Below are 144,179 nucleotides of genomic sequence, written 5' to 3' on the forward strand. Positions count from 1 at the left end.
CATCATTGTTGGACCTTCCGAAGAGGCAAAGAGCCAAGTGCAAGGTTCACACGAGTATGAACTGTTGAACCTCCCGAAGAGGCAAAGAGCCAAGACAAGGTTTTATAGGAGTTGTCGTCCTAGTAGGAGTGTACTACAACTATAGCGAACGATGCTACTGTATGATGCAACCACGTCACGTATATCCAAAGCTGTGCCACCTTTTTTTCTCAAAGAGCATGTTGGCGCCCGTGCAACAACTACACAAGTTGTACGTACACATAACACATTTACTAGTAATAAATTCTAAAGGACAAATGCCAGTATGCCACACAAGTTCATCTCCAATTCATGTGATAAATTTGTGCACGACTAGTCTACATATATTCACAGCGCTACCGTTCACAATTACCGTACTCCACTTACACGTTATAGATGGGCTACATGTCCTCCTCCAGGTTCCAGTCCCAGGTGTTCTTCATGGATGGCACGTTCCATAGCGGTGGGCAACGGGAATCATTGTCGTAGCTTTCTAGTCCGGTTCCACACGAAGGAGACTCATCCAAGCTGAAGCGGCATAAATCAGGGATAGCGTGTCCCAGCATGTCATTCATCCGATGGTGCGCACTGAAGACACAACCATGCTTCATGAACGGCATGCCTTCCGTGTCGTGCACGGAAGGTGGCATCCACTTCACAATGGGGTAGCTGTCCCCGATGAAAAGTGAGTACTCTCCAAGAGTGTTCCTCGGCACCCACGTAGCATCACGGGGGTCGAACTCGGCGCCGTTCATCTGGTACACACGGCATCCCAGATTTGGACACATGGTGACGTACATAGTCAAGGTCCATGCATAATAATGTTGTGCTCAAATATGGCGGCAGTAATACTGTGCAGCAAATAGTACTACTCCTGTATAGAGGAAGTAAAATAACCGGCTTATTATATATAGCCACTCTTGGCTACATGGATGAGATAGTAAGACATGGAAAAACAAAAATGGTGGCAGCTAGTGGGTTCAAGTCTTCAAGGGCCTAGCTAGCTATACGCGTCCTCCAAGGTAAAAAGTACTCCTACTAGTACTACAAAGTATACTACTAGTACAACAATGAAAGAGAAGGCGAGAGGGTTAAAAAATGGAATACCTGGGTAGATGGTGACGGTCCGATCGTGGTAGATTGTGTGACCATGTTGCACATCAGTGGTACCATGGGTAACGACTGCTAAGATAGTTAATCCCAATATGCCAAAGCCAGCTACAAGGTTCCAGGTTATACCGAATCGCGGATGCAAATGCACATCCAGGATCGCCGATCTTATTTTGATCGGGGGATGACTGGTCCCTGCAAAATAATGGAGTACCGTTAGGGATGCAAATGATGGTTTGTGCATTCCATTTGTAATCTCCCGTACCGTAGGATGGCAACCAGATGAAACAAGTCCCCTGGCTTGTCACCGCGAAGATGCGGCCTAGATGGCGCACGGCGTCTTCGAACGTGTAGGGGTACAAATCTGCCGCCGCCAACATGCGCCAGCCTCTGCCGTTACTGCCTCTTGCATTGATGGCAATCCTTATGTCGAACACCGTGATGAGATAGTAATCATCGTAGCCGCGTCGCTTTGTCATCGGGTCCACAATTGCTATCTTCTTCAATCTCATGTAGGCATCATCAAACGTATTCAAGCCCAGCCAGTCCGGAAGGCCGATCCCAATGGTGGAGAAGGGGTCTACCAGAACGGCCGCACTGCTGTGGATGTTGTGCAAAATGATGGTGGTATCTGACCGGAGGTATGCAAGCCAATCTTCGTTGGCACCAACCCAGACCTATATATAAGACGGTGGGCAGCGGAGAAATTACGGGATGGAAATGGAACAACTAAGTACTACATGATCAAACTCCATTACTGACCTACTCATCGGACATAATCCTACTACCTCTCAACGTCGGCAACTCTAGCGGAGTCAACGTGCAACCATGGCCAGGGAGCGGTGGACTGTTCGAAGGATTGTCCCATAGAAGAACTTTATCCTCGAGGACGCATGGAAGACCAACAAGCATGGCCTGTTTAAGCAGTGTCTTGAAAAAGTTGGTGCAGGAAGCACCGAGTCTTGCGGCGGTGAGGACGTCAGAGCGGCATGCGATTTCTCCCACAGGATCATCGTCCAAGGTCTCCCAGCCCCGACGAGGAGGAGAACCGCCTGGTGAATCCATGGGAGCAACGATGAACTGCCTTCTCTTCGGGGGGAGGGGAACTTGCGAGGAGGAGATAAGAGCGTAGTAACCGCAGGGCCTCGTCCCTTCCAACTGTAGATCGTTCCTCAGCGAAGGGGTGAGGCTATTATTTACTACTAGTACTCCCTCCGATTCTTTTTACTCTGCGCATATGTGACGCACCCGATTCAATCATACACTAATCATACACGCAAACGTGTACGATCAAGATCAGGGACTCACAGGAAGATATCACAACACAACTCTACAAATAAAATAAGTCATACAAGCATCATATTACAAGCCAGGGGCCTCAAAGGCTCTCGAATACAAGAGCTCGATCATAGACGAGTCAGCGGAAGCAACAATATCTGAGTACAGACATAAGTTAAACAAGTTTGCCTTAAGAAGGCTAGCACAAACTGGGATATAGATCGAAAGAGGCACACGCCTCCTGCCTGGGATCCTCCTAAACTACTCCTGGTCGTCGTCAGCGGGCCGCACGTAGTAGTAGGCACCTCCCGAGTAGTAGTAGTAGTCGTCGACGGTGGTGTATGGCTCTTGGGCTCCAACGTCTGGTCGCAGCAATCGAGTATAGAAAGGGGGAAAAGAGAGAGCAAAGCAACGATGAGTACTCATCCAAAGTACTCGCAAGCAAGGAGCTACACTACAGATGTATGCATTGGTATCAAATGGAATAAGGGTATCATATATGGACTGAACTGCAGAATGCCAGAATAAGAGGGGGATAGCTAGTCCTATCGAAGACTACGCTTCTGGCCACCTCCATCTTGCAGCATGTAGAAGAGAGCGGAAGGTAAGTCCACCAAGTAGCATCGTGTAGTATAATCCTACCCGGCGATCCTCTCCTCGTCGCCCTGTTAGAGAGCGACCACCGGGTTGTATCTGGCACTTGGAAGGGTGTGTTTTATTAAGTATCCGGTTCTAGTTGTCATAAGGTCAAGGTACAACTCCAAATCGTCCTGTTACCGAAGATCACGGCTATTCGAATAGATTAACTTCCCTGCAGGGGTGCACCACATTACCCAACACGCTCGATCCCATTTGGCCGGACCCACTTTTCTGGGTCATGCCCAACCTCGGAAGATCAACACGTCGCAGCCCTACCTAGGCACAACAGAGAGGTCAACACGCCGGTCTAAATCCTATGGCACAGGGGTCTGGGCCCATCGCCCTTTGCACACCTGCACGTTGCGAACGCGGCCGGAAGCAAACCTAGCCTAGCAGGCGTTCTAGTCCAATCCAGCGCGCGCCGCTCAGTCGCTGACGTCACGAAGGCTTTGGCTGATACCACGACGTCGAGTGCGCATAACTGTCCCCGCGTAGATGGTTAGTGCGTATAGGCCAGTAGCCAGACTCAGATCAAATACCAAGATCTTGTTAAGCGTGTTAAGTATGCGCGAACACCGACCAGGGCCAGGCCCACCTCTCTGCTAGGTGGTCTCAACCTGCCCTGTCGCTCCGCCACAAAGTAACAGTCGGGGGCCGTCGGGAACTCAGGCCCACCACTACCTGGATGGAGCCACCTGCCCCTTCAGCCCCCATCTCCAAACAGTATCACCGGCAATGTAACATTGTAAGTATATAGTATATGCTCGTGATCACCTCCCGAAGTGATCACGACCCAGTAGTATAGCTTGGCAGACGGACAAGAGTGTAGGGCCACTGATGGAACACTAGCATCCTATACTAAGTAGTAGGATAACATGTAAGGGTAACAGTTGTAGCAACAATGACAGGCTATGCATCAGAATAGGATTAACGGAAAGCAGTAACATGCTACACTACTCTAATGCAAGCAGTAGAGAGAAGAGTAGGCGATATCTGGTGATCAAGGGGAGGGCTTGCCTGGTTCCTCAGGCAAGAGAGAGGGGTCGTCAACACCGTAGTCGTACTGGGTAGCAGCAGCGTCGGTCTCGGTGTCTAGCGAGAGAAGAGGGGGAACAAACAATAAATATAATGCAAACAAATGCATGACGATGCATGACATGACAAAGCGTGATGCTAGGTGTGCCCTAACGCGGTACGAGGTGGTACCGGTGAAGGGGGAAAACATCCGGGAAAGTATTCCCGGTGTTTCGCGTTTTCGGACAGATGAACCGGAGGGGGAAAGTTGCGTGTTCGCTATGCTAGGGATGCGTGGCAGACGAACGGGCTGCGTATCCGGACTCGTCTCATCGTTCTGAGCCACTTTCATGTACAAAGTTTTTTCATCCGAGCTACGGTTTATTTTATATTAATTTTAAAAGATTTAAATCATTTTAGGATTTATTTAATTATTTAAATTCAACATTATCCAGAATAGTGTTTGCTGACATCAGCATGACGTCAGCAGTCATCGTTGGCCGTTGACCTGGTAAACCCGACGTGTGGGTCCAGTGGGACCCACCTGTCATTCTCTGCTTAGCCTAATTAGGGTTTAGGTTAATTAATTAGGATTAATTAGTTGTTTTAGTTTAGTTAATCAAAATTAATTAAGTTAATTAATTCTTTAACTAATCCTCTAATTAATTAATTAAATTTAATTTAATTAATAATTTTATTTATTATTTCTTATTTTTTTATTTTTTATTTCTCTTTTTGGTTCTCAGGGGGCGTGGGGCCCCCATGTCATTGGCCCTAGGGCCAAACGGGCGCGGGCGATGGGCGATGGATGCGGGCGCATGGGCGCCTGTTACGGTGCTCGCCCAGGGGCGCGCGGCGCGGGACGCAGCTGGCAGCAACCAGCGGGCGCGGCGAGCCGGCCTCAGACGAAGGGGCGACGCCGGCGCGGCCTGGCGTGGCGGGAGGGGGGGGGAGGCGGCACGGGTCAGGCGATGGCGCGCCGCCAATCGTGGCAGCAGCGGGGTAAGGCCACGACAGCGGGCGGTGGCACTGCAGCGGGGGGGGGGGGCAGCCAGAGCGGGGTGCGCGTGGGTGGCGGGGCGAGCTGCGGGCGATGGCAGAGCAGCGCTGAGCGCAGAACGGCGCGGGCGTGCGCTCTAGCTACAGGGGGGCGGCGACGCGAGTGGCAAGGGCATCGGGGGCATGCATGCGCGGCGCAGGGCGCGCGCGGCCATGGCAGCGGGCGCGAGCGGGAGGAGGCCGTGGTGGCCGCTGGTGCGGTTGCAGCAGAGAGGTAGGCGGAGGAGCAGCAACACGGGGGACGAGCGCGGCGAGCGACGAGGCGTGCGGGCGCGGGAGCAAGGGGGTCGCGGTGGCCGGCGGGGCAAAGCCGCGCCGGGGCAACGACGAGCAGGATCGGGCGGGCACGGTGTCGAGCACGTGGGCGTGTCACGCGCGCAGCGAGCGACGACAGGCAGAGAGGAAAAGGAGGGGCGGCGGCTCACCAGGCCCTGCAGATGTGCGTACGCGGGCTCGGGGAGGAGGACGAGGACGCGAGGTCCGGCAAGGAGGCGGTCGATCCGGGCGGCGACGGCGGGGCCTTCGGCGGTGGTGGTGGCGCACGTCGATGACGAGCGGGTGCGGTCCGGTGGGTGGCTCCGGCGACGGCGGTCCATTGAGGCGCGGCGTCGGGGTCGGGCGTCGGATTGCCGACGACGGGCGGCGGCGGGATTCGGTGCCCGATCCAGAAGGGGATCGGGGAAAGAGGAGATGCGAGGGAGAGACGTGGGGGAGTGGGGGGTAGTGAGCTCTATGTTAGGTCGGGGGCTGGGGGAGTTATACGGGGCGGCTCGGCCGGTTGGCTACTGGGCCGGTTGCCCTGGCCAGGTGGCCAGCTGGGCCACAACCCAGCAGGGGGGGTTCCCTTTTTTTTCCTTTTAGTTAGTTTTTTTATTCTTTTCATTATTCTTTTCTGTTTTAATTCATCTTAAAATGTTTAGGCATTTTCTAAATAAGTGCCTTCTGCACTATAATTTTCTAGGCATTAATTTGCACATCCCGAACATTTTTATTTTATTGTTTGAAAAGTTTTGATGTGTGACAATATTTAATTTTTGAATTTGAAATGTTTTGACCAAACACGTGATTTGCAACAGTAACAAATGTGTCATGGCATCATTAGCGGAGTTTTAGTGTAGCCTAATTATCCGGGCGTCACAGCATAAGAGCAGACCCGGATACCAAGGCAAGGGCTCGCTGCATGCTTTCTAGACGGAAATACCCCTGGCGCATGGATGGGAGGAGCTAGCAGCTATAAATGCCCCATGCAGCCCATTGGCTGTCCGCCCGCGTTCTCCTCTCTCTGCATGCTGCATGGATGTCTCCCTCTCTCTCACATGGCTGCATGCGGTGGCGCTGGCCTATGACAAGCTCGCGTGGAGATAGCAATCTTCTTTCCGGAAGAGATTTTTTTGAAAGAAAGGGATTATGGAACGTTATGGGATTGCATTATACTGTAAATAATAACACTAGTAAGGAATTTTTGGCACTAGGTAGTATTTTTTGGCGTGGATTAAGAAATTTTGGGTATGTTTTTGCCATTTTTTGTACACGCCAACTAGTGTCAAAAAACGTCTTACATTATGTGACGGAGGAGTACATACTCGTACTGTAGCAGTACTAGTACTACTTTTCTCAACTAGTAGTGCGATGTACTGTACTTCTAGTCTTGTCTAGTATAGTGCACCGGTTTTGAATTCTTGAATCTCAGGGCCAAGGAGCTACAATTGGAAGTGGAGGGTACTACTGTTCTCTAGAACCATCGCTGTACTATCAATGCAGGGGAAGTACACCTGCGTAGTGGCCTAGTGGGTACTCTCGGTGCTCTATTCAGCCGCTCCTCTCACGTAGCTGGCCTACTCAGTCGCTCCTCTCACGCACACACTAGCAGCCTGTTTATCAGCGACGGTTACTGCGGGGGCAGAACATTTGAGTTATTTGATACAACGAGACTAGGCTTTTCGCTTCCATTTGTGGAGGTGTAATGGATCTCGTCGAACTTTGTTAGTAGTTCCTTCTTTATGAATGAGATGAAGCAAAGCTTTTGCCCCCGTTTCAAAAAAACACGTCAAGAGGAATTTCTTTTATAGTAGAGCCGATAATGGAGTGAAGTCCATGTGTGCAACGCCACAAGCTACAGAGTAGTAGTACTTCCTCCGTCTAGGTGTGTAAGTCATCTTACGTTGTGCATCGCGACCAAGGCAGAGAGGAAAACGAGAAAACATAATGTCTTTTTGCTAATTAATAGAATTGCATGCAATGAACTAACCACTGCATGTTATGTTTGGTAGTCTCAAGTCATTGAAAGCATGCACAGCCCACATATCTTATTGGTTGATATGCCACAAAACAAAAAACGAGAAGGGAGTTAATGTACGGTGCCTAAGTGTTTTGGGATTATTTGGTTTTCGTAAGGTGACTTACACACCTAGACGGAGGGAGTAGAGCACTTTACGTACAGAGCCATATTGCATAGTTCCCAATGCCCCGCCAGGCTTTTCCGGCTCCTCGGGCTTAATTTGGAGGCGCTAATTTAAATATGCTACTAGCTGATGAGGAAGCTGCAAGTGAGGTGCGGCTAGGGCGAGCACGCGAGCCACGGGATGCTGGGAAGGAAAACCCATTCACGTGGCTAGGCTGTCCAGTGCACCCAGATTGTGGGGCCGCACGTCCGTTTGACTTCAAAACTCAAACTACCTGTGTAAAATATTGGCTTGCAGCGAAGTGTAGTAGTACTATTTAAAAAAAGGCCGCCGTGCGTTCGGCCGGGATCGAACCCACAAAACAAGGTATACACTCCCGCGACCACTAGTAGTACTCGTTGGAGTACAACGCAACCTAGAATCGCCTTTTGTCGCTAGTAGTACGTACATTGTTCCTTACAAGAAACCCCTATCATCTGCTGCTGGCTATAAGGCAATGCCATGTCATCTACAGCCCATCTTATAGCCAACACGTACAATAATAGATCAAAAGGGTGTACTACTTTTTTATTATGCGACCCACTTCTCATTCTCACAAAGTGCCTAGGAGAACGTGCTAGAGCTGGCTCTTCACGAAGAGCCCGCTTACCTTCTCTCTCTTCTTCTCTTTCCTCCAACTAAGCAGAAATATACTAGTTTATTTCTTATAGCCCGCTGACTCAGCTCTATTGTACTTGCTCTAATAATGCAAGAAACCACTAAAATGCCAAGAAACTACTACCACTTGCATACGTGGCAGACTTAAGATAAGACTACCTTATCAACCATTGTACATGCTCTTACCAACAAAAATCCTCGAGTGACCTCCTACCTCCGGCCCGTCCACCTAGTCATCCTCGGCCATGGGACGCAGCTACCACCACCGGCAGAAGGTGAGGTCAAAACCGCCGGCGGTGCGGAGCCCATGTTGCGGTAGCCCGGATGCCAGCTCCGTCCGGCGCTCGCGACCGCTAGCTAGCCAAGATAGCTCCGTCCAGCTGCTTGTCTGCAAGGTTTGCTAGCTAGATTGGCACGGCAGCGCGACGGCTTGCTCGCGCGTGCCGCGCTAAGGCCAGCCATCTGGCTCGAGCGAAGGCCAGCGCGGCGGCTTTCTCACTCGCGAGTCACGCTCGGGCCAGCCTGCCAACCCGTGCGGAGGCCAACGCGGCATCCGGCCCGTCCGGTGGAGCGGCGGCCAACTCGCTCATCACCGGCGCCACCGACGAACACGCATCAGTACTGTTTGAAGTAATGTTCAGGAAAAATAATGATTTTAGGGGGAATAACAGGATAGAAGGTCAGATGTGGGTCCCTCGTGTCAACGCTCAAACAAAATGTGTTGGTTTAAGCTGCCTCGTCAGCACGGACGTGTGGCCCAACCCTGTCATAAATGGGTTTAAACGAACCTAATCGGTAGGAGTACTAGGTAGTTTTTGGCGTGGATTAAGAAATTTTGGGTATGTTTTTTGCTATTTTTTGTACAATAGGTTCTTCCTAGGGCTGGTTGAAAGTGGTAGTTTTTTGTTAAATACTCTACATGTTGTAAGTAGGAGTGAAAGTTAAGCTTTGGAAGCCAATAAGCAAGGCTAGTTACATAGTGCATATGTGTACATGATTGAAAGTAAATATCAACCATGAGTGACTAATATCTTGATGGAAAACTCGAAACTATGGAATACTAGGAAAAAATGCATGGTTGGAAATACTAGCAATGTTCATGTCCGTTGCAACGAATCATAATTAGAATAATACTTATTCACAAACTTGGTACAAAACACTCTAATTTTGATATACATATGTCACTAGAGATATATTATGTTTCAATTAGAATATATTCCTTGGGCTGTTTTGGTGAGGTCAGGGAGGGATGTGGTTGGTTTTAAGATACTAATTATGGGTTTTTCTGATAATTGGTAGACAAGTGGGATGTTGGTGAGAAAAGGCAACAACTTACCTCACAATCGTTAGATGTAGATCTAATGGTCAAAAACGACGGATGGCAGACACACCAGCATCACCAACTTAGTCTTGTGTAGGAGTACTAGCAAGATCCGTGCATTGCACGGAACATCGAAATACTTATAATTTTAGGCACCAAAAGCTTTCAAACTTCCCGCTCACATCGAAATATCACGCGCCCGAAAGTTTAGCCCTGCGATATTCCTGTTTTACCCCTGCCACATGAACGGAAAAGGGTTGCTTTGGTAACTCCATGGTTTTCCCCTCTTTGCCCCCAACATTCTTCCCCAGAGCCCCTCCCCGCCCCCAACCACGGCAAGCCGCCAAATCTAGTCCTCGGCTGCAGCGGTGGACCTCACACCCCGCCGGATCTACCTTCCGCACCTTGGAACCCTCAACTGCCAACTCACCACTTCACCGGAGCTGCTTCAGCGACTGGCTTGTCCATCGCTCCAGATCTCCTTGACCGCCATGATGGTCCACCGCACCGAATCTGCTTAACCGGCGCCCTTGTCCACCACAGCGTAGGCCCTTCACTGACTCCCTCGTCCGCCCCTTCGCTGGCCCTTCATACAAGCCCTCGTCCGCCGCAACAGATCTGCCTCACCAAAAGCACTGTACAACGCGCCCGCCAAAGCCTTCACTACAAAAAAAACACTTCTGTGATGATACGTGTTTGTCACAGTAGGTCACTTTTTTTTTTCATGCATGTACATCCATGACAAATTTATGACAGAATCAAGATAGTCATACCTGTGCTGTCGTAGAAGTGTTCCATGACATTACCAAAATTATCATCACGGAAGTGTCCACTTCCATGACGATAAATCGCGCGTCACAGAAGTGATTTTGTCAAGGGTGACTGACACGTGGCATCCACCGTAACGGAACACCGTTAAGCTATCGGGTCGGGTTTTGGATCCGATAACCCGTTAACAGCCCCGACCAATGGGTATTTTCCACGTGTAAAATCATCATTGGCTAGAGGAAACACGTGTCGCCTCATCGTCGGGACAGATGTCATCCACTCACTGGACAGAAGGCGCCTATGATACGTCGACACGTGGCACGACCCAACAAGTTTAAATAGGCCGGCCCAACTAAAGGCCCACAAGATTTTGCGGACCATAATGGGCCGGCCCAGCTAAAGGCCCACAAGATTTTGCGGACCATAATGGGCTGGCCCAGCTAAAGGCCCACAAGATTTCGCGGGCCATAATGGGCTGGCCCAGGTTCAGGCCCACAAGATTTTTGTGTGCCATAATAGGCCGGCCCAGGTAAAGGCCCACAAAATTCTTGTGGATCATAATGGGCCGGCCCAGCTAAAGGCCCACGAGATTTCACCGACATTAATGGGCTGGCCCAGCTGTAGGCCCACAAGATTTTGAGGACCCTAGTAGGCCGGCCCATTAACTGGCTGCCATGTTTTGGGCTAAATGCTGGCCCATATTTGATACGGTCTATTAATGGCCTGCCACGCTCCGGGCCTAATAGTGGCCCATATGAGATCCGGCCGGTTAAAAGCCTACCATGTTCTGGGCCAAATTACGGCCCAGATAAGGCGCCCTTTAAGAGGTTTTGGGCCTAATTATGGCCCATATCAGATTCGGCCCGTCAACTGGACACTATGCTTTTGGGCCCACTTGCTAAAGGCCCACTTAGTAATTCGACCTGATATTAGTTTTGGCCTATTAAGGGCCCGTTTAACATTTCGGCCCTATATTAATTTTAGCCTGTTAAGAGCCCGTCATATAGTTGGGCCTAACTATGGCCCGGTTTGCATCCAGCCTGCTCGCAGCCGATATCTGATTGGGCCAAACAAGGACCGAGACAATTTTTCAGCCTGTTAAAAGCCCGTGATTTGATTCGCACAATCATGGGCCGGGGTTCATTTCGATTTCGGGCTGCTGCCGGCCCGTGAGCTGATCGGCACGTTTCAGGCCCAACCTACATCGTGATTGCATGACGGCCCGATTATGTACCGTAATTTTACGGTTTGGCCGGTTTACTGCGAAGACATGATATATATACAGTAAAATAACTGCAGCATCGTGAATAAGAAAAAACCTATACTATACAATAAAGAAATTACGGCATATTACATCCACTGGGCATCAAAGTTCGCCACTATGATAATAAAGCACAAGCAGATAGCAGATTACATACACTGGGCATCAAAGATCGCCACCAGTGCAAATAAACACGCCGACAAAATAATATACAAAACCGACAGCACTTCAATAGAGTTCAAGAAAGGTTAGCCCTGCTGGGGAGCTGCAGCGCAAGCAGCTGAGCAAGATGATGAGACTGCGCTTGTTCAACACTTATATCTTCCTCACTCTGAAAGATAAACAAGCAGACAGATGACAGGTTTTGCACATAAAAGTATCAGTGCAGTGCTGACAATTCATCACATTTCTTACTGACGAATAAAGTGACACAGTTTAAATTTGCATTAACACAATATGGTATTGTTCAGGTCAAGACATGGCAGGAAATGACATTGTGAAGGAGTTGGCAGCTTCACGAAACTACTGGATTACAGATCAAGAACTCATAAGTATCAATGGTTAGTGTGCTGTCAATTTATACTATTTCAGATTGGCAAATAAAGAGATGGTTTAAATAATAGTAGAATGATATGACATTTTTCATAGTTAAGACATTGTAGAATTTGAAATTGTGCTGTAGTGGGCAGGTTCACCACACCACTGGATTACAGATGAAGAACAGGAGCATACATGCAGTGCAAAAGAAGATCACTTGCTCTGTATAGTTTAATTTACATGGTATGAAGAAGGAACTTGGTTGTACAACTGAAAACTTAAATTGAGAAAGGATGAACTTTTGTTTATGAACTACATATAATAAACTTTAATCAAGCAATTTGATGCAAACACCAAAAATAAACAGCTGTTGCAGTCATGCCTAACCAAATATATACAACAAGGTTTCAAGGCTTGAGATGGACAAACTTACATTATTGGTGAAGAGAGGCTCTATAAAGGCCTTGTCCATGCTGATGGGGGGGGGGATTCAAGAAGTTTACCACAGAATCTTCTTCAAAAGCATTGCCTTTATTCTACATTTTGTTAAGAGTAAATATAGATGTGATAATATACGAAAAATGGAGAATATTTAAGATAAGATGAAGAGTGATGCTACATAACCAAGTAGCTATAAATGTAAGTGCAGTGATACAGGCAAAAGGTACAGCCAAGAGCAATGCACAGCTAAACTTCTTCAGTACCAACCTTATGGTAAGAGTAAATATAGATATGATGTGTAGAAAATGGAGGGCAAAGGAAAATAAGCTGCAGAGTGATGGTACATGAACAACTACCTGTCATTATAAGTACACTGATAAAGGACAGCATGTACTTACAAGAACAATGCAGAGCTAAAAAAACATTGGCTTTGGATATATTCTACACTAATGTAACCATTCATACAAATCAGATAATTTGGAGCGAACAATTGATAAGCAAGCTATCATGCATACTGCTGTCACATAATGAACCAGGTATATATGCAAGTACAGTGATACAGGACAACATGTACTAACAAGAGCAAAGCAGCGGGCAGCATATTTGAGATATCCCATCGTTCTTGTCAAACCGGAATTCTTCTTCGAGCAGATTTCCTGCAAAAAAGATCCGTAAGGCACATGCGGAAAAGTAGAAGTTCAAATTGTCATGTGATTTCATAGACAGTACCTCATCCTGGGAACGAGACCAGTGCATAACAAGGTTTTTCCAGTCAATGTCTTCTAAATTTAGCACATGAGACTTCACCAGGAATTCATTTATAGACTTGCCATCAAAGTGTGATTTCCTCAGGTAACACCGATACTGCTGCAATGCTTTCTTGAAAAGCACAAGCAAGCTTTTCTCGTCATGACTATCCAGATTGACCCTCGCCTAGTTACAACAATGTAATGTAAATCATTGATGTGTTCAATCAGTAGAAAACAGGAAAATAATAGCCATGAATAATAGCACTTACACGTAAGTTGGACAGGAAGATGTGAAAATGGTGTTTGTCTTCACAATAATCTTCCCATGATGGGAATATATGCATGTAGTCCCTAACAACATTGAAAGCATTGTCTTTTAAACTGGGAATAAATGGAATGGGGTTCCAATCTGCAGGAATTGGTCGTCTCCGCATTTGGGATAGGTCTTCGGCCGGTGGACTTGCTGTACTTTTTGCTGGAGTGGGATTTTTCTGTGGTACAACTGGTGCTATGGCAAATGAAATCGGTATACCTTTTGCTGGAGTGCAGGTCCTGTGTGGTGGGGCTAGTGGTGTGGCCAGTGAAGTGTGGGTATAGTCTGCTGGAGTCGGTCCTACGCTTTATGTCATTGGTTGTATAGCCAATATAAGTGGGGTGCTATCTGATTTCTCCGGCACCACCACGTTTTTCAAGGACTTTGCTGGTGCTCCTTCAGGTTCGGCAATCACCCTCTTCCTTTTTGATGTCTGATGCACAAGAACAACATTTGAGTGGAAAAACATGGTATGATGACAGATGGAATATGTATTGATAATGGATGGGCATGGCATCTCAACATTTATGATGAGTAAACTAAGCAGATGGCGGTGCAACAAAGTAGAAGAAATGCAAGACAACATATGCAAGATACCCGCAATGAATAAAAAATTGCCAAATTAGAACATGCACCTTGATGGGTGAACAGGACAGGCCATCTGCCTTTGACTCCTCGAGGTTAGAATAGTCATTAGGATGATATTCTGAACAAGAATAAACAGGTGGGGAGCGTATGAGTTTCATTGCATCCAGAATGGCACTCAATGCCTTGGTGCCAATTTTGTAAGTCATTGCAGTGTTTAGCTTCAAGAGTGGACTGCTGCTAGTGCAACACAAAGCAGCTACACAGATCATAGTGTTGATATCACGAGAAAACCTTAAGCATCAGAGTAAAATCAGCAAAGTGGAACTTCTGGAATATATGTGCTAGTATTGCCGGTACGGCTAGAAAGGCTTCGGATACCAGCTCTCGTCAAGTGAAGGTGCGGTACTGTTAATATCAATGTAACTCTCAAAGGCGACACAACTCCCCGCATTTCCTTGCTATTCTTATAGGATTCAAGTGGGCAGGCCACTACAAATCCTATTCCTATGTTTACAAGATCCTACGAATCAAAGAGGCTCAAAGTGTCCATCACAACCGACCGTATAGACCTCTACACTGCAAATGTCCCTGCTCATCTTCAGTACAAGGAACATACTGTACTACTATCATACTCCCTCTGTTGCAAAATATAAGTCTTGGTAGAGATTTCCACTATGGATCACATACAGATGTATCCAGGTACATTTTAGAGTGTAGATTCACTCATTTTGCTCCATATGTAGTCCATGGTGGAATCTATACAAAGACTTGTATTTAGGAACGGAGAGAGTACATATTAAAGAAGAATGGAAGAGGAACATGGTAAAGAAGAGCAAGCCGATTTTGGATAATAAAATATTGGTTGCGCAGTGCCCACACATGATGAACCAGAGCGCATTAAGAATGCAACTCCTAGCTGTCTCTCGACCATTTCAGGCGGTTGGATGAAGATCCTACGTCCCCTAACCCTTCTTCTTCCTCGTCTCTGATTCTTCCCATATAGAACACCGCACGGGCCACCGGCCGGACAACCGCCCCCCACCGCCTGTGTTCCTCCGCCACCCCCACCCCCACCCTAACCCCCACCCGCGTTGAGTTTTCTTCGTTCGGCGAGGCCCCACAACCACCCGAGCCCCTTCGATCGCACCGGCGAACTCCAGCGAGCTCTAAAAAATCGACTGACCCAATTTTGAAATTTAGTCTACTGTGATTTAACTATTATGGAATATAAAAGGGGAAAACCATAAGCATTGCGAGTATGGTGTTGAGCGTGCCATGGCGGATCTGAAGGTGCAATCCGGACAAAGGCAACTTCGCAACCAAGACAAGAAATCAGAGTAAAGCAGTGGCGATCTATTTTCTTGCTACGATAAATAAGTTGAGCAGGTACGAAAGAGTACCGCCTCTGGTGCGGCACCGTGTAGGCATCTGCTGAGAATTTGACGGTGCTGCGATAGCGATGGCTGTCGGCGGCGTGGAAGCAGATCTAGGAGGGTAGACGGTGGCGGCGGGGCGCGGTGGACGAGATGGTCGTAGGAGCGGCGCCGGCAAGGTGGACGACGGTGGGGATGAAGCGAGAGGACGGATGCAAGGATCCCGGTCCGAAGCTGTGGATGAGAGAGGTTGATCTCTTGTAATGGACGGTGGCGTCGGGGTATCAGCTCCGGCATGGTGGAGGAGGACGGCGGTGGATGGGGTGGCGGACGGTGGCGGACGGAGGAGGGTGGGGTGGAGAGGGTGTTTTGGCGCCCACGGAGTACGAATGGGGAAAAGGGAGGTAGAGAGGAAGGGGGGAACCATGTATTCAGGGCGCGCTTGTCTCAAATGCGAGGAAATTTACAAACTTAGCCCCTGTTTCAAATTTCTACTACATCACAGCAACACTAGTCGGTCGGGGATAGGACGGTAATCTCGCATACACCGAATATTTGCCGACGAGAGTTTGTTTTTGGCACCCACTGTGTATGAATATGAATCGGGGAGGGAGTCGATTTCGGCCGAGTACACACTGTGTTTTGGCGCCCACCATGTATGAATCCGGGTGAGAGGCGGTTACGTCATGTTTGGGTGAAATTACAAACCTACCCCTCTCGAAACCTATAGAAATCCAGCATATAGGCTTTGCGTGGCAGTGATAGGAAGCAGTGATTTCCATCCCACTTCGTTCAAATTTTGCAGAGTGCACGTTTACCGTGCTTACTCAATTCTAATCCCGTTTGTATTCTATTTTTTTCGGGCGGGATCCATTTTCAATTGGAATTACATTCTATATACATCATTTTTTTATATATATACTTTCGAAAGCACAACAAAGAATTCTGCTCTGTTATATGTATAATATGATCTACAAATACAACAATCTCGAAATCTTAAGGTTGAATTCGAAAAAAATTAACCAAATTATGTTCTACTAAAATGTATGGATCAGTAATATCTACATATTAAATAACATAGATGTGCGTGAATTCATATGAGTATGCATGTTTGATAGATCAATTTTGGTTCGAGTATGGATTACATGTATCATCATCTCGAGCTCAAATATTTAAATCCCTTTTTTGTTCACTCCTTTCACGCCCATCTCTCTCGCATGCATTCTCCTTCAGGTAGCTATCACTCTCTTTTCTCCAGCTCACCCGCATGCTCACTTCATGTTGCTCCTATCCTCGCAAACATGGTCTCTCGACGTCTCCCTTGAGAAGTGTCACACTCTCCCTATCATTATAAATTACACGGTTTTCATTATCTCTCACGTCTCTACTGTTCTCTGGTATCACTCGGTACCTAAGCTTTCTTTTTCACCGCCAAACACACAATCTCCACTCGTCTTTCACTTTGTCTTTCTCTCTATGGGATTCTCTCACACACCCTATATGTCTCTACATATGACTCATACCACTAAAATTACTCTCTCTATCTCTCCTGTAGACACAACATTTGTTGCGGTCTCCTTTTCGTCTCCATCCCAGACTAACATTATTCATTTGTTTACCGATCAGGCAACCCCGGCTACTGTCTCCTCTCCCTCTCTCACATACACACACGCACAACTCCTACCACTAAAATGTGAATGGAAAATGAGATTTTGTTATACCCAAACGAAAAAGGACTGGAGGGAGTGATTGCTCTCACACGGACGCGACCTCTCATAGCGCAGGCATTGAACGAGCGCGCCGGCCAAGAGGGCCGCACTCGCTGCAGGCCCGGCTGAGCACGCCTCCTCGCCGCGTGCAACCAGCTTAAGACTGCCCCGCCTGCCTTCATTGAATCCATGCGTGTGCCGGCAACACGTCCTTCCGCGAGCCGACAGGCATTTTAGAACACAAAAAATGACTACAATATAATTAATTTATGCATGGTCTTGACTTGTTGTGCTCGCACTGGTAGTAGGAACTAGTAGAGGATTTTCTTTATTTATAACTCTCCTCACATTTTTTTGGCTTTGAAGTGAATCATGGTTGTGGCCATTATGTATGAATGTGCAGATATCTGTGAACATGAGTTTGATGTGGAAGTTGAACTTGGAATGTCGGGCTTGCGCGTGAACTATACCATGTCCGATGCTTCGTCTGTTATTGTTTGGAAAGTAATTGCTGTTATTACATGACCCAAAAAAACATTTTGTGCCACATCAGTAGATGCACGGACATCACAAACATGCATGCTGACTGGATAAACATTTGAACTAGCTATTATGAAGGAAATTTTGTATTATGAAGGAAATTTTGCCGTCAGCCTGATCTTTGCCGTCTGCTTTTTGGTAGCTGATGGCAAAGAGCTTCTTTGCCGTCAGCTAGCAGACGGCAAAGAGCTGGCAGATGGCAAATTAGCTGATTCCAGTAGTGAGACACCTAGCCTGCTCTGCTAGCTTATTTCTAGCTTCTTCCATCTCTTCTTTGGCTTGGGTGAAGAGAGCATCTGATTGCTATTTTCGCTTCTTCAGGAACTCAGCTACATTCTCAAGGGCTACTGCACGCTTTCTTTCAGCCTTTACTAATGCCACGAGGACACGAACAGCTGACGACTCCACCTGGCTTGTGTGTAATCCGGCATCATCTGGGAATTTGCACCTTGTGTCTAATCCATCATCATTAGGGAACTGGCACCTTGTGTGTAATCCAGCCTCATTTTTGAAACATGATGTCGAGGTTGACCATACTTCCCTCCTCGCAGGAACTGCATCCTGACATGAAGTTACTTATTTTTTAGACCAATACTCAGAGCAACCTAGATCCATTTAGTAGAAGCCAGATAAACAGAACTCGGAGAAGTGAATTCAAAAGGAATAAATAAATAAAAACAGACTACAAGGTGAGAACACCCACTTCCTACATCAAGATAAAAACGAAAGCATTAGGACGATTAAGACTCTTCTTATTACACATTGAAGAACACCACACTTAAGAGAAACAGAAACTACAACATATACACATCGAAGAACACGAGGCTACACGGAAGTAATTGAAAGGGTGTTATTTACCAAAGCTTGTTTTACAGGTTCGGTGCAACTCCTCTTTAACTTGCCACGCTCCTTGAAGATGTCCCGAATATCCCGTGTTTGATCTTCATTGCTCCTCTGCATGTTCGCACTCATGGTTTTAAAATCTCAACATGACAAGAAAAATATACTACTAGTAATATTCGCGCATCTTGTGGGCAACATTAAAGCACTCGTCTGCCATGTTAGAGCATCTCCAACAAGATAAACTACTCATACAAATGCATCTTGATGCGTGCAACGCATGGGCATTTTGCTAGTTCTAAAAACCTTTCCATCATTTGCCACACTACTGGTTGCAGATGAAAAACCTACCCAAGCACAGCGCAATACAGGAGCGACGCACAATTACAAGCTGATATTCTGTTGGACAATGGAGGCTATAACCAATTACTTTTACGGGAACAATAGCACCCAGGAAATTTGAAGGGTAGGTATGAACAAAATTGGAAATGCACATGTACTGCTAAGTGATTCAATACACACATTACCAATCGAGGAGGAGAATGATGGTCGCGGCGGCCTCTGTGAGTCATGGTCAGCAACGGGAGTCATTTCATTGTCCACGACGGTGGTACTTCTACGCTTGGCGTCGGCTTCCGGGAAGCAGATACGAGACCGTGGAAGACGATGCTGGGGAAGAGGCTCTGTGTACGACGATGGTGGACCAGCTCCAGTGCGATGTACGAGGTCGTCGATTAGGCAGATGCGCTGCGATGGACGAGTGCGCCGATGTAAAGGGGAGGAGCACGAAGGCTGTGGTGCAGTGGAGAAGTCTATTTTGCGGTGGGGATAGAAATTGGGGAGTATTCAGGTGTACTACTCTGGGTGCCGGGGTGGGGTTGGCTGGGTAGGGTGAACCTAAAGTTACGAAAACAGCCCCCTACCAAGCGTCATCCGTAGGCCTGTTCTGAAGGCTATGATGGTAACTTCCCACTGCTCGAATCAGGGTCACGGGAGATTTTCCCGCCGACCTCAAAATTTTGTGACACTGGACTCCCCGTGTGGCGTGTTGAGTGATTCGGCTAAGCAACTAACGAGTAGTAGTAGTAAACTCTGCATATTAGGTTTGACCAAAGTCAAACTTCCTAAAGTTTGACCAAGTTTATAGAAAAATATAAACATTTACCATAACAAATATGTATGATGTGAAAGTACATTCAATAACGAATCTAATGGTATTTATTTGTTATTGTATATGTTAATATTTTTTGTTATAAGCTTTCTGAGAGTTTACAACACTTGACTTTGACCAATGCTAATACGCGGACTTAAATAAAAACGGAGGGAGTACACATTTGTTTTCTTAGTTTGTAGTGAACTAATCATTTGTTGAAATTGTGAAATAAATATATTAGGCTATTGACTTCGAATTTAATGGTCTATACAATTCAATAGTTACAATCATTGTCGAATCCCAAGATGTATACAAGGTCTATAGTACTACACAACATGCTCAAACTCACATAATCCCAATCAAATGAGAATCTAAATGCATTTCATAGTTATTACTTTGTAGGATGCAACAAGAACAACCATAACTCTACATCAACCATTATAGAAGCAACATTTTGACATATCCCAATATGTGAATGAAACGTGCAGAGAGAGCTTTTGAAGATGGAGCAGATAGGGAGGGAAAGATTGTATGTATGTGGACGAGAGAGTAGGAGACAAACCTAACGAGACACACACAGGGAGGGATAGAGATAGAAAGAAAGAGGAAGAAGTTAGGTCTGTGAGAAAGATGCATACATGTAATATACATGAGATGCGTGTGCATCTGGATTCTGTATACGTGGAAGGAGAAGAGACAACATGTTTGATGAGAGAGCAGGAAAAACATGGACGAGAGGGGAAGGATCTCGTGGGTTGAGGGATTGACAATTTTGTGCGGGGGAGAGAGGGATTGGTAATTTTGTGCAAGAGAGAGAGGGTGGGGGGAGGAGTCAGTCAGCCGTCATCACATCACCCTGCTTCCAAATGACCCCGCATTCTCGAGCGCGGTGTGGTCGCCGTCTTCGATCTGCTCGTTGCCCTCTTTGAAGATTGAGGTGTTGTGCATGTTGGGGTGCAAAGAAGCACAAGCGAGAGTGGTCGCGGCATAACCTTGGATGGGGATGAATTGTGTGCTCGGGGGAGTGTGTGTGTGTGTTGTGCTGCATGTGTCTCTCTCTCTCTCTCTGTGTGTGTGTGTGTCAGATATTGAGAGAAAACAAACCTAAGGAGAGAAATGGGTATTCACGAAGAGATTGTGCGGGCCTTGAGGTGGGCAGGGGCCGGGTGAGGGTGTCAAAATGTGCGCGTTGATGCATGTGTTGCATGCGACCGTGCGAGGGACAGACGAATCGAGAGAGATGGTTGTTGTGTTACGGATGCTCCTCCCTCTGTCTCTCTCCCTCTCTCTCTCACACACACACACACAAGTAAACTAGAAGACCGTTCTCTCATGTATACACAACATATCGGCATCTGTCTATGTCTCACTCATGCACAATCATTTGCACATTCACACCTCTCTATGTCTGTATCACACGCACACCGTCTCCACATTGCCCTTCCGCCACAACACACATATGGACACATACACACGTTCTCTCTCAGTCACACACACAAAATCAGTATTAAAAAACTAGGGCGCACCTAAAACGTCCAAATCCAAATAAACATGAACTGGAGCTAAATTCAAATATATCGAAATATTGCAGCGTCAAGAACTTTCACAGGAAAAAAAGTTGAGTAATATTCGAGGATTGTTTTCACACACACAAAAAGGTTCTGTGGATGTCCTTTGAGCGCGACACGGTGACGCACTGTTCGATCGACCGCGCGGCCGCGGTTCACGCGCTTGCACAGGATTCCGTATCGTGGCCATGGTACTAAGTCTGGTCACAATGGGCAAGAATATAAGCTAGTAACTAATAAAAGCACTGCCTATGTCTAATGTTTACGTGTACTACTACGGTTTTCTTTTAAGTTTGACCAACCTTATATATAAAACTAAAGTAAGCTCCCACACGCGCACTCATCAATATGCCGCCGCCGCTGTTGCGCATGTCGGCGCCCGCCTGCTCCGGCCAACAATTTCTCGCCCATCACCGCCATGTCGCCGCCATCCCTGTGCCATGAAGCCAAAGGCTCGCCCGCTCACGTCGTCTGCAGTCCGTCCTCGCGATGCCGCCGTGCTGCCAAGCACGCGAGTAGCTGGTGGAGCCGCGTCTATGAATGCAGCGTATGAAGAGGAGGACGAGCGCGTGCTCCAGCACGCCGGCGAGGAGGAACTAGCGTGTCATTGTCGTCTCCGCCCGTGCGGAGGAGGCACCCATGGTGGCTGTCGCGGCGGAAGCCGGTCGCACGCGCGTCGAGCCCGCAAACCGGGTGCAGACGCGGAATCTACCTTCGAGACCTTGAATGCCACGTGGATCCTGCAATCTGAAGGAGCAATTTGGGTCAGTCGACTCATGTGAGACATTTGATGCAACATGGATGGCTAGAAGGGCTTCTTCCACCTCTTCTGCCGTCTTCTTCCTTCGCTTCGTCGAACTTCCTTCACAAATCGACTGACCCAAATTATACTACTAGTACGAACGTATTAAGTATAGTAGGAACACGAAGATACGAGCAGTAGTACCAACTCCAAGAAGAACAGTAGTAAGACATAGTACTAGTACTACTATACGTACTAAAGAGTTCAAATAACGAGAAAGAACATAAACATATAGTTCTGCTGGGGCCTCAGCACAACACACCCTTGAAAATAAACTAATAAGCAACTAGTCCGCTAGACACTGCAGTAGAACCAGCATAGCGACCACACTGCCACCTACTTGGAGTCCGAGTCCACGTCCTCGACTTCGTCCTCGTCCCTCTTCCTCTTCCTCTTTGCCGACGCTTCTTTGCTTGAACCGGACACTGGGCTCTGCTTCTTCATCCAACCCTTGTAGATATTTAAACAAAGGTAGGCATCCATTGCTGCGTACAGGATGTGATCTTCATCTAATGTCTTCGACTCCCATGCATGATGAAACTCGTGATGAGGTTTCTTCAGTTTAGCGTACGAAGGGTCAATCATGGCTGCTGCCAGGGTCAGCATTGAAGGTTGAGAGGAGGACACCAGGCTTGCCTTCTGGAGATCGAAGGTCTGGCCTACAACGAGACCTATCCGACGCAGGACGTCACTGTCGTTCTTAAAGCCTACAGTAACGAATTTCACTCTTTTGTCCTTGAGGAAGTTCTTAAAATCCTGGCACTCAACGTCGGCATGGCATATGTGGTGGACCAAGCAAACATTATGTACGCAAACCTGGATCACGGCGGGCTTCTTCCTCTCTTCGTCCTTTAGATCCTTCTCTCGTCCCAAGACTGTGGTGTACTCAACATCTAGCCCAGCGACCCACTCATCCGTTGAACTGTTGAACATGCGTAGGAAGCGAGCAAGCCATGCTTTCACCGTCTCGGATCCACGTGTGTAGATGACGATGAACTGATCGCCGGTGATGGCTCTAACCTAGTACTCAGCGGCGACCATGGAGATTTGGGAGGCCATGGATTTTGGAGGAGGGTTAGGAGAAGTTGAACTGTTGTACCCCACAAAAAAAAACTGGGAGCGAACTAATGTGAAAGGACGGGACGACTGGGAGCAAACTGTTGTAAGGTAGAAGATGGGGACGAGTAGGGCGTGCGAACGGCATGGGGTTGCTGGCTTGCCCGGTGGATAAACGGCTGCAAGCCCCCAGAGTTCTCAAGAACTATGCGGGACCCACTAGATGTCATGTCTACTAGACCCATATCGTAGGCCTGACGGTATAGCTTATGCCTGTTCGCACGCCATGCCGGCGCGTGGATGTAACTTCACTTAATTCTGTCAAACGTCGCGCCTCCCACGACCTTCGCCTCCCTCGCGCGGTCGCGCCCTTTGACACTTCGACCGCCTATAAATGAGCAATTTTTTTGCCTTTTTTTAGACAAGCAATTTTTTGCCTACTCCGCATGCATGATACTCCCTCTAGTCCTTTTTACTCCCGTCAACCGTTTGCAAAGTGTTTGACCAAATTTATACTTTTTTTGAACACCACCTTATATTAATTAACCAGCCACACCAGTACACTCATTCGATACAATATTCACCACACAGGGCGGTACGTTATTTACAAGAATACCATCTAATCTATTGTCAAAGCTATACTTAGCGATTAAGTGTGCCACCTTATTGGCTGAACGGCTAATCTTTGACAATTGAAGATTGTTGATCAACTTCGAGATGCTCAACGCTTTCATCTTCAGGTCACGCATAGCAGACCTGTCAACGCTTTGACAGGCATCAATGAAATCCCACGACCAAATTTATACTAAAAATATCAATATCTACAATACTCCCAAAACACTTAGACTAGCCACAGTGGGAGTAACTTCAGCGGTAACATCGAGTCCAACTCAGCAGATTTGCTTATGTGGCAATGAGTTAATGAAGAGAGAGGTAATTGTAGTAACTTAGCTAGTTACCGTAACACCACATGTCCCAATGCAATATGAGTCTATAACCTAATAAATGAATCTTTGCATGTTACCACACTTAAGTTACTACCCACTATGAAGGTAGTAACATAGTCTAGGGATATGTGTATGTTACTCCCTCCTTCCATCTATATAGGGCCTAATTCGTTTTACGAGGCTAACTTTGACCAAATGTTAGAGCAATAATATATGACATGCAACTTACACAAAGTATACCGGCAAATTCGTATGTGAAAGGAGCTTTCAATGATATAATTTTCACATTATGCATGTCATGTACTATTAATCTTATCAATAGTCAAAGGCGGTCTTGAAAAACGCATTAGGCCCTATATAGATGGAAGGAGGGAGTACTATCCATTGTGGCTAGTCTTAGACGCGGTGCATTAACTTCTACCTCGTTTCTTGTTTCTTGACATATCAACCAATAGGAGATGTGGGTGTGCATGCTTTTAATGACTTGAGACTACCAAACACGACATGCAGTGGTTAGTTCATTGCGTGCAATGCTATTAATTAGAAAATAAACATTAAGATCTCTCGTTTTCCCCTCCTCCTTGGTCACAGTGCACAATCTAAGATGACTTGCTCACCTAGACGGAGGGGGTACTGATTATAAACATTAAGATCTCTTGTTTTCCCCTCCTCCTTGGTCACAGTGCACAATCTAAGATGACTTGCTCACCTAGACGGAGGGAGTACTGATTTTAATGAGTACTCAACTAGTACTAGTATAAGAACTACGTTTTATAATGAGTGTAAAAATATTGATTTGACATTGTGAATGTTGACACATTGTGGAATAGTTTTTGAAGTCTGCAAAAGTACTCAACTAGTGCTATCGTTCTCGACAAAAAAATGTGTTTACCAATGCATGCATGAACTCTAGTTACTCTAACCCCCCTCTCTTCTTTAATTCTTTGCCACATCAGCATGTTTGCTATTCCCGTGTGCATGATACCAGCTAAGATACCACCATTATGGCCAGCCTTAATCATCGCATGCCATAATTTAGTGCACCTTGAAATATGAACATGTGTGGGGCGTGTTTGTTTTTAATGACTTGAGACTATACCTAGTCCGGCATGCAAGATGACTTATTATGCACTGTTCCCCATACCTGTAGGAAGCCTGTTCGTCTCCAAATTTTTCCCTCTCCATCTGTGAAACAATATGCCTGCCAAACTCTCCTTCTCCCTCCGGTGGTCCCACCACTCCACCCCTTGTGAAAAAATTTGCATGCATGACTCTCCTCCCCCCACTCTCGCCCAATCGTTGTGACCAGCAATATTTCCACCCCTTCGCTCCCCCGTAATTTACTCCAACAAATATGCCCACGTAGCTATTACTTAACTGCAGGTGCATTCGGTCACTGACATATGGGCCCGATAGGGGTCTGGCCCACATGTCAGTGACGCAACTGGACCGGCAGTTAAGTCAGTGCAGCTCAGTCCATATCTTACGTAGGTGTGCCATTGCTCGCTATAAATACTGCGCCTCCCACGACATCGCTATCTCCTCCCCCTCACGTTCACGTTCATCGCTATCTCCTCCCCCTCTCTATCACGTCGACCACCATGGCATCGCCCCTCCCAAGCCCTAGGAGCCCCTCGCTGCACCGCGTAGACAGTCACGCGTCGCCGTTCCGTTCCTTGCCGCCACTAGTCGAGGAGGACGCGTCGGTGTTCCGCTCCTCGCCGCTACGCAACGCGCCGCCGTTCCGTTCCTCGCCGCCACTAGTCGAGGAGGACGCGTCGGCGTTCCGCTCCTCGCCGCGACGCGTTGAGGTGGACGCGTCGGCGTTCCCAATCTCGCTAGCACGCGCGCCGGAGGATGCGTCGGCTCCCCGCTACGAGGAGAACGCCGCGCCGCCCGCCGAGCCCCCCAGCCTTGAGGAGCTTTGGAAAGAAATGGATGTCGCCTTGTGGGAGGCTTTGCCTCCAGCAGAGCGCGCCAAAATAGAGGCAGAGAAGAAGCCGAGGAAGAGAAGCGCACCGCGGAACAAGCTGCCTGGGAGGCCTATGTCGCGTCCGAGAGAGTCAGGCAATTGGCTCTTTGGCAGAAGGCTCGTGCGAGGGCCGTGAGGGTGGCGAAGGACGCCTGTGCCGACGCCCTGAGTGCAGTCGGGCCCAAGCGCCTCATCTACGCTTGGCGGTACGTGGACCGGGTGCACGCTTCCAGTGAGGAGGAGTACCTGTTGGCGCCGGATCACCACACCGGTGAGATCGCGCTCGCTCGCCGGCAAGCCGCCAATCAGCACCTCGCGAGTTGCGAGGCTGAGGAAGAGGCGTTGTGTCAGCGCGCTGGGAAACGGCCGCGCACCAGGGCACCCCTGGCGCGCCGCAAGCGCTCCTGCGAGCGTCGTGGCTTTTAGGAGGAGTATATTTTTTGTTTCGTAAGGCGATCTCATTAGTTTTGGAATGCAAATGATAAATCATGAACGTTCATAAATTTTTAGCGTCCTTAATTAAGTATGTAAAAGGGAAAGTTTGGAAACCTTGTGTATTCGTACGCATTTTGCAAGTACGTGCATATAGCACAAACTTTACTATATACTATCGCAGGAAAAGAATTCTATGAGACCAGGTCTCACGCGAGACCCATCCTGATGGATGACACGTGGCATTCACAAATCACAAAGCATCCCCCATCCCCACTTAAAAGCCACGTGTCATCCATCAGGATGGGTCTCACCTGCTAACCGTGAGATCTGGTCTCATATACGAGTAATTTTTTTCCACTATCCCACTACACGTCTCTCTCGATATATGCTTGAAGACTGTGCTACTCCCTCCGTCCAGGTCAATAAGTCATCTTCGGTTGTGCACCGTGACCAAGAAGGAGGGAAGACTTATACACCTAGACGGAGGGAGTACTACTATTACTTATGTACGTGCAAATGCACGGTTTAACATTACGATGAGGTTTTTGTAAAAGTAGAAAAACAGCACTAGTCAAGCTTGTGAAACGATTCAATGCAAAACAAAAGCAAAAATGCTCATTTGATTGTTTACTTTTAGCTTCCTTCTCTGTGGTTATTTCTCTATCGTACTTTGTACGGAGTATCTCACTGGTTGGAAAGGCATGCAAATTCCCAAACCGCTTCCTACACAATGTATCTCACTGGTTGCCGGCATTGACGTTGTCGCCCATGTCGTCGAGGATGAGGTTGCCGAGGTTGGGGAAGAAGCCGTCGTTCGCAACTAATCATGTGGACTAGCATAGTAGTAGGATATAGAGTAGAAACATGAATTTTACCACGATTTCGAACAGGAAGGACAGAAACACATACGGTGCAACAGGAGCTGTACCGTTGGCGTTGAGGTTGTCGCCCATGTCCAAACACCACGTAGACACGGTATTTGAGCACGGTTCGTAGTCGTTCCATGCTCGGGCATTGAAGTTTGTAACTATTTTAGATTAGAATATACTACTCCTCCGGTGCTAGCAGTAGAGCAGAGTCCTACTCTACTACTCTACTCAAGCAAGTTAGGGCATAACATTGTAGGGAGTACCAGTACTGTGATCACTCAAGCAAGTTGTCTGGCATCGACATGACCCTACGCTGCTGGTATGTGTCTCGTAAGTCAAGCGGCGTGCTGTAGTCATCATCACCTGTCCACTTCTCGCAGCACATATTCGCTTCTCCATCTTTGTCCGCACATAATCTCGTCCAATCTTCCATCCCCGCTAAGGCGCCTCCCCCTTGTCCGAAACCCAAGCACTAACAATGGCAGAACCGAGCAGCGTCTGCCGAAAGAGTGCCTGGAATTCGCTCCCCATAGAGGTAATCAAGCTCATTGTTTCGCATGTGGACAATCTCAGTACCATGCCGCTCGCCGCGTGCTCGTCGGGGCTGTACCGTTTACTCAAAGCCCTCAGGCCGGAGCTTTTTAAGCCAGCTCCTTGCTTGCTGATGCCGCCTGATCTTCAGAAACGGTGTGTCACGCAGCATAACGATCGTAGGTGGCGAGCATCAACCCCCTTGACTGCGATCCGATCCCCGTCAGCCTCAACTACATTAACGGTATGTACTGGGTCGGCATGAACACGTCTTCAATGGTGCTCGTCGACGGTCGCAGCAACTGGATGCTCATGGAGGTCTACACCCGATGATTGATCCCCCTTCCTTCGATTAACACTGCACTGCTTTGGCACCGCGGCCCAGAATACTCGGAATCTTACAGTAGCCAACATGATACCAAGTTTGATTTGCTCAAGGTTGTAATCTGCCAAGTGCCCACAAGATCTGCGAATTATAAAGACTTCAGGCTAATTGCGTTCTTCAACCACGGTCTCGCCTATCTGACAGGTCACTGCGGTAAGTGGATAAATCTGCACGTCCATCGCAGGATCATACATCCTCCATGGTTCTCTGATGCCATTGAACACAAGGGCTTCATTTACGCTGTCGACTCCTTCTATGGCTGGACGTATTGCTGGCCTACTCCAGTTATCGCTACAAACGGCTGTTACAGTAGTATGTTACTTTCCTATCATATCATGATGGCTTGCTTATATTGCTGTCAACATTTGCTGAAAAAATATTCATGCTCAGAACATGCTGTTCTTAAGATTGACTAAACCAAGAGCCCTTTTTTATTTGACTCCAACTTGATATGATGTTGTAGGCCGCCTGGTGTCCCTACCCTTCCTAATCCCAGAACCTTTCAAACAAAAGCGGCATGGCAGTTGCAGGTGGTTCCTGGCTCGATCATACGACGGCGAAAGATTGATGATCGTTCGCACGTATCGAACGTGTTGTTTCGCGGAATACAATCACAGTCACTGCAAGGTCTTTGAGCAGGATCCCAGCTTCTCTGGGCCTTCAGGAATTCTTGACTGGAGGCTGGTAAGTAGCCTTGGTACACGCTCTCTGTTTGTTGGACTGAATTATCCGATTAACCAGGAGATAACCGGCGGTAAGGATCATGATGGCAGCGCGGTTTCGTTCATCAGGCAAAACTGTGTGTACACAGCGTACCATGCGTCTCTGCATGCACCATACCCTGATATGTGCCACCACGCTCTACAGCCCAAAGTAGGAGAGAGGGTCGCAAGTATCAGACTTCGACCTGCTGGCTGGAGTTTCCCCCGTCAGGCACCCATCTGGTTCAAGCCGTCAGCCAATCTCCACAGCTTAATAAATAGTAACGTCTAACTGAGCCAGTTAGTTAGATGCGTACACTTGGTTTAGTAGGATCTTTATTTAGTTTGATGCATACACTTGTTGTTTTTTGGTAGCCCTTTTGTAATGATGGCTGATGTTTGGTTTGGAAGAGAGAGCTGCGTCTTCACTTTTCTGGCCTGCTTACTGCTTCTGTTGCACCCCCAGCCCTGGTTGCTGCTGCTGTTGTTTTCAATGTACAATCAGTAGTATATTTCGTCTGTTGGTTGAATAAATGTTTTGTTAGAACGACAAACACAATGTTTTGGAAGTCGTTGCATAGTTCGATCCTTTAGTGCCCCGTACCGTACGTAGCGCATACTATTTATCGTACGGAACACATTTTTTTTTGAAACTCGGAACACATTTTCCACTTGTTGATAACATGCAGCCTACTGATGAAGGCCCAATAGAGAAGCCCATAATTAACTGGAAGGGAGGCTCTCACATGAATCCGGCCCAGGTACATGCTCATGGTCCCCTAAACATAAATAAGTAAATAAATAAATAAATAAAGCTAAATGCTCATGCACCAGTTCTTTGGGAAAATAGGTAGCCCAGTATTTCTTTTTGAAGAATACCCAAGCTAGGCCTATTTGTTTTCTCCGAATTCCTGGGTTGCAAATCTTTCAAGACGAGGAGGGATGCATTCCGGGCTGGCTTAAGAGTATGGTCAATGTGTGTTAAAAGTAATATCAAAAGGGGTTGAAAATTCCAAATTTTTTATAGCAAATGGATATAAGTTTCTTTTTTTGTTTTTGTTCTTCACTGATATCTTATACGTATTTCATTGGATTTAACATGACATAGTACTAATTTATTTTTAAATTTGTTTTAGTATGGCTAATAATTTTTGGATTAAGAATATTTCGTTCCCCAGCAAAAATTTGCGAATTTTCAAAATTTCCCACATATTTAGTTAATTTTTTGACCCTGGTACTGACCAAAAAATGGCCAGGAATTCTAAAAATGGAAAACAGGCTGCAATAAATTCCATATGTATTAGAAAATGAGTAAAAATTATAAAAATAATAGCAAATGGGCTGTACACGCCACAAATTTCGAGGCTAACTTGTTTACGCAAGGCTTTGTCAGTGAACACACGATTCTAGCAGCAGTTAGTTTTGGATGTCCATCCAACGGCCGACGTGCTTCTTCAATCTCTGATCTTCCCGCTCCAGCCACCTAAACTAGCGCCGGCGGGACTGCCTGCTCCCTTCTCTTGTGGCCCGCTGTGATGCCGCGCAGGCTTCCCCGACCCACCCTACTCCCTCCGCTGGCCTGGCCGCACACAATCAACTGCCTCCTTATTACGCGAAAAAATGATTCCTCCCACTGACATCTGGGGCGCACCGGTTGGGAGGCTGACCTGTGGGCCTACTAAGTTGACGCGTACGTAGGGCTTGTCAACTTAGTCAACAAACGATTCTAGCAGCAGTAACCGTTGGATTTGAATCGAACGGTCATGCTGCTTCTTCAATCGTTGCTCTTCTTGCACCAGCCGCCCAAACCAGCGCCGGGGAGACCGCCTGCTCCTGCCTCCAGTGGCCGGCTGTGCTGCCGATGAGGCCTCATCGCACCCTACTACTCCCATCCCTAGCCAGGCCCTGCGGTGATGGCAGCCTCACACCGCAGCCGAACCAGTGAACCCTCGTACTCCTCTCCGCGTGGGCATCCACTGCCGCGTCTTCCCGGCTCTGCGTCATCCCCTTCCTAGGCCTCGCCATCGTCCACTGCCTTGGTGCTCTCGGCACGGCGTGGTCAACGTGGTCAACGACATTCCATCGGAAGAGTACTGTACGTGGAGAGGCTGACAGCTGAGTCCATGGCCACAGCCTAGTTTTTTGTGATTTGCCAAGTAAGTCGCTTTGTCAGGCCTGTTGGGCTGCAAATCTTTCAAGACGAGGAGAGCTTTCATTCGGCTGGCCAAGAAAATGGCCCATCAGTAATGAGAAATGAGCTGTACATTTTTAAAACACATCAAACCGGCAATTAGTTTCAAATATCTTTTCTTCATTTCGAGATTTGAAATTACATTAATTTTTATGCGTGGAGAATTTTTTGGATTTTATATTGATATACATTTATTTTTAAAATCAGTTTGAATGCGAGTTGAAATTTCGGGATTAAAAACAGTTCGGACCGCACCGAAATATGCAAAATTTCGTATAATGTTTTAACCGTGGCCACAATATGGGCTGTAATGCTAACAAAAAGAATATGGGCTCCAAAAAACATTAATAATTAGCAAATGGGCTGTAAATTATTAGAAATAATGGCTGATGGGCTGTATCCTTTTTTTCCACAGATTTGAGGCTTTCCTAAAAAAAGGTTGACGCACAAGCAGTGACTGTTGGATGGCCATCCAATGGCCATCGTGCTTCTTCAATCTTTGCTCTTCCTGCTTCAGCCGCTCAAACAGCCGCCGGCGGGACTGCCTGCTCCCTCCTCCCCGTGGCCGGCTCTACTGCCGCGCAGGCCTCACCGCCCCACCGTACTCCCATCGCTGGCCTAGTCCCTCTACTCACCCACACCTGCTGTTATTCTCCAGCGACGGCAGACGAACCAGTAAACCCTTGTACAGTCGTACTCCCCTCCGCGTGGGAAACAACTGCGAGTCTTCCCTGCCTCCATGTCGTTCCCTTCCTAGGCCTCGCCGTCGTCCACCGCCCTGGTCCTCTCGGCGCGGCCTGGTCAACGTGGTCAACGACCGACATGCATCTGAAGTGGACTTTACGTGGAGAGGCCGACAGTTGGGTCCACGGCCGCACGCAAGAAAATGCCTCCTTATTACGCGCAAAATAATGATTCCTCCAGCTGACATCAAGGACCCACCGAAAGGGCCTCTGTATTTCGCAAAAAAAACGTTACCGCCGCTGACAGCTCGGACCCACCAGCTATATCTTCGCACGCAAGGAAGTGCCTCCTTATTACGCACAAAAAAATGAATACTCCCCCTGTTAGCTGGGACCCAGTATAGTGGCAGGCTGACTTGTGGGCCTACTAAGTTGACGGGGACGGAGGGCTTTGTCAACTTAGTCAATATGCACGATTCTTGCTTCAGTGACCGTATGATGTCCATCCAACGGCCGTAGTGCTTCTTCAACCTCTGGTCTTCTTGCTCCAGCCGCTCAAACTAGCGCCAGTCGTGCCTCGTGCTCCTGCCTCCCGTGGCCGGCTGTGATGCAGCGGAGGCCTCACCGGCCCCTACTACTCCCACCGCTGGCCAGGCCATCCCACCACTCACCCACACCCCCTGTTATTCTGCGGCGACGGCAGCCTCACACCGCAGCGAACTAGTGAACCCTCGTACTCCTCTACGCGTGGGCATCCACTGCCGAGTCCTCCCCGGCTCCGCGTCGTCCCCTTCCTAGGCCTCGCCGTCGTCCACCGCCCTGGTGCTCTCGGCGCGGCGTGTTCAAGGAACGGCTTCCATCGGACGTGGACTGTATGTGGAGAGGCTGACAGCTGGGTCCACGGCCACAGCAAGGAAGTGCCTCCTTATTACGTGCAAAATAATTATTCCTCCACCTGACAGCGGGATCCACCGGACGGGCCACCGTATTTTGTGAAAAAAATGTTTCCCCCTGACTGCTGGGACCCACCAGCTACATCTTCACACGCAAGGAAGTGCGTCCGGGCAAAAAAACGATTCGCCCCCTGACTGCTGGGACCCACCAGCTACATCTTCGCAGGCAAGGAAGTGCCTGACAGTCGGGACCCACCTGGTCGAAGCGTACGTGGCGTTGTCATTCTGGTCGCGAACGTGTACGTACATACTAGTCGATGTAGAGGCGCGCACGTGTCGTAGTAGAGGCGCGCACGTAGCATTTACATGTACGTACAACGGCCAGGGTGCAAGAAAGAAAATACGGCCACGTATGTGTACATACGGGCAGGGTCTCGAATGCCTACTCACACATACGTACGGCCAGGGCTCGTGTACATGGCTAGGTCGGAACGGAGAAACTGCGTCGTTGTCATGTTCATGGGGAGGCAACGGAATGCGTCGTGTTCATGGGGAGGCAACGGAATGCGTCGTGTTCATCGGGAGGGCTTGGACGGAACAGGCGATGGAAACGAGGCCTGGCGTACCGCAGAACGGAGGAAACGACCTTGTGTTCGACCGGCCACGTTCGAAACGGGATCCTGTTCATCGGGAGGGGTCTGGCGTACCGCAAAATGGAGGAAACAGACCTCCTACGGTTGAAACGGGGGTCCTGTTGATTGGGAGGGGTGTGGCGTTCCGCAAAACGGACGAAACGGACTTGTGTTGGAGCGCTACGGTCGAAACGGGGGTCCTGTTCATCGGGAGGGGTGTGGCGTACCACAAAACGGGACTCCACGGGATACTGTTCATCTCCACCGTCGCCCCCCTCAGCCTCCACGAGCTACTGTTCATCCACTGTCGACCTCCTCCAGCCTCCACCTGCGACTGTTCATCCATGGGCTCCTGTTCATCCAGCCTCCACTGCGCGCTACTCCACCGGCTACTGTTCAACCAGCCCTCTCCACGGGCTCCTATTCAACCACCCCTCCACGGGCTACTGTTCATCCTGCCCTCCACCGTCTACTGTTCATCCTTCCCTCCACCGTCTACTGTTCATCCTGCCCTCCATGGGGTGGTCCTGTTCATCCAGCCCTCCACGGGGACCTGTTCATCCAGTCTCTTGCCCTCCACCGTCTACTGTTCATCCTGCCCTCCACCGTCTACTGTTCATCCTGCCCTCCACCGTCTACTGTTCATCCTGCCCTCCATGGGGTGGTCCTGTTCATCCAGCCCTCCACGGGGACCTGTTCATCCAGTCCCAACCGACTCGATCGATAGGGGTCCTGTTCATCCAGAGGCAACACCACGGGGTCCTGTTCATCCACCCCCACCGGGAACTGTTCATCCAAACCCCCCGCAACACTCACTGTTCATCCAGAGGCAGCATCGACCGACTTCAGTTAGCAGCAGTAGCGAAGGAATCGCTCGATCGGGTTTAGTTAACAGCCATCGATCGATCGCTCGGGTTCAGTAACGCGTAGCCTGCAGTGCAATCGCTCGGGTTCAGTTAGAGCCCAACGCCTCGCTCGGGTTCAGTTAGAGCCAACGCCTCGCACACACGCACGTACGTGTACGAGAGAAACGCGCATCGCTCGGCCCCCGACCTCCCACCGTAACCGGGAACTCCCCGAAGTTTTCCTCCCCCTCGCTTCTACCACGGTTTTTTCCGTCATGGACGGCCCAAAGAATGTCATGCAGCTGCGTCTCCGGCCCCCCCAGGACGAAAATCCCATTTTCTGTCATGATTTTTTGTCATAGAAGCAGGAGCCCACCACATCTATGATGATACCGGGTTTTGTCACAATTATCATCATAGAAGTGTCATATGTATGACATAATTTTTTTTCGTTCGGCCCAAAATGTCACGGATGTGTCTTTTTTTGTAGTGCTTCATCCACTGCACCGGACCCGCTCCACGGACGCCATATTCAACTCCACCGGCCCTGCTTTACCGACGCCACAGCCTCATCAGGTTATTTCGATTTGTATTCCTTCGGTTCTTCTCTTTATCGTGCAACTGTTCACTTACCACAGATGAGATTTCTTGTATGTCGACAGGCGCCGCAACCGTAGCACCGGAGCCGCTTCAGCGACGGTGATAGCCGGCCCAAACTCAACCGCAACACGAGCACCATCGATGATCCTTAGCTATCAAGTATGACAACGATACCCATACACCACCGAGAATCAGGTACTATTATCCAATGGCCGGCGCCTACGTTCCTTTCCTAGCATAAGCACCGCACCTTTGAATTTCTTCAGGGCATCATTCAGTTTTTCATGAGACGCGTTATTCTGCTTGCACCTATAGGGCCATACTTCTGGCAGTGAACATGTTACATGTGCTAAATTACATACCAGTGCACATATAGTTAATATGCTTTAGTTTTGTTCTAATGCCACATGTTGGTTCCATCAGACTGCTTAACGTTCTCTATGCTTAATTACACATCAGCAAACTAGCATGTGGTTCCGCTGCTTTTTGTTTGTTTTACCCTACATTTTCTGATGCTAGCTATTACATCACTTCTCTGAGCCTCTGTTCATTACTTGTTTGTGTGTTCTTGATCTTCCCAAGTTGCATGACTAATTTGATGCTTCTATTAATTATGGAGCTGCCAACCCCATCAAGCAAAATATTTGTTCTTTTTGGGCTGGCACCTTGAACGAGCATAAAAATAGAGGGAAGCAGATATATTATCGTGTATGCACACACCCTTCTTTCATTAGTTTAGATGAACCATTGATGATCAATTCGGACCAGTGCATGCGATTAAAATTAATTTTACCTAAATAGATGGTGCAGAATAAACTACAACAACTAGATTTGCAACCACGGGATGCTGACGATATCTTCAAAGAACATTGCAACAGCAGCTAGGCTTCACAGCAACATATGGTAAGCCAGTGTGTTTTATTACATGCGAAATGTAATGCGAGTGGGCTGCTTTCTTGGCTTGTGCCCTCAACGTGTAATCCTACCGAATTACAAATAGTTCAGTTGTCTACTTTGTTGTATTGCTTGATTCGAATGCTTATTTGTTGTTACGCTATACCTGAGTTGGCCAATATGTTAGCAGTGCCTGCTGTACTATTGTAAAGAAATGCATGCCTATTTCATTTGAGTCCTTAACTTCTCCTCTCAACTTCATCACAAGACTGTCTTCGTAATTTATATGAGGCCACACTGTTAAGTGCTTTCTCAGATTATTTCAACTGCTTAGATGCCTTGGCAACTTAAATATAGCGGTTGTACACTCCCTTTCAACTAGGGATGTCAACTGGGTCCCGTTTAATCCTGATTAAAGTCCACTAGTGGTATGATAGTTCAAAAGAGTTTTTGTTTTTTGAGGAACATGAACTAGGGAGGTAGCAAAAACTAACTAGATGGGACTGGCGGATGTCGTTTATTTGCCACTTACATCCCTAGTTTCATCTTACCATTTTAATTTCTTTTCGGCTAATGCTGCTTCGAACCATTTAAATATAGTTTGCAATGCTCGGCAATAATTCGTCCGTCGTTTACCATGTAAGCTTACTGCCTAGATCATACGATAACTATCTCTTACTGATGTCCAGCGGAAACCTTTCAGGATGCCGTTCACACTAGTACACAATGTACAACCCTAGAATTTATTTGTGTCAGCAGTGCGCCATCCATGTTACCAGATGGTAGCAGTTCAGAGGCAACACCGCCGGAGAGCAGTCTGAGCAGAGATATTATAGTGCTTGAGGCTCTACTAGAGGTAGAAAGAGATGTGTGGCTGCCATGAATGAGGTAATCTTTATCTTGAGGATGGAAATTATGGAATTAGCGGCACGCATTATGCAAGCAAACCAAGAATTGGTGGAAGTAAGAATGTTGCATTTGAAGACAGAGGAGGTCCTGCTGTTTCTGCTATCTGAAGCCCAAGGTAATCCCGGTTCTTCTTTAGATACGAGTTGAAATTGTCATTAGATTATTGTACTTGCATGTTGTGTCATGTCTCTGAATGGATTATGTTGCAAGACCCCCTATGTTGTCCATGTGTTGTAATGATCCGAATTTTTTAGGCGAGGTAATCCTCAGAACTTGTATGATTGACATAAGGTGAACTATTTTTCATGTGAGCATATTGTATTGGATGAAATAACTGTTTGACTCAGAGTGTATCCAACCTACTGAATTCGAAGATCACGGCATTTCTAAATCATAATCATATATAAAGGTGGAATAAATCTTTGTTGTGGTTTTGAAGAAATAAATAACAAAACGTATAATTATCTGTGGATATTTGTGATCGAATACAAATTGGATTTGAATTTAGGTTGCCAGGTCCCAGGGCAAACGTGAATGCTAATTCTCCCAAGTTTTGAACGAAGCGGCTAAACACCCACTATAATTTGTGGGCTGCCCGAAGCAAGTGTTTGCGAGATGGAAATTACTGTCTACCCCTGACACTTGACATCCTTATCCACCGGATTTACACTACTGTCGATAGGGGTAGACTAGTAACTTCAATCAGACGTGACACGACGGCCTCTGAGCCCATTCAGACATGGTGGGCGCCAAACATGGGCGGCAAAACACATTTGATTCAAGCTCGTCCAAAAGACATGTGTCTCTTCCTCCATTTCTCCATTCATACACGGTGGGCGGCAAAACAAACTCTCCTCATCCGAAATCGATGTAGGCTAATATTTTAAATAGGGGCAGATGTGTGACTTCCATCAGACGTGACACAACCGCCCTACCTATCAGCCCCGTTCATACACCATGGGCGCCAACCGTGGGCGGCAAAACACCCTCTCCTCGCCCGAAATAGTTACCGGCAAATATTGGGGAGATGCAAGATTACCGTCCTATCCCCAACCGATGCGATGTCCGAAATTTTAAACGGGGGATAAGTTCGTAACTTTCCCCCATTTCAGAGAAGCGCGTCCCAAAGTTTGAGATCCCCCTCCCCTCCATTTCCCCATTCATACACCGTCAGTGGCACGACAACCTCCGCACTGCGGCCAGCCTCCTCCGTCCGCCACCCCATCCTCCACCTTGCCGGAGCCGCTACCCCTACCCCGTCGTCCATTGCAAGAGATGGACGTCTCTCATCCACGACGCTAGACCAGGATCCTTTCATCGCATCCTCTCACTTCATCGGCGCCGTCATCCACCTTGTCGTTGCCGCTCCTACGACCGCCTCGTCCACGGCAACAGGATATATCCCCCGACCCGATCGTCTACCGCCTAAAGTCTTCTTCCCCGCCGCCGACAGCCATCGCGCCCGCAGCACCCTCAATGTATCAGCATAGGCCTACACGGCGTCGCAAGAGAGGTGGTACTCTTCCATATGTGCTTAAGTTATTGATCTCACCCGGAAAATAGATCGTAATTTGTTTACTGTACTTTTCTTGTCCGTACCAAATCGTAGTGGCTAGTTGAAAGCAAACATTGGTTGCGAAGTAGCTTTGTCTGGTTTGCACCTTCAGATCCGCCATGGCACGGGCACTATACTCGTAAAGCTTATGGTTTCCCCCTTTATATTCACTACCATCATCGTAGGTGCTTCGTGTCGTGCTAGCACTGCTCCTCAAGACCACAACCCAAAGCTTACGTGTTGAAATATGACTCTGATATGATGCTCATATCACTAAAACAAAGAATGTTTAATTGGTCACCTAATGTTCCTATATTCGTTTTGAAGAGCATGTGCGCCACCCACTCGTCCAGCTAGTTCCACTTTCCTGATTTTTCTCTTAATGCTAAGGGGTTTCCCCTTTCATCTACTCCCTCCATTCGGAATTACTTGTCTCGAAAATGGATGTATCTAGAACTAAAATACGTCTAGATACATCCATTTCTGCGACAAGTAATTACGAACGGAGGGAGTACTCTACTATGATCTGCGTAGGTGCTTTCTGTCGTACTAGCATTACTCCACCCTTCAAGCTAAACAACACAACACTCAGAATTCGAAAGCTTAGTTGTTCAAATATGATTGTGATATGATACTGATATTAGTTAACCGACACATTTAATTGGTTAGCTAAAGGTCCCACTTGAGTTTCCAAATGCATGTCGTGACATATAGAGAGACAACATAATTGCATTTCTTTGTCACTTGTTGACCGTACTTTCTTGTCCATACCAAATCTTAGTTGTTATTTCAAAGCAAACATCGGTTGCTAACTACCCTTTGTGCGGTTTGCAGCTTCAGATCTGCCATCCCACTGCCACGGTCAACACTGTACTCATCATGCTTATGTTTTCCCCATTTCATGATGACCACAATCAGCCTACATGGTTCGTGTCGTAATAGCACTGCTCCACCCATCGAGCTAAACAAGCTTAGGTGTACAAATTCATATATGATATTATTGCTGATATTAGTAAAACTGAGAGATGTTTAATTGGTTAGCTAAATGTTCCTACTTTAGTTTCGAAATGCATGTGAGCCACATATGGAGAGACCGGAAAGAATAGTATTTCTCTGTGCGCTCTGGTTCATCATGGGTGGCCAACCGACATTGTATTGGAAGACTTGTAATATCTTCAATCTACTTGCTCTTCTGCTCTTCTTTAAGATGATACTCTTCTCTTGCGGTCAACTGGTCAGGTCGAGTGGTTCTCCCTTAGTATATTTTGAATCTGTCAGGTCAGGTCGACTTGTTCTTCTTTACTATATGTTGAAGCTATCATCTGCGAAGTGTCATCACTTCTGGAGCTCTCATATTTTGAGTAGTAGGCCACATTATATTAATGCACACAACAAATTACATCATGCATGGCATATTTTAAAAGAATTACAGAGATAGCACAAAGGGGTTTACAGGGATGCAGTATTGGATTAGAATCACTTCTGCATTACAAAGAAAATCTCACTTGTTTTTATGTTTTCATGCATGTCAGATATTGAACATTATCAAAATGAATATGAGAATGGGCGCACGAGAGGAATATTGTGGAACGATCCACAGGCTAACAAACTTGGCATGGTGGAGGATGGCCTATCTTATTCACCCATCAAGGTGCTTTCTCTAACTTTGCAAAGTTGTATTGGTCGCACATATTTTGCATCTGACCTCTTGCATTACATCTACTTTGTTACACCATATGCTTAGTTTAAGCATCATATATGAGTATATTCCATACCTATCCATTTTCTGTACCTATTCCATGTGTCGTCACTATGTTTTTCTAGTCAAATGTTGTTCTTTCGTAATAGATGTCCAAAACGAAGAGGGTGAGTGCAGATCCTCAAAGAGTACAAACTAGGTATTTGGAAAAGGTAGTGATACCTTTTAAATCCGATAGATCAGCAGCCACAGAAAACACAGGCCCAACTGTACCACACTTTACCCCTACTCTAGTGGCCAAACCCCTATTAGAACTGCTGGGAGCCCAGAGTCAGGTAGTGTCTATGATATCAATTCAAAATTTGAACTCCTAAATTTTTGCTTGTGCCTTACCTTCTCTCTTGTATGAAAACTAATTTCAGATGAATCTCCTTGCTCAGAGGATCATACGATCTCAAAAGAATAATGGGCTCTACATTGCTCTCGTCAGTACCTCTCTCCCTTTTGCCTTATAACAATGTACTTAATTAATTGCTATTTGATTATGTATCATCAGTCTGCACCTGAGCTTCATTATCCTCTGTTTCTTCCAATATTATTTGATCTATATTTACACTTTGCAAAATGTAGAATAATGGCAACGCTTATAAAGAATTTTCTTTGGGGAATTTATTGAATTATCCTTCCATCAACATGGAGAAGGGCTTTGTCCAGCCCAAGTTAACATGTAATGTAAGTTCATCCTTCTTAAGCCTTCAAACTTTGTTCTAGTATAGATTTGGATAGGCATCATTTCCTCCACTACTGTTTGCTTTGCTGTTTACATCTGATTGGATGTTTGCAACAACTACCAGTTTCAAATTGCAGTTGTAAAAACATGTTCCTTATGCATAATAGATCCATTTATTTGCTTATATAATTGTGAAACCTGTTACACGTCTCCTTGTTTCTCTTTCATACTCGTATCTCTTATGCCAGGTAGAACTTTAGGGAAGATAGTGAGCCAAACCATCTTGAGGACAGCGAGATGACCCCAAGGTCCTGTCTTGATGAAGACAATGAGTTGAAGCTACTCACCAGCAGGTGTGAGACAACCTCTGTGCAGTCGCTACCTCAATCAGTTCGACTTCTTCAGTCTCAACTTAAAGCGGAAAGGCTTGCTTCAGCTCAGCTCCGACTTGAAGTCAAAGATGCAATGAAGATGCCAGAGGACTGCCGTGCGCACCATCATGCCTTAAATCTAGTGTTGATGCATCTATTGTTGACACAACTGAGGTCTACTCAGCTTCTTCAGCTGTTTGGGGGGCCTGACCTGGCCGGGCCTAGTGCCTTCTGAAGTGCTCTTAGTTTTGTATATTCTTTTGTCAGCGCGTTTATTTGCACTGGTGGCGAACTTTGATGCCCAGTGGATGTAATATCTGTGATAGCCGTGATAGCCTAGCGTAAGTTGCTTGCTTATTTATTTCCTTGTTGTCTTGTTTATTTGTTTTCTTGTAGTCATTGCAGTTCTTTTTCCGCGGTTTGCTAGTGGCTGCAATAACCTATTTTTTAAAACTAGGCCACGATAACCATGGGCTAATATTTACTGTATTGACACTGGGCCTCCTACAGACCATAGAAATAGTGGGCCTTCTACAGGCCGTAGAAACAGTGGGCCTTCTACGGGCCGTAGAAACAATGGCCTTCTACGGGCCGTAGAAACAATGGGCCTTCTACGGGCCGTATCATCAATGGGTCTTATACGGGCAGTATGATCGATTGGCCAAACATGGGCCAATAACAGGGCGCATTATGGCCGTAAACGGGCTAGAGTTGGAATCGTCTGTTCATGGGCCGACCATAACGGGCCATCGTTAATAGGTCGTATTTGATGACGCTATGAAAACGACCCAACGTATTAACGAACACAAACGGGCCGACTGTAACCACGGGCTGAATTTGGCCCACAAGCAGAAAATGACAGTAACGGGCCGTAAGTAAACGAATGCTGGAAATGAGCCCAAGAATAAATGGGCTCTGAGAAGGCCGAAAGATAACATGGGTTGGAAACGGCCCAACGGAATAACGGTCCTCTAATGGGTATAAAGTGATACACTGTTCATTACGGGCCAGTTTCACCACGGGCCGTTAATAGGCCAAGAGTTACATAGGGCCTCATATGGGCCGAAAGACGTCATGGGCCATACATGGCCCAGAAGTGAAAACGGGCTGGAATCATATTGGGTGGCCCAAATGACGCTACTGGGCCTAATTCGGATAGGGCGTAACGGGCCTTGGGTTAGCGGGCTGTAAATGTGCTATATGCGAACAGGCCGTTAACAGGCTTTACATGGGCTGGCCCGCCACCTTTTGACCAAGTCAAACGGGCTGGCCTTTTCACAAGAATGGGCCTTTGTTGGGCCGTGCCACGTGTCGACGTATCATAGGCGCCTTCTGTCCAATGAGTGGATGACATCTGTCCCAACGATGAGCTGACACGTGTTTCCTCCAGCCAATGATGATTTTACACGTGGAAAATCCCCATTGGTCGGGGCTGTTAACGGGTTATCGGATCCAAAACCCGACCCGATAGATTAACGGCGTTCCGTTACGGTGGATGCCACGTGTTGGTGACCCTTGACGAAAGCACTTCTGTGACGCGGGATTTATCGTCATGGAAGTGGACACTTCCATGATGATAATTTTGGTAATGTCATGGAACAATTCTACGACAACACAGGTATGACTATCTTGATTCTGTCACAAAATTGTCATGGATGTACATGCGTGACAGAAAATGCGACCTACTGTGACAAACATGTATCATCACGGAAGTGTATTTTTTTGTAGTGAATCCTCACAACCAACGCGTTAAGGGGTTGTCAATCCCTACACGGCCACTTACGAGAGTGAGATCTGATATATATGATAAGATAATATTTTTTTGTATTTTTATGATAGAGATGCAAAGTAAAATAAAAGCAAAGTAAAAGCAAAAGGAAATAACTGAGTATTGGTAGATTAATATGATGAAGAGAGACCCGGGGGCCATAGGTTTCACTAGTGGCTTCTCTCGAGAGCATAAGTATTCTACGGTGGGTGACCAAATTACTGTTGAGCAATTGACAGAATTGAGCATAGTTATGAGAGTATCTAGGTATGATCATGTATATAGGCATCACGTCCGAGACAAGTAGACTGACTCCTGCCTGCATCTACTACTATTACTCCACTCATCGACCGCTATCCAGCATGCATCTAGAGTATTAAGTTAATGAAAACAGAGTAACGCCTTAAGCAAGATGACATGATGTAGAGGGATAAACTCATGCAATATGATGAAAACCCCATCTTGTTATCCTCGATGGCAACAATACAATACGTGCCTTGCTGCCCCTACTGTCACTGGGAATGGGCACCGCAAGATTGAACCCAAAGTTGAGCACTTCTCCCATTGCAAGAAAGATCAATCTAGTAGGCCAAACCAAACTGATAATTCAAAGACACTTGCAAAGATAACCAATCATACATAAAATAATTTAGAGAAGATTCAAATATTGTTCATAGATAGACTTGATCATAAACCCACAATTCATCGGTCTCAACAAACACACCGCAAAAAGAAGATTACATCGAATAGATCTCCACAAGAGAGGGGGAGAACATTGTATTGAGACCCTAAAACAGGCAAAAAATAGCAATTCTGGGCTGGGCCTCCGGTTAATAGGTTAGTCCCAAAAATAATATAAAAGTGGATAATAAAGCCTAATAATGTCCAAAACAATAGATAATATAGAATGGAGCAATCAAAAATTATAGATACGTTGGAGACGTATCAGACAACTCCTCTTTTATCTTTGTGACAATAACTCCGACCGATACCGCAACACTGCGGAAGACCCTTGCGTTTCCGTCCCGTCCATATCTCCCGTGAAATGAGCAACATGAGGGAGATGAGCAGCCTTCGGGATTGCGTCATTCTGTACACATTGTGTCCCCATGAATCTTTAACGAAGTCCATGTGGCCCCAATCCAGGAGGTTCATGTCATGAAGGCCAAGCCAAACCTTTATCATACCCCAAATTCTAACAGTGTATCTGCATCGGAAGAGTAGATGCGTCGCTGTCTCTTGAACTTGCTTACAAAGGGGGCATAAGTTGCAATTAGGCCATCCCCGCTTTTGTAGCTGATCAGCTGTCCAAATTCTATTGTTAATAACGAGCCACGCAAAAAACTTGCACTTTGGAGGTGCCCAAATCTTCCAGACATTCGGCACAAGGTCGTTCCCACTAAGCCCGGGAATTGAACCTCGTAGGCCGACGCAGCCGAGTAATGACCATCCATCGTTAGCTTCCATGAGATGGTAACTGCCCTTTCCGGATTTAGATGGATGAGAGAGAGCTTTTCCCACAGGCTGACAAACTCGGATAGGTGATCAACGAAGATGCCCTCGCTGATGTTAATTTGGGAGTGATAACCCACAAGTATATAGGGGATCGCAACAGTTTTCGAGGGTAGAGTATTCAACCCAAATTTATTGATTCGACACAAGGGGAGCCAAAGAATATTCTCAAGTATTAGCAGCTGAGTTGTCAATTCAACCACACCTAGATAACTTAATATCTGTAGCAAAGTATTTAGTAGCAAAGTAATATGATAGTAGGGGTAACGGTGGCAAAAGGTAACAGTAACAAAAGTAATATTTTTGGTGTTTTATAGTGATCATAACAATAGCAACGGAAAAGTAAATAAGCGAAGAACAATATGTGAAAAGCTTGTAGGCATTGGATTGGTGATGGAGAATTATGCCGGATGTGGTTCATCATGTAACAGTCATAACATCGGGTGACACATAACTAGCTCCAATTCATCAATGTAATGTAGGCATGTATTCCGAATATAGTCATACGTGCTTATGGAAAAGAACTTGCATGACATCTTTTGTCCTACCCTCCCGTGGCAGCGGGGTCCTAGTGGAAACTAAGGGATATTAAGGCCTCCTTTTAATAGAGTACCGGACCAAAGCATTAACACATAGTGAATACATGAACTCCTCAAACTACGGTCATCACCGGGAGTGGTCCCGATTATTGTCACTTCGGGGTTGCCGGATCATAACACATAGTAGGTGACTATAGACTTGCAAGATAGGATCAAGAACTCACATATATTGATGAAAACATAATAGGTTCATATCTGAAATAATGGCACTCGGGCCCTAGTGATAAGGATTAAGCATAGCAAAGTCATAGCAACATCAATCTCAGAACATAGTGGATACTAGGGATCAAACCCTAACAAAACTAACTTGATTACATGATAAATCTCATCCAACCCATCACCGTCCAGCAAGCCTACGATAGAATTACTCATGCACGGCGGTGAGCATCATGATATTGGTGATGGAGGATGGTTGTTGATGACGACGACGACGGATTCCCCTCTCTGGAGCCCCGAACAGACTCCAGATCAGCCCTCTCGAGAGAGTTTAGGGCTTGGCGGCGGCTCCGTATCGTAAAACGTGATGAATCCTTATTCTTTATTTTTTCTCCCTGATCACGAATATATGGAGTTGGAGTTGAGGTCGGTGGAGCTCCAGGGGGCCCACGAGGCAAGGGGGTGCACCCCCACCCTCGTGGCTAGGGTGTGGCCCCCCTGGCCTTGATTCTTTGCCAGTATTTTTTATTATTTCCAAAAATAATCTCAGTGGAGTTTCAGGTCATTCCGAGAACTTCTGTTTCTGCACATAAATAACACCATGGCAATTCTGCTGAAAACAGCATCAGTCCGGTTTAGTTCCATTCATATCATGCAAGTTAGAGTCCAAAACAAGGGCAAAAGTGTTTGGAAAAGTAGATACGACGGAGACATATCAGGGAGACCCGGAAATTGTTATGCAATGCTTTATGGACAGAGCAGTTCTTTATTTTGGATAGATCGAAAATGTGCGGAGCAATATCTTTGGGTCTCAACCCCTCAAGCCAAGCAGACTCCCAAAAAGAAGCCCGACTGTCATCTCCAATCTCCACCTTGGTAGCGGCCGCAAAAATGGCGCGATCAACACTGTCACAAGGGTTCCCCAGACCCACCGAAGGCTTAGTCGGATCCATCCATTCGAACCACAACCATCGAATACGAAGAGCAGTAGCAAACTTTTCTAGGTTTAAGATACCAAGGCCTCCCTGTAGCTTTGATTTGCACAATTGGTCCCAATTAATCTTGCACTTGCCTCCACACTACAAAAAAAAGACACATCCGTGACATTTTGGCCGAACAAATTTTTTTCTGTCATACATATGACACTTCTATGACGATAATTGTGACAAACCCCGGTATCATCATAAATGTGGTGGCCTCCTACTTCTATGACAAAAAATCATGACAGAAAATGGGCTTTTCATCCTAGGCGGGCCGGAGAGGCAGCTGCATGACATTCTTTGGGCCGTCCATGACGGAAAAAACCGTGGTAGAAGCGAGGGCGAGGAAAATTTCGGGGAGTTCCCGGTTACGGTGGGAGGACGGGGGCCGAGCAATGCGCGTTTCTCTCGTACACGTACGCGCGTGTGTGCGAGGCATTGGCTCTAACTGAACCCGAGCGATTGCACTGCAGGCTATATGTTACTGAACCCGAATGGTTGATCGATGGATGTTAACTGAACCCGATCGAGCGATTCCTTCGCTACTGCTGCTAACTGAAGCCGATCGATGCTGCCTCTGGATGAACAATTAGCGTTGCCGGGGGGGAGGGGTTGGATGATCAGTTCTCGGTGGGGGTGGATGAACAGGATCCCGTGGTGTTGCCTGTGGATGAACATGACCCCGATCGATCGAGCCGGTTGGGGCTGGATGAACAGGACCCCGTGGAGGGCTGGATGAACAGGACCACCCCGTGGAGGGCAGGATGAACAGTAGACGGCGGAGGGAAGGATGAACAGTAGCCCATGGAGGGGTGGTTGAACAGGAGCCCGTGGAGAGGGCTGGTTGAACAGTAGCCGGTGGAGTAGTGCGCGGTGGAGGCCGGATGAACAGGAGCCCGTGGATGAACAGTTGCAGGTGGAGGCTGGAGGAGGTCGATGGTGGATGAATAGTAGCTCATGGAGGCTGGAGGGGGTCGACGATGGAGATGAACAGTATCCCGTGGAGTCCTGTTTTGCGGTACGCCACACCCCTCCCGATGAACAGGACCCCCGTTTCGACCGTAGCGCTCTAACACAAGTCCGTTTCGTCCGTTTTGCGGTACGCCACACCCCTCCCGATCAACAGGACCCCCGTTTCGACCGTAGGAGGTCCGTTTCCTCCGTTTTGCGGTACGCCAGACCCCTCCCAATGAACAGGATCCCGTTTCGAACATGGCCGGTCGAACACAAGGCCGTTTCCTCCGTTTTGCTCGCCTGTTCCATCGCCTGTTCTGTCCAAGCCCTCCTGATGAACACGACCACGCATTCCGTTCCGACCCAGTCGGTTGGCCCCCACGCATACCGTTGCCTCCCCATGAACACGACGCATTCCGTCGCCTCCCCATAAACACGACGCATTCCGTTGGCTCCCCATGAACACGACGACGACACGTTTCTCCGTTCCGACCCAGCCATGTACACGAGCCCTGGCCGTACGTATGCGCGAGTAGGCGTTCGAGACCCCTCCCGTATGTACACATACGCGGCCGTATTTTCTTTCTTGCACTCTGGCCGCCTCTACTACGACACGTGCGCGCCTCTACATCGACCAGTATATATGTACGTACACGTTCGTGACCAGAATGACAACGCTACGTACGCTTCGACCAGGTGGGTCCTGACTGTCAGGCACTTCCTTGCATGCGAAGATGTAGCTGGTGGGTCCCAGCAGTCAGGGGACGAAATACGGTGGCCCGTCCAGTGGGTCCCGCTGTCAGGTGGAGGAATAATTATTTTGCACATAATAAGGAGGCACTTCCTTGCTGCGGCCGTGGACCCAGCTGTCAGCCTCTCCACGTACAGTCCACGTCAGATGGAAGATGTTCCTTGACCACGTTGACCACGCCGCGCCGAGAGCACCAGGGCGGTGGACGACGGCGAGGCCTAGGAAGGGGATGACGCGGAGCCGGGGAAGACGCGGCAGTGGATGCCCACGCGTAGAGGAGTACGAGGGTTCACTGGTTCGCTGCGGTGTGAGGCTGTCGTCGCCGCAGAATAACAGGGGGTGTGGGTGAGTAGAGGGATGGCCTGGCCAGCGGTGGGAGTTGTAGGGGGCGGTGAGAGGCCTCCGCCGCATCGCAGCCGGCCACGGGAGGCAGGAGCACGAGGCACGACCGGCGCTAGTTTGGGCGGCTGGAGCAAGAAGACCAGAGGTTGATGAAGCACTACGGACGTTGGATGGACATCGTACGGTCACTGGAGCTAGAATCGTGCATATTGACTAAGTTGACAAAGCCCTCTGTCAGTGTCAAAACCGGCGGATCTCGGGTAGGGGGTCTCGAGCTGTGCTTCTAAGGCGGATGGTAACATGAGGCAGGGGACACGATGTTTTACCCAGGTTCGGGTCCTCTTGATGGGGGTAAAACCCTACGTCCTGCTTGATTTATTCTTGATGGTATGGGTATTACAAGAGTTGATCTACCATGAGATCGGAGAAGCTAAACCCTAGAAGCTAGCCTATGGTATGATTGTATGTCGTCCTACGGACTAAAACCCTCCGGTTTATATAGACACCAGAGGGGGCTAGGGTTACACAAGGTCGGTTACAAAGGAGGAGATATACACACCCGTATTGCCTAGCTTGCCTTCCACGCCAAGTAGAGTCCCATCCGGACACGAGACGAAGTCTTCAATCTTGTATTTTCATAGTCCAACAGTCCGGCCAAAGGATATAATCCGGCTGTCCGGATACCCCCTAATCTAGGACTCCCTCAGTAGCCCCCGAACCAGGCTTCAATGACGATGAGTCCGGCGCGCAGTATTGTCTTTAGCATTGCAAGGCGGGTTCTTCTCCATCTTTCGAACGTTTGTAAAGCAGTGTCTGGTCCCATAAATGTTTGGACCTCTTGGCCTCTGTGCCCAACAAGGGCTTTCTCCCATGCGTCGAATGAATATGAGGCACCAGGGCATTTTTACATTCGCCCCCCTAGCCAAATAAATAAATTGTCTATTAAAGGGATGGGGATCCTTAGATCCGATCCATACCATCATCCCCCAGCGAGAGTCCATCAGAGCGCATTGCGGAAAGATCCATTCCAGCATGGCCGACCTCCGCAGCTCCTCCTCCCGCCCCCGAAGCCCTAAGCCCGGTGATTGGGAGAGGTGTTCGGTCCCACACAGTCGTTTAGTCGAACTTCAGACTAAGGGATTTCTCCCTCCGGCGTACATGGTGCCCGTTTGAGCCGGGCTTGCCACCTATGATGGCAGGGAGAAAGCGGAGAGATTTCCCTGTCCCTCTATGGGGGAACGGGTCTGCCTTGTTCCCTATCTATTAAGGGGACTCGGATTTCCAATTCATCCGTTCCTCCGCGGGCTCCTGGAGTTCTACAGCCTCCAATTACACAATTTCACCCCCGCCTCCATGCTACATATCGCTGGCTATGTGGCTCTCTGCGAGTTGTTCCTGGGCTACAAGGCTCACTTTGAGCTGTGGAAAATGCTATTTTGCCTCGTCCCTCGCACACAGAGGGGGTCACTTTATCAAGTGGGCGGAGCCGAAATATGGCGCATCGCCGATACCGGATACCTGTCCGGTACTCCGAAGAAGTCATCCTAAGACTGGCCTTCAGAATGGTTTTATATGGAGGACGTTCCCCTTCCGGACCCTGTTTGGCGGGGTCTTCCTGAGTTCAACAATGATCCTCTGAAGAAACGCCAAAGTTGGCACCCACGGAGCCCCCAGGTGGAAGACAATGGAGAAGTCCTCTATCTGATGAACCAAATTAAAGCACTGGCTCGATCAGGATTGACAGTAATCGAAGTTATGTCGATTTGCATTATGCGGGGAGTGCAACCACTTCAATATCGTGGGCACCCCTTGTGGTGTTATAACGGGGCGGATGACGCCACCCGCTGCGGGCGTAAGGGTCCAGACAATGCTGCCGCTTTAGCGAAAATTCCGTCCGAATTGTTCAAGGGTGAGGAAGAGGAGTTCACCCGCATCAAGCCACGGGATGGATTCTCCATGTACAATCCTCCAAGCTGGGTAAGTTATATCTCCCTGCTCCCATTTTTCCCGCATTCTTTTTCATAAGTATTCACCTTGCCACTTTGCGGTAGGAACTGCGAAAAGCCATAAAGGAGGTCAGCAACCCTTCTCCACAACCAGAGGACCCTGACTGGGCCCTCGACTCCGGACTTGAAGAAGATTCGGTTATATTCATGGAGCTGATAGACCGGCAGTTCTTAAGCTGCGACGATGGCATGGTGGCCATTCCAGCCGACTATCCCGGATTGCTCCCTGCATCGCACGTAATAAAAACCAAAAATCCCAACTCCAAAACTAGGGTCCCCTTTTAGACACTTCACCCATCATATACACATGGCATTTTTACAGGGAAGGCATTCAGGAGGCCCTGCCGAACCCGCAGCAACGCGCCAACAGGAGGCACCGAGGCCGGGTAGGCCAAAAAGGAAGGCGGTCAGGACGGAGACGCCGACGCAAAGGTATAACAAACCCCGCTCCGTGGTTGTCGTCTTTCTCGAAATATAATGATGCCCGTGTTTCTTTAACAGAAAAAACGCTCACCGGAATATGTCCGGCGATGTTACTAATCACGCTTCCACCAGCCGGGCGCCAGGACCGGACATAGAGGCAGAAGCCGATATGGGGTGGGCGCCGGATAATCCCCCTACAGAGGATGCAGATAGATTATCCGCTACAAACTCAGAGGTGGAAAGCGCCATGAATCATAGGCGCCGCGGGGCCGTACTCCATGACGCTTGTTTCTCACCAGAGGCATTTGATGCCTTCAATTCTGGAGAGGCGTACCTCCGAGCTGCTCAAGATGGTCTAGCCAGAGCCACGGATCAGTATGTAAAGGATGTACGGGTAAATAAAATCTGACGATTTATATGTATCAGTAGCCCCTGAGACTTGAAACAGTTAGCAGAACTGATTTAAGGATCATCTTTATTGTGCAGGTTCTTACAGAGAAGAATACTAGGCTGTCACAGGAGCTAGAGGAATGTAAGACCCAACTGCGGGCTGCTGTGGCCGCATTGCAGGAACCGAAAAAGTCACCTGCTGGTAACATTTACTTTAAAGAATGATGGTTACCATATAATGTGCGGCATGGCTGCAGATTTAACAACAGATGTTGCAGATGAATCCGGAGAAAATCCGGAGGACCAGCATGTTATGCGATAGCTAGAGGCTGGCAAACGCGTACTGACTGAGGTTAGGCGGGAGAAAAACAATCTCCAAGACGCTAATATTAAGCTGAGCGTGGAACTAAAAGACGTTCGGGGCCAGCTTGCAGACTCCGAGAAGGAGAATAAGCGGCTTCGGCGCGACATTTTCAGTAAGTGCTTGAACGAATCCTTTTAAAGGAGTTCGGTGAAGAAGCCGACTCACAACGTTATGTTTGTAGGTATGCTGACGGGTCGTCCCGCGAAGGAAATGCCCGGGTCTGCGGGTGATCTTCTATTCGAGCTGACATTTGCACGAACAAGTTCGGTAGCTGATTCAGGGTGTTGCCCAGGCCTTGTGGCCGTCCGTCTCCCTGCCCGAGGGCGTTGCAGAGCTTGCGGAGAAGCTCAAGGGAGCACGGCGGCGCTTCCGATTATGGAAGATATCAGCCTGCCGACAGGGTGCCAGAGAAGCCTGGGCCATGGTGAAGACGCGGTATACCAAGGCAGACCCAAATCACATGGCCGAGGTCGGACCTGTGGGGCCCGACGGAAAAGAGATCCCCGTTAGCTTAGTTTATGGGCAAGTAGAATTAGCTGCAAAGTATTCCCAACAGGATTGTAAGCTAGACCGCCTGTTGGATGGTATAGAAGGGGAATTTAGTCAGTCTGCATGACTATGTAATGAAAGTGACGTGTATAATGCCTTCTAGCCGGATTGTAGATCATTTGTCTTGGCAGACCTTTTCGCTTCAACCTCGAGACCCGATAGTCCGAAGTGTATCCGAATACCCGCGCAGTTATATAAGAACCGGGGCATGCGTGGAGACCAGGCGTAGGGGTCATAAGTGCTTGAACAGACAAGTGCCCAACTAGTTATGTTATATTACATGGGTAGTAAGAAACATCTTCCAGGGAGAATAGTTCCGTTAAGGGTTCCTTTCCCTGGGTAAGCAGGCCCTAAAGTGCATGTCCGGACTGCGATAGGAAACGCAGGAAAAACATCTGGGGGCAGATATGGACAATAAATAAAAATCATCTTTTGTTCACCGACCGAATATTCCCTTAAGAACGCTAGCTTTCGGCTTCACCCAGTCTGAGGTACACGTCCGGCTGACCCGGCAGTAACAATTGCAGAGGTGCTCCCCTTATGCCCTAGACGAATTAACGGGAACATAGGGCATAAATACAAGGGCCCTGCAACCCAGCTTGGCCAAAACTTAAGTCATATCGATGCATATAATGGCGAAAAAAGGTACATGCGGAAGCATGACACATGTTCGGGGCCTGAGGCCCAGATAAATAAATAAGCTTCTGTAAAAGAAGCCCCCAGGTATTATGAGCGCGGCTAGCGCATCTATAATGTGCAAGCGAGGCACAAGTTGGCCCTTAAAGGCCTAGAGAAATAATAACAGAAAGGAAGAAAGAAAAACAAGACAGATAATGTACATGCAAAAAAAATGGATAGAGGGAGGGGATGAACATAGGGTCCGGCGCTAGGCGTAGAATCTTCGGAGCCTGGCCGCATTCCATGGGTTCGGCTCGAGTTGACTAGTCAATGCATCCCGTAGTCGGTACGCTCCACCGGTCAGAACTTGGTCAATAATGAAGGGACCTTCCCATTTGGGCTCGAGCTTGTTCTTTTTCTTATCCGGCAGGCGTAGAACTAGTTTGCCAACGTTATAAGTTTTGGCCCGTACTTCTCTGCTTTGGTATTTGCGAGCCTGTTGCTGATAAAATGCGGAACGGGCTTTGGCTACGTTGCGCTCCTCCTCCAGGGTGTCCAGACTGTCCTGCCGATCGAGCTCGGCTTCTCTTTCTTCATACATGCGCACTCGAGGTGAGTCATAAATTATGTCACAGGGCAAGACTGCCTCTGCACCGTACACCATAAAGAAGGGCGTGTATCCGGTACTACGATTCGGCGTGGTCCGCAGCCCCCAGAGTACGGAGTCGAGGTCCTCTACCCAGTGCGTGTTCGACTCTGTTAAGGAACACACTAATCTGGGTTTAATGCCGCTCATTATAAGACCGTTCGCTCGCTCGACTTGGCCGTTGGTTTGTGGGTGATAGACTGAAGCATAATCGAGCTTGATGCCCATTTTGCTGCACCAGAGTTTTACCTCATCGGCTGTGAAGTTTGTGCCGTTGTCAGTGATGATGCTATGGGGGACGCCATAACGGTGTATGACCCTAGATATGAAGTCTATCACTGGTCCGGATTCGGCTGTTTTAACAGGCTTGGCCTCTATCCATTTGGTGAATTTATCCACCATGACCAGTAAGTATTTTTTCTTGTGGGTTCCCCCTTTAAGGGGTCCAACCATGTCAAGCCCCCAGACCGCGAAGGGCCACGTAATGGGGATTGTTTGAAGGGCGGTGGGTGGCATGTGGCTTTGATTTGCCAAGAGCTGGCAACCGGCACAACGTTGGACCAAGTCCCATGCATCTGCCCGGGCCGTTGGCCAATAGAATCATGTACGGAAGGCCTTGTTTACAAGAGCCCGGGCTGCGGCATGGTGACCGCCAAGTCCGGCGTGGATATCTGCTAAAAGGTTTGAAGGACTTCAGTAGTGCTTTTTTATACAATTCACCCTCGTGGACCCTGTAGGCGTTAGATCGCCGCACTATGCAGCGTGCCTCATTTTGGTCCTCCGGAAGTTCCTGCCAAGTTAGGTAGGTCAGGAATGGTTCTATCCACGGGGCTATAATGTCCATTATTATGTGGCCTGAAGGTGTGATTTCGGTGGCGGGGCCTCCGATTGTGTCAGAGTATTCGGTATCGGGTATTTTGGCCGGGTCCGGACTATGGTTACCGGTGTCCCCTTCCCATACTACGGATGGCTTGAACAACCTTTCCAGAAAGATATTGGGGGGGGGGGACCGCATCGCATTTTGCGCCGATGCGGGCGAGGATATCCGCCACCTGATTGTTTTCCCGAGCCACATGGTGAAATTCGAGCCCCTCGAACCGAGCTGACATTTTTAGGACGGCGTTTCGGTAGGCTGCCATTTTTGGATCCTAGGCATCAAAGTCTCCATTTATTTGGGATATTGCGAGGTTTGAATCCCCACAAACCTCTAGGCGTTGTATGCCCATGGAGACTGCCATCCGAAGACCATGCAACAGGGCTTCGTATTCGGCTGCGTTGTTGGAGTCTGTGTATAATATTTGCAGTACGTACTGAATGGTATCTCCGGTTGAGGACGTCAGGACGACGCCAGCCCCAAGACCAGCCAACATTTTAGAACCGTCGATGTGCATGATCCAATTGGAGTATGCGCTGTACTCTTTGGGGAGTTCGGCCTCCGTCCATTCGGTGACAAAGTCGGCCAATACTTGCGACTTAATGGCTCATCGAGGTTTCTATGTTATGTCGAACGGGAGGAGCTCAATAGCCCATTTGGCAATCCGGCCCGTAGCGTCGTGGTTGTTTATAATATCATTAAGTGGCACTTCCGAGGCTACTTTAATCGAACACTCTTGAAAGTAGTGTCGCAGCTTCCGGGATGCCATGAATACCTCATAGGCTATCTTTTGATAATGTGGGTACCATGATTTGCATGGAGTGAGGACAGTGGATACATAGTATACCGGCTTTTGAAGAGGGAATTTATGTCCGTCAGCTTCTCGTTCGACGACGAGCACTGCGCTTACAACTTGATGGGTTGCCGCAATGTACAACAGCATTGGTTCGCCGATGTTTGGCGCGGCCAGGATTGGGTTGGTTGCCAAAATGGCCTTTATTTCTTCCAATCTGGCTGTGGTAGCGTCCGTCCACTCAAAGTGTTCGGTGCGCCGGAGGAGGCGATAAAGGGGTAAAGCCTTTTCTCCTAAGCGGGAGATAAAGCAGCTTAGAGCCGCCACGCATCCTGTTAACTTTTGAATTTGTTTGAGGTCTGTTGGGGTAGCCAACTATGACAAAGCTCGGATTTTTGCCGGGTTAGCTTCAATACCTCTACTGGAGACAATGAAACCCAGGAGCTTTCCGGCTGGTACGCCGAAAACGCATTTTTCCGGATTGAGCTTAATGTCGTATGTTCGGAGGTTGTCGAATGTGAGCCTCAAGTCGTCTATCAAAGAGTCGACGTGTTTGGTTTTGACGACCACATCGTCTACGTATGCCTCTACTGTTTTGCCGATTTGTTTCTCCAGACATGTCTGAATCATGCGCTGATATGTTGCGCCGGCGTTTTTGAACCCAAAAGGCATTGTGTTGAAACAGAAGGGACCGTATGGTGTGATGAATGCCGTTGCGGCTTTGTCAGACTCTGCCATCTTGATTTGGTGGTAACCGGAGTATGCATCGAGGAAACACAATGACTCGTGTCCTGTGGTAGCATCAATAATTTGGTCGATGCGGGGGAGGGGGAAGGGATCCTTTGGGCAAGCTTTATTGAGGTCCCTGAAATCGACACAAAGGCTCCAGGATTTATCCTTCTTTGGTACCATCACCAGGTTTGCTAGCCAGTCCGGGTGTTTTATCTCTCTGATGAATCCGGCCTCCAATAACTTGGCTAGTTCCTCTCCCATGGCCTGTCTCTTAGGTTCGGAGAAACACCGAAGAGCTTGCTTGACCGGCTTGAATCCCTTTATGATATTGAGGCTATGCTCGGCCAGCCTGCGTGGGATTCCTGGCATGTCTGACGGGTGCCAGGCGAATATGTCCCAATTCTCGCGCAGGAACTCTCGTAGTGCGGCGTCCACGGCGGGTTTTAACTGTGCCCTGATGGAGGCTGTTTTTGTAGGGTCCATTGGGTGGACTTGGAATTTGACTATTTCATCCGTTGGTTTAAAAGAGGTGAACTTGGATCTCTTCTCGAGTATCACGTCGTCCCTGTCCACTATGGAGCGTAGTGTGGTTAGCTCGTCGGCCGAGAGGGCTTCGGATAATGCCTCGAGGGCCAGTGCAGCTGTTTTGTTTTCAGCTCGGAGTGCTGTGTCCGGATCACTAGCGAGGGTGATGATTCCGTTGGGCCCGGGAATTTTGAGCTTCATGTACCCGTAATGGGGTACGGCTTGGAAGATCGTGAACACCTCACGTCCTAAAAGGGCGTGGTATCCACTGTTGAATGGGGCCACTTGAAATGTAATTTCTTCGGACCTGTAATTCTCTGGCGTACCGAATACCACATCTAGTGTGATTTTCCTAGCGCATCATGCCACAAGGTATGATTCCCCTGAAGGTTGTGCTACTTTGCTTAATGCGGTTCCAGTCTATTTCCATTTTTTGAAGAGTTTCCTCATAGATGAGGTTTAATCCGCTGCCGCCGTCCATGAGTACTTTGGTGAGTCGAAAGCCGTCCACAATTGGACTGAGGACCAGGGCAGCTGGTGCTCAGGCTGTTCGGAATTTAGGTTCGTCACTGGCATTGAAGGTAATAGCCGTGTCACTCCATGGATTTATTGCTGCTACGTGGCAGATTTCGGCCATGCTGTGGAGTGTTCGCTTGCGCCTATTATTTGACGCAAAGGTCCCAAAGACTGTTAATAGCGTTTTATTATCCACGGGATGGTGCTCTGTGGCATTTGGGATAAGAAGATCCTCACCACTTTTGGCCACCTACCGGAGTATCCAACATGCTCTAAGGCTGTGTTTTGGTATTGTATCCATTGTACTGTGAATTTTGCAGGGTCCGCTAAGCCATCCCTCCAGTACGGTTCCATGCCCTGTAGAGGGTTTTTGTTTCTTTGCAACTAGCTCGGGTGTCTTATGATAGTGCACCCTTTTACTTCGGACTGGGTGTATATTCGGAGCCGGATTATCCCAAAATTTTGTTTCAGTTTTCCAGACGCTTTCCATCACGCAGTACTTCCGTACTATTGACGCCAAGTCAGCGAAGCGTGATATGTCATGGCGACTTAAGGCGTTAAGGATTCCCTTGTCCGTGCAATTATTGCCGAAAAGTGAGACTGCATCTTCCTCGCGACAGTCCTTAACCTTGTTCATCACAAGGAGGAATCTGGCCCAATAATGATGTATTGTTTCATGGGGCACTTGCCTGATGTGGGAAAGATCATTTATGTCTGGGTGGGTGGGTGGATTTGAGTCTGAATCCCTACCCGATCTGAGACCCAGGGGCCGAGGAGTTTCCAATCTTGGAAGTACGGGTTTCGGAGTGTTACCCGATAAATTTGGCCCGCTGCCTGATTCTAGGTTCAGGGCTTGGGTAATGTCCTCCCGTTAGCGGGTATCCGGCTCGGAGAGCTCAGGAATTCGGACATAGTTAGTCCTCAAAATAGAGGAAGAGTTGCCGCATTGTTCCTCCACCACCGCAACGTGATGGGTGACCGGTAGAGAGTTAATCTCCCTTTGATCGGGTTTAAGCCCAATCCGATCATAGTTCGTAGCGACTCCCAAGGCGGCGATGCGATCCAAGAGTTCGTTTAGGGACGAGAGCTCCATTGAATCCATCTGCTTGGCGACTTCCGAGCCGACATGGAGGCTGTTTTTGATGACCCGAGAAGTCATCGTCGGTGCAGCGGCCGAACAGGAAGTCATGACGAAACTGCCTAGCCGGAGAGTTTGGCCGACAGCCAGAGCTCCCCCGGCGGTGACGTTGCTTTTAACAACGAGATGAGGCATCCTTCCTTATGGCGACGCCACAGAGGAACTCTCAATGAAAGCACTAGTGTCGGTGTCAAAACTGGCGGATCTCGGGTAGGGGGTCCCGAACTGTGCATCTAAGGCGGATCGTAACAGGAGGCAGGGGACATGATGTTTTACCCAGGTTTGGGCCCTCTTGATGGAGGTAAAACCCTACGTCCTTCTTGATTTATTCTTGATGGTATGGGTATTACAAGAGTTGATCTACCACGAGATCGGAGAGGCTAAACCCTAGAAGCTAGCCTATGGTATGATTGTATGTCGTCCTATGGACTAAAACCCTCCGGTTTATATAGAAACCAGAGGGGGCTAGGGTTACACAAGGTCGGTTACAAAGGAGGAGATATACACATCTGTATTGCCTAGCCTGCCTTCCACGCCAAGTAGAGTCCCATCCGGACATGAGACGAAGTCTTCAATCTTGTATCTTCATAGTCCAACAGTCCGGCCAAAGGATATAATCCGGCTGTCCGGATACCCCCTAATCCAGGACTCCCTCACCCTCTGTCCCCGTCAATTAGTAGGCCCACAAGTCAGCCTGCCACTATACTGGGTCCCAGCTAACAGGGGGAGTATTCATTTTTTGTGCGTAATAAGGAGGCACTTCCTTGCGTGCGAAGATATAGCTGGTAGATCTAAGCTGTCAGCGACAGTAATGTTTTTTTTTGTGAAATACAGAGGCCCTTTCGGTGGGTCCCTGATGTCAGGTGGAGGAATCATTATTTTGCGTGTAATAAGGAGGCATTTCCTTGCGTGCGGCCGTGGACTCAGCTGTCGGCCTCTCCACGTAAAGTCCACTTCAGATGCATGTCGGTCATTGACCACGTTGACCAGGCCGCGCCGAGAGCACTAGGGCGGTGGACGACGGCGAGGCCTAGGAAGGGAACGACACGGAGGCAGGGAAGAGTCGGTAGTTGTTTCCCACGCGGAGGGGAGTACGACTATACGAGGGTTTACTGGTTCGTCTGTCGTCGCCGGAGAATAACAGCAGATGTGGGTGAGTAGAGGGATGGCTAGGCCAGCGATGGGAGTACGGTGGGGCGGCGAGGCCTGCGCGGCAGCAGAGCCGACCGCGGGGAGGAGGGAGCAGGCAGTCCCGCCGACGCCTGTTTGAGCGGCTGGAGCAGGAAGAGGAGAGATTGAAGAAGCACGACGGCCGTTGGATGGCCATCCAACAGTCACTGCTTGTGCGTCAACCTTTTTTTAGGAAAGCCTCAAATCTGTGGAAAACAGCATACAGCCCATCTGCCATTATTTCTAATAATTTACAGCCCATTTGCTAATTATTAAGGTTTTTTTGGAGCCCATATTCTTTTTGTTAGCATTACAGCTCATATTGTGGCCATGGTTAAAAAATTATACGAAATTTTGCATATTTTGGTGTGGTCCAAACTGTTTTTAATCCCAAAATTTCGACTCACGTTCAAACTAATTTTAAAAATAAATGTATATCAATATAAAATCCAACAAATTCTCCACGCATAAAAATTAATGTAATTTCAAATCTCGAAATGAAAAAAAAGATTTTTGAAACTAATTGCCAGTTTGATGTGTTTTAAAAATGTACATCCCATTTCTCATTACTGATGGGCCATTTTCTCGGCCAGCCGAATGAAATCTCTCCTCGTCTTGAAAGATTTGCAGCCCAACAGGCCTGACAAAGCGACTTGGCAAATCACAAAAAAACTGGGTTGTGGCCGTGGACCCAGCTATCAGCCTCTCCACGTACAGTACTCTTCCGATGGAATGTCATTGACCACGTTGACCACGCCGCGCCAAGAGCACCAAGGCGGTGGACGACGGCGAGGCCTAGGAAGGGGATGACGCGGAGCCGAGGAAGGCACGGCAGTGGATGGCCACGTGGAGAGGAGCACGAGGGTTCACTGGTTCGGCTGCGGTGTGAGGCTGCCGTCGCCGCAGGGCCTGGCTAGCGGTGGGAGTTGTAGGGGGCGATGAGGCCTCATCGGCAGCACAGCCGGCCACTGGAGGCAGGAGCAGGCGGTCTCCCCGGCGCTGGTTTGGGCGGCTGGTGCAAGAAGAGCACGATTGAAGAAGCAGCAGGACCGTTCGATTCAAATCCAACGGTTACTGCTGCTAGAATCGTTTGTTGACTAAGTTGACAAGCCCTGCGTATGCGTCAACTTAGTAGGCCCACAGGTCAGCCTCCCAACTGGTGCGCCGTAGATGTCAGTGGGAGGAATCATTTTTTTCGCGTAATAAGGAGGTAGTTGATTGCGTGCGGCCAGGCCAGCGGAGGGAGTAGGGTGGGCCGGGAAAGCCTGGGCGGCATCACAGCGGGCCACAAGAGGAGGGTGCAGGCAGTCCCGCTGGTGCTAGTTTAGGTGGCTAGAGCAGGAAGATCAGTGATTGAAGAAGCACGTCGACCGTTGGATGGACATCCAACACTAACTGCTGCTAGAATCGTGTGTTCACTGACAAAGCCTTGCATAAACAAGCCAGCCTCGAAATCTGTGGCGTGTACATCCCATTTGCTATTATTTTTATAATTTTTACTCATTTTCTAATTCATATGGAATTTATTGCAGACCGTTTTCCATTTTTAGAATTGCTGGCCATTTTCTAGTCAGTACCAGGGTCAAAAAATTAACTAAATATGTGGGAAATTTTGAAAATTCGCAAATTTTTGCTGGGGAATGAAATATTCTTAATCCAAAAATTAATAGCCATACTAAAACAAATTTAAAAATAAATTAGTACTATGTCATGTTAAATCCAATGAAATACGTATAAGATATCAGTGAAGAACAAAAACAAAAAAAGAAACTTATATCCATTTGCTATAATTTTTTTGGAATTTTTAACCCCTTTTGATATTACTTTTAACAGACATTGACCATACTCTTAAACCAGGCCGGAATGCATCCCTCCTCTTCTTGAAAGATTTGCAGCCCAGTAATTCGGAGAAAACAAATAGGCCTAGCTTGGGTATTCTTCAAAAAGAAATACTAGGCTACCTATTTTCCCAAAGAACTGGTGCATGAGCATTTAGCTTTATTTATTTATTTATTTACTTATTTATGTTTGGGGGACCATGAGCATGTACCTGGGCCGGATTCATGTGAGAGCCTCCCTTCCAGTTAATTATGGGCTTCTCTATTGGGCCTTCATCAGTGGGCTGCATGTTATCAATAAGTGGAAAATGGGTTCCGAGTTTCAAAAAAAATGTGTTCCGTACGATAAATAGTATGCGCTACGTACAGTACAGGGCACTAAAGGATCGAACCGTGCAACGACTTCCAAAACATTGTGTTTGTCGTTCTAACAACACATTTATTCAACCAACAGACGAAATATACTACTGATTGTACATTGAAAATAGCAGCAGCAGCAACCATGGCTGGGGGTGCAACAGAAGCAGTAAGCAGGCCAGAAGAGTGAAGACGCATCTCTCTCTTCCAAACCAAACATCAGCCATCATAACAAAAGGGCTACCAAAAAAGAACAAGTGTATGCATCAAACTAAATAAAGATCCTACTACACCAAGTGTACGCATCTAACTAACTAGCTCAGTTAGACGTTACTATTTATTAAGCTATGGAGATTGGCTGACGTCTTGAACCAGATGGGTGCCTGACGGGGGAAACTCTAGCCAGCGGGTCGAAGTCTGATACTTGCGACCCTCTCTCCTACTTTGGGCTGCAGAGCATGGCGGCACATATCAGGGTATGGTGCATGCAGAGACACATGATGCGTTGTGTACACACAGTTTTGCCTGATGAACAAAACCACGCTGCCATCATGATCCTTGCCGTCGGTTTTCTCCTGGTTAATCGGATAATTCAGTCCGACAAATAGAGAGCATGTACCAAGGCTACTTACCAGCCTCCAGTCAAAAATTCCTGAAGGCCCAGAGAAGCTGGGATCCTGCTCAAAGACCTTGCAGTGACTGTGATTGTATTCCGCGAAACAACACGTCCGGTACGTGCGAACGATCATCAATCTTTCGCCGTCGTCTGATCGAGCCAGGAACCACCTGCAACTGCCATGGCGCTTTTCTTTGAAAGGTTCTGGGATTAGGAAGGGTAAGGACACCAGGCGGCCTACAACATCATATCAAGTTGGAGTCAAATAAAAACGGGCTCTTGGTTTAGTCAATCTTAAGAACAGCATGTTATGAGCATGAATATTTTTTCAGCAAATGTTGACAGTAATATAAGCAAGCCATCATGATATCATAGGAAAGTAACATACTGCTATAACAGCCGTTTGTAGTGATGACTGGAGTAGGCCAGCAATACGTCCAGCCATAGAAGGAGTCGACAGCGTAAATGAAGCCCTTGTGTTCAATGGCATCCGAGAACCATGGAGGATGTATGATCCTGCGATGGACGTGCAGATCTATCCACTTACCGCGGTGACCTGTCAGATAGGCGAGACCGCGGTTGAAGAACGCAATTAGCCTGAAGTCTTTATAATTCACAGATCTTGGGGCACTTGGTAGATTACAACCTTGAGCAAATCAAACTTGGTATCATGTTGGCTACTGTAAGATTCTGAGTATTCTGGGCCGCGATGCCAAAGCAGTGCAGTGTTAATCGAAGGAAGGGGGATCAATTGCTGGGTGTAGACCTCCACGAGCATCCAGCTGCCGCGACCATCGACGAGCACCATCCAAGACGTGTTCATGCCGACCCAGTACATACCGTTAATGTAGTTGAGGCTGACGGGGATCGGATCGCAGTCAAGGGGGTTGATGCTCGCCACCCTACGATCGTTATGCTGCGTGACACGCCGTTTCTGAAGATCAGGAGACATCAGCAAGCAAGGAGCTGGCTTAAAAAGCTCCGGCCTGAGGGCTTTGAGTAAACGGTACAGCCCCGACGAGCACGCGGCGAGCGGCATGGTACTGAGATTGTGCACAGACGAAACAATGAGCTTGATTACCTTTGTGGGGAGCGAATTCCAGCCACTCTTTCGGTGGACGCTGCTCGGTTCTGCCATTGTTAGTGCTTGGGTTTCGGACGAGGGGGGGGGAGGCGCCTTAGTGGGGATGGAAGATTGCATGAGATTATGTGCGGACAAAGATGGAGAGCGAATATGTGCTGCGGGAAGTGGACAGGTGATGATGACTACAGCATGCCGCTTGACTTACGAGACACATACCAGCAGCGTAGGGTCATGTCGATGCCAGAAAACTTGCTTGAGTGATCACAGTACTGGTACTCCCTACAATGCTATGCCCTAACTTGCTTGAGTAGAGTAGTAGAGTAGGACTCTGCTCTACTACTAGCACCGGAGGAGTAGTATATTCTAATCTAAAATAGTTACAAACTTCAATGCCCGAGTGTGGAACGACTACGAACCGTGCTCAAAGACCGTGTCTACGTGGTGTTTGGACATGTGCGACAACCTCAACGCCAATGGTGCTGCTCCCGTTGCACCGTATGAGTTTCTGTCCTTCCTGTTCGAAATCATGGTAGAATTCATGTTTCTACTCTGTATCCTACTATACTATGCTAGTCCACATCATTAGTTGCGAACGATGACTTCTTCCCCGACCTCGGCAACCTCATCCTCGACGACATGGGCGACAACGTCAACGCCGGCAACCAGTGAGATACAGGGTGTAGGAAGCGGTTTGGGAATTTGCATGCCTTTCCAACCAGTGAGATACTCCGTACAAAGTACGACAGAGAAATAACCACATAGAAGGAAGCTAAAAGTAAACAATCAAACGAGCATTTTTGCATTTGTTTTGCATTGAATCGTTTCAGAAGCTTGACTAGTGCTGTTTTTCTACTTTTACAAAAAACTGCATCGTAATGTTAGAATGTGCATTTGCACGTACATTAGTAATAGTAGTACTCCCTCCGTCTAGGTGTATAAGTCTTCCCTCCTTCTTGGTCACGGTGCACAACCGAAGATGACTTATTGACCTGGACGGAGGGAGTAGCACAATCTGCAAGCATATATCGAGAGAGATGTGTAGTGCGATAGTAGTATATAGTAAAGTTTGTGCTATATGCACGTACTTGCAAAATTCGTACGAATACACAAGGTTTCCAAACTTACCCTTTTACATACTTAATTAACGACGCTAAAAATTCCTGAATGTTCGGGATTTATCATTTGCGTCCCAAAACTAATGAGATTGCCTTACGAAACAAAAATTATACTCCTCCTAAAAGCCACGGTGCTCGCAGGAGCGCTTGCGGCATGCCACGAGTGCCCTGGTGCGCGGCAGTTTCCCAGCGCGCCGACACAACGCCTCTTCCTCAGCCTCGCAACTCGCGAGGTGCTGATTGGCGGCTTGCCAGCGGGTGAGCGCGATCTCACCGGTGTGGTGATCCGTCACCAACAGGTAATCCTCCTCGCTGGAAGCGTGCACCCGGTCCATGTACCACCAAGCGTAGATGAGGTGCTTGGGCCCGACTGCACTCAGGGCGTCGGCACGGGCGTCCTCCGCCACCCTCACGGCCCTCGCACGAGCCTTCTGCCAAAGAGCCAATTGCCTGACTCTCTCGGACGCGACATAGGCCTCCCAGGCAGCTTGTTCCGCGGTGCGCTTCTCTTCCTCGGCCTTCTTCTCCGCCTCTATTTTGGCACGCTCTGCTGGAGGCAAAGCCTCCCACAAGGCGACATCCATTTCTTTCCAAAGCTCCTCAAGGCTGGGGGGCTCAGCGGGCGGCGTGGCGTTCTCCTCGTAGCGGGGAGCCGACGCATCCTCCGGCTTGCGTGCTGGCGAGATTGGGAACGCCGACGCGTCCACCTTGACGCGCGGCAAGGAGCGGAACGCCGACGTGTCCTCCTCGACTAGTGGCGGCGAGGAACGGAACAGCGACGCGTCGCGTAGCGGCGAGGAGCGGAACACCGATGCGTCCTCCTCGACTAGTGGCGGCGAGGAATGGAACAACGACGCGTGACCATCCGCGCGGTGCAGCGAGGGGCTCCTAGGGCTTGGGAGGGGCGATGCCATGGTGGCCGACGTGAGAGGGAGGGGCAGGAGATATCGATGAACGTGAACGTGAGGGGGAGGAGATAGCGATGTCGAAGGAGGCGCAATATTTATAGCGAGCAATGGCACACCTACATAAGATATGGACTGAGCTGCACTGACTTAACTGCCGGTCCAGTTGCGTCACTGACATGTGGGCCAGACCTCTGTTGGGCCCATATGTCAGTGACCGAATGCACCTGCAGTTAAGTAACAACTACGTGGGCATATTTGTTGGAGTAAATTACGGGGGAGCGAAGGGGTGGAAATATTGCAGGTCACAACGGATTGGACGAGCGTGGGGGGAGGAGAGTCATGCATGCAGATTTTTTCACACGGGGTGGAGTGGTGGGACCGCCGGAGGGAGAAGGAGAGTTTGGCAGGCATATTGTTTCCATACACGGAGAGGAAAAATTTTGGAGACGAATGGGCTTCCTGCAGGTATGGGGGAACGGTGCATAATAAGTCATCTTGCATGCCGGACTAGGTATAGTCTCAAGTCATTAAAAACAAACACGTTCCACACATGTTCATATTTCAAGGTGCACTAAATTATTGCATGCGATGATTAAGGCTGGCCATAATGGTGGTATCTTAGCTGGTATCATGCACACGGGAATAGCAAACATGCTGATGTGGCAAAGAATTAAAGAAGAGCGGGGGGTTAGAGTAACTAGAGTTCATGCATGCATTGGTAAACACATTTTTTTGTGGAGAACGACAACACTAGTTGAGTACTTTTGCAGACTTCAAAAACTATTCCACAATGTGTCAACATTCACAATGTCAAATCAATATTTTTACACTGATTATAAAACGTAGTTCTTATACTCCCTCCTTCCATCTATATAGGGCCTAATGCGTTTTTCGAGGCTAACTTTGACCAAATGTTAGAACAATAATATATGACATGCAACTTACACAAAGCACATCATCAAATTCGTATGTGAAAGGAGCTTTCAATGATATAATTTTCACATTATGCATGTCATGTAGTATTAATTTTATCAATAGTCAAACGCGGTCTTGAAAAACGCATTAGGCCGTATATAGACGGAAGGAGGGAGTACTCATTATAATCAGTACTCCCTCCGTCTAGGTGAGCAAGTCATCTTAGATTGTGCATTGTGACCAAGGAGGAGGGGAAAATGAGAGATCTTAATGTTTATTTGCTAATTAATAGCATTGCATGCAATGAACTAACCACTGCATGTTGTGTTTGGTAGTCTCAAGTCATTAAAAGCATGCACACGACATCTCCTATTGGTTGATATGTCAAGAAACAAGAAACGAGGTAGAAGTTAATGCACCGTGCCTAAGTGTTTTGGGAGTATTGTAGATATTGATATTTTTACTATAAATTTGGTCGTGGGATTTCATTGATGCCTGTCAAAGCGTTGACAGGTCTGCTATGCGTGACCTGAAGATGAAAGCGTTGAGCATCTCGAAGTTGATCAACAATCTTCAATTGTCAAAGATTATCCGTTCGGCCAATAAGGTGGCACACTTAATCGCTAAGTATAGCTTTGACAATAGATTAGATGGTATTCTTATAAATAACGTACCGCCCTGTGTGGTGAATATTGTATCGAATGAGTGTACTGGTGTGGCTGGTTAATTAATATAAGGTGGTGTTCAAAAAAAGTATAAATTTGGTCAAGCACTTTGCAAACGGTTGATGGGAGTAAAAAGGACTAGAGGGCGTATCATGCATGCAGAGTAGGCAAAAAAATTGCTTGTCTAAAAAAAGGCAAAAAAATTTGCTCATTTATAGCCGGTCGAAGTCTCAAAGGGCGCGACCGCGCGAGGGAGGCGAAGGTCATGGGAGGCGCGACGTTTGACGGAATTAAGTGAAGTTACATCCACGCGCCAGCATGGCGTGCGAACATGTAGAAGCTATACCATCAGGCCTACGATATGGGTCTAGTAGACATGACATCTAGTGGGTCCCGCATAGTTCTCGAGAACTCTTTGGGGGCTTGCAGCTGTTTATCCATCGGGCTAGCCAGTAACCCCACGCCGTTCGCACGCCCTACTCGTCCCCGTCTTCTACCTTACAATAGTTCGCTCCCAGCCGTCCCGTCCTTTCACATTAGTTCGCTCCCAGTTTTTTTTGCGGTGTACAACAGTTCAACGTCTCCTAACCCTCCTCCAAAATCCATGGCCTCCCAAATCTCCATGGTCGCCGCTGAGTACCAGGTTAGAGCCATCACCGGCGATCAGTTCATCGTAATCTACACACGTGGATCCGAGACGGTGAAAGCATGGCTTGCTCGCTTCCTACGCATGTTCAACAGTTCAACGGATGAGTGGGTCACTGGGCTAGATGTTGAGTACACCACAGTCCTGGGACGAGAGAAGGATCTAAAGGACGAAGAGAGGAAGAAGCCCGCCATGATCCAGGTTTGCGTACATAACATTTGCTTGGTCTACCACATATGCCATGCCGACGTTGAGTGCCAGGATTTTAAGAACTTCCTCAAGGACAAAAGAGTGAAATTCGTTACTATAGGCTTTAAGAACGACAGTGACGTCCTGCGTCGGATAGGTCTCATTGTAGGCCAGCCCTTCGATCTCCAGAAGGCAAGCCTGGTGTCCTCCTCTCAACCTTCAATGCTGACCCTGGCAGCAGCCATGATTGATCCTTCGTACGCTAAACTGAAGAAACCTCATCACGAGTTTCATCATGCATGGGAGTCGAAGACATTAGATGAAGATCACATCCCGTACGCAGCAATGGATGCCTACCTTTGTTTAAATATCTACAAGGGTTGGATGAAGAAGCAGAGCCCAATGTCCGGTTCAAGAAAAGAAGCGTCGGCGAAGGGGAAGAGGAAGAGGGACGAGGACGAAGTCGAGGACGTGGACTCGGACTCCAAGTAGGTGGCAGTGTCGTTGCTCATGCTGGTTCTACTGTAGTGTCAAGCGGACTAGTTGCTTATTAGTTTATTTTCAAGGGTGTGTTGTGCTGAGGCCCCAGCAGAACTATGTTTATATTCTTTCTCGTTATTTGAACTCTTTAGTACATACAGTAGTACTAGTACTATGTCTTACTACTGTTCTTCTTGCAGTTGGTACTACTGCTCGTATCTTCGTGTTCCTACTGTACTTAATACGTTCGTACTAGTAGTATAATTTGGGTCAGTCGATTTGTGAAAGAAGATCAACGGAGCGAAGGAAGAAGACGACAGAAGAGGTGGAAGAAGCCCTTCTAGCCATCCATGTTGCATCAAACGGCTCACATGAGTCGACTGACCCAAATTGCTCCTTCATATTGTAGGATCCACGTGGCATTCAAGGTCTCGAAGGTAGATTCCGCGTCTGCACCCGGTTTGCGGGCTCGACGCGCGTGCGACCGGCTTCCGCCGCGACAGCCACCATGGGTGCCTCCTCCGCACGGGCGGAGACGACAATGACACGCTAGTTCCTCCTCGCCGGCGTGCTGGAGCACGCGCTCGTCCTCCTCTTCATACGCTGCATTCATAGACGCGGCTCCACCAGCTGCTCGCGTGCTTGGCAGCGTGGCGGCATCGCGAGGAGGGACTGCAGACGACGTGAGCGGGCGAGCCTTCGGTTTCATGGCATAGGGATGGCGGCGACACAGCGGTGATGGGCGAGAAATTGTTGGCCGGAGCAGGCGGGCGCCGGCATGCGCAATGGCGGCGGTGGCATATTGATGAGTGTGCGTGTGGGAGCTTACTTTAGTTTTATATACAAGGTTGGTCAAACTTAAAAGAAAGCCGTACTAGTACACGTAAACATTAGACTTAGGCAGCGCTTTTATTAGTTACTAGCTTATGTTCTTGCCCATTGTGACCAGCCTTAGTACCACGGCCACGATACGGAATCCTATGCAAGCGCGTGAACCGCGGCCATGCGGTCGATCGAACAGTGCGTCACCGTGTCGCGCTCGAAGGACATCCACTGAACCTTTTTGTGTGTGTGAAAACAATCCTCGAATATTACTCAACATTTTTTTCCTGTGAAAGTTCTTGACGCTGCAATATTTCCATATATTTGAATTTATCTCCAGTTCGTGTTTATTTGGATTTCGACGTTTTAGGTGCGCTCTAGATTTTTTAATACTGATTTTGTGTGTGTGACTGAGAGAGAACGTGTGTATGTGTCCATATGTGTGTTGTGGCGGAAGGGCAATGTGGAGACGGTGTGCGTGTGATACAGACATAGAGAGGTGTGAATGTGCAAATGATCGTGCATGAGCGAGACATAGACAGTTGCCGATACGTTGTGTATACATGAGAGAACGGTCTTCTAGTTTACTTGTGTGTGTGTGTGTGTGAGAGAGAGAGAGAGAGAGACAGAGAGAGGAGCATCCGTAACACAACAACCATCTCTCTCGATTCGTCCGTCCCTCGCACGGTCGCATGCAACACATGCATCAACGCGCACATTTTGACACCCTCACCCGGCCCGTGCCCACCTCAAGGCCCGCACAATCTCTTCGTGAATACCCATTTCTCTCCTTAGGTTTGTTTTCTCTCAATATCTGACACACACACACACACACACGCAGCAGAACACACACAGACACTCCCCCGAGCACACAATTCATCCCCATCCAAGGTTATACGGCGACCACTCTCGCTTGTGCTTCTTTGCACCCCAACATGCACAACACCTCAATCTTCAAAGAGGGCAACGAGCAGATCGAAGACGGCGACCACACCGCGCTAGAGAATGCGGGGTCATTTGGAAGCAGGGTGATGTGACGACGGCTGACTGACTCCTCCCCCCACCCTCTCTCTCTCTTGCACAAAATTACCAATCCCTCTATCCCCCGCACAAAATTGTCAATCCCTCAACCCACGAGATCCTTCCCCTCTCGTCCATGTTTTTCCTGCTCTCTCATCAAACATGTTGTCTCTTCTCCTTCCACGTATACAGAATCTAGATGCACACGCATCTCATATATATTACATGTATGCATCTTTCTCACAGACCTAACTTCTTCCTCTCTCTTTCTCTCTCTATCTCTCTCTCTATCTCGTTAGGGTTGTCACCTACTCTCTCGTCCACATACATACAATCTTTCCCGCCCTATCTGCTCCATCTTCAAAAGCTCTCTCTGCACGTTTCATTCACACATTGGGATATGTCAAAATGTTGCTTCTATAATGGCTGATGTAGAGTTATGGTTGTTCTTGTTGCATCCTACAAAGTAATAAGTATGAAAAGTATTTAGATTCTCATTTGACTGGGATTATGTGAGTTTGCGCATGTTGTGAAGTACTATAGACCTTGTATACATCATGGGATTCGACAATGATTGTAACTATTGAATTGTATAGACCATTACATTCGAAGTCAATAGCCTAATATACTTATTTCACAATTTCAACAAATGATTAGTTCACTACAAACTAAGAAAACAAATGTGTACTCCCTCCGTTTTTATTTAAGTCTGCGTATTAGCATTGGTCAAAGTCAAGTTTTGTAAACTCTCAGAAAGCTTATAACAAAAAATATTAACATATACAATAACAAATAAATACCATTAGATTCATTATTGAATGTACTTTCACATCATACATATTTTTTATGGTAAATGTTTATATTTTTCTATAAACTTGGTCAAACTTTAGGAAGTTTGACTTCGGTCAAACCTAATATGCAGAGTTTACTACTACTACTCGCTAGTTGCTTAGCCGAATCACTCAACACGCCACACGGGGAGTCTAGTGTCACAAAATTTTGAGGTCGGCGGGAAAATCTCCCGCGACCCTGATTCGAGCAGTGGGAAGTTACCATCATAGCCTTCGGAACAGGCCTACGGATGACGCTTGGTAGGGGGCTGTTTTCGTAACTTCAGGTTCACCCTACCCAGCCAACCCCACCCCGGCACCCAGAGTAGTACACCTGAATACTCCCCAATTTCTATCCCCACCGTAAAATAGACTTCTCCACGGCACCGCAGCCTTCGTGCTCCTCCCCTTTACATCGGCGCACTCATCCACCGTAGCGCATCTGCCTCATTGACGACCTCGTACGCCACACTGGAGCCGGTCCACCGTCGTCGTCGTACACGGAGCCTCTTCCCCGGCATCGTCGTCTTCCATGGTCTTGGATCTTCTTCCCGGAAGCCGACTCCAAGCACGGAAGTACCACCGTCATGGACAATAAACTGACTCCCGCTGCCGACCATGACTCACAAAGGCCGCCGCGACCATCGTTCTCCTCCTCGATTGGTAATGTGTGTATTGAATCACTTAGCAGTACATGTGCAGTTCCAATTTTGTTCATACCTACCCTTCAAATTTCCTGGGTGCTATTGTTCCCGTAAATGTAATTGGTTATAGCCTCCATTGTTCAACAGAATATCAGCTTGTAATTGTGCGTCGCTCCTGTATCGCGCTGTGCTTGGGTAGGTTTTTCATCTGCAACCAGTAGTGTGGCAAATGATGGAAAGGTTTTTAGAACTAGCAAAATGCCCATGCGTTGCACGCATCAAGATGCATTTGTATGAGTAGTTTATCTTGTTGGAGATGCTCTAACATGGCAGACGAGTGCTTTAATGTTGCCCACAAGATGCGCGAGTATTACTAGTAGTATATTTTTCTTGCCATGTTGAGATTTTAAAACCACGAGTGTGGACATGCAGAGGAGCAATGAAGACCAAACACGGGATATTCGAGACATCTTCAAGGAGTGTGGAAAGTTAAAGAGGAGCTGCACCGAACCTGTAAAACGAGCTTTGGTAAGTAACACCCTTTCAATTACTTTCGTGTAGCCTCGTGTTCTTCATGTGTATATGTTGTAGTTTCTGTTTCTCTTAAGCGTGGTGTTCTTCGATGTGTAATAAGAAGAGTCTTAATCGTCCCAATGCTTTCGTTTTTAGCTTGCTGTAGGAAGTGGGTGTTCTCACCTTGTACTCTGTTTTTATTTATTTATTCCTTTTGAATTCACTTCTCCGAGTTCTATTTATCTGGCTTCTACTAAATGGATCTAGGTTGCTTTGAGTATTGATCTAAAAAAGAAGTAACTTCATGTCAGGATGCAGTTCCTATGAGGAGGGAAGTATGGTCAACCTCGAGATCATGTTTCCAAAATGAGGCTGGATTACACACAAGGTGCCAGTTCCCTAATGATGCTGGATTACACACAAGGTGCAAATTCCCAGATGATGCTGGATTACACACAAGCCAGGTGGAGTCGTCAGCTGTTCGTGTCCTCGTGGCATTAGTAAAGGCTGAAAGAAAGTGTGCAACAGCCCTTGAGAATGTAGCTGAGTTCCTGAAGAAGCGAAAAGAGAAATCAGATGCTCTCTTCACCCAAGCCAAAGAAGAGATGGAAGAAGCCAGAAATAAGCTAGCAGAGGCAGAGCAGGCTAAGCATCTCCTGCTATCTAAAACTGTTGTCAATACAAAATTTCCTTCATAATAGCTAGGTTCAAATGTTTATCCAGTCAGCATGCCTGTTGTGATGTCCGTGCATCTACTGATGTGGCACAAAATGTTTTTTTCGGGTCATGTAATAACAGCAATTACTTTCCAAACAATAACAGACGAAGCATTGGACATGGTATAGTTCACGTGCAAGCCCGACATTCCAAGTTCAACTTCCACATCAAACTCATGTTCACAGATATCTGCACATTCATACATAATGTCCACAACCATGATTCACTTCAAAGCCAAACAAATGTGAGGATAGTTATAAATAAAGAAAATCCTCTACTAGTTCCTGCTACCAGTGCGAGCACAACAAGTCAAGACCATGCGTAAATTAATTATATTTTAGTCATTTTTTGTGTTCTAAAATGCATGCCGGCTCGCGGAAGGACGTGTTGCCGGCACACGCGCGAATTCAATGAAGGCAGGCGGGGCAGTCTGAAGCTGGTTGCACGCGGCGAGGAGGCGTGCTCAGCCGGGCCTGCAGCGAGTGCGGCCCTCTTGGCCGGCGCGCCGGTTCAATGTCTGCGCTATGAGAGGTCGCGTCCGTGTCAGAGCAATCACTCCCTCCAGTCCTTTTTTGTTTGGGTATAACAAAATCTCGTTTTCCATTCACATTTTAGTGGTAGGAGTTGTGCGTGTGTGTCTGTGTGAGAGAGAGAGGAGACAGTTGTCGGGGTTGTGTCTACAGGAGAGATAGAGAGAGTAATTTTAGTGGTACGAGTCATATGTAGAGACATATAGGGTGTGTGAGAGAATCCCATAGAGAGAAAGACAAAGTGAAAGACGAGTGGAGAGACTATGTGTTTGGTGGTGAAAAAGAAAGCTTAGGTACCGAGTGATACCAGAGAACAGTAGAGACGTGAGAGATAATGAAAACCGTGTAATTTATAATGATAGGGAGAGTGTGACACTTCTCAAGGGAGATGTCGAGAGACAATGTTTGCGAGGATAGGAGCAACATGAAGTGAGCGTGCGGGTGAGCTGGAGAAAAGAGAGTGATAGCTACCTGAAGGAGCATGCATGCGAGAGAGATGGGCGTGAAAGGAGTGAACAAAAAAGGGATTCAAATATTTGAATTCGAGATGATGATACATGTAATCCATACTCAAACCAAAATTGATTTATCAAACATGCATACTCATATGAATTCACGCACATCTATGTTATTTAATATGTAGATATTACTGATCCATACATTTTAGTAGAACATAATTTGGTTAAATTTTTTCGAATTCAACCTTAAGATTTCAAGATCGTTGTATTTGTAAATCATATTATACATATAAAGGAGCAGAATTCTTTGTTGTGCTTTCGAAAGTATATATAAAAAATGATGTATATAGAATGTAATTCCAATTGAAAATGGATCCCACCCGAAAAAAATAGAATAGAAACGGGATTCGAATTGAGTTGGCACGGTAAACGTGCACTCTGCAAAATTTGAACAAAACGGGGAAAGTTGCAGTAACCGCCCGAAACCAAAATCTGCGAGATGGAAATCACTACTACCTATCCCTACCACGCAAAGCCTATATGCTGCATTTCTATAGGTTTCAATAGGGGTAGGTTTGTAATTTCACCCAAACGTGACGTAACCGCCTCTCACCCGGATTAATACACGGTGGGCGCCAAAACACAGTGTGTCCTCGGCCGAAATCGACTCCCTCCCCGATTCATATTCATACACGGTGGGCGCTAAAAACAAACTCTCGTCGGCAAATATTCGGTGTATGCGAGATTACCGTCCTATCCCCAACCGACTAGTGTTGCTGTGATGTAGTAGAAATTTGAAACGGGGGCTAAGTTTGCAAATTTCCTCGCATTTGAGACAAGTGCGCCCTGAATACATCGTTCCCCCTTCCTCTCTACCTCCCTTTTCCCCATTCGTACTCTGTGGGCGCCAAAACACCCTCTCCACCCCACCCTCCTCCGTCCGCCGCCGTCCGCCACCCCATCCACCGCCGTCCTCCTCCACCATGCCGGAGCTGATACCCCGACGCCGCTGTCCATTACAAGAGATCGACCTCTCTCATCCACGGCTTCGGACCAGGATCCTTGCATCCCGTCCTCTCGCTTCATCCTCGCCGCCATCCACCTTGCCGGCGCCGCTCCTACGACCGTCTCATCCACCGCGCCCCGCGGCCATCGTCTACCCTCCTAGATCTGCTTCCACACCGCCGACAGCCATCGCTACCGCAGCACCGTCAAATTCTCAGCAGATGCGTACACGACGCTGCACCAGAGGCAGTACTCTTTCGTATCTGCTCAACTTATTTATCGCAGAAAGAAAATAGATCGCCACTGCTTTACTCTGATTTCTTGTCTTGGTTGCGAAGTTGCCTTTGTCCGGTTTGCACCTTCAGATCCGCCATGGCACGCTCAACACCATACTCGCAATGCTTATGGTTTCCCCTTTTATATTCCACACTAGTTAAATCACAGTAGACTAAATTTCAAAATTGGGTCAGTCGATTTTTTAGAGCTCACCGGAGTTCGCCGGTGCGATCGAAGGGGCTCGGGTGGCTGTGGGGCCTCGCCGAATGAAGAAAACTCGACGCGGGTGTTGATTGGGGTGGGGGTGGGGGTGGGGGTGGCGGAGGAACACATGCGGTGGGGGCCGGTGGTCCGACCGGCGGCCCGTGCGGTGTACTGCGTGGGAAGAATCAGAGACGAGGAAGAAGAAGGGTTAGGAGACGTAGGATCTTCATCCAACCACCTGAAATGGTCGAGAGACAGCTAGGAGTTGCATTCTTAATGCGCTCTGGTTCATCATGTGTGGGCACTGCGCAACCAACATTTTATTATCCAAAATCTGCTTGCTCTTCTTTACCATGTTCCTCTTCCGTTCTTCTTTAATATGTACTCTCTCTGTTCCTAAATACAAGTCTTTGTATAGATTCCACCATGGACTACATATGGAGCAAAATGAGTGAATCTACACTCTAAAATGTACCTGGATACATCTGTATGTGATCCATAGTGGAAATCTCTACCAAGACTTATATTTTGGAATGGAGGGAGTATGCTAGTAGTACAATATGTTCCTTGTACTAAATATGAGCAGGGACATTTGCAGTGTAGAGGTCTATATGGTCGGTTGTGATGGACACTTTGAGCCTCTTTAATTCGTAGGATCTTGTAAACATAGGAATAGGATTTGTAGTGGCCTGCCCACTTGAATCCTATAAGAATAGCAAGGAAATGCGGGGAGCTGTGTCGCCTTTGAGAGTTACATTAATATTAACAGTACCACACCTTCACTTGAAGAGAGCTGGTATCCGAAGCCTTTCTAGCCGTACCGGCAATACTAGCACATATATTCCAGCAAGTTCCACTTTGCTGATTTGACTCTGATGCTTAAGGTTTTCCCGTTATATCTACACTATGATCTGTGTAGCTCTTTGTGTCGCACTTGCAGCAGTCCACTCTTGAAGCTAAACACTGCAATGACTTACAAAATTGGCACCAAGGCATTGAGTGCCATTCTGGATGCAATGAAACTCATACGCTCCCCACGTGTTGATTCTTGTTCAGAATATGATCCTAATGACTATTCTAACCTCGAGGAGTCAAAGGCAGATGGCCCATCTTGTTCACCCATCAAGGTGCCTGTTCTAATTTGGCAATGTTTTATTGATTGCGGGTATCTTGCATATGTTGTCTTGCATTTCTTATACTTTGTTGCACCACCATCTGCTTAGTTTACTCATCATATATGTCGAGATGCCATGCCCATCCATTATCAATACATATTCCATCTGTCATCATACCATGTTTTTCCACTCAAATGTTGTTCTTGTTCATCAGACATCAAAAAGGAAGAGGGTGATTGCCGAACCTGAAGGAGCACCAGCAAAGTCCTTGAAAAATGTGGTGGTGCCGGAGAAATCAGACAGCACCCCACTTATATTGGCTGTACAACCAGTGACACAAAACGTAGGACCGACTCCAGCAGACCGTACCCATAATTCACTGGCCACACCACTAGCCCCACCACACAGGACCTGCACTCCAGCAAAAGGTATACCGATTTCATTGGCCATAGCACCAGCTGTACCACAGAAAAATCCCACTCCAGCAAAAAGTACAGCAAGTCCACCGGCCGAATACCTACCCCAACTACAGAGACGGCCAATTCCTGCAGATTGGAACCCCATTCCATTTATTCCCAGTTTAAAAGACAATGCTTTCAATGTTGTTAGGGACTACGTGCATATATTCCCATCATGGGAAGATTATTGTGAAGACAAACACCATTTTCACATCTTCCTGTCCAACTTACGTGTAAGTGCTATTATTCATGGCTATTATTTTCCTGTTTTCTACTGATTGAACACATCAATGATTTACATTACATTGTTGTAACTAGGTGATGGTCAATCTGGATAGTCATGACGAGCAAAGCTTGCTTGTGCTTTTCAAGGAAGCATTGCAGCAGTATCAGTGTTACCTGAGGAAATCACACTTTGATGGCAAGTCTATAAACGAATTTCCGGTGAAGTCTCCTGTGCTAAATTTAGAAGACATTGAATGGAAAAACCTTGTTATGCACTCGTCTCATTCCCAGGATGAGGTACTGTCTATGAAATCACATGCCAATTTGAACTTCTACTTTTCTGCATGTGCCTTATAGATCTTTTTTGCAGGAAATCTGCTCGAAGAATAATTCCGGTTTGACAAGAACGACAGGATATCACAAATAGGCTGCCCGCTGCTTTGCTCTTGTTAGTACATGTTGTCCTCTATCACTGTACTTGCATACATACCTGGTTCATTATGTGACAGCAGTATGCATGATAGCTTGCTTATCAATTGTTCACTCCAAATTATCTGATCTGTATGATTGGTTACATTAGTGTAGAATATATCCAATGCCAATGTTTTTTAGCTCTGCATTGTTCTTGTAAGTACATGCTGTCCTTTATCAGTGTACTTATAATGACAGGTAGTTGTTCATGTACCATCACTCTGCAGCTTATTTTCCTTTGCCCTCCATTTTCTACACATCAGATCTATATTTACTCTTACCATAAGGTTGGTACTGAAGAAGTTTAGCTGTGCATTGCTCTTGGCTGTACCTTTTGCCTGTATCGCTGCACTTACATTTATAGCTACTTGGTTATGTAGCATCACTCTTCATCTTATCTTAAATATTCTCCATTTTTTCGTATATTATCACATCTATATTTACTCTTAACAAAATGTAGAATAAAGGCAATGCTTTTGAAGAAGATTTCGTGGTAAACTTCTTGAATTGCCCCCCCCCATCAGCATGGACAAGGCCTTTATAGAGCATGTCTTCACCAATAATGTAAGTATGTCCATCTCAAGCCTTCAAACTTTGTTGTATATATTTGGTTAGGCATGACTGCAACAGTTGTTTATTTTTGCTGTTTGCATCAAATTGCTTGTTTAAAGTTTATTATATGTAGTTCATAAACAAAAGTTCGTCCTTTCTCAATTTAAGTTTTGAGTTGTACAACCAAGTTCCTTCTTCATACCATCTAAATTAAACTATACAGAGCAAGTGATCTTCTTTTGCACTGCATGTATGCTTCTGTTCTTCATCTGTAATCCAGTGGTGTGGTGAACCTACCCACTACAACACAATGTCATATTCTGCAATGTCTTAACTATGAAAAATGTCATATCATTCTACTATTATTTAAACCGTCTCTTTATTTGCCAATCTGAAATGGTATGAATTGACAGCACACTAACCATTGATACTTATGAGTTCTTGATCTGTAATCCAGTGGTGTCGTGAAGGTGCCAACTCCTTCACAATGTCATTTCCTGCCATGTCTTGACCTGAACAATACCATATTGTGTTAATGCAAATTTAAACTATGTCACTTTATTCGTCAGTAAGAAATGTGATGAATTGTCAGCACTGATACTTTTATGTGCAAAACCTGTCATCTGTCTGCTTGTTTATCTTTCAGAGTGAGGAAGATATAAGTGTTGAACAAGCGCATTCTCATCATCTTGCTCAGCTGCTTGCGCTACAGCTCCCCAGCAGGGCTAACCTTTCTAGAACTCTATTGAAGTGCTGTCGGTTTTGTACATTATTTTGTCGGCGTATTTATTTGCACTGGTGGCGATCTTTGATGCCCAGTGTATGTAATCTGCTGTCTGCTTGTCCTTTATTATCATAGTGGCGAATGTTGATGCCCAGTGGATGTAATATGACGTAATTTCTTTATTGTATAGTATAGGTTTTTTCTTATTCACGATGCTGCAGTTATTTTACTGTATATATATCCCGTCTTCGCAGTAAACCGGCCAAACCATAAAATTACGGTACATAATCGGGCCGTCATGCAATCACGATGTAGGTTGGGCCTGAAACGTGCCGATCAGCTCACGGGCCGGTAGCAGCCCGAAATGAACCCCGGCCCATGATTGTGCGAATCAAATCACGGGCTTTTAACAGGCCAAAAAATTGTCTCGGTCCTTGTTTGGCCCAATCAGATATCGGCTGCGAGCAGACCGGATGCAAACCGGGTCGTAGTTAGGCCCAACTATATGACGTGCTTTTAACAGGATGAAATTAATATAGGGCCGAAATGTTAAACGGCCCCTTAACAGGCCAAAACTAATATCAGGCCGAATTACTAAGTGGGCCTTTAGCAAGTGGGCCCAAAAGCATAGTGTCCAGTTGACGGGCCGAATCTGATATGGGCCATAATTAGGCCCAAAACCTCTTAAAGGGTCGGACCTGATCTGGGCCGTAATTTGGCCCAGAACGTGGTAGGCTTTTAACGGGCCAGATCTCATATGGGCCACTATTAGGCCCAGAGCATGGCAGGCCATTAATAGACCGTATCAAATATGGGCTGGCATTTGGCCCAAAACATGGCAGCCAGTTAACGGGCCGGCCTACTAGGGTCCTCAAAATCTTGTGGGCCTATAGCTGGGCCGGCCCATTAACGTCGGCGAAATCTCGTGGGCCTTTAGCTGGGCTGACCCATTATGATCCACAAGAATTTTGTGGGCCTTTACCTGGGCCAGCCTATTATGGCACACAAAATTCTTGTGGGCCTTTACCTAGGCCGGCCCATTATGGCCCGCAAAATCTTGTGGGCCTTTAGCTGGGCTAGCCCATTATGGTCCGCAAAATCTTGTGGGCCTTTAGCTGGGCCGGCCCATTATGGTCCGCAAAATCTTGTGGGCCTTTAGTTGGGCTGGCCCATTTAAACTTGTTGGGCCATGCCACGTGTCGACATATCATAGGCGCCTTCTGTCCAGTGAGTTGATGACATCTGTCCCGACGATGAGCCGACACGTGTTTCCTCTAGCCAATGATGATTTTACATGTGGAAAATCCCCATTGGTCGGGGCTGTTAACGGGTTATCGGATCCAAAACCCGACCCGATAGCTAAACGGCGTTTCGTTACGGTGGATGCCACGTTTTGGTCACCCTTGATGAAAGAACTTCTGTGACGCGTGATTTATCATCATGGAAGTGGACACTTCCGTGATGATAATTTTGGTAATGTCATGGAACACTTCTACGACAGCACATGTATGACTATCTTGATTCTGTCATAAATTTGTCATGGATATACAAGCATGACAAAAAAGCGACCTACTGTGACAAACACGTATCATCACGGAAGTGTATTTTTTTGTAGTGCCAGCTAACTTATCACACCCCACCAAAGGTAAGCCCGCCGAAGCGCGACAATTTTGTTCAACACTTCAACCGGAAGATTAAGCGCCGTCGTGAAGTAAATGGCAATGGCAGTAAGAACAGATTTGACTAAAACAACCCTTCCTGGACATGTTTTCCCATCCAAGGGGCAAGCTGGGCTGCAACCTTATCCTCAAGTGGTTGGAAGTGGATTCGTTTCAGTATCTTAACCGACAAAGGAAGGCCAAGGTATTTCATGGGAAAGGAAGAGCGGTTGGCTGGAAAATGTTGAAGGATGTCGGTGAGATCCAAATTTTCACACCGGATTGGAGCGACAAGACTTTTGTTGTAGTTAGTGTTCAGCCCAGTAACCTCTCCAAACTGCTTCAAAATTTCAGCAAAGAACTTCACGTCATACTTGATGGGGGCAAGAAAAACTGCGGCGTCATCCACATAGAGAGAGGCCCTAATAGGCATGGCTTGGCCACCAACAGGATGAAGCTTTCCATGATCAGTGGCCATCTGAAGGATGTGGTGTAGCGGATCAATGGCAAGCACAAAAAGAAGAGGGGAGAGCGGGCCCCCTGCCTCAAACCACGACCAAGCTTGAATGGGGTACCAGGTACACCATTGAGAAAAACATGCGAAAAAGCTGAAGAAAAGAGAGCCGAAACCGAGCCTCAGAATCCAGGGGGAATCCTAGGTGCCGAAGCAACGGGTCTAGTAAATTAGTAGAGCATAAAATAGAAAGCGACGGAGCATCTCGGAGGATCGATGATTCTACCAGATCATAGTAATCATCAGTAATAATGTACATGTAGCTTTGCCAGGACAAGGATGGCAGTGTCGACGGTACGTCGTCTACGTTATCAAGCCTGGCAGTGACCGAGAACTCGCTAAGACTACCCACAATGGGAGTAACATAGGTAGTAACGTCACACATATCTAGATAAAATAGATGATGTGGCAAGCAATAAATGAAGAAAGAGAGGCTTGTGGTAACATGGCTAGTTACAAGTAGCATGAGTAACATCACACATATCAAGGCAAGATGAGTCTATAACCTAATAAATGAAGTGTTGCATGTTACTACACATATGTTACTCCCCACTATAGAGGTAGTAACATAGAGTAGTAACGTGGGCATGCTACTACTCTATGTTACTACCCATTGTGGCTAGTCTAATACAACGAAATTATGGAGAGGGTGTGGACCATTAGTTTGCATGCGTAGGGTAGCTGGTGGTTGATCGATTCTCTCTTCCCTGCCATGCATTCTTATACTCTTACATCAGTAATTCCATCAGCAGCATAAGATCCCATGCCGAGAAAACTTTTTCTCCAATCCATGGACCCAAAAGTAAGAGCTAAGAGCATGAAATGAAGGAAGATGACAGGCACGAGGTGCACACAAGGGAGGAGAGCCACACATATATACAATACACAGCATATTCTTAGTGGCTTACGATCGCGGTCGTCGGCCTCGGTGCATTCGCGGGGGCTGGTAGAGGTGCCATCGGACCAGAGTAAACTCTGGATGACTCGTTCATCCCAATGGTGGCGACGACCAGGGTCGCTGTTCTCCTCCTTGCAGGCGCCGTCGAGGTCCATGCCCTCCACCTTGACCTCATGCCCGGGTGAAAACCCAAAAATCTCCTTAGATTGGGCAGCGGACGGCACTACGTGTCGTACCCTTCTTGGAGGTGCCGCCTGGGGCATTTGGGTGCTCGGTTAGAGGAACTGCAGGCAGAGGGGATGGGACCAGTGGCAACAGGTGGTGTTCGCAAAGGAGGAACGGTGTGGCATTTGGCACGTCGACAACGGCGGGTCTCAGCGACATGGAGCAGCGGGGTCTCGCCAGTGGCCATGTGATGATGAACGAGCGCAGGATGGTGGCGTTGTCTGGCGTCGTGGTGGTGTCGACGACAGCTTGACCGGGAAAGGTAGATGCAGCAGTACATCACTGAGGATGGATTGGTGGTTGATGTCTACTACACAACCTTCTTCTTGTAGACGTTGTTGGGCCTCCAAGTGCAGAGGTTTGTAGGACAGTAGCAAATTTCCCTCAAGTGGATGACCTAAGGTTTATCAATCCGTAGGAGGCGTTGGATGAAGATGGTCTCTCTCAAGCAACCCAGCAACCAAATAACAAAGAGTCTCTTGTGTCCCCAACACACCCAATACAATGGTAAATTGTATAGGTACACTAGTTCGACAAAGAGATGGTGATACAAGTGGTATATGGATAGTAGATAATAGTTTTTGTAATCTGAAATTATAAAAACAGCAAGGTAACGAATGATAAAAGAGAGCGTAAACGGTATTGCAATGTGTTGAAACAAGGCCCAGGGTTCATACTTTCGCTAGTGCAAGTCCTCTCAACAATAATAACATAATTTGATCACATAACTATCCCTCAACATGCAACAAAGAGTCACTCCAAAGTCACTAATAGCGGAGAACGAACGAAGAGATTATGGTAGGGTACGAAACCACCTCAAAGTTATTCTTTCCAATCAATCCGTTGGGCTATTCCTATAAGTGTCACAAACAGCCCTAGAGTTCGTACTAGAATAACACCTTAAGACACAAATCAACCAAAACCCTAATGTCACCTAGATACTCCAATGTCACCTCAAGTATCCGTGGGTATGATTATACGATATGCATCACACAATCTCAGATTCATCTATTCAACCAACACATAGAACATCAAAGAGTGCCCCAAAGTTTCTACCGGAGAATCACGACGAAAACGTGTGCCAACCCCTATGCATAGGTTCATGGGCGGAACCCGCAAGTTGATCACCACAGATACGCACGGCAAGACATACATCAAGTGTTCTCAAATCTTTAAAGACTCAATCTGATAAGATAACTTCAAAGGGAAAACTCAATCCATTACAAGAGAGTAGAGGGGCGAGAAAACATCATAAGATCCAACTATAATAGCAAAGCTCGCGATACATCAAGATCGTATCACCTCAAGAACACGAGAGAGAGAGAGAGATCAAACACATAGCTACTGGTACATACCCTCATCCCCGAGGGAGAACTACTCCCTCCACGTCATGGAGAGCACCGGGATGATAAAGATGGCCACCGGAGAGGGATTCCCCCTCCGGCAGGGTGCCGAAATGGGTCTATATTGGTTTTCGGTGGCTACGGAGGCTTCTGGCGGTGGAACTCCCGATCTATTGTGCTCCCCGATCATTTTAGGGTATATGGAGATATATAGGCGGAAGAAGTACGTCGGGGGAGCCATGAGGGGCCCACGAGGGTGGAGGGCGCGCCCAGGGGGGTGGGCGCGCCCCCCTGCCTCGTGGCTTCCTCGTTGCTTCCCTTACGTGGACTCCAAGTCTCCTGGGTTGCTTTCCTTCCAAAAATAAGTTCTGTGAAGTTTCAGGTCAATTGGACTCCGTTTGATTTTCCTTTTCTGCAATACTCTAAAACAAGGAAAAAACAGAAACTGGCACTGGGCTCTAGGTTAATAGGTTAGTCCCAAAAATCATATAAAATAGCATATAAATGCATATAAAACATCCAAGGTTGATAATATAATAGCATGGAACAATAAAAAATTATAGATACGTTGGAGACATATCAGTGGTAGGTGGCTGCGGTGGACTCATACCCGGCAGGCATCCTGGTTGAGGAGTGCGCCGGACTGGTGGGTGCCCCATACCCGGCAGGAGTCCTCGTTGAGACCTCAGGTCTTAGATGTTAGGTTTGGCTGCGAGGTCTGGTTGGTATTAGGCCCAGACTATCAGCATCCCTCATCAACTGGATAGGAGTAGCGACAGATGTTGCCTAGATGGTGGCTTTAGCCTTACTGTTGTATGACTTTATAAGGTCTTGTGTGAATAATTAATAAATTGGCTGCATGATCATCCAGATGCAGAGGCCGGGGTCCTCCTCCTTTTCTAAAAAATATATATATTCATGTGCAGTGCACCCAAAAGAGACCGTCCTCACTTGCGTGTGCTTGCTAACCACTGGAGTATGCACGTACACACGAATATATTCATAAAGAAGAAGCCGGCTAGCTAAACTGGCATATCTAGATTCCAGAAATATCCTGATACTTATTTAAAAAATTCTGAAGATCATGTTTATCTTGGTATTCATATTAAAATGGCCGTACGCATTCTTAATTGGTGCAGAGGTCGGGAAGTGAAAATCTCTCCTACTCCCTCCGTTCCTAAATATTTGTCTTTCTATATATTTCAACAAGTGACAACATACGGAGCAAAATCAGTGAGGGAGTCCTAGATTAGGGGTTGTTCGGATGGCCGGACTATACCTTCAGCCGGACTCCTGGACTATGAAGATACAAGATTGAAGACTTTGTCCCGTGTCCGGAAGGGACTTTCCTTGGCATGGAAGGCAAGCTTGGCGATACGGATATATAGATCTCCTACCATTGTAACCGACTTTGTGTAACCCTAACCCTATCCGGTGTCTATATAAACCGGAGGGTTTTAGTCCGTAGGACAACATACAGAACAACAATCATACCATAGGCTAGATTCTAGGGTTTAGCCTCTCCGATCTCGTGGTAGATCTACTCTTGTACTACCCATATCATCAATATTAATCAAGCAGGACGTAGGGTTTTACCTCCATCAAGAGGGCCCGAACCTGGGTAAAACTTCGTGTCCCTTGCCTCCTGTTACCATCCGGCCTAGACGCACAGTTCGGGACCCCCTACCCGAGATCCGCCAGTTTTGACACCAACATTGGTGCTTTCATTGAGAGTCCCTCTGTGTCGTCACCGTTAGGCTTGATGGCTCCTACGATCATCAATAGCGATGCAGTCCAGGGTGAGACCTTCCTCCCCGGACAGATCTTTGTCTTCGGCGGCTTCACACTGCGAGCCAATTCACTTGGCCATCTGGAGCAGATCGAAAGCTATGCCCCTGGCCGTCAGGTCAGATTTGGAAGTTTAAACTACACGGCTGACATCCGCGGGGACTTGATCTTCGACAGATTCGAGCCACTGCTGAGCGTGCCACACTGTCACGACGAGCATGATCTAGCTCTGCCGCCGAACAGTGCCCTGGAGGCCGCACCCGCATCGGCTTCGGCCCTTAATTCAGAGCCTACTGCGCCGATCGAGGATGGGTGGTTGGACGCCGCCTCGGGGGCTGCGATCCCAACGGCGATTGAGCCGAACACCAGCCCCGCACTCCACGAGACTCGTGCCTCCAAGGAGCCAGACTCCTCTCCGGACTCCGAACCCTCCGCGCCCCTGCCGACCGAATCCAATTGGGCGCCGATCATGGAGTTTAATGCCGCGGATATATTTCAGCACTCGCCTTTCGGCGATATTCTGAAGACACTAAAGTCTCTCTCTTTATCAGGAGAGCCCTGGCTGAACTACGGTCAGCAAGGTTGGGATACGGACGATGAAGAAATTCAAAGCCCACCCACCACCCACTTTGTAGCCACTGTCGACGATTTAACCGACATGCTCGACTTCGACTTCGAAGACATCGACGGTATGGACGCCGATGCAGGAGACGATGAAGAACCAGCGCCTATTGGGCCCTGGAAAGCCACCTCGTTATACGACATATACATGGTGGACACCCCAAAAGAAGGAGATGGTGATGGAACAGCGGAGGATGACCCCTCCAAGAAACAGCCTAAGCGCCGGCGTTAGCGGCGCCGCTCAAAATCCCGCCAAAGCAAATACGGTGATTCCAGCACGAGAGACAATAATACTCCGGAGAATGCCGAAGAAAATCCCCTCCAGCAAGATTCAGCACAGGAGGATGGAGAAGCCAGCCCTCATGAGAGAGCGGCAGACAGAGATGTCGAGGACGATAATTGTATGCCTCCCTCCGAAGACTTGGCAAGCCTCGACGACGACGAATTCGTGGTGCCAGAGGATCCTGCCGAGCAAGAGCGTTTTCAACGCAGGCTTATGGCCACGGCAAGAAGCCTCAAGAAAAAACAGCAACAGCTTAGAGCTGATCAAGATTTGCTAGTCGACAGATGGACTGAAGTCCTTGCGGCCGAAGAGCATAAACTTGAACGCCCCTCCAAGAGCTACCCAAAGCGCCGGTTGCTACCCCGATTAGAGGAGGAAGCAGTTAAACCTACATCACCAACACTTGATACGGCCGACCGGCCACCTCGTGGCTGCGACAGAGAGGACTTTTGGCCCTCCACTCAAGCCGCACCCCGTACCAAGGCACGGGAAAATGCACCAGACCTGCGAGATATGTTGGAGGACAAGGCAAGGCAAGCAAGATCGATCTACGGATCGCGTGGGCGCCCCACGACTCGAGACGATAACCATCACGCCGGACACAAATCCGGTAGGGCCGAACACAGTAGACAAAGCTCATTGGAGCTACGTCGTGATATAGCCCAGTACAGAGGCGCCGCACACCCACTATGCTTCACAGATGAAGTAATGGATCATCAAATCCCCGAGGGTCTCAAACCCATAAACATCGAATCATATGATGGCACAACAGATCCTGTGGTATGGATCAAGGATTATCTCCTTCATATCCACATGGCCCGCGGCGATGATCTCCACACTGTAAGTGCATCTAGTGCCACCCCTAGTTGGTTTTGGATTATTGATGACAAACCTAGTTGAGGGACTGATGTGTTTGTGAGAATTGCAGGATAACACAGGTAGAAGTCCCTTATTGATTCGGTTTTCCTACCAGAGATGACCCCTAAAAATGTATGAAGACATTGATGTCAAAGGTGGTATATGAAGATATTCTCATTGAACACTATGACAAGAGAAGACATCGCATGAAGCCTATGGAGCTCGAAGACTTAGATCTTTTGTAGTTCTGTTTCTTCTTTGTTGAGTCATAGGAACCACCGTACTGTTAAGTGGGGTCCAAGTGAACCAGTCAGAATGACTGAAGTGATGCTTAATCAAACCTATGTCTTCGAGTGATGACTATGAGAGCGAAACTTATCCAGAGTCGGACAAGTCAGCTTTGCTTGTAGCCCAAGTAAAGCTGCCGCGTGAGTTTGAAATCTGACCATTGGAACACGTGTCAGTTCCTAAGTGACCCAGGGTCATTTCGGACAAATCAGGTCGGGTTGCCTAGTGGCTATAAATAGCCCACCTCCTACAACCATAGATGGTTGGCTGCTCAGAGTTAGAGTACGGCTTTTGTCGTTTGAGAGCAACCCACCTCGAAGCCTTTGAGAGAGAATTCCTTGCGAGGATAAAGCCCTAACCACCCAGAGCCTAGGAGTGTTAGGCATCACTTAAGTCTTCTTGTCTGTGTGATCTGAAGACTTATTACACTTGAGGACTGTGAATCCTCCAGCCGGTTAGGCGTCGCGTTCTGAGCATCCAAGAGTCATTGTGGATCGCCGGTGAACGAAGTTTGTGAAGGTTTGGGAGTCTACCTTGAAGACTTAACAGAGTGATTGGGCGAGGTCTATGTGACCTTAGCTCAAGGGGAATACGGTGAGGACTGGGTGTCCTGAGCTGCGTGTTCAGGACTGGGTGTCCGGGACTGTGTGTCCTCAGGTTTAAATACCTAGCCGCCCTAACCAGACGTACAGTTGTCATAGCAACTGGAACTGGTCCAACAAATCATTGTCTTCAATGAGTCACTGGTTTCACCCTTCCCTTCCCTTTACTTATTGTTGGTCCTTGTGAAGTCATTGTATGATTGCACTATCTTTTGTCTTCACTGAGTGACTGCGTGTTCTGTTTGGCTTCATAATATCTTCCTACCTGATCCTTACTACATTGCTGCTATTATTCATTGTGCTTTCACTCCATTGAATACTTGACTATGGTTTGCCTAGTGTAGTCTACCTTCCGCTGCATGGTAATAGGTTTATTTCTATCATTTGTCTTCATAACTTCCACGTTTTGAAGACTTTCATAAAAATCGCCTATTCACCCCCCTCTAGTCAATATAACTCACTTTCAATTGGTATCAGAGCAAGGTACTCCCTTGTTCTGTGTGATTCGGTTTAACCACCTGGAGTTTTAGCTATGTCGACTGCAGGGATAATTAAAGTCTCCGCTGCGTGCCCCGTCTTCGATGGAACTGAATATCCCTACTGGAAGAATAAGATGCGCATGCATCTTGAAGCCATTGACGTCGACCTATGGTATGTCGTCAAGAACAACGTTCCCAAGGCTGGAGAAGGTGTCACTGCTGCTGATGTCAAGAAGTTCATTCAACTGGACTCTACTGCCAAGAATATCATCTGTGGTCATCTGACCAAAGGACAGTATGGCCGCGTGAGTGCTTTGGAAACATCTAAGCTAGTCTGGGACTGGCTCTCAAAGGTCAACAAAGGCGTCTCAACCTAGAGAGATCAGAGAATCAGTGTCCTTCGCAACATCTTCAACCGCTTCAAGAGAAATGACAATGAGAATGTCCAGCTCACGTTTGATCGACTCACTGACATCGCAAATGAGCTTCAAGCCCTTGGCGCTACTAAGATCACCAAGCATGAAGTCGTCAAGACACTACTGAGATCACTTGACAGTTCGTTTGACACCCTAGCCCTGATGATTCAAGAACGTCCTGATTTCAAGACACTCGATCCGTCTGACATACTTGACAGGCTCAACACACATGAGTTTCAGCTTTCTAGGAAAAGAGATATCTACGGTCCAAACTATGGACGAACTCGTGCCTTGAAGGCAAAAGCTGTCTCCTCATCTGAAGAAGAATCTGATAGCAGTTCTGATGATCCTGAAGACATTGGAAGGGAACTTGCTGTGCTTGTGAAGAAGTTCCAAAAATTTACCAAGAAGAAAGGTTTCAAAAAGTCTCCACGATCAAGCTCAAGGAATGATGAAGCTTCTGCTCATGACTACAAGAAGAAAACATGTCACAAGTGCAAGAAACTTGTCCACTTCATCTCTGAGTGTCCGCAGTGGGACAATGAGAACAAAAAGAAGAAGAAGAGCAAGGAATATGACTCTGACGACAAGAAGAAGAAGAAATACTCAAAGTCTTCTTCCAAGTCTTCCTCAAAGTCTTCATCACACAAGAAGAGCTCATCTGGCAAGGCACGTGCGTTTGTTGGCAAGGAAATGGATTCAGAGGAGGAGTCCGCTTCTGAGGAGGCGGAGGTGGAGTCTGAGGAGGAGTCCGATTATGGCGTTGCAAGTCTGGCTACAGCATACGTTGCCAAGTCCATCTTCAACACTGAAGACAATGACTTCATCACCGACACCAATGCAAATGACAAGGACTACTCTGCTCCTACCTACTGCTTCATGGCACGCGGTGCCAAGGGAAAGGTCTCCAGCAGAAAACCAAAATTGTCTGACGCTATTGCTGGGGACCTTAAACATCTTGTAGGGTGCAAGATCAAATGCCTGAATGGTCTTACTATGTACTTCGTTCCTGAATCGCTTGCTACTCTCCCTATTAGTCCTAATCTGGATCTAAGCTTTCATAACCCACTGGTTCGTCAAATGTTTTTGCTTCACAATTCTCTTCGTGAAGCCTATCCCCCTAACTGCACTGTAGGGTATGACACCAGCGTCTTCAGAATGGATTATTGATACTGGATGTACCAATCACATGACTGGCAAAAGAAGCCTTCTTATGGACTCAACCTTACGTCCATCCGACAAGAGTCACATCACATTTTCTGACACTGGTAAAAGTAAGGGATTGGGTCTAGGTAGAGTTGCAATCTCAAAGGATCAACACATGGATAAAGTCATGCTTGTTGAATCCCTTGGCTTCAACTTAATGTCTGTCTCAATGCTTTGCGATTTGAACATGATCGTAATGTTTGGAAAATATCACTGCCTTGTTCTAATGGAATCTGACAAGTCTCTAGTGTTTGAAGGGTATCGGAAAGATGATTTGTACGTGGTAGATTTCTCAGCAGGACCACAGCTTGCCGTATGTCTTCTAGCAAAAGCTTCAGAATGCTGGCTCTGGCATCGGAGGCTAGGGCATGCTGGCATGAGGAACCTCCACACCCTTGCAAAGAAGAAGCATGTCATAGGCATCGAGGGCGTCAAGTTCAAGAAAGATCACTTATGCGGTGCCTGTGAAGCAGGAAAGATGACGAGGGCCAAACATCCCTCGAAGACAATCATGACAACCACTTGACCCTTCGAACTGCTCCACATGGATCTTTTCGGTCCCACTCATTACTCAACTCTTACTACTACTGCTTGTCTCTATGGCTTTGTCATTGTTGATGATTATTCTAGATATACTTGGGTGCACATAATCCTCTACAAGACTGAAGTGCAGGATGTCTTCAGATGCTTCGCCAATCGAGCAATGAACAACTATGGCGCCAAGATAAAGCACATCAGAAGTGACAATGGCACTGAATTCAAGAACACTGGCCTTGATACATATCTTGATACTTTGGGCATCACACATGAATTCTCAGCTCCGTACACGCCACAGCACAATGGCGTCGTCGAACGCAAGAACAGAACACTCATTGAGATGGCCCGAACGATGCTTGATGAATACAAGACTCCAAGAAAATTCTGGCCTGAAGTCATTGATACTGCATGCCATACAATCAACCGTGTTTATATTCACAAGCTTCTAAACAAGACATCTTATGAGCTCCTTACTGGCAAGAAGCCAAATGTCAGTTACTTCAGAGTATTTGGCGCCAGGTGCTGGATCAAAGATCCACATTACACTTCAAAATTTGCACCAAAAGCTCATGAGGGTTTTATGCTTGGATATGGAAAGGATTCGCACTCCTACAGAGTCTTCAATCTCTTTCATTATAAAGTGGTTGAAATAGTAGATGTGCGGTTTGATGAGACTAACGGTTCACAAAGAGAGCACCTGCCAAATGTGCTAGATGAAGTTCCATCCAGTGAATCAATCAAGCTAATGGGAACTGGAGAAATCATACCCTCTGAAGCTCAACCTGAAGAGGAACTTATCATCTCCGCACCTGATCAACCTGAAGACAATGCTCAGCCTGAAGACAATCCCACTAACAATGACAATGATCAGCAAGAGCAAGATCTTCGCCTTGTACATCCTCGTGTTGCCAATGAAGTGCAGATTGAGAGAATAATTGATAGCATCAATGCACCTGGTCCCCTCACTCGTTCAAGGGCAATTCAGCTAGCAAATTTCTGTGGGCACTTCGCATTCGTCTCAATAACAGAACCCAAGAAATTTGAAGAAGCCTTCATGGAGCTTGAATGGATTCAAGCTATGCAAGAAGAGCTTCAACAGTTTGAGCTGAATAATGTATGGGAACTGGTTAAGCGTCCTGATCCTCAGAAGCACAACATAATAGGCACCAAATGGATATACCACAACAAGCAAGATGAGCATGGTCAAGTTGTCAGAAACAAAGCTCGTCTCGTTGCTCAAGGATATACTCAAGTGGAAGGCATTGACTTCGATGAAACATTTGCTCCTGTGGCTAGACTTGAAGCCATACGCATACTGCTGGCCTATGCAAATCATCATAACATACTTCTATATCAAATGGATGTGAAGAGCGCCTTTCTCAATGGCAAGATTGAAGAAGAAGTGTATGTTGCGCAACCACCTGGCTTTGAAGATCCAAAACATCCTGACATGGTATACAAGCTCAACAAGGCACTGTATGGCCTCAAACAAGCCCCTCGGGCTTGGTATGACACACTCAAATACTTCCTGAAGAGAAAAGGCTTCATACCTGGTTCCCTCAACCCCACTCTCTTCACGAAGACATATGATGGTGAACTGTTTGTGTGCCAAATATATGTGGATGACATCATCTTCGGCTGCACCAATCAGAAGTACAGTGAAGAGTTTGGATATATGATGCAAGAGCAATATCAGATGTCCATGATGGGAGAGATGAAGTTCTTCCTCGGTCTTCAAATACGACAGCAACGCAACGGCATCTTCATATCTCAAGAGAAGTATCTCAAAGATTGCCTGAAGAAGTTCGGTATGCAAGACTGCAAAGGCTTCACAACGCCAATGCCAGCCAAACATCATCTGGGTCCCGACGACAATGGTAAAGAGTTCGATCAAAAGGTATACCGCTCCATGATTGGTTCTTTACTTTATCTATGTGCATCTAGGCCAGATATTATGCTTAGTGTTTGCATGTGTGCTCGATTCCAAGCGGCACCAAAGGAGTCGCATCACTTAGCTGTGAAGCGAATTCTTCGATATTTGGCTCACACCCCAACTCTAGGATTATGGTATCCAAAGGGCTTAGAGTTTGATCTAGTTGGATTCTCGGATGCTGATTATGCTGGTGACAAGGTGGATCGCGAGTCTACATCAGGCACATGTCATTTTCTGGGACGATCACTTGTATGTTGGTCTTCAAAGAAGCAGAACTGTGTATCTCTCTCCACTGCTGAATCTGAATACATTGCTGCTGGATCTTGCTGCGCTCAGCTTCTGTGGATGAAGCAAACACTCAAGGACTATGGCATTCATCTGAAGCAAGTGCCACTCTACTGCGACAACGAAAGCGCTATCAAGATTGCCAAAAACCCAGTTCAGCACTCGAAGACAAAGCACATTGAAATTAATCATCACTTTCTCAGAGATCATGTTGTGAAGGAAGACATTGATATCATACACGTCAACACTGAAGAACAATTGGCAGATATCTTCACCAAGCCCTTGGATGAGAAGAGATTTTGCAAGTTACGGTGTGAGCTAAATATCTTGGAATCCTCAAATGTCCTATGATCAGGCACACATCCTAATACTTATGCATATTGATGACTTAGATGTGCAACACACGAAGTAAAGTATATCTTCAATCAATGAAGACATACATTCTAAGTGTGAATACATTAATGTGGAATTTGACTTCGGAGCGCCACGATAATTGTGCGCCGTGTCTGGGTCTAATACTTCCTATACGGTGGGTAACGCCACCACCAAATGTTCTGTTTGAAGTGTTTCACTCATGGCGTTACATTTGCTATGTCTTCACATTTGGTTTGGCTTCAATCTCAACATGTCTTCATGATTATCTTCACTATGTTGAATATATATATATACTAGTGTTCTGTCCTCTACAGCATTCACTTATAGCTATGTCTTCTTGTTGAATCTTTTGAACTAAGTGAATGTGATCGGACCCTAACCTCTCTATGCTTTCTATCTCAAACTCTATCTCTCCAAGTCATATGCATTCTATTGAAACTGTCGAATGTATTCTCTGCGTCCTTGTCAGCAGAAGATACAGAGACAAACATTAAGTATGTTTTCAATGCTCATTCCTTCACCTGAAACCCGGAGAAGTGGGAACGACCACCCGACAATCCAGGCGTGCATGGGACGTGGAACAACCTCCGACATGCTGCATGATGGCCACGTGTTCCTCAGATGTGAATCGCCAGGGGCACCTGTGTAATAACACTGAGTCGCCCCTGTACCTATAAATACACGCCTCACCGCAGCCATTATCTCTTCTTCCACTCTCGCACGAACCCTAGCGCCACCGCTAGCCCTTGACGACGCCGACGACGAAGCGCTTCGCTGCCGCAACCTCTCCGACGCCGTCCTCACGCCGACCGCGGACATCGTCCTCTCCGCCGTCGCCGTAGGTGTCCTCCGTCGCCAAGTTAGGGCACGGACGATCGAACTGCTTGGCCTCCTCTTCCACTCCGTCTAGCAGTTGTACGTGTGGTAAATAAAACTTCCTTTTTACGGCCCCTTTGATCCTATAGCTTTGTCACTTTCTACCACAAGCAGTTTCTATTCACACAAGTTGGAGCTCTTTCATACTGCATCTCATAACATGCCTAGTATATTCACTTATGCTTCACAAAGTAGTTAGATTCCTCACTTGTACTGATCTCTGGATTCGTACAAATCTGGAACCAACTCCTTATCTATGAGTGAATATCTTCGCACGATGAGGTCAATGTCTTCTAAACTGATTTATCTTCAAAATCTTCTGAGAATGCATATGACCTCTTCCCCTTTCCTCGCACCTTAATGCTATCACAGGTACATGTCCGTGGGAGAATCCCTTGGTTCTCATAGTCTGCATTCATTTGCAGAATTCTTACAGCATCATATAAATTCTCCCGAAGCCAGTTCCTGTTTGTCCAGCAAGCGAAAACCTTTGAAGCCTTTGAACGTATTGAAGCCTTTCAGTTTAAAATTCATGGCTTCAGAGAAATCTGCAAGGAAGGGAGGCAGACAGCGTCGTGGCGGAACATCAAGAGATCTGCCTGATGATCTCTCAGAACTTTACAAGACAGATCCTGAAGAGGATTATAATCAGCGCAAGACCCGAATCCAGTGGATTCAAAGATATTGGGCAGAACAATGGTTCAAATACCGGTTTGTGACCCAAGAATATGCTGAGAAAAATGCCATCAAGAGACCGTGGGGAGACATCCTATACAAGAATCTTCAACCCAGGTCCAGAGAAGAAGCCATTGAACAAGGCTTCTATCGCTGCATGGTCCGTGGGTCATAGCCTGCAGATGCACACCCATCGTCACTACTATGGTGCCGTGATGAAAATCTGTTCAAGCGCAACTTCCAGTTTGCCAAGAACTCAGCGAAGCAGAACAAGAAGTCTTTGGGTTTAGACTTCAACCCTGGTCCCTCTGCTCCCCGTGCCGATGGAACTCGCGAAGCTGAACCCAATCTTCTTGGGCCCTTCTACAACCTTGAAGGTCTCATCACCCATATCGTGGTTCAAGGGACTGCCGTGAATGAGCCTGCAGATGACGATGAATCAGATGAAGCGCCTGCAGCGCCTAAGCCAAAGAAGCTGAAGCAGCCAAACGCTTCAAAGCTTGCCTCTGCACCAAAAATCTCACGGGCGAAGCCACTGGCCACTGCACCTTCCAAAGACAGTGTGCAGTCTGAAGATTTGTCACGCATATCCAAGCCCCAGAAGGTCAAGATGCCTCTGCCACACAACGTCCAAGAACTGACAGCTGCTGCCATTCTGCGAAACGATGCCATTGATCTGTCCAGTGATGAAGATCTTGCAGATGACACTCTTGAGCAACTCATCAAGAGCAAAGAAGAAGCAGAAATCTTCAATGATCTGCCTCTCTTTGACGTGACAATCATCCACAACTTCATTGATGAGTGGTTTGACACGCCCAACATCAGCTTCGAAGATCTGCAACTACCCATTGGCCTCAGTGTCGCCTTCCATGGCGCCATTGCTTCAGAGCTAGCTCTCGCTCAGCGCATCGTCGAACTGAAGCAAAAGATTGACTATGAAAAGGCTCAGTTCAAGAAGCATATGGCCAAGCTCAGTGTACAAGAGGTGAAAAACTTCAAGATTATGCTGCACGAGCTCAAAGAAGCCTTTCTCAAGAAACGCGCAGAAGCTTAGGGTTCTCGGGAGCGCTTGAAGAGCCTGGCTAACAAGTGTGTGCAAGGCTACAACGAGGCTGAGAAGCGCAAGGCCCTTGGGCGTCCGGGCATTGATCCCAGGATGGCTGCTAAGCAGAAGAAGAAGCCCACTGTGGCCGAACCCAACGCACCAAGGCAGGAAGCAGATCCCATTATCTTCCCAACTAGCATGACTGGCTCGAAGCCAAAGGCCCTGTCAACCGCTTCAGAGCTGAAGAAGACGAGGACTGCTGAGGCTGAAGCAAGGAAGAGGAAACATCCTGAAGCCTCTGCCACTGCTCCCTCCAAGAAGAAGAGGAAGACCAAGAAAGAACGGACTGCTCCCATAGAGCCCTTGATTGTTGAACCCATATCCATGGTTCGCCCTGGCGCTGAACCTCAAGAACGTCAACTGGCTGTCCATGAGCCTGCTTTCACAGAGGCTCATGAAGCTGAAGACTTTCCAGCAGCTGATCCCATCGCTGCTGAAGACATTGGTCACCCTGACCATGTTGAAGATGATGCAGTTCTTCCTCAGCTCGAGCACAAAATGGTATCATCACCTGTGGTAACGCACAGCGAACTCATCAGCATTGGTCGTCCTCTAACGCCAATTGCTCAGGATGCATCATGGGCTGATCGCCCACAAGCACAAGAGGAAGAAGACTTTGAGGCCCAGCCAACTCGAACTCCATAGGCGTCGCCAACGTTACGCAGGCTTCGCAAAGGACCAAGGCCTCCAGTCTTTGAGTCTGAAGCTACAACTACTGAACACATTCCGGCTGCATCAGCCGATGAAGAAGAAACCCCAAAAGCTGCTACTCCCCCGTCCCACCAAGAAGCTGTTCTCGAGGAGAACGTGACTATGACCGACTCTCTAGCTCGTCAAGTGGAGGTTGAGAATCTTGAGGCTGCCACCACCAACACCAATGAAGCCACTGACGCTGTCATGGCTGAAGCTAATGTGGAGCCTTCACCAACCCAAGCATCAGAAGTCAGTGAAGCCACTGATCCCACTGCTTCTGTTCCTGCGCCTGCTGCTGGTCCTCAGTTCAACTATCATGTTGAGCACATGCCTCAGGTACAGAAGCCAATCCTAAGATTGCCCAGGTTTCCAGGTCCTGCATCAGCACCTGGATCCTTCAATGTCAATGGCTTCAGAGCAGACAACACTTTCTTCAATAGCTCCAGGAACCCCTACTCAAGGGAAACAATATCATCTGATCGGTTTTGGAGCTATCCGCAGTGAAGCTATTACTCCTGCATTCTATACAATCAATGTCGCATCTTCGCACACAAGCATCTTGACATTGAAGCAATAGCTGGTCTGCCCTGCCTGGAAGAAGCTCTGGATTGCTTCAAAGAGGTTGGATTGCTGCCGTTCGTCACCGACCAAGAGCATTGGAATGAAGAGTTGCTGCTCCAATTCTATGCCACACTTCACATCCACGGGTACAACAGAGATCCGAAGACTTGGGTCCTGGAGTGGATGACAGGAAACGTTCATCACGAAGCCAAAGCCTTTGACATCATTGAGCTCACTGGTCTACCCACTCCTAGCGATCTCTACGAAACTGGCTGTCAGATTCATAGTGAAGCTGTGGAAAGCATCTTTCAGAAGCCTGAACCCAACATGAGTCAGATGCTCAGTATGATGAAGCCATTGCCCCAAGATGCTGCATATCCCAAAGAGTTCTTTGTTGAAGACCTTGAGTATCTGCCAAGGACTATTTATCACATCATAAGGAGAACTCTCTGGCCCATCAAAGGACACTCTCCACATGCCAAGCTGGAAGGTGCAATGAAGACCTTGGTCTTCTATATTCTTCATGGCAAATGCATCAATGCACAGGACTTCTTCATCCGCCAACTGGCTGCATCAGGCTCTGATCTTTTTGGCTTGAAGTTCTACGCTCCATGGATAATGCGGCTGATCAAACTCCACTCCGCTATCGCATATCAGCCATCTGCTCGCAATCATCGGATCTTTCTGCCTGATGTGGATATGTCTATTGAAGCCATTTATCCTGAGCCTGCCAAGGAACCTCTAAGTCTTCAGAATGCGGAGCATCAAAGTTTTTCTCAGAACATTGAAGGAGTTGAAGCAGTCACTCGTGTGTATCCTTTGGCTGGAACTACGCGTGCACCACATCCTGCCCTTACTGAAGCCACCGACAGCACACCTGCCCAACGACCCAAGAAGCGCACTCGTGTTCTTAATGACCAAGAGCTTCTGGTGGCTCTTCATCAGAAACAGGATAGGCATCATGACTGGCTGAAGCGCCAAATGCAAAGCCTCTTGGTGGATTTCAACCGCATTCGCAATCTTGCCACCAAGAATGCTTTTGTTGCCCATGAAACCTCTTGTCGCACATGGAAAGGGCTGACGCTGATGTGCTCTGAAGATGATCTTCAAGAGGATGGCTTCTCTGAATGCTTCAAGTTTGACTCCACACCTCCTCGAAGGGCCGTGCTGCGACGAACTCCATCTCTCGAAGACTCTGAGTTCTCTTCCTCTGCTGCAACTATGAATGCCAGAGTGATCGAGGATGAAGACGATGCCACTTCACCGCCACCTCCTTCAGCATGCTTTGACACTGCTCCAAGTTCTTCTGCACCGCTGAATACCACCGATGACCCTGCTGCTTCACCTACTCTTCATGGGAACGAGTAGATGCTCTATGTCTTCAACCCTTTTTGGTCCTTACTGACAAAAGGGGGAGAAGCATATGAGTTTGACAGTCTTCAAGCGGGTCCATATGGGCAGGTGCTTTATATTTTGCTTCATGTTTACAACTCTCGTTTTGATACATTTGGTTCTTTGAGTTGTAACACTTAAACTCGATGGTCGTCTGCTACTTATTTGCCACTTTGTGATGCGATGATAAATTCCGCATGTGCGACGATAAATTCCGCACTTAGATCATTTTGCAGATGTCCATTTTCCATTATGCATGCCATTATCTTCACATACCTTCACATGCATAGTGGATTGTCATCATAAGTTGAAGAGGATCTCCACAAGCAAAACGTGCCATGTGCATTTGCATTCCAAAAGCAAATAACTTATATGCACATCTTCAGGGGGAGCCCTTGCAACTTATGAAGACAATTCCTTATTCTTTACAATTTCACATATTATATTCCCCGTTGAAAACTTCAACTAGTTTGTCATCAATCACCAAAAAGGGGGAGATTTTAAGTGCATCTAGTGCCACCCCTAGTTGGTTTTGGAGTATTGACGACAAACCTAGTTGAGGGACTGATGTGTTTGTGAGAATTGCAGGATAACACAGGTAGAAGTCCCTCATTGATTCGGTTTTCCTACCAGAGATGACCCCTAAAAATGTATGAAGACATTGATGTCAAAGGTGGTATATGAAGACATTCTCATTGAAGACTATGACAAGAGAAGACATCGCATGAAGCCTATGGAGCTCGAAGACTTAGATCTTTTGTAGTTCTGTTTCTTCTTTGTTGAGTCATAGGAACCACCGTACTGTTAAGTGGGGTCCAAGTGAACCAGTCAGAATGACTGAAGTGATGCTTAATCAAACCTATGTCTTTGAGTGATGACTATGAGAGCGAAACTTGTCCAGAGTCGGACAAGTCAGCTTTGCTTGTAGCCCAAGTAAAGCTGCCGCGTGAGTTTGAAATCTGACCGTTGGAACACGTGTCAGTTCCTTAGTGACCCAGGGTCATTTCGGACAAATCAGGTCGGGTTGCCTAGTGGCTATAAATAGCCCACCTCCTACAACCATAAACGGTTGGCTGCTTAGAGTTAGAGTACGGCTTTTGTCGTTTGAGAGCAACCCACCTCGAAGCCTTTGAGAGAGAATTCCTTGCGAGGATAAAGCCCTAACCACCCAGAGCCTAAGAGTGTTAGGCATCACTTAAGTCTTCTTGTCTGTGTGATCTGAAGACTTATTACACTTGAGGACTGTGAATCCTCCAGCCGGTTAGGCATCGCGTTCTGAGCATCCAAGAGTCATTGTGGATCGCCGGTGAACGAAGTCTGTGAAGGTTTGGGAGTCTACCTTGAAGACTTACCAGAGTGATTGGGCGAGGTCTGTGTGACCTTAGCTCAAGGGGAATACGGTGAGGACTAGGTGTCCTGAGCTGCGTGTTCAGGACTGGGTGTCCAGGACTGTGTGTCCTCAGGTTTAAATACCTAGCCGCCCTAACCAGACGTACAGTTGTCACAGCAACTGGAACTGGTCCAACAAATCATTGTCTTCAATGAGTCACTGGTTTCATCCTTCCCTTCCCTTTACTTACTGTTGGTCCTTGTGAAGTCATTGTATGATTGCACTATCTTTTGTCTTCACTGAGTGACTGCGTGTTCTGTTTGGCTTCATAATATCTTCCTACCTAATCCTTACTACATTGCTGCTATTAGTCATTGTGCTTTCACTCCATTGAATACTTGACTATGGTTTGCCTAGTGTAGTCTACCTTCCGCTGCATGGTAATAGGTTTATTTATATCGTTTGTCTTCATAACTTCCACGTTTTGAAGACTTTCATAAAAATCACCTATTCACCCCCCCTCTAGTCGATATAACGCACTTTCACACGCCATCAAATACCTCCCACTCAAGCTTAAAGGACCAGCTCGGCATTGGCTTAACAACTTGCTAGCAGGATCAATCAGTTGTTGGGAGGACTTGGAAGCCGCATTCCTCGATAACTTCCAGGGCACTTATGTGCGACCACCAGACGCCGATGACCTAAGCCACGTAATTCAGCAGCCAGAGGAATCGGCCAGGCAATTCTGGACATGGTTCCTAACAAAGAAAAATCAAATAGTCGACTGTCCGGACGCAGAGGCCCTAGCAGCCTTCAAGCACAATATCCCTGACGAGTGGCTTGCCTGGCACCTTGGATAGGAAAAGCCGAAATCTATGGCAGCACTCACGACACTCATGACCCGCTTTTGCGCGGGAGAAGACAGCTGGCTTGCTCATAGCAAAAATATGACCAAGAACCCTGGTAATTCGGATACCAGGGACAGTAGTGGCAGGTCGCGTCGCAACAAGCAGAAGCGCCGCACTAACGGCGACAATGCTGAGGATACGGCAGTTAATGCCGGATTCAGAGGCTATAAATCTGGTCAGCGGAAAAAGCCATTCAACAGAAATCCTAGGGGCCCGTCCAGTTTGGACCGAATACTTGACCGCTTGTGCCAGATACATGGCACCCCCGAAAAGCCGGCCAATCACACCAAGAGGGATTGTTGGGTGTTCAAGCAGGCAGGCAAGTTACATGCTGAAAATACAGACAAGGGGCTGCATAGCGATGACGACGAAGAGCCCCGGCCGCTGAACAACAGTGGACAGAAGGGTTTTCCCCCACAAGTGCGGATGGTGAACATGATATATGCAACCCGCATCCCCAAAAGGGAGCGGAAGCGCGCGTTAAGGGACGTATACGCGATAGAGCCAGTCGCCCCAAAGTTCAACCCATGGTCCTCCTGCCCGATCACCTTTGATCGAAGGGACCATCCCACTAGCACCCGTCATGGCGGATCCACCGCATTGGTTCTAGACCCAATTATTGACGGATTTCATCTCACTAGAGTCCTTATGGACGGCGGCAGTAGCCTGAACCTGCTTTACCAGGATACAGTGCAGAAAATGGGCATGGATCCCTCGAGGATTAAGCCCACCAAAACGACCTTTAAAGGCGTAATACCAGGTGTAGAGGCAAACTGTACAGGCTCAGTCACACTTGAAGTGGTCTTCGGATCTCCGGATAATTTCCAAAGCGAGGAGTTAATCTTCGACATAGTCCAATTCCGCAGTGGCTATCACGCACTGCTCGGGCGAACCGCATTCGCCAAGTTCAATGCGGTACCGCACTACGCATACCTTAAGCTCAAGATGCCAGGTCCTCGAGGAGTAATTACGGTCAATGGAAACACCGAACGCTCCCTCCGAAAGGAGGAGCACATGGCGGCCCTTGCAGCGGAAGAACAAAGCAGCCTCTCCAGGTAGTTCACGAAACCGGCCATTAAACGTCCGGACACCATCAAGCGCGCCCGGAGTAACCTACAACAAGACCGCTTGGCACGTTCCGAGCTGGCGTAGCAATGCGGCCCCAACCCCAGCCCTCGCAAAAATGCGACACCAGTGCTTCGCGTGCATAACTACGCTTGAGAAATACCATGGGTATAGGGGGAGGGGCACCATCACAGCACGCCCGAAACACGGCTTAAACCGCACCAGGGGCTGCCGGTTTTTTAATTTTCTCTTACTTTCAGAACTCCATTCTTCGGAAGGCCTGTTCGGCAGTTCAATTGCCGCACAAACGATGCAAGAACTAGGGAAGCAGACAAGCCATGCCGCATTACGGAACTCCCAGGTGGTCTCTATCACGAGCAGTATACCTGTTTCGCTTACCATTCCGCAGCCTTCCCCTGGAATGGACATGTTAAATAGTCCAACCTTTTGGTTATCGCATTATTTGTATCATTCTGCTTTGATCGCAGCCCTTTTTAATAAACAATGCATAGCCTTTGTCTATTTTTGCATTACTCTTTTTTTTACAAATATATGTTCCTTAACGACATGTTGCACCCGTACACTTTGGTATGGCCAAAATACGCCAGGGGCTTTAGTACCCCTCAATCTGGTGTGAGAAGTCCGAACACTTTAACAAGGGCACCCCGAACTTATAGGATTATATGCATCGGCTCCGAATCATGTCTTGGGTCAATAGTTGGGTTTGCCCGGCTCCTATGTTTTGGTGCCTTACGTTCCGCTATATCGGCTAAGGTAGCACTAGGAGAACTTCTGCGATTGTGCCCAGTTGAGCTGGGTCGAGCACCTCATTAGAGAAAGCTAAAACTAACTGTCATGATGAAGCGAGAGCTGGTCGCTGTTCGAGAGGTTTTTCGAGTCCCTAAAGACTTATGCCGCTTAGAGCGAGGAGTCGGCTCTGTCCGGCCAAGGCGTGGATAGCGCCTCAAACTCGGTCTTCCGAATACCAGGGGCTTCGCCGAAATTTAAAATTATAGTATTCTATGGCTAAGTGAGAGTGTGCAAGCATTATAGTCCGATTGCCTTGTTTGTTGTGCTGAGCGCCTCCCTCGAAGGACCCAAACATGGGAAAAAGAGCGCTCAGGTTTATCCCTGAACACCCCAGCACTAGCGGCATGGGGGTAGAAGCCGACGACTCGCCATCTCTCAGAATTGATAAACAGCCGCACATAAGGTAATATTTTAAATTCCAACAGCATTGCTTAGCGCATATGAACAAGTTTTCAGCGCACAGGACAAAACGAGCGAGTTTTACTCAAAACTTACATCCCGGGAACATTCATCCGCCATAAGGCGGGCACCCTTCAGAACATCCTTATAACAATTCTCGGGCTTGCGATGCTCTTTCCCCGGCGGTGGCCCATCCTTCACAAGCTTCTCAGCATCCAGCTTGCCCCAGTGCACCTTAGCACGGGCAAGGGCCCTACAGGCACCTTCAATGCAGACGGAGCGCTTGATGACTTCGAGCCTTGGACAGGCCCCCACCAGCCGCCGCACCAGCCCGAAATAGCTCCCAGGCAGAGCCTCTCCAGGCCACAGCCGAACTATGAGGCCCTTCATGGCCTGTTCGGCCGCCTTGTGGAGCTCGACCAGTGGCTTCAGCTGGTCGCTCAGGGGCACGGGGTGTCCGGCCTCAGCATACTGAGACCAGAACACCTTCTCTGTCGAGCTGCCCTCCTCGGCTCGATAGAATGCGGCGGCATCGGACACGCTACGGGGAAGATCTGCGAATGCTCCTGGAGAGCTCCGGACTCGGGTAAGTAACATGTAACTCATGTTTATGTGTTTGCTTTGCATAAAGAATGCCTTACCCGCCGCTATCTTTTTCATCGCATCCAACTCCTGGAGGGTCCTCTGGGATTCAGCCTTCGTAGACTTGGCATTTTCAATAGCCACCGCGAGCTCAGACGCTCGTGTCTTTGAGTCAAGCTCCAAACTCTCATGTTTTTCCATGAGAGCCTGGAGCTCTTGCCGCACCTCGCCAACCTGGGCCTCATACTTCTCCCGCTCGGTGCGCTCTATGGCCGCCCTCTTCTCGGCCTCGAGTAGCGCTTGCTTAAGGGTCGCCACCTCAGACATGGACCCTACAATAGCCACGATAATCCTTTTATTTTTTTGCAATTGCACCTTTTTTTATATATATATTTAAACAAGGTGTTTCTTACCTTCCCTGTCCTCGAGCTGCTTCTTGGCACGCCCGAGTTCTTGCTCGGACTGCTCGAGGTTCTGCTTTAGTGTGTCCACTTCTGCAGTAAGTGCGGCGGACGCCAGCAGGGAAGCCTGCATACGCATATCGACTCCTTTTTGTTAGACTCCTGCGAATTTTATTTGATCCTCTATTCGGCTTTTCTTCCCAAATGCCAAACCGAGCATCAGGGGCTACTATCTATGCGGTAATATTATTTACACATTCTTTACTTACCTCAAAGCCTGTTAAAAGGCTAGTACAAGCTTCAGTCAGTCTGCTCTTGGCGGACTGAACCTTCTGGACCACCGCACTCATAATGGTGCGATGCTCCTCATTGATGGAGGCGCCTTTGAGCGCCTCCAACAGATTGTCCGGCGCCTCTGGTTGGACGGGGGTCACCGGCACGGAGGGCCTACTCCTCTTGGAAGGAGGTCGCCCGCCGGACTCAGGAACCTTTGAAGGTTCCGGAGCGGTGTCCGGCCTAGAGCCGGACTTGGAGCCCTGGGAGATTTTATCCCCTTCACCACTGGAGTCCGGGAGGTCGCCTTGCGGCGCCTCCAGGGCCACCTCCTCCTAGCTTGGAACCTGTTGGGACAACACTTCGGCGTCGTCTGTAGGGCGGGGGGAGGAAGCCGTCGGAAGTGAATTCACATCCGACGAGTCCAGTGAACCGCTCGACGACGCGTCGAGCCGTTCTTTGGGTGGGCTGCATAATCATATTCGACATAAGGGAAAGATGTGCAATAAAGGAATACTATGAATTACTCTGGTATCCGGATACTTACGATTTCGCCAGGGGCTTGGCCCTGGGTAGCCACTCCTCTTCGCCGTCGTCGGCGTTGGTGGAGTAGTCCAGAGGAAGGGTTTTCCCCTTCTTGGACCCTTCGGCCTCCCCAGGTAGGGCGGCCTTCCTTTTCTTCCCTTCCCCCGCTGGAGGGGGAGAGGTCTTGTTGGGGATATCACTACTGGGCGTAAACCGGCCTATCTGGGCCGGGTTAACTTCATCAGTAGTTAAGTATGTTAAAGCCCAAGAAGGCAGATGAGGGCTCAAGGCCCATAGCCAGTTCAAGGCCTGTAGCCGTAAACCGGCATTAGTATTTAACTTGTATTGTAAGTTAGGAATAAGTAGAGACCAAACCGGACACATCTATGAGCCGGTATTGGGACTCTATGAACCGACGGGCGTCACCCGTGTATATAAGGGGACGACCCGGCGGCGGTTCAAGGATAACAGACAACAACTCGAGACATAGGCGAAGCTTGTTTGCTCCCTGTTCATCGAAACCCCATCAATTCCATCACAACTAGATGTAGGCTTTTACCTTCATCGAAGGGGCCGAACTAGTATAAACTCTCTTGCGTCCCTATGTCCACTTTAACCCCTTCAAGCTAACCCGTCGCGATGGCTCCATGACTAAGTCCTTTCTCTAGGACATCTGCTGTGACAAAACCACGACAGTTGGCGCCCACCATGGGGCTATCGCACGATGGTTTCAAGTTCTTGGAGGGCCGCTTTGAAGGACTCGAGGGCTACGTCGTAGGCCGAATGACTAAGAGTCGTCGCGACAAGCTTTACATCGACGATGCAGGCTGGGGCCCCAAGGCCGGCTCAGTTGAGTACGGGTATCGGGTCCCCTTTGGTGGCATACACGTTTTCATCGGTAAAATTGGAGATCCGGGCCCTGAGCCAGATATCTACACCGACCTTGTTGAAACGGCTCAGCGTGCGCGATCTGCCCGGGTTAAACCGGCCATGAAGCGTGCCTTCGTGGGAGTCATCCATGGAGGAGGTCATGAGGATGGATTGGGATCTGGCGACGAGACCGTCATTTACTCCGGCGATGAGTCATCAACCGGAGAAACCGAATCTCTATATCAGCTACAAGATGGCCGGATTGGGGGTTGTTCCGACGGCGACAGTATTCCGGACCCCTCTAACCTGCCCAACCGAGTTGGAATATTCATGGCCGGCACACAAGCAGCGCTTCATTCTTCGACCGCTGCGGCAACATCCTCCGGTTCAGCAGCGGCGACGGCTGCCGGGGCAGGAGGCCCTGTGCGCCCGCCGGCTCAAGTTCTATCAGAGCTATTTGATGCATTGGCTGTGCTTATGGCGGAAGCTAATCCAACGGATCAGGACATCCACAACGCGGAGATTGCAAAGGTAAGGGAACAGATCACCCAGGCCAAGGCGGACCTGGCAGCTGAGGATACCAGGATGGCCATAGAGCGGGCCGCTCTAGACGGACAAGCCTACAGGCTCATGTTGGACCAGAACGCGTCGCATGAAGTCATGAGGAGGAAGTACCGATCCCGTTTGCCTCCGGTTTTCGAGGCCAGAGACCTTTTCAACACCCCGGGAGCAGGAACCAATAATCCGCTGGAGGGAAACCGGGCGGAAGCTCCTGGGACCGGTGCGTCGGTTCAGCCTCGTCGGATGGATCCGCCTCGTCAAAATACCGTTATACCTCAGGCTGTTTCAACACCTTCGGGTCACTACTCCAACCCAATGGACAATCTCGTCGCCGCTGCTGCACGGCTGGAGGCCAATCCAATTGAAGGTGACTCACCGCAGGCGATAGAGACGCGATGGGTCAAGGAGCTTCTTAGGACAGCTTTGGACCAATAGGAAGCATACTCGTACAGCCGCGACCGGATCCACTCGACCCCTCGCCCAAGCCGGAGCTATAGCAGGCGTATGGAGGAACCGGCAGTGTCAAGTAATGAACGACGTGGAGCACCCCGCGGCAACAACCCGACGGGTGGTGCTGATAACGCTCAGGAAGTGGTGGACCGGGCCCGAGCACGCAGGGAGGCCGAGTTAGCCGCACAATATCAGGCTCGGCAGCTTACGCCAGTTCGTCCAACTATTTCAGTCGAACCCGGTGTTACTTCTAGCTCTTTGGGGGTGCCTTGCCTTGTCCCCGCTTTACGCAATGTGCGCCTACCCAAGGATTTCAAGGGCCCGCGCAAGGTACCAAATTACACGGCGGATCAACCCCCAGAGACATGGGTGGAGAGCTATGAGATGGCCATGGAGATGCTGGATGTGGATGATGCGGCATGTGCGAAATACTTCAACATGATGCTTGAAGGAACGGCCCGCACTTGGTTAAAAAGCTTACTGGCCAATTCTATTAGTTCATGGGCCCAATTACGAGCCCGGTTTATCAATAATTTCAAGGATACATGTAAGCAGCCCATGTCGATAGTAGACTTAGCTGCATGTGTCCAGGAGGAAGGAGAATCGACGACTCATTGGGTGCGCCGGGTCTCACAAGTGTTGCATTCATCAGACCGCATCAACGCTGACACCGCAGTCTTAACCCTAGAAGGCAACTGCCGGTTTGGGCCCCTAAAGCTGAAGTTGGGACGGATGAAGCACCATTGCACTAACATGGGGACCCTCATGGCTGCTTTGGTAAAGTATGCTGATTCTAATAGTACCAAGGATCCCGAATCTGATGATGACAAGGCAGGGAAGGGAAAGAGGAACAACAACACCAAAGGTCAGCAGCATCACTGGGCAAGCAATGGTGGTGGAGGCAAGCGTAAAGCGGATGGTAACATGGACTTTGTGGCTAATACCAATGCGCAAGACAATGGCCAGCGACCTAAGGGTAAACCGAAAAATCGCAGTGGGGTACCCAACCCTAACCCGGATCGCCTAAATTATCTACTGAGCCAGCCCTGTCCGAGACATGGCATGAAGGAGGTGCCAGCAAACCACCTTTGGAAGGATTGCTTTATTATGCAGGAGTTCAAGAATTCTAATGCTTTCCGGTATGATCACGGCTCCAGCAGTGGCTCATGATCCGAGCCGGGTTACGGTGGAGGAAATTCCAGTTCAGGATTTAATGGTAATCCGGGCGAACATAATAATCAAAATAATCAGAACAACCAGGGTGGTTATAACCAGTAGCAGCAACAGTCAGGTTACCAGAGCAACCCAAAGCAGTTGAATAGTGGGCAGTACCATGTCTTGACCACTAGCTTGGACAAGCGAGACCGGAAGGTTCAGAGGCGGGCAGTCAACTCTATTGAACCGGCCGTGCCTCGTTATCTACGCTGGTCTGAACAGCCAATCATATGGAGCAGAGAGGATCACCCTCCCCAGGTTGATAATCCGGGTCAGTTGGCTCTGGTGGTGGCACCTCAGGTGGGAGGTTACAAGTTCACCAAAGTGCTCGTGGATGGAGGGAGCAGCATTAATATCTTATACTACGAGACCTTCCATCGTATGGGACTAACAGATAAAAATATCAAACCGTCTAATAAGGTGTTCCATGGTGTAGTACCTGGCAAGTCAGCATATCCTGTTGGTAAGATAGCTCTGGAAGTGGCCTTTGGAGATGATCATGATTCCAGGTCGGAGACATTGACGTTTGAAGTGGTGAAAATCCAAAGTCCATATCATGCCCTGTTTGGGCGACCGGCCTACGCCAAGTTTATGGCACGGCCCTGTTATGTGTATTTGCAGCTCAAGATGCCAGGTTACGAGGGAATAATAACGGTTCACGGAAGCCGTAAAATTGCTTTGGAGTGCAAGGAAGGAGATGCGGCTTACGCAGAGTCGGTTTGTGCCACCGAGGAGATAAAGTATTATAAGGGAAGTGTTGATCCGGCGGACATGACTCCATGAAAAAAGCCAACTACGGAGCATGATCCGGCCCTGAAGTTCAAATCGGCGGCAGAAACTAAGCTTGTTGACTTCGTACCTGGCGATTCGTCCAAGCAGTTCAGCATCAGTGCCAACTTGGATCCGAAATAGGAAAGCGCGCTCATCGAGTTCATCCATGAGAATCGGGACATTTTTGCATGGAAGCCCTCTGACATGCCAGGTGTACCGAGGCAACTCGCTGAGCACACCCTTAATGTGGATCCTAAATACAAACCGGTGAAACAGTTCCTCCGCCGGTTTAACGAAGAAAGACGCAAGGCGATTGGAGAAGAGGTAGCTAGGCTCTTAGCAGCTGGTTTTATTATTGAAGTTTTTCACCCTGAGTGGCTTGCCAATCCGGTGCTAGTCCTTAAGAAAAACGGCACCTGGCGCATGTGTGTGGATTACACAGATCTTAATAAGGCTTGTCCAGCAGATCCTTTTGCCCTCCCCCGTATTGATCAAATCATTGATGCTACGGCGGGTTGTGAGCGTTTAAGTTTTTTGGATGCATATCTGGCTATCATCAGATCAAAATGGCAGTTAAGGACTAGGAGAAGACGACATTCGTAACTCCCTTTGGAGCCTTCTGCTATGTGTCTATGCCCTTTGGGCTCAAAAGTGCCCAGGCAACTTATCAATGGTGTGTACAAAATTGTCTTCACAAGCAGATTGGCCGTAATGTGCATGCTTACGTGGATGATATCGTGGTTAAATCCAGGGAGAAGGAGACTTTGGTTGATGATTTGAAGGAAACCTTTGATAACCTAAGGACGTACAAGATGATACTTAATCCGGACAAGTGTGTCTTTGGTGTACCGGCGAGCAAGTTATTGGGTTTTCTGGTGACCAACAGGGGAATTGAGGCTAATTCGGAGAAGATCACAGCCATCACCTCCCTGGCTAAACCGAAGTGTATCAATGATGTTCAACACCTGGCAGGCCGGATTGCCGCGTTAAGCCGGTTTATCAGCTGCCTTGGTGAGAAGGCAATCCCTTTGTATCAGATGTTGAAGAAGACGGATCAGTTCGTCTGGAGTTCTGCTGCTGATGAAGCATTTGAGGACTTAAAGCGGCAATTGGCCGATACGCCTGTGCTCGCCGTTCCCATTGACAAGGAGTCGTTACTGCTATATGTTGCTGCTAATGCTCATGCGGTCAGCGTGGCTATTGTGGTGGAGCGAAAGGAGGCAGGTAAGGAGCATCTGGTTCAACGTCCGGTCTATTATATCAGCGAGGTAATCATTGAGTCCGAGCAAAGGTATCTGCATTGGTAGAAGCTGGTGTACGGAGTTTTTATGGCAAGCCGGAAGCTTAAGCAATACTTCCAAGGGCACCCAATTACGGTGGTCAGTTCTGCTCCTTTGGGGGATATCATCCAGAACCGGGAAGCGACTGGCCGGATTGCCAAGTGGGCTATAGAGCTTGGGCCGCACGGATTGAAGTATGCGCCTCGGACGGCGGTTAAGTCTCAAGCACTTGTTGATTTCATCAATGATTGGACGGAACTGCAAGCACCTGAAGAAAAGCCGGATCACACATATTGGACCATCCATTTTGACGGATCCAGGCAATTGGAAGGCTCGGGGGCTGGAGTCGTATTAACTTCCCCACGAGGTGATAAGTTTTGTTACGTTCTCCGCTTAATGTTCCCTTGTACTAACAATGCAGCTGAGTATGAAGCCTTGCTCCATGGTCTCCGGATGGCTAAGGAGATGAATCTAAGTCGAGTTAAGTGCTTCGGTGACTCGGACCTTGTGGCTCAACAAGTGTCTGGCACTTGGGACTCCAAGGACCCACTCATGGCAGCATATCGTCGTGAGGTGGATATTGTTGCAGGTCACTTTAAAGGCTATCAGGTGGACCACGTGGACCGACGGAAGAATGAAGCGGCGGACGCCTTAAGCCGGCTGGGCTCTCAGCGCAAACCGGTCCCGCCCAACGTTTTTCTGGATGTGCTGCACAACCCGTCGGTCAAGCTCCCTGGTGAAGCGGATTTGGCTATTCCTGATCCGGAGGCTCAATTGGTGGCAGCTCTTCATGTCATTCTGGATTGGACGCTTCCTTTCCTGGCGTACATGAACCGGGGCGAGTTACCAGAGGATGAGATTCTGGCCCGACAGATAGTCCGGCGGTCCAAGTCCATGACTATTGTCAATGGCAAGTTGCATCATTGCAGTATATCAGTGGCGTTTCAACGCTGTGTGTCTCCTGAAGAAGGCTGTGAAATTTTGCGTGAGATCCACGAAGGAGATTGTGGTCACCACGCCGATTCAAAATCTTTGTTAGCTAAAGCGTTTCGCCATGGCTTCTATTGGTTAATTGCTCATGCTAATGCGGAAGATCTGGTCAGAAGATGTGATAGTTGCCAAAAGTTTTCAAGACGTGCTCATGTGCCGACTCAAGAATTGAGAATGATTCCAATTACTTCGCCGTTTGCGACTTGGGGGCTGGATATGGTTGGGCCTTTCAAAAGGTCCAAAGATAAGAAGACCCACCTCCTGGTGGCGGTTGACAAGTTCACAAAGTGGGTGGAGGCAGAACCGGTTAGCAAGTGTGATGCGGCCACGGCGGTTCAGTTTATCAAAAAAGTGATTTTCCGGTTTGGCTTTCCACACAGTATCATCATAGATAATGGTACCAATTTGTCCAAGGGTGCCATGAAGGAGTTCTGCGAACGGGAGCACACCCGACTTGACGTTTCATCATTGGCACACCCACAGTCCAATGGTCAAGCAGAAAGGGCTAATCAAGAGATCTTGAGAGGCATCAAGCCCAGGCTCATGGTTCCTTTGCATAGAACGCCGGGTTGTTGGATAGAAGAATTACCATCTGTGTTATGGAGCATCAATACCACACCCAACAGATCAACAGGATACACACCGTTCTTCATGGTTTACGGAGCAGAGGCGGTTCTCCCTAGTGATATCCGTCATGATTCACCTCGTGTGACGGCTTATGTTGAAGCGGACAACGAGACAGCACGGCAAGATGCTTTGGACCGGTTGGATGAAGAGCGTGACATAGCAGCCGCCCGATCGGCGATTTACCAACAGGATCTTCGTCGTTATCACAGTCGCTGAGTCAGAACCAGAACCTTTCAGGAAGGAGATTTGGTGCTTCGGCTCATCCAAGATCAGACTGATATGCATAAGCTATCCCCACCTTGGGAGGGGCCTTTTGTGGTCAGCAAGAATCTGCACAACGGGTCATACTATCTGATTGATATTCGAGAGCATAAAGACTCACGTACATCAGAGGAGGAGACCAACAGGCCGTGGAACATAGCTCATCTTCGGCCTTACTATACCTGAGCCATTGGCTCTACTTATGTACATATTACGACGATGTATATATTATGATTAAATATAATAAACCGGAACCTCATCTAAAGTGGGGTATCTGTTCTTTTACATCATGTGTGGTTACACGGAGTTGTTCTAAAGTGGCCTACGGTTTACCCCTTGAGTTAGCTTTTCAAAAGCATCATGTTATATCACTTGGGGGCTTGGTCGTGTCCGAACCAATGCAATACCTCTTGATAGGCGAGAGCCACCAGATCACTTGGGGACTTGGTCACGTCTGAACCAGTCATGCCCCTTGATCGGCCTAAGGCCACAGAATCACTTGGGGGCTTGGTCGAACCCGAACCATTGCCATGCCACTTGATCGGCATAAATGCCATGGTTTCATTTGTGGATCTAGCTGACTTGAACCATAGCTACACCTATCGGGAGCTTGGTCGTGTTCGACCATGGTAACGCCATCTGATCAGCTCAAATAAGCCTTTTTTTGCAAACGGTTTTGTCATTGCCTTTGCTTTACACTTTTTCTTTGAAAGATATTTCTTTCTTTTTATTGCGTTTTTTAAACCGGTTTACACTGTCTATTGACGGTACATGGTCCATTTTAATCCGGAGACTATTTGCTCGGTTTGATTTTTGTTAACATCCTATTACGGAGTAACACGGTGTTTATTATAACCCGGCACGGTTTACATGGTAAACCGACATCATATATATACAGGAGCTGCTATCTCCTCCAACAGTGTGGGTTTATAAAACTCCGCTTCAAGATTGGCCAAGCCAACTTCACGCCCAACGATGGCAGGTATTATGTATCTCAAAAATTTGGTCATCTACTTAAAAATTTCGGATGTTTTGATTTCATGTATGCAGACATGATATTCCGCCTGACGGTACAACCGCAATGGCACTTTAAGATTTTTTATTGCAGAAAATACTTTGGAAAATTCATCACCCAAAGGAAGAGCAAGTTGCAGTAATTATGCACGAAGGCATATCAAAACTATCTGCTAGCCTATTACAGGGCAACATGGTGCCCACAATAAGATCATTGTTTTTCGCAAGGGAGAAGCAGTTTTAAACCGGCTTCCGGTTCAAGCTTGGTCACCAGCCTGGCCTGATGGTTGTGGATCATCCCGCGCCGCTTCAGCTTCCGTTTCTCTACCCAGCAGCTGGAAATCAACAGTTGTCCAGTCGATTCCCATTAATGCTTGAAAGACAGATTCATCATGGATCAGCAACGACGGGTCAATATCGGGAGCGTAAGTATGCTTACGGATTGGAGGGATAAGATTTTCCGCTTCATGAATTGGTGCAGCAATTCGCTTGTTTTGATTGTCATATTGGGCTTGATAATCAGACAAGTCTGCTTCTTCAGCCAATTGACAAGCTAGCGGACGCACCTCCCGGTGTATTGCTCGCAGATCCGCTTCACTAAACTCTGACCCATCTTCTTTCAAGCTGGGATAGCCCTGAGCCGCTCCAACGGGGTCAAAATCCGGCACCCAAGCTTTTGCCCGGATTAAGGCATTGATCGCACCGGTTCGAGCAGCAGATTTCTTCAGCTCTTCAACCCGGGCAGGAAGCACCGAGGGTTTCATCAGAGTGTCCTGAATCAAAGTGGGCGCCGGCTTGTTGTGGGATGCAGTACAGATGATTCGTTGTGCACCAGTGTACAGTTGTTCGATCAACGTGTAGGCGGCTTTTAGTTTCTTCCGCACATCTGACCCCAAGTGACCAATGCGTGTCCCTGAAATATCACCAAGGGTTAACAAACCGGTAGCTTTGTAAGACGGCAGAATCAATTCAGAAGTCAAACTGGCTTACCAAAGATAGCAGTGGTCATGGCATGCACGTGCCGCTTTATGCTGGTCAGTTCATCCGCCACCGGTTTTAGTGCAGCCTCGGCATCTTCTGCTTGTGTGATTAAAGCGGATTTTTCAGTGGCCTAATCCGCCCGTTTCTTCTTGAAGCTCTCCTTAAGCTGTTCCATGGCGCTTAAAGCGCTGGTTAATTCCTCTTTTGCTTTGGAGGTTTCAGCTTGTTGGGATTTCAGATTTTCTGGGAGATCGACGACTTGGCTTTCTTTCGTCTTCAGCTCAGCCTGCACGCAGACAGTTATATGATTCAGCAAAACGGTACAAGGATTGAAGTACCAACCACATAACAAGTTATGCACTTGGCACTTGGGGGCTAATGCATATTCGATCTTCAACTTTCAATTGCTTACAAAGTCCCAAGATCAATACAAGTATTCAACTTGGCACTTGGGGGCTAATGCATATTCGATCTTCATCTTTCAATTGCTTACAAAGTCCCAAGATCAATACAAGTATTCAACTTCGCACTTGGGGGCTAAGGGCTATTTGCTCATATATATTCTGATGCGGCAATCTCAATTACTTAAAGTCCCGGTTTAACTACGCTAAGTTGAACCGGCCCTTGGGGACTACATCAGCGAATTTCAAAGCATTAAGATTTATATTAGTAAGTCCCGGTTTGAAAGAAGATTACAAACCGGCCCTCAGGGGCTAGGAGCGTCAACAAGAATTGAAATATACAAGCAGGAAAGAGCATATGGAAGTTACCTCATATTTATCTTTCATCATGTTAACCAGACCGGCTTCATAGTCACGACTGGTATACAACCGGTTCAGGTAGCCGGAATGGATATCTTGGGCGTTCAAAGCAGCGTAAGTCGCCAGATCAGCATTCCACTTGCCTTTGCCAAAGGTAGCAAATTCTTCCTTGGCAGTATGTTTGGACAAAGCGACGGGATTGCTTGGCTCTGTATGGCCAATGCCAGTAATGACAACCTCATCATCCTTGGCATCGCCGGTTTGCACTGGGGCTGTTGGCTTGTCAGTAGGCTTTGTCGGACCGGTGGATTTCTCAATCCGGATGGAGCTTGTGGGCTGATTGACAGGACTTGAGGTATCAATAGGTCTCTCTTCAGCAATAAGATCGTCGTCTTGCTGTGGTGGATCATTGGGTATATCCTCAGGAATAGCCGCTTCAAGATCTGGTGTTTTGCCCGGTTCAAGGACGGCATCCTCTTCGGCCACTTTGTCCAGGAGAGCCTTCTTGCTTGGCCTAGGCTTGGCCCTGAAAGGAATAACAAAATCAAATACAGCATATGTTCCAAGGTGATGTACTTCAAATATTATGATATGTATAGCTTACCCAAGCACCGTTTTGAGCGGTGGCAGCTGAGTAGCCGATGACTCACCAGAGGATGAGTGGGAAGTAACCTGGTAATTGGAGTTAGATGGATTAAGAGGTTGACGAAAGCAGCCCGCTTTAGGACAAGCACTGACAAGCAAATTAGAGACCTCTGAACGGCGTTTCCGGACCGGACTGTTCGGTAAACCGGCGGAGGTAACTACCTGGCCGCTGTGCCGGGTTGTGCGACGAGCTTCATGCTGTTGGGTCTTCATAAGAAATTTGGGATCCAAATAAGCAAGAGGATGAGAAAATTTAACTTTCCAGTTTGCCTGACGGATTTTTAGCGAAGGCAAAGGTTCTGAATCGGAAGAGAGAATAATTACCTCTGCAGCATCAGCATGGCTGGCTTCGGCATCATCCTGACAAATATCATCATCAATAAGATGCATGAAAAATAAGCCAAGTGAGTCAAGCCCTACCTCTAGGTCCGGATTATCCGCATCATCATCAGGGGCCGGATTAGAGGATGCAGTGGTTCTTTTCCTGTGGGCAGTCTTCTTCACAGCTTTAGTCTTTTGCCGGGTTGCTCTTTCCGGTTTGTCTGGTTTTTCTGGTTTCTCCTGCGGCAGTTTCTTGCTCCAAAACGGATCATTGCCCTGGTTACACAGACACTGATATTAAACAATGACTAGATATATCAATAACAGATTCAGCAAAAAGAAAAATCAAACTCTTACAACTCGCGGTTTGTTGGTGGCATAGAAGGGAAGAAGGCCGGTTTTAGCACAGATGTGTTCCGGTTCATTCAGCATCTTATTCAGAGCCTCTGTGATTTATTCATCGGTGAGTTGGATGTTGGCATGTCGCAGTGGGTCATCAACACTGCCAGTATACTCGCACATCAAACCGGAGAGCTGACTAAGGGGTAGTATGCTCCATGATATCCAACAGCGAGCGAAATCAACCCCTGTTAAACCGTTGGCCATAAAGGCTCTGAGCTTGGACAGTTGAGGAGCGTATTTGCTTCTCTCTTTGGCAGTCAACCTTTGCAGAAAGGGGTGTGTATTGCTAAGCCGCTCCGGACGAAAGCCAGGCAAAGGATTTTCACCAGCAGGGGAGGTGTCTTTGCAATAGAACCACGTTTGATTCCACTCTTTGGGATGGCTATGCAGTTTGGCATGAGGGTATGTGACCTCTTTCCTTTTCTGAATCACCACACCGCTCAATTCCGTATTGGAACCATCAGAAAACTCAGTATGGCGGTTTAGATGGAAACAGTCTCTGAACAACTCCACTGTGGGCTCCTCTTGAAAGAACGCCTCACAGAGCACTTGGAAGTGACACATGTTGGTAACAGAGTTGGGACCAGTGTCTTGTGGGTGGAGTTGAAAATCGGCTAAAACGTCCCTGTAAAATTTATAATTGAGTGGCATAAAGCCCCGGGCTAAGTGATCTACGAAAATGACGACCTCTCCTTCTTGAGGTGTGGGAGGGCATTCTTTGCCAGGAGCCCTCCAATGGATGGTATCTTTGCTGCCTAAGGCACCGATCAGGACTAAATCGTCCAGTTGAGCCTCTGTGACGCGAGAAGGAACCCAGTTGCACTCATATACTTGCTTGGCCATGATGAAATCTACAAGGTAGATGATCCCGGTTCAAAAATGCATTGATTAAGGTACATTGGTATGTGCAATGTTAAACCGGAGACAGATCTATCTAAACTGGAGTTTTATGAAGCAACAACATCTGGCGGTTCAACAAGGGGACTAATGGTATATACCGGTTTGGCAATTTTTTCTACAAAGTTAAACCGCCTGGTCTAAACATTGAAGCAGATGAGTAAGTTTATAGAAACAAATTTCACAAGACTTCTCTACAGCGACGGATCTGAAGAAAGTTCAGAAAAGAAGGAAAATATGCAAGGTTCAAAAAAGAACAGTACTGAATCAATGGGAAGAGATACATATAGATCTATGGACTTGAGGCATGAAACCGAAGGCGGATGCTAAAACCTACCGCTATGCAGAGCAAGGATTCATAGATGCATCTAGGAGCTATCGTATGAACATGAAACAGGCGATGAACACTAGAAGAACATGAAACTCTAGAACAGATCTGTGTTGAAAAGAACAGAAAACTTACTGGAGATGAGAAAGATGCGGAAGGTTGCCGCGGTGCTCTGGTGCGCCCAGGTTGATGCAGCGGCCAAGGTTGATGCATAGGTTGACGGTGGCGGCGGAGCTCCGAAGTTGGGCGACACGAGGAAGATGAAGCAGAAGGGCACGGAGGGGGAAAAGAAATGGCTCTTCGGTCCTATTTATAAGGCAAGGGATAGGAGTCAGGCGCGAAAATCAAGGGACCGTGGGTCTGGAAATAAAGATGTCGCCTTAATTGTCGTAGACCTACTAAGGTCCTTTATAACAGGTGACGTCACGCCGGTTTACAACGACCAGAGAAGATGACGTCACGGCGGTTCAACAAACTACAAGAAGATATTGAAGATGAAGATTTTTTCCAAAAGGATTGACATGAACATGTTCAAATCAATCTGGGGCCTAATGTTGGGGATATCACTACTGGGCGTAAACCGGCCTATCTGGGCCGGGTTAACTTCGTCAGTAGTTAAGTATGTTAAAGCCCAAGAAGGAAGATGAGGGCTCAAGGCCCATAGCCGGTTCAAGGCCTGTAGCCGTAAACCGGCGTTAGTATTTAACTTGTATTGTAAGTTAGGAATAAGTAGAGACCAAACCGGACACATCTATGAGCCGGTATTGGGACTGTGAACCGACGGGCGTCACCCCTGTATATAAGGGGACGACCCGGCGGCGGTTCAAGGACAACGGACAACAACTCGAGACATAGGCGAAGCTTGTTTGCTCCCTGGTCATCGAAACCCCATCAATTCCATCACAACTAGACATAGGCTTTTACCTTCATCGAAGGGGCCGAACTAGTATAAACTCTCTTGCATCCCTGTGTCCACTTTAACCCCTTCAAGCTAACCCGTCGCGATGGCTCCACGACTAAGTCCTTTCTCTAGGACATCTGCCGTGACAAAACCATGACAGGTCTCTTCTTCCTCCTCCTCGTCTTCGTGAGAGGAGTGCGTCTTAGAGTCGTCGGATGATGGATCCGACGCCTCCTGGCGCCGGGCACTCTTTCGAGTCCCCGTGGCCTTCTTCTTGGCCTTCTTCTCCGGCACCACATAGGGTGCCGGAACCAGCAGCTTCGCCAAATGAGCGTCCGCTAGGCCTTCGGGTAAAGGAGCCGGACAGTTGATCTGTCCGGACGTCTCCTGCCAATCCTGTCAAAGGTAAGTGTGATGCCCCGAGACCGATGTGCCAGGTGTCTTCCAGTTAGTCGCTGCGTTGCCATGTCTTTTGCTTGCGTGTTGCATTTCATCATGTCATCATTTGCATAGAATCATCATGTTTTTCAAAAACTTGCATTCGTCCGGGTTCTCCGAGTTCCGTCCGTTGTCCGTTCTGAGCCCAACCACACTTGCACGCGCCCGCGGCATGTCCGATATAGTATATTATAAGTGGCCGGAAAATGTTCTCGGATTGGGTTGAAATTTGGCGTGCGGTCTTATTATAGTGTAGGTAGGCCGCCTGCCAAGTTTCATCGCATTCGGAGTTCGTTTGACGCCCCAACGATTAACTATAGCGGCATTATAGCCGGTCTAACGTCGGACGTTTTCGGTCTCCGGAAACAGATGCCGGGCCCTCTCTCTCTCTTCTTCCCCTCGCAGTCTCGCCACAACCCACCTAGTCCATCCTCTTTCCCCTCTTCGCTTCCGGAGTTGTCCGATGCGACCGCACGGTCCGAAACCCTCTCTGCACAGTGCATCGAACCCCTCGCGCGCGTCCGAAGTTGTCCCGGACCCGACTCGGGTTGTCGCAACCGTTGTGCCGGATCATCCCCTAACGTCTACAAAATATCACCGTTTTATTATTTAGACTCCCTAGCCTATTCTTTCTGAACCGTCCGATTTCGGTCGGAGGATCCAAACTCCCTCTTTTCCTTATATTAATAGACCACCACCTACCAAATCTAGCCTAACCCTAAAACCTAGGGGATCTGTCCCATCCATCCCGTGTCCGCCGCCGCCACCCACTCGAAATCTCTCGGGATCCATCCCCAATTTGTTTGTCCCATCGATCCATCCAGCCGGTGCACGCCTCCCATTCCTCGATCCACAAACCTTGCGCCTCCTGGAGCTACTTCTTACGCCGGCGATTGGAACCACCACTGCCAAGCCGACCCCGTGCCCTCTCCCTCGGTTCCTCCTCCCCGTATTTCTTTCTTCCGCTCTCCCTCACACATCTCTCTCTCCCTCGCAGGAGCTCCTCCCGAGCAATAGCCCCCGCCCCAGCCGTCGACCGCGAGCTGCAGCTCGCTGGAGCAGCACCAGGCAGCAACCCCGCGCGCTATGGACCCCTGCTCGACCTCGGTTTTCCCGTGCTTGCACCGTCGTGCCTCGTCGCTGCCGCCTCTCCATTCACGCTGCCGCACCCAAGCTCCACCGTCCAAGTCTGCTGCCCCTGCCCATGTCGCCACCACTATTGACCTGCTCTGTCAGATGACCTCCTCGAGCACCCGCCTCACCTCTTCCAGCTCTCCCTCCGGTCCTCTCTTTCTCTAATCTCTCAGCCTCTTGTCTGAAATTCTCCCCTGCCATGGCCTTGCAGCTCCCGCCGCAGAGCTGCTTTGTCCGTAGCCGTCTCCGACAGATCCGACCTCCCCGTCGCGTCGCCCGCTGGATCCGCGCCGCCGGCCCCTCGCTGGAGTAGCGCCAAGTCCCCCCGTGCATCGCGTGGCCGCTTCCCTGCTTCGCCTGCTCAGGCGTCGCTGCTCTGTTTTCCTCACGAGCAGAGGAGCACGCTCGCCCGCTCGATCACCTGTGCATGGCCGCCCAGTTGGACCACAACGTTTGCCTCTAGCGCCCCAGTGGGTCGTTTCCTCTCCAGATCCGGCCTGTTAGGCCCAATGGTGAGAACACGATAGCCCAGCGCCCAGCCAGTTTTGGCCTACTCCATTTTTTTCCCTGATCTATGAATTTCCTAATTTTCCAGGGGATTGACAGTTTTACAGAAAAGCCCTTCAAGTCCATGCATTTAATAACTTAATAACCGTGCACCATATTAAAATGATTTATATATGAAAGTTGCTTAGAATTTTGTGTAGATTCATATTGTGCAACTTTCATCTATGTTTAAAAAGTTTAAAATGATGTTCGTTCATAATTTACCTAATGCCATGCTAAAATGCTTTATTTCATAACTAAATAACCGTAGCTCTGAATTAAATAATCTTTATATGTAAATGGGTAGAAAAATGCCTAGTTTAACATGATGGCCTTACTTTGCATGTTTAACAACTCTAAAATAATGTTTAGGGCAGAACAGTACCAAATCTATAATATGCTCATGAGGAGTTTCCGGAATTGTTATTCGTTGCTTCCGGCCTCATTTAAACTTGACTAGATAGGTAGTTTACTTTGCGTCACCTCTTACCATGCTAACAACATTTAATCTTGTTGAGTACATAAACGAGAGAGAACTAAAATAAGGCGTGTGGTGTTCCGTCAATATGCAACTCGTTGCATATTGAGCTCCACTTAACTTGTAGTGTTGTTTGTGCATTTTGCCATGCCATGTTTCATTAAACCGGACATGCATCATACTTGATTGTGCATCATGCCATGTTCATGTTGTGGTTGTTTATTATGTTGTGTGCTTCTTTCCGGTGTTGCTTCTTCAGGTTGGTTCCGTTAACGTCGCGTTTGTGAGGACCCGTTCATCTACGTCCGTTTGTCTTCTTCATGGACTCGTTCTTCTTCCTTGCGGGATCTCAGGCAAGATGATCATACCCTCGAAATCACTACTATATTTACTTTGCTAGATGCTCGCTCTTTTGCTATGCCAATGCTACGATGCCTACCACTTCCTTTCAAGCCTCCCAAATTGCCATGTCAAACCTCTAACCCACCATGTCCTAGCAAACCGTTGATTGGCTATGTTACCGCTTTGCTCAGCCCCTCTTATAGCGTTGCTAGTTGCAGGTGAAGATTGGAGGCCGTTCCTTGTTGGAACATTATTTTTCTTGTTGGGATGTCATTATTTTGCCATGTTATCTTAATGCATCTATATACTTGGTAAAGGGTGGAAGGCTCGGCCTTATGCCTGGTGTTTTGTTCCACTCTTGCCGCCCTTGTTTCCGTCATATCGGTGTTATGTTCCCGGATTTTTTACGTTCCTTACGAGGTTGGGTTATAATGGGAACCCCTTGATAGTTCGCCTTGATTAAAGCTTTTCCAGCAATGCCCAACCTTGGTTTTACCATTTGCCACCTAGCCTCTTTTTCCCTTGGGTTTCCGGAGCCCGAGGGTCATCTTATTTTAAACCCCCCCCCCCCGGGCCAGTGCTCCTCTGAGTGTTGGTCCGAACCAAGCAGCCTGCGGGGCCACCTCGAGGAAACTCGAGGGTTGGTTTTACTCGTAGCTTGACCTATCTGAGTGTGCCCTGAGAACGAGATATGTGCATCTCCTATCGGGATTTGTCGGCACATTCGGGCGGTGTTGCTGGATTTGTTTTAACCTGTCGAAGTGTCTTGAAGAACCGAGGTACCGAGTCTGATCGGAACGTCTCGGGAGGAGGTCTATTCCTTCGTTGACCATGAGAGCTTGTCATGGGCTAAGTTGGGACTCCCCTGCAGGGATTTGAACTTTCGAAAGCCGTGCCCGCGGTTATGGGCAGATGGGAATTTGTTAATGTCCGGTTGTAGATAACTTGAACCTTAACTTAATTAAAATGAATCAACTAAGTGTGTTACCGTGATAGCCTCTTCTCGGCGGAGTCCGGGAAGTGAACACGGTGTTGGAGTAATGCTTGCGTAGGTTTCTCTCTAGTTTCTCGCTCGCGCTTTGCCTTCTCTTCTTGCTCTCTTTTGCGAACAGGATAGCCACCATACATGCTAGTCGCTTGCTGCAGCTCCACATATTTACCTTGCCATACCTATAAGCTTAAATAGTCTTGATCACGAGGGTGCGAGATTGCTGAGTCCCTGTGGCTCACAGATTACTATTACACCAGATGCAGGGCCTGATGATTCCGCTCCAGGTGACGCGCTCGAGCTCAAGTGGGAGGTTGAAGAGGACTCTCAATGATACTATGTTTCCTTTCCTGATGATCAGTAGTGGTGCCCAGTTGGGGGTGATCGGGACTGTGTCGCATGTTGGGTTATCTTTTATTTTGGCGCCGTAGTCGGGCCATGAGTGTTTGGATGATGTAATGTTATTTATGTACCTTGATTGACGTGGCGAGTGTAAGCCAACTATGCTATCTCCCCTTTTATTATCTATATTACATGGGATGTTGTGAAGATTTCCTAACTTGCGACATATGCCTTCAATGCGATTATGCCTCTAAGTCATGCCTCGACACGTGGGAGATATAGTCGCATCGAGGGTGTTACAAGTTGGTATTAGAGCCTTCCCCGACCATAAGAGCCCCCATTGCTTGATCGTTTTTAGCGGCCGAGTTGTGTCTAGAAATATGTTTTGAGTCATTTAGGATTTATATATCTGAGAGTTTAGGAATTCTTTTTACTCCTCAGTCCCTTCGTCGCTCTAGTGAGGCATCCTAACGTAGAGTTTTGACTCTTCTCTTCTCAAATTTCACTAAGATTTTTTTAGGATCACGCGGGTATCTTGGAATCGTTCCGATGGTTTTGTGACGAGAACATTGTCTTGGTGCCTCCTGTCAGGGGTTTTGTGGCAGTGTCCCGGGGAGTTGAGCTCTGAGGTGTTGTCGTCATAATTTTATCATTGCAGTTCTGGAATACCTGAGTTTAGTTCGCCGACATCGAAAATCTCTTTTATGCAGTTGTTGGTGAGATAACCTCGACGCCACCCAGTACTGGGGCGGGAGTTCGGGAGTATTGCCATAGATTGTATAATGGATGCTTTTCGAAGGTTGAGGTAGACGATTTCCGAAGGTTTCTTGGTTATGTGTTGAAGGACGGATACAGCTGGATGTAGGATTTGCTAGTTTTGGGTGAGATATTATGCTTCCCTTGTATCCCCAACACCTGATTGCATAACCGGAAAGTTTCGGGAGTTTATAAGTGGGAATTCAAGTAGCTCTTAGGATATCTTTTCGACAGATGTATGATATGAAATTGGGGTTCGACATCTAGTGGTCCGCCTATTCACGGTTGGTTTTACAGTGGTCTCGTTGTGTCTTAAAGAGTCCTTGGCTATGCCGACTCGGGGACGCTTCGTATGTCATGTGCACTGCCTTGTACATGATGGTGCTATACAATCGAGCCCGTGTAGGCCCCACCACGAAAACTTCGGACGAAATCTCTATCATATGTTTGTTCCGGCTTATTCTGCAAACCAATCCTTTGTTTTTGTTTTGAGTTGTGGTATTCGAGTTGCTTCGAAGTCAAATGTTGATTCCATACCTTTCCTAAATGGTGTTCTCATATTTCTATGTGAATACTAATCCTTCTTGATAATCGAGATTGTCATGTCAATCCTTTTTAACCGGTGTGCTTCTCTTCAAGTGGTTCCGATCATTGCAACATCCGCAAGATCAATTATCAGTTCTTCTCAAACGGTGTTCGTTTCATCCATTCCAAATTGTCTTTGTTTTTCCCACCCTCCCACCCTTGTTTCTTCAAGGACTCAGATTTCTTAATCAAGTATCCTTTTATTCATGTGAAGCCTCTCCATTCTTTTCCTTCATGTTCTTACCCGGTGATTCTCATGAAGATTCTAACGGAACCTCAAGTTTATCATTCTTTGTTCTTTTATCTTCTCCGGTGAATCCAATTCAAGATTTCGGTGTTGATCATATTATTTTCCGAATTTCAAATGCTTTTCTTATGCCAGTGCACCTCATAATCATTCCCCGCTTGATATTCATTTGTTCCGGAGTGCTCAAGATATCTCAAAGATTCGTGTTTCCACTCTGCTTTCGTAATCCTTTCAAGCTCTTTCGAGGTTGTTATCTCATTCTAGCCATTTAAATCTTACCGGTGCATTCTCTCTTTTAAATCGTTCTACGGTGTTTCTTTTGAGTGGGCCCTAACCCACAGGTCTTTTCCCAGGATCTTACCTGACTCTTCTTATTTTCCCGGAGCTATCCTCAAATTTCTTTTTGAAGTTTGACGTAAGAATGATTTATCATCAGTCAAATGCTTTTCTCCAAGATCTGTCGAATTCTTTTCATCGTTGGCTCAACCTCTTCGTTTTGATTCTTCCGGAGTGTCTAAATAAGGCATGATGGTATTTCTCATCGTCATTCTCAGTTTGGAAGACCGAAGAAGATTCTTCTTTCAACCTTGCTCCATTCTCTTCAAGTTTCATCATTCGAGATTGTTGCAATCCTCTCATAATTGTTTTCGATTGTCAGAATTCTTCCTCACCCATCCAGAGTAATTCAGGAGTCTTTTCAGTTTGATTCTCCGAAGGCCCTCATTTCGGGATTATTCATTCTCAGCTTTCAGCTATCATTTTCCAATTTTACCGGTGTTTCGCTCAAGTGATCTTTAATCGGCTCGTGATCTCTTCGTTCTCATGTATCTAAATCCTCTCAAGCATCTTCATTCATTTCATAATTCTTCCCGGTGATTCATTATCTTTTATTCGTTCATTTGCAATTCCTATGGTGGTTTGTTCAAGATTCTTCTTCCTTCGTGTATCATATCAATTTATTGGTTGTTTCAATCCTACCGGTGGTTCGTTGAAGACCTTTCCAAGTTGACGCTATATCTATCTTAATCCTTTCTACGAGAATAAGTAGTATGGCAAATCCGTTGTTTGTCATCAATTTAATTGGTGAAGGATAAGCATAATGTAATTCTTATTCTTGTTTCACCTAAGTTATTAATTCCTTATTCCGGAGTGGTTCATCATACATATTCTTGGTTTCAAGTGCTCATCTTTCTTTTTCCCGGAGTTCCAACCTTTTTCAATTACATCTCCATGGAGATTCATGTAAATCATTGCGAGTCTTCAATCTTATTCTCTTCATCATTCAATTATTTTGGTTCATTCTTTTATTACCGGAGTTCTTCATGAAGGTTCTACATGATGGTTCATCAAGGATTTAATCCCTTCTCAAAGTGTTCATTGAGATTCTTTTCAAAGGAGCTCAAGCTTTCTTCATCTTGCTATCCGGACTGCATTTCTTTCTACCGTATCATTGGAGGTGGTTTTACATCATTCTTGATAATTTGAGTTCATGATTCACATGTTATTAAGAATGAGGTATTTTAAATCCATCAATCTCTTCTTTGGAGTTATCTTGGGTTATATTTCACCAAAGCCTTCCCTAAGGATTGTTGCTATTTATGGTGCTTATAAATGACCCAAGTTCTTCATTTATCCTCCCGGTGAAATAAGTTTCTCGTCTCCTCGTTCATATCAATCCAATTATTTTCCCGTGAGTGGCAGGCTGTCAACTCATAATTTGAGATGTATTATGTAAGACCATATCAAGATTGTTCTTTTCATTGTTGGTTTTCCAACAACTCCGTTCTAGCATTTGTTGTAAGCGTGCTCTCTCAAGATCTTGTTTCCCTTCGTTCTTGAGGCACTGTGATGTTGCTCTCTCCAACCCATCTTCTTGCTTTGTCAGGATCGTGTTCTTTCCATGCCTATCCATTTAACCGTAGTGTTGTGCCCTTTTGGCTCAAGTTCTTTTAGCCTTATCAAGCCTTGCATCTCTTTTCAACCGGAGTGCTGTCTGAGATTTTTTCTTACCCCTTGTTCCATTCATTCAATAGTTTCGGAGGCAGTGTGTTGTGATTTCATCAAGTATCTTCTCATCTTAAAAAGTTCTTATGCAATTCCTTTTCTTCTCAACCGGAGTGCTGCTCGAAGTTGTTCCTCCTTGCCCCTCTTTTCTAACAGAGTGTTTCCAACTTCGTTCATCGCTGTTGTATTCTTTTCTCGAAATGGCTTAACCTTTTCAAGGTTCGTGGGTTCACTCGTTTGTCAAAGAAGCAACGTAGTTTACCTCTTCTCTTTCTCCTCCGTTTTCCCCTCCGGTGCCATTTTAGATCTCGGGACGAGATCCTCTCATAGTGGTGGAGTGTTGTGACGCCCCGAGACCGATGTGCCAGGTGTCTTCCAGTTAGTCGCTACGTTGCCATGTCTTTTGCTTGCATGTTGCATTTCATCATGTCATCATTTGCATAGCATCATCATGTTTTTCAAAAACTTGCATTCGTTCGAGTTCTCCGAGTTCTCTCCGTTGTCCGTTCTGAGCCCAAACACACTTGCACGCGCCCGCGGCATGTCCGAGATAGTATATTATAAGTGACCGGAAAATGTTCTCGGATTGGGTTGAAATTTGGCGTGCGGTCTTATTATAGTGTAGGTAGGCCGCCTGCCAAGTTTCATCGCATTCGGAGTTCGTTTGACGCCCCAACGATTAACTATAGCGGCATTATAGCTGGTCTAACGTCGGACGTTTTCGGTCTCCGGAAACAGATGCCGGGCCCTCTCTCTCTCTTCTTCCCCTCGCAGTCTCGCCACAACCCACCTAGTCCATCCTCTTTCCCCTCTTCGCTTCCGGAGTTGTCCGATGCGACCGCACGGTCCGAAACCTTCTCTGCACAGTGCATCGAACCCCTCGCGCGCGTCCGAAGTTGTCCCGGACCCGACCCGGGCTGTCGCTACCATTGTGTCCGGATCATCCCCTAACGTCTACAAAATATCACCGTTTTATTATTTAGACTCCCTAGCCTATTCTTTCTGAACCGTCCGATTTCGGTCGGAGGATCCAAACTCCCTCTTTTCCTTATATTAATAGACCACCACCTACCAAATCTAGCCTAACCCTAAAACCTAGGGGATCTGTCCCATCCATCCCGTGTCCGCCACCGCCACCCACTCGAAATCTCTCGGGATCCATCCCCAGTTTCTTTGTCCCATCGATCCATCAAGCCGGTGCACGCCTCCTGTTCCTCGATCCACAAACCTTGCGCCTCTTGGAGCTACTTCTTACACCGGCGATTGGCACCACCACTGCCAAGGCGACCCCGTGCCCTCTCCCTCGGTTCCTCCTCCCCATCTTTCTTTCTTCCGCTCTCCCTCACACATCTCTCTCTCCCTCGCAGGAGCTCTTCCCGAGCAATAGCCCCCGCCCCAGCCGTCGACCGCGAGCTGCAGCTCGCTGGAGCAGCACCAGGCAGCAACCCCGCACGCTATGGACCCCTTCTCGACCTCGGTTTTCCCGTGCTTGCGCCGTCATGCCTCGTCGCTGCCGCCTTTCCATTCACGCTGCCGCACCCAGGCTCCACCGTCCAAGTATGCTGCCCCTGCCCATGTTGCCACCACTGTTGACCTGCTCTGTCAGATGACCTCCTCGAGCACCCGCCTCGGCCAGGTCGCCTCACCTCTTCCAGCTCTTCCTCCGGTCCTCTCTTTCTCTAATCTCTCAGCCTCTTGTCTAAAATTCTCCCCTGCCATGGCCTTGCAGCTCCCGCCGCAGTGCTGCTTTGTCCGTAGCCGTCTCTGACAGATCCGACCTCCCCGTCGCATCGCCCGCTGGATCCGCGCCACCGGCCCCTCGCCGAAGTAGCGCCAAGTCCCCCCGTGCATCGCGCGGCCGCTTCCCTGCTTCGCCTGCTCAGGCATCGCTGCTCTGTTTTCCTCACGAGCAGAGGAGCGCGCTCGCCCGCTCGATCACCTCTGCGTGGCCGCCCGGTTGGACCACAACGTTTGCCTCTAGCGCCACAATGTTATTTATGTACCTTGATTGACGTGGCGAGTGTAAGCCAACTATGCTATCTCCCCTTTTATGATCTATATTACATGGGATGTTGTGAAGATTTCCTAACTTGCGACATATGCCTTCAATGCGATTATGCCTCTAAGTCGTGCCTCGACACGTGGGAGATATAGTTGCATCGAGGGTGTTACAGTAAGGGAGCTTAGATCCCGCATGGAGTCAAACTATGAAAAACTAATACCCTATAAAAGGTAAAAACAGCTTACTGCACGAGTGTTACGCTGCGTGCTGAATTCGCGATCCTCGGTAGCGGATGCGGGGGCCTCGGCGCCCTTGAAAAGCACCTTCCAGGCATCTTCGTACGTCGTATCGAAGAGCCTGCTCAGAGTTCGGTGCCGCGCCGGGTCGAACTCCCACAGGTTGAAAGCCTGTTGTTTACACAGGAGGATCCGGCGGATGAGCATAACCTGGACTACGTTGACAAGCTTGAGCTGCTTGTCCACCAGGGTATGGACGCATGTTTGGAGTCCGGTCAGCTCTCCTTTTTTACCCCACGACAGGCCCGTCTCTTTCCAGGAGGTGAGCCGCGTAGGGGGTCCGGATTGGAACTCGGGGGCTGCGACCCACTTAGGATCACACGGCCCGGTGATGTAAAACCACCCTGATTGCCACCCCTTTAGGGTCTCCATAAATGAGCCCTCGAGCCATAAGATGTTGGGCATCTTGCCCACCATGGCGCCTCCGCACTCCGCCTGGTTACCACGCACCACCTTCGGCTTGACATTGAACGTCTTGAGCCATAGGCCGAAATGGGGGCGGATGCGGAGGAAAGCCTCGCACACAACGATAAATGCCGAGATGTTGAGGACAAAGTTCGGGGCCAGATTGTGGAAATCCAGGCCATAGTAGAACATGAGCCCCCGGACAGATGGGTGGAGAGGGAAGCCCAGTCCGTGGAGGAAATGGGGGAGGAACACCACCCTCTCATGGGGCCTAGGGGTGGGGATGAGCTGCCCCTCTTCGGGAAGCCGGTGCGCAATGTCGTTAGACAAGTATCCGGCCTTCCTTAGTCTTTTGATGTGTCCCTTCGTAACGGAGGAGACCATCCACTTGCCTCCCTCTCCGGACATGGCTGGAGAAGGTTGAGGTGGGGAGTGCGGACTTGGGCGCTGGATCTCGAGTGCTCGAAAATGGATAGGCAAAGGAGGAAGAAGGCGTAGGTAAAAAGGTGGATCCTTATCCCCTTATATGGGTAGACGCGACTATGCGTCCCCACCAGCCTGGTAAAACTCGCTTATCCCCAAGCGCCATAATCAATGGCGCGGTTGGGTTACCCACGCCCGTATTGATGAGAATCCCGGAATAAGGGGACACGGTCTCTGCTTTAACAAGACGTGCCAAGGAAACCGCCTCGCATAACACGCTGAGGTGTGATAATAAAACGATTCGAATAAAGGCTTGGCCATGGTGTGATGTCACACTGCAGAATACGTCAGCAGATTAGATTTGTGTAAATATTATTCTCTCTATGGCTATATGTGGAAACTTATTTTGCAGAGCCGGACACTATCTTTGTGTTCAAAATCTTCTATGAAGTACTTGGAGGAGGAACCCGCCTTGCAATGCCGAAGACAATCTGTGCGCCGGACTCGTCGTCATTGAAGCCTGGTTCAGGGGCTACTGAGGGAGTCCTGGATTAGGGGGTGTCCGGATGGCCGGACTATAGACCTTCAGCCGGACTCCTGGACTATGAAGATACAAGATTGAAGACTTCGTCCCGTGTCCGGAAGGGACTTTCCTTGGCGTGGAAGGCAAGCTTAGCGATACGGATATATAGATCTCCTACCATTGTAACCGACTTTGTGTAACCCTAACCCTATCCGGTGTCTATATAAACCGGAGGGTTTTAGTCCGTAGGACAACATACAGAACAACAATCATACCATAGGCTAGCTTCTAGGGTTTAGCCTCTCCGATCTCGTGGTAGATCTACTCTTGTACTACCCATATCATTAATATTAATCAAGAAGGACGTAGGGTTTTAACTCCATCAAGAGGGCCCGAACCTGGGTAAAACTTTGTATCCCTTGCCTCTTGTTACCATCCGTCCTAGGCTCACAGCTCGAGACCCCCTACCCGAGATCCGTCAGTTTTGACACCGACAATGAGTGAATCTACACTTTAACATATATCTACATACATCCATATGTGGTAGTCCAATTGAAATGTCTAGATAGACAAATATTTAGGAACGGAGGGAGTATTTTATAAGTGGAAACAAGTGAACTACATATTTCAAAGAGAACACACCTCCTCCTCGCGCTGCCTCCCCTCAGGCGGCGCCAGGGGCCTCCGATCCCGTGCCGCCAGCCCCTCCCCGCTCCTCTGGACTAAGGGTTCCTCGGGCGTCCGACCTATTGGATATGGGCCGGACTGATGGGCTGTGAAGATACGGAGATAGAAGACTCTACTCGTGTTCGGATGGGACTCTCCTTGGCGTGGGAGGCAAGCTTGGCGGCCAAATATGAATATTCCTTTCTCTGTAACCGATCTTGTGTAACCCTAGATCCCTCCTATGCTTATATAAACCGGAGGGCTAGGTCCATATATACCCCCGAATAATCATAGCCAGACTAAACTTTAAGGGTTTAGTCATTACGATCTCGTCATAGATCAACTCTTGCAATACTCATATTCATCAAGATCAATCAAGCAAGACATAGGGTATTACCTGCATAGAGAGGGCCCAAACCTGGGTAAAACATTGTGTCCCCCGTCTTCTGTTACCATCGATCCTAGAAGCACAGTTCGGGACCCCCTACCCGAGATCCGCCGGTTTTGACACCGACATTGGTGCTTTCATTGGGAGTTCCACTATGACGTCGACGACAGGATCGATGGCTCGCCTTGTTCTCAAGGACAATATCACCGCCGGAGGAGCACTGGCCCCGGGCCAAACCCTCCGGCTGGGCGGCTTACCATGACCGCCCGTTCGGTTGTTGAGCCGACGATGACCTCTCGGGTGAGCGAAAATCCCCTTCGTATCGACTTCGGACACTTCAAGCAGATGGATCCAGCGGAGCTTTCGTCTTTAAACGAGCTCCTAGATCGCATCGCCGCCCTGGGGATCGCCACAGACTATGATCGAATTGGACTTAAACCCGATCAAAGAGAAATCAAATCTCCACCGATCACCCACCAGATAGCGATAGTCGAGGAGCGAGACAACAACTCTTCATCCATACTAAGGACGGACTATGTCCGGATCTCTGGCTTCAAAGAGCCGGACACCCACCCGCGAGGAGATGCATCCTGCCCTCCGAACATAGAATCGGACGACAGGCCTAAGAAATCAGTGGATATCCCGGAGCTCGATCTGTTAAGTCCGGAGGTCCTTTAGACTACGGATCCAAAATTGCGTCAGGGTTCAGATTTAAAACCACCCACCCACCTAAATATAAGCGCTCTCATGAGCATACAACAGTAGTCTCAGGAAACGGTCCACCACTTCTGGCCTAGATTCCTTCTTGTCAAAGACAAGATTAAAGGTTGCCGCGACGAGGAAGTGATCTCAGCATTCCACAACAATTGCATGGACGAAGGAATCCTCAATGCCATCAACCGCCGTCGCATACTACAGTTTGCTGACTTGGCAACTATCGTACAGAAGTACAGCGCAGTGGAAAGCACCTGGAAAACTCAGGTAGCCCGTTGGGAACCATCGGTCCCCACTCAATCCCTCATTCAGGCGAAAAGGGCGCGCCCTTGTAATGCGCCCAGTCCAATAGTAAAGAAATATAAGTCCAGTACGAGGCATGGAACCGTTGTAGAAGGATGGCTCGATGGGCCATGCAAACTACACGCAACACCGGATAACATACCAACACATAGCCTTAGAGCATGTTGGATACTCCAGCAAGTGGCCAAGAGCGGTGAGGATATCCTCACCAAGAATACCACAGAACAACACCCCCCAGAAGACGACGACCCCAAAGTACTGACGGTCTTTGAGGCATTCGCCTCAAACAATAGGCGCAAAAGGGCACTCCACGAACTCGCCAAAGTCTGTCAAATAGCAGCAATAAACCCTTGGAACGACATGGCTAGCTATAACTTTCAATTCCGGTGACAAACCAAAATACAGGACAGCCCAAGCACCAGCCGCCTTGGTCCTCAGTCCAATCATGGACGGCTTTCGGCTCACCAAGGTTCTCATGGACAGCGACAGTGGACTAAACCTCATGTACGAAGATACACTCCACAAAATGGAAATAGACAGGGGCCGCATCGAGCAAAGCAGCATGACCTTCCGAGGAATCATTCCCAGTCAGGAGGCAGAGTGTGCGGGAAAAATAAGACTAGACGTGGTATTCAACACGCCGGAGAATTACCGGTCAGAAGAAATAACCTTCCAAGTGGCCCCTTTCAACAACAGATATCACGCCCTCTTGGGGCGAGAGGCATTTACATGCTTCCAAGCTGTACCTCATTACGGGTACATGAAGCTTAAGATGCCTGGGCCAAATGGCATAATCACTCTCGCCAGTGATCCGGACATAGAACTCCCACCGAAAATAAAACCGCATCCCTGGCCCTTGAGGAATTATCTGAAGAACTCGCGGCCGAAGAATTAACCGCACTGCTCTCCATGGTGGACAGAGATGATGTAATCTTAGACAAACGCCCCAAATCCACCTCCTTCATGCCAGCGGAAGAAATAGCCAAATTCCAGGTCCATCCAACAGACCCCAAGAAGACATCATCTATTGGGGCACAGCTAGACCCAACGGTCGACGCCGCGCTATGGGATTTTCTTCGCGAAAATTGGGATATATTCGCCTGGCACCCCTCTGACATGCCAGGAATCCCACGTGAGTTGGCCGAACACAGCCTAAATATATTAAAGGGATATAAACCGGTCAAGCAAACACTGCGGCGCTTTTCTGAACCCAAACGTCAAGCTATGGAGGAGGAGCTAGCCAAGCTAATTGAAGCCGGATTCATTAGAGAAATAAAACATCTGGACTGGAACCTGGTAATGGTACCAAAGAAGGACAAATCCTGGTGGTTGTGCGTCGATTTTAAAGACCTCAATAAGGCTTGCCCTAAGGATCCCTTCCCCCTCCCCTGCATTGATCAAATCATTGATGTTACCGCATGACACAACTCACTGTGTTTCCTGGATGCATATTCCGGATACCAGAAAATCAAAATGAAGGAGTCCGATCAAGCTGCAACAACATTCATTACCCCATATGGGCCATTCTGCTTCAACACCATGCCCTTCGGGCTCAAGAACGCTGGTGCCACATACCAACGCATGATTCAAACATGCCTGGAGAAATAGATCGGCAAGACAGTTGAAACTTATGTGGACGACGTCGGCATCAAAACTAGGCACGTCGAAACACTAATAGACGATTTACGTCTCACATTCGACAACCTCCGCGTGTATGACATTAAGCTCAATCCGGAAAAGTGGGTTTTCGGCGTCCCGGCCGGAAAACTTCTGGGCTTCATCATTTCCAATAGAGGAATTGAAGCAAATCCAGCCAAAATCCGAGCTTTGTCGCAATTGGCTACACCAACAGACCTTAAACAAGTTCAAAAACTCGCAGGTTGCGTGGCAGCTCTAAGCCGCTTCATCTCCAGATTGGGAGAAAAGGCACTGCCACTCTATCGCCTTTTACGGTGAACCAATCACTTCGAGTGGATAGACGCGACAACAGCCGGACTAGAGGAAATAAAAACCCTTGTTGCGAGCAATCCAATCCTGGCCGCACCAAACGCCGGCGAACCGATGTTATTATACATATCGGCAACACATCAGGTGGTGAGCGCCGTACTCGTCGTTGAACGAGAACAGGGCGGACATAAATTCCCACTTCAGAAGCCAGTATACTACGTATCCACTGTCCTTACACCATGAAAATCCCGGTACCCCCATTATCAAAAGATAGCATACGCGGTCTTCATGGCATCCCAAAAGCTCCGTCACTACTTCCAGGAGTGTTCGATTACAGTGGCTTCCAAAGTACCACTCAACGACATTATAAATAACCGCGATGCCACGGCCCGAATTGCCAAATAGGTCATTGAGCTCCTCCCATTTGACATTACATACAAACCACGTCAAGCTATTAAATCCCAAGTACTGGCTGACTTGGTCGCCAAATGGATAGAGGCCAAACTCCCTAAAGAGTACGACACATATTCCAATTGGGTTATGTATTTCGACGGCTCCAAAATGCTGGCAGGGCTAGGAGCGGGCGTCATTTTAACGTCCCCTACTGGAGACATCGTTCAGTACGTACTCCAAATACTATACATAGACTCCAACAATGCAGCAGAATACGAGGCCTTATTGCATGGTCTCCGGATGGCCGTCTCCATGGGCATACAATGCTTGGAAGTGCGCGGGGACTCAAACCTGGCAATATCTCAAATAAATGGAGACTTTGATGCCAAAGATCCGAAGATGGCAGCTTATCGTAATGCCGTCCTAAAAATGTCGGCTCGGTTCGACCGGCTCGAGTTCCATCACGTGGCCTGAGAAATTAATCAAGCGGCGGACGTTCTTGCTCGTATCGGCGCCAAGCGCGACCCCATCCTACCTAATATCTTTCTGGAAAGGCTTTTCAAGCCATCCGTGGTGTGGCAAGGGGAAAGCGGCAACGCTAGTCCGGATCTGAACACAACCCCAGATTCCAAACACACCGATATCATTAGAGGCTCAGCTACCGAAATAACTCCGTCGGCCCACCTCATTATGGTAGTCATTGCCCCATGGACCGAACCCTTATTGGCCTACCTTAATAGGAAGGAACTTCCTGAGGATCAGAATGAGGCCCTCTGCATTGTCCAGCGTTCGAAGGCCTACAAGGTTCACGACGGAGAGATCTATAAGAAAAGCGCTACGGGAGTCCTTCAAAGATGTATCTCCGAGGAGGAGGGGTGTCAGCTCTTGGCTGAGATTCACGCCGGTCTCGGTGGGCACCACGCCGCAGCTCGGGCCCTTGTTAGCAAGGCCTTCCGTACAGGGTTTTATTGGCCGACGGCCCGAGCAGATGCACAGGACCTTGTCCAATGTTGTGTCGGATGCCAACTCTTCGCCAACCAAAGCCATATGCCCCCACCGCCCTACAAACAATCCCCATCACTTGGCCTTTTGCGGTCTGGGGACTAGATATGGCCGGACCCCTTAAAGGAGGAAGCCATAAGAAAAAATATCTGCTGGTCATGGTGGATAAATTCACTAAGTGGATAGAGGCCAAACCTGTTAAAACGGTCGAGTCCGGGCCGGTGATAGAATTCATATCCGGCGTTGTACACCGTTATGGTGTTTCACACAGCATCATCACTGATAACGGCTCCAACTTCACATTCGATGAAGTGAAAACCTGGTGCGCTAATCTGGGCATCAAGCTCGATTACGCCTCTGTCTATCATCCATAGACAAACGGTCAAGTCGAACGAACCAATGGTCTTATTATGAGCGGCATCAAGCCCAAACTAGTGCGGTCTTTGAAAGAATCAGACAAGCACTGGGTTGAGGAGCTCGACTTCGTACTCTGGGGGCTGCGGACCACGCCCAATCGCACTACCGGATACACACCATTCTTCATGGTGTACAGAGCAAAGGCAGTGTTACCCTACAACATTATTCATGACTCACCTCGAGTGTGCATGTACAAAGAGAGAGAGAGGCCAACCTGGATCGGTAGGACAGCTTAGATGTCCTGGAGGAAGAGCGCGACGTCGCAAAAGCCCGTTCCGCATTTTATCAACATCAGGCTCACGTGTATCAAAGTAGAGAAGTGCGGGCCAAGACTTATAACATTGGCGAACTTGTTCTACGCCTGCCGGAGAAGAAAAAGGACAAACTGAAGCCCAAGTGGGAGGGTACCTTCATCATCGACGGAGTTCTCACCGGAGGAGCGTACCGCCTGCGTAATGCATCAGACAATCGCCTAGAGCCGAACCCCTGGAACGCGGCCAGACTCCAAAGGTTCTACGCCTAGAGCCGAACTCTTTGTTCGTCCCCTTCCCCCTGTTGCCTCCTTCACCTTTTCTCTCTTTTCGTTTTTTCTTTTTTTCTTTTTTCTTTAACCTTAAAAATTTCTTGCGGTTAGACCACGCATCCCTGACGCACACATCTTCCAAAATGTATGTCTATTATACCTGGGGGCTTCTTATATAGAAGCTTGCTATTATTCTCCGAGCATCAAGATCATTACATATGCGTTTTTCCCATATGTACCTTTTCTTCGCCATTATATGCATCGATATGACTTAAGTTTTGACCAAGCTGGGTTTCCTGGCTCCTGTGCTTATGCCCTACGTTCCCATTAGTTCGGCTAGGGCATAAAGGGAGCACCTCTGCGATTGTTACTGCCGGGTCATCCGGATGTGTACCTCAGACTGGGTGAAGTCAAAAGTTAGCGTTCTTAAGAGAATATTCGGTCGATGGATTAAAGATGTTTTTTTGCATTCACTCCATTGTGAACCCCCAGAAGTCACGCATACTGCAATTTTTCAATCACAGTTCGTACATGCACGTTAACGCATGCACACCCAGGGAAAGGAACCCCTAACAGAACTATTCTCTCTGGAAGATGTTTCTTACAACTTTAACGTAATATAACATAACTATCCGGATACAACTTGTCTGTTCAAGCAACTATGACCCCTACGCCTGGTTTCCATGCATACCTCGGTCTATTCGACTGCACGGGTATTCGAAAATACTCTGCACCTTTCGGTCCCGAGGTTGAAGCGAAAAGGTCTGCCACGACAATTGTTTTACAATTCAGCTAGAATTTACATATGTCAAGGAAAGTACATAGTCACTTAGACTCATAATTTCCTCCTCTATACCATCCAACAGGCTATCTAACTTACAATCCTGTTGGGAATATTTGGCAGCTACTGCTACTTGGTCATATACCAAATTAACGGGCACTTCTTTCCCATCTGACCCTAAAGGTCCGACCCGGGCCATGTGATTCGGATCAAGCTTGGTATATCGTGTTTTTACCATGGCCCAGGCCTCTCGCGCACCCTCCCGGCAGGCCAATATTTTCCATAATCAGATACATCGCCGCACTCCCTTGAATAGCTCTACAAGCTCCTCCATACTTCCTGGAGGGGAGGCGGATGGCCATAAGGCCTTAGCAACACTCCGCATTGCCTGCCGAGCTTGCTCGTGCATTTGCGACAGCCCCTGCAGCAGATCATCTGACAATCCAGACATCTCCTCTTCGGTACGGCCTGTCAGCATACCTGCAAACATAACTTTGTCAGTACCTTTCATCTCCGAACTATTATAAGGTAAGTTCGGTCACATACTGAATATGCTGCCTCGCAGCCTTTTATTCTCCTTCACGTAGTCGGCCAGTTGGGCCCACACATCTTTCAGTTTCTTGCCAAGCTGCATGTTGGAATCCTAGAGTTTGTTTTTCTCCTCTCTGACTCGGGTCAGAACGAGCTCGCCTACGGCATGTAGTCTTTTCGCCTCTTTCTCGCCCGCTTGAGCGGCCTTCAGTTTCTCTTCCAATTGGTCCGACGACCCTGTTATAAGACAAGCAACAGTATCAGCATGGCTGACATATAATCATTGTTTCTTGATGGAGGGAAATATTACCAGAGGACGCCTTCTTGAACTTTTCCAGTTCGGTGGTAGCAGCAGTTAGCTATGCCCGGCACTTTTTCAGCTCTTGGGCTAGCAGGTCGTTCTTCTCCGTAAGAACCTGGTTATACAACGGTCCTTAAATCATTTGTACCAACTGCTTCAAGTCTCGGGGGCTTCTGGCACATGGTTATCAAATTCGGACAAGGTAAACCTACCTGCACATCTTTTAAATGCTGCTCTGAGGCTCTGTTAAGCCCATCTTGAGGAGCCCGGATGTATGCATCAGCCGAGCTGAAGGCGCCGAACACCTCTTTTGAGAAGTGGGGTTTCGTAAAATGGCCATCTGGCGCCGATGATTCATGGCGCTCTCCACTTCCGAGTTGGTGACAGACATATCTTCCGAGCCCTCAGCAGAAGGATAGTCCAGCGCCACTCCCATATCGGGCCCCGTCTCCTCGGCTGGGACCGAATCCTGGCTATTGGGAGCACGACTGGCCGGGTCTCCGGACACAGTCCGTCGAACCTTTTTTCTGGTACAAGACGAACATAGGAGTCACAGTTGGACGCGACTGCTAAAGAACATAGTTGCGGACCCATACCTCTTCGATGAAGGCTCGGCCGTATCTTCGTTTGCCTTCCTCTTTGAAGGCCTACCCGATGTGGGGGCTGCTATCTTTGGAGATGCCCCTGGGGTAGCACGACGCGCCGAACGCCTCCCCTTTTGAGCACAGGACAGTGCGGTGGGTGAGGAAGAATGAGAAAACTCTCTTCGATAAGGTTTCTCCGGATTACTTACGTGTGAAGCGGGGAACAGACTGGGGTAATCAGTGATGACGGGTACATTCGTACCGTCATAGCTCATCTGATAGAATATTCCATCCTCGAGCTCCACAAATATGTCCGGATCTTCTTCATATCCGGGGTCAAGATCCCGGTTGTGATTCTCCGGCTGAGGGGCAAGGTCATGGATCCCCTCAACAGCTTTTCGACATTCCTATTATAAGAGGATAGGATACTGCCCGTCAAAAATAATTCATGGAGAGAAGTAAAATACTAGAGTTAAAAGTTTACCCAGCTAGGAGGAATATACATGGAAAATCTGTCTCGATATTAGAGACGGGTGAACTCCTCCTTCTCCCCTTTATATAGTTCGGCCAATATTTTGGCCAAAGCGGCGAGGGTCTTCGGGCCCTTCCGACCGCAACATGAGGTGTCGTCTTCCGCATTGTAGTGCCACATGGGTAGCCCTCTATATTGGAGTGGTTGGACCCCCCGCGCTATGGAGATCGTGTAACACCCCGGATGTAATTTACCTTACCTGTACTCCAACTCTTGCCGTTTCCGGCACTAAGTTATTTCATTTCGTCGTTGTCGGGTTTTTGCCTCCATGTGTTCTTGTCTTTGTCATGCAGCTCATATCATGTCATCATGTGCATTGCATTTGCATACGTGTTCGTCTCATGCATCCGAGCATTTTCCCTATTGTCCGTTTTTCATTCCGGCGCTCCTATGTCCTCCGGTGCCCCTTTCTACCTCTTTTCATGTGTGGGGGTTAAACATTTCTGGATTGGACCGAGACTTGACATGCGGCCTTGGTTTACTACCGGTAGACAGCCTGTCAAGTTTCATACCATTTGGACTTCGTTTCATACTCCAACGGTTAACCGAGGGACCGAAAAGGCCTCGTGTGTGTTGCAGCCCAACACCCTTTTCCAACTGGCCCAAAACCCACCTAAACCCCTTCTATCATCTAGAGCGTTCGGTCACGACCGCGTGGCCGCAAACCGTGCTCAATTTGGAGACTCCTAGCTCCTCCTACCTCTATAAATAGACCCCTCCAGGAAATTTGCGGGTCTCCTCCACCCCTAACCTAGCTCCCAGCTCCTCTGCATGGCTGGACACATCCGATCCGGCCGGACAACCCACTTTGCCGCCGATCCCGCGCGGGCCCGCTTGGCCCGTGGCCGGTCCTCCCCGCCACCCGACCGGGCCAGAGGCGCCCCGCGCCGCCCGTTTGCCCCGCCGCCTTCTTCCCGAAGTCCGGTGCCCGGCGCCGCTGCCGACCTCGCCCAACGCGCTGCCTGCCGCCCGTGAGTTCGCCGGCGACCGCCCCGGCCGCCGCACCGCTCCAGCGACTGGGCCGCCGATGCCACCCCGTCCTTCCTCCGGCCCCGACGACTCCATCCTCGGCTGCGAGCTCTTCTTCCTCGCCACCGAGCTCCGGCCGCCGCGCTGCTCTTCCCCTCCAGCAAGCTACAGTGCAACGGCGGCGAACCTCGGGATTCGCGTGGGCTGGATCTGGATCTGAGATCCACCTCGGTTGACTTTTGCCCCGAAACCCTAATTATTTTGCATTCTTCCACATGACATAACCCTGCATCCGTAGCTCCGATTTGTGCGTGTAGTGTATCAAAATATTCGTCTCGACGAGTACATCATTTCATCTCATTGCATCATTTTCATTTGTGCTCATCTTGATGCCCGAAATGCTGTTGGAAGAGGGCTATGTGAGGAATTTGTCAGATCTGTTTCAGCAAATAGCCTTTTGTCATTTTAGCCATGAATAATGTGTACATGCTATAATCCTGAGCTCTACATGTGTTTTGTTATATGCCATGCCATCTTTACAGAGGTTCTTGCCATATATTTTTGTGATGTTTGTGGTGACTAGCACAAGCATGCAAAGTCCTTGTCCTGTTTTTGTTGTTATGCTATATGTTCATGATGTTTCCTAGTGATTCGTGCCTCTTTTGAGGATGATCACTAAGCATGTTTTGTTAACATTATGGTACTCTATCCATCCATGTCTTTCTTTGCATTTATGGAGCACCCTAGCTTGAGTCAATCGAGCTCTACTTTTGCTATAAAATGATCCTGGCAGATTGTTGACATGTTTAGCGATTTTGCCGAGGATGTTGCTATTGATCCGTGCATGCTATGTTATTGTTCTTTCCATGTCTAGCTTCTATGCCATGTCTTCTTGATGGGTGTATGCTTAGTTTGTCATGCCATGCTCTGTAGTGAGTGCATCAAGCTCGTAAACATGCCTACTCGTTAACCGTTTTGCATGCTCCAGTTTTTCACCAATTCTGAATCTGTTTATGTTTTTGCCATGTTCACATGCTTGCACTTGTATTTTCTGATCCCTTTTGTCTCAAGGTCACTAAGGGACTTTTGTTACGTGCTTTGAGTAGCTTCATGCCATGCCTTGCTTTGCCATATTAAGTCCATGTAGCTTGTAGTTTTCATGCTCTAAAGTGTGCTTCTTGATGATAAATTCCAAACGTGAGTTAATTTCACTAAGTCTGAAACCTGTTATCATTTGCACTTTTGCCATGCTTGTTTGAACCTGTTAATGGATGAATTAGCCATAGCTCAGTGTTCATCTTTTGTCAAGCTTCATGAGTGGATCCCTGCCATGTAGTTTGTTGTCATGTTTGAGTGCCGTATCATATTTATCTTGATGCATTTAGTTGGCCACTTGCTGATTATCGCAGACCGGTGCCATATTTGTTTTGATTGCCATTTCCAAACTGTGCATCCGATTCCGGTGATCTTTATATCGATTTCAACCAAAATCACCTCACCTTTCCATTGACACTCTTGGATTTCCAACTTGAGGCCAGGTTCATTCATTCCTTTGCAAATCTTGCATATGCATCACATACCGCATCCGGCATATCATACCATGTTTGCATCATGTTGTTTGAGCATTGCACGTGGTTGATTGTGTTCCGTTTGCTTGTTGTTCTTGTTTGGGTAGAGCCGAGAGATGAGTTCGTGAATGAGGAGCCCATTGATTTCGCTTATGAGGATCAAGTCAACTCTGACAACTTTGCAGGCAAGATAACCATACCCTCGAAATCACTTCTATCTTTGCTTGCTAGATGCTCGCTCTTTTGCTATGCCTATGCTACGATACCTACCACTTTCTTATCCTGCCTCCCAAATTTCCATGTCAAACCTCTAACCCACCATGTCCTAGCAAACCGTTGTTTGGCTATGTTACCGCTTTGCTCAGCCCCTCTTATAGCGTTGCTAGTTGCAGGTGAAGATTGGAGATCGTTCCTTGTTGGAACATTGTTTATTGTCCTTGTTGAATTGTTTATTGTTGGGATATCACTATATTATCTTGTTATCTTAATGCACCTATATACTTGGTAAAGGGTGGAAGGCTCGGCCTTATGCCTGGTGTTTTGTTCCACTCTTGCCGCCCTAGTTTCCGTCATATCGGTGTTATGTTCCCGGATTTTGCGTTCCTTACGCGGTTGGGTTATAATGGGAACCCCTTGACAGTTCGCCTTGAATAAAACTCTTCCAGCAATGCAAACATTGGTTTTACCATTCGCCACCTAGCATTTTTCCCTTGGGTTTCACGGACTCAAGGGTCATCTTTATTTTAACCCCCCGGGCCAGTGCTTCTCTAAATGTTGGTCCAACTGAGCGATGTCCGGGGCTACCAGGGGTAACTCTGGGCTGGCCTACCCGACGTCTTGCTCATCCGGTGTGCCCTGAGAACGAGATATGTGCAGCTCCTATCGGGATTTGTCGGCACATCTGGGTGGTGTTGCTAGTTTAATTTTACCATTGTCGAGGATGTCTTGTAACCGGGATGCCGAGCCTGATCGGGTTGTCTTGGGAGAAGGAATATCCTTCGTTGACCGTGAGATCTTGTGATGGGCTAAGTTGGGACTCCCCTGCAGGGATTTGAACTTTCGAAAGCCATGCCCGCGGTTATGGGTAGATGGAATTTGTTAATGTCCAGTTGTAGATAACATGAAAACTTAACTTAATTAAACTGCAACACGTGTGTGTACCGTGATGGTCTCTACTCGGCGGAGTCCGGGAAGTGAACACGGTGTTGGAGTTAATGCTTGCGTAGGTTGCTGTTAGGATCTTCTTCGTTCGTGCTTTGCCTTCTCTTCTCGCTCTCTGTTGCGAATAGGTTAGCCACCATATATGCTAGTTGCTTCTGCAGCTCCACATCATACCTTGCCTTACCTATAAGCTTAAATAGTCTTGATCACGAGGGTGTGAGATTGCTGAGTCCCCGTGACTCACAGTTTACTTCCAAACCAGATGCAGGTACCGACGATATCGTTCCAGACGATGCGCTTGAGCTCAAGTGGGAGTTCGATGAAGACTCTCGCCGTTACTACGTGTCTTTCCCAGATGATTAGTAGTGGTGCCCAGTTGGGGCGATCGGGGACTTTGTCGCATGTGGGGGTTGATCTTTATTTTGGTACCATAGTCGGACCATGAGTGTATTGGATGAATGTAATGTTATTCATGTATTTGTGTGACGTGGCGAGTGTAAGCCAACTATACGTGGCGAGTGTAAGCCAACTATGTACCTTTTCCCCTTTTATCTATTTACATGGGTTATTGTGAAGATTACCTTACTTGCGACATTGCTTTCAATGCGGTTATGCCTCTAAGTCGTGCTTCGACACGTAGGAGATATAGCTGCATCGAGGGCGTTACAAGTTGGTATCAGAGCCTTCCCCGACCTTAGGAGCCCCCTGCTTGATCGAATCGTTGGTGTTGTTGAGTCTAGAATAATGTTTTGAGTCATTTAGGATAATATATATCAGAGAGTTTAGGAATTCTTTTTACTCCCCAGTCCCTTCATCGCTCTAGTGAGGCATCCTGACGTAGAGTTTTGACTCTTTTCTTCTCAAAGTTCACTAATTTTTTTTAGGATCACGCGGGTATCTTGGAATCATTCCGATCGATTTGTGACGAGAACATTGTTCTTGGTGCCTCCTGTCATTTAGGGGTTGTGGCAGTGTACCGGGGAGTTGAGCTCCGAGGTGTTGTCATCACAATTTTATCGTTGAGATTCTGGAATACCTGAGTTTCGCCGACATCAAAAATCTCTTTTACGCAGTTGTTGGTGAGATAACCTCGACGCCACCCAGTACTGGGGCGGGAGTTCGGGAGTATTGCCATAACTCGTATAACAGATGCTTTTCGAAGGTTGAGGTACATGATTTCCGAAGGTTTCTCGGTTATGTGTTGAAGGATGGATACAGCTGGATGTAGGATTTGCTAGATTTGGGTGAGATATTATGCTTCCCCTGTATCCCCAACACCTGATTGCATAACCGGAAAGGTTCAGGAGTTTCATAGGTGGGAATTCTTGTAGCTCTAGTTCTTCTTCCGCGAATATTTGGTTTGGGATTGGGTAATCCTCACCAAGTATTCGTTCTTGCCCATACCTTGTTGGTTTTATTCTTCTACCTCAATTCTAAGTGGCTGCTCAATTTATGGAAATGTGACCATTTCAATTGGAATGCATTCGTTCATTTTGTTCGGATGTGAACACTATATGTTGCAATTTCAACCCATTTGATTCAGCTTAAATATTGTCTGTCAAGATGCTAATGGATGTCACCCTATTCAGGATGGCTCCTCCAACGCGCACGACTCCGAATCCTGATCCGCCACCACCACCTCCACCTCCGGAGGCATCAAGCTGTGATGGCCGCTACCAATGCAAACACGCAGCTGATCATGCAACTTCTTCAAGAGCACAATCAAGGGAATCATGGCCATGGCAACAATCAGAATTAGTTTGCTACACTCAACTAGTTCCTCGCTAATCAGCCAAAGACCTTCAGCAATTGTGTTGAGGCAACAAACGCTGATGATTGGCTCGTGGACATATGCAAGCATTTCGAGTGCAGTAACGTCAGGCCTGAGGATTTTGTCAAGTTCGCCTCCTTCCAACTCAAAGACCAAGCTGCAGAATGGTTTCAGCAGTACAAAGATTCCAGAGGAGGCCGTGTGATTACCTGGGATGAATTCTGTCAAGACTTCAAAGCTCATCATATTCCTCAGAGTGTGGTTGAGAGCAAGCGTGAGGAATTCCGCAACCTGAAGCAAGGCACTATGTCTGTTTACCAGTACAACATCATGTTTCAGAAGCTCGCTCGTTTTGCTAAGCAGGACGTCCCTGACGAGAAGAGCATGATATACCAGTTCAGGGGTGGTCTCAGAGAAGAACTCCAGCTAGCTCTCGTCCTCTTTGAGCCCAAGAAGTATGATGAGTTCTACAATATGGCAATGAAGCAAGAGACTACTCAACTGAAATGTGATGCTTCCAAAAAGCGAGTCAGAGATGCAACTCCTTCTTCCTCAACTCAAGTGGCTAAGCAGCAAAAGTATTGGCTTCCTCCTCCACCGTTCCGTCAGCCTTATCAGCAGAAGAGCAAAGGTGGCAGTGGATCTTCCCCCCCCCCCAACCCCGGCTTTCAGAACAAGACTTCGTCTCAAGCTCCAAGATCAAGTGCTCTGTATCACTG

Source organism: Triticum urartu, chromosome 7 (genome assembly GCF_003073215.2).
Source record: "Triticum urartu cultivar G1812 chromosome 7, Tu2.1, whole genome shotgun sequence".
Classification (NCBI taxonomy): Eukaryota; Viridiplantae; Streptophyta; class Magnoliopsida; order Poales; family Poaceae; genus Triticum; species Triticum urartu.